This window comes from Chanodichthys erythropterus, chromosome 2, assembly GCF_024489055.1.
Source record: "Chanodichthys erythropterus isolate Z2021 chromosome 2, ASM2448905v1, whole genome shotgun sequence".
NCBI lineage: Eukaryota > Metazoa > Chordata > Actinopteri > Cypriniformes > Xenocyprididae > Chanodichthys > Chanodichthys erythropterus.
The window spans coordinates 17,798,438-17,942,616 of NC_090222.1; the positions used below are offsets into that span (position 1 = coordinate 17,798,438).

The 144,179-nt window shown below is 36.8% G+C and overlaps 9 protein-coding genes across 15 annotated transcripts; 5 read left to right on the top strand and 4 right to left on the bottom strand.

Moving 5' to 3' along the window:
* Positions 1-20,298: 20,298 nt before the first annotated feature.
* On the top strand, positions 20,299-33,998 carry cacng8b (calcium channel, voltage-dependent, gamma subunit 8b). Its single transcript, XM_067393371.1, has 5 exons — positions 20,299-20,384; positions 20,613-20,837; positions 28,301-28,384; positions 29,150-29,290; positions 30,873-33,998. Exons 2-5 carry the CDS (start codon positions 20,615-20,617, stop codon positions 31,700-31,702), a joined length of 1,278 nt encoding a protein of 425 aa, XP_067249472.1. The 5' UTR covers positions 20,299-20,384; positions 20,613-20,614; the 3' UTR covers positions 31,703-33,998.
* Positions 33,999-37,464: 3,466 nt separating this feature from the next.
* On the bottom strand, positions 37,465-54,416 carry cacng6b (calcium channel, voltage-dependent, gamma subunit 6b). Its single transcript, XM_067403116.1, has 5 exons — positions 53,534-54,416; positions 50,418-51,184; positions 45,484-45,558; positions 44,179-44,316; positions 37,465-39,748 (listed from the first exon to the last, which is right to left on the bottom strand). Exons 2-5 carry the CDS (start codon positions 50,758-50,760, stop codon positions 39,525-39,527), a joined length of 780 nt encoding a protein of 259 aa, XP_067259217.1. The 5' UTR covers positions 50,761-51,184; positions 53,534-54,416; the 3' UTR covers positions 37,465-39,524.
* Positions 54,417-54,443: 27 nt separating this feature from the next.
* Positions 54,444-66,235, bottom strand: u2af2a (U2 small nuclear RNA auxiliary factor 2a). Of its 5 annotated transcripts, XM_067403076.1 has the most exons (13): positions 65,754-66,235; positions 64,752-64,908; positions 64,553-64,659; positions 63,798-63,949; positions 63,476-63,592; positions 63,198-63,366; positions 63,017-63,096; positions 61,850-61,972; positions 59,931-60,038; positions 59,554-59,805; positions 59,256-59,461; positions 58,823-58,936; positions 54,444-57,091 (listed from the first exon to the last, which is right to left on the bottom strand). In XM_067403076.1, the coding sequence occupies exons 1-11, from the start codon at positions 65,800-65,802 to the stop codon at positions 59,327-59,329; spliced, it is 1,449 nt and encodes a 482-aa protein (XP_067259177.1). In that variant the 5' UTR covers positions 65,803-66,235; the 3' UTR covers positions 54,444-57,091; positions 58,823-58,936; positions 59,256-59,326. The 5 variants fall into 5 exon arrangements, with proteins under 5 accessions (XP_067259177.1, XP_067259205.1, XP_067259195.1 ...); XM_067403104.1 differs by lacking the exon at positions 54,444-57,091 and having other exon boundaries at positions 57,120-58,936; positions 59,931-60,017; positions 63,228-63,366; XM_067403094.1 differs by lacking the exon at positions 54,444-57,091 and having other exon boundaries at positions 57,120-58,936; positions 63,228-63,366.
* A 640-nt stretch (positions 66,236-66,875) lies between these two features.
* isoc2 (isochorismatase domain containing 2) lies at positions 66,876-74,233 on the top strand. Its single transcript, XM_067403173.1, has 6 exons — positions 66,876-67,229; positions 67,709-67,833; positions 69,815-70,027; positions 70,131-70,201; positions 70,539-70,656; positions 73,760-74,233. Coding segments are annotated over exons 1-6 (594 nt in total). The 5' UTR covers positions 66,876-67,228; the 3' UTR covers positions 73,826-74,233.
* Positions 74,234-74,970: 737 nt separating this feature from the next.
* foxj2 (forkhead box J2) lies at positions 74,971-86,683 on the top strand. Its single transcript, XM_067403159.1, has 10 exons — positions 74,971-75,453; positions 75,729-76,048; positions 78,890-78,964; positions 79,131-79,211; positions 79,288-79,383; positions 81,156-81,309; positions 81,424-81,699; positions 81,780-81,881; positions 83,563-83,931; positions 84,762-86,683. The coding sequence occupies exons 2-10, from the start codon at positions 75,743-75,745 to the stop codon at positions 84,869-84,871; spliced, it is 1,569 nt and encodes a 522-aa protein (XP_067259260.1). The 5' UTR covers positions 74,971-75,453; positions 75,729-75,742; the 3' UTR covers positions 84,872-86,683.
* A 22-nt stretch (positions 86,684-86,705) lies between these two features.
* epn1a (epsin 1a) lies at positions 86,706-100,526 on the bottom strand. 3 transcript variants are annotated; one of them, XM_067403136.1, is made up of 13 exons: positions 100,139-100,526; positions 97,658-97,807; positions 97,181-97,281; positions 94,938-95,096; positions 94,713-94,841; positions 94,092-94,212; positions 93,734-93,876; positions 91,684-91,755; positions 90,640-90,723; positions 90,005-90,257; positions 89,729-89,893; positions 87,511-87,762; positions 86,706-87,429 (listed from the first exon to the last, which is right to left on the bottom strand). In XM_067403136.1, the coding sequence occupies exons 3-13, from the start codon at positions 97,247-97,249 to the stop codon at positions 86,942-86,944; spliced, it is 1,935 nt and encodes a 644-aa protein (XP_067259237.1). In that variant the 5' UTR covers positions 97,250-97,281; positions 97,658-97,807; positions 100,139-100,526; the 3' UTR covers positions 86,706-86,941. The 3 variants fall into 3 exon arrangements, with proteins under 3 accessions (XP_067259237.1, XP_067259228.1, XP_067259246.1); XM_067403127.1 differs by having other exon boundaries at positions 87,511-87,765; XM_067403145.1 differs by lacking the exon at positions 91,684-91,755 and having other exon boundaries at positions 87,511-87,765.
* A 6,032-nt stretch (positions 100,527-106,558) lies between these two features.
* Positions 106,559-116,180, top strand: sbk3 (SH3 domain binding kinase family, member 3). The gene is made up of 4 exons (XM_067403186.1): positions 106,559-106,877; positions 110,959-111,103; positions 111,210-111,412; positions 113,567-116,180. Exons 1-4 carry the CDS (start codon positions 106,872-106,874, stop codon positions 114,329-114,331), a joined length of 1,119 nt encoding a protein of 372 aa, XP_067259287.1. The 5' UTR covers positions 106,559-106,871; the 3' UTR covers positions 114,332-116,180.
* Positions 116,181-124,530: 8,350 nt separating this feature from the next.
* On the bottom strand, positions 124,531-125,728 carry LOC137025718 (uncharacterized). The gene is made up of 2 exons (XM_067393372.1): positions 125,462-125,728; positions 124,531-125,363 (listed from the first exon to the last, which is right to left on the bottom strand). The coding sequence occupies exons 1-2, from the start codon at positions 125,705-125,707 to the stop codon at positions 124,695-124,697; spliced, it is 915 nt and encodes a 304-aa protein (XP_067249473.1). The 5' UTR covers positions 125,708-125,728; the 3' UTR covers positions 124,531-124,694.
* Positions 125,729-132,841: 7,113 nt separating this feature from the next.
* Positions 132,842-139,746, top strand: mfap5 (microfibril associated protein 5). The gene is made up of 7 exons (XM_067393375.1): positions 132,842-132,918; positions 135,497-135,581; positions 135,702-135,731; positions 138,752-138,790; positions 138,872-138,959; positions 139,068-139,141; positions 139,278-139,746. The coding sequence occupies exons 2-7, from the start codon at positions 135,536-135,538 to the stop codon at positions 139,379-139,381; spliced, it is 381 nt and encodes a 126-aa protein (XP_067249476.1). The 5' UTR covers positions 132,842-132,918; positions 135,497-135,535; the 3' UTR covers positions 139,382-139,746.
* Positions 139,747-144,179: the final 4,433 nt, after the last annotated feature.

Consider the following 144,179-nt stretch of genomic DNA (forward strand, 5'->3'; position numbering starts at 1 on the left):
AGACACATAAAAGCACCTCATAACCTACATTTTGCAGTTTATTGGGTTTTTGTTTGCTGTAGTCAAGGAAAATATATTGATTAAAATCATTGTGCAAAATACAAACAAACAAATAAATAAATAAAAAGAGAAAATACCTGCATTATTTAAATTTAAATATTTAAATGCATGTTTTATTTATTGGAATATATGCTGATTCCAAAGGAATATTCCAACTGCTGTGAAGTATGTAAAATGATGTGCATGTAAAATTTGCTAGGTTATGCGATTTCATATTGTACTTTTGGTCCCCAAAATGCAGGCAACCCCCCCAACACACACACAAACACACGCACGCACGCTCTAGTGCTCACATTGTGAATGATCATCTGTCCCAGGAGATGGTGTTTGTGTGTGACTGTGGTCTGGAAAAAGGCTTCAATTTCAAAAGCACAATGGCGCGAATATTTCGTCTGGTCTGCCAGGATTTTGTATGCGACAAGTTGCTTTACGACTCACTCTCTTTCTCTCTCTATCATACACACACACACACACAGGGGGTAAGGAAAGGGACGGATAGAGCGAGTGAAGGGTTGCGGCGCGGGCGGGGGAGACGCAGTCGCGCACACGCATTGGCTACACGCGCTGTAGACAAATCCGTGCTCGAGTGACGTGGGGACGTGTGCGCGCTGAATATCTCTCCTATACTATCTGTCTTGAGAGAGATTCACATTTGTAACTTGTTTTTTTTTAATTATTATTTGACGACATTTTAAAAGCGTCAGTCCCCGAGACGAGCAAACCCCGCAATTCTTTTCTTTGCTAACTCGTTTACTGTCCATTTCTCTTGATATGCAATTATCTCTCCTCGTCTTCCTATTTGGGAGCGCGACGGTCTTCAAACAGGAGACAAACTAAACTGGTAAGCAATAAATCTCAGATTTTCTGTAGTCTGCGTGTGTGCTCGCGATTTTTGGGGGCTGTTTGGATGTTTCCGTTTGCATGTGTGTGTCCATGTGGAATGTAAAGAGCGGTCAATCGATGCCAAATTGCAAGCTTGCAAGCTCAGCTGTCGATTTTCTCAAAGCTCTTCCCCTGCGTTTGGCTGTCTTTGCAATTGTTTGTTAAATCAAACCGAACGGGGGGAAATTTTGGTAAATGATGACATCGTCTTCATAGTGGATCTGCAAGCGCATCCTCGCATTCATTATGCATGTGCAGCATAAACTCCTCTTATCTGGAGCTCGATGAAACAAACACACTGATATAGTTCTGGAACAAGTCTGTTGTGGCCCATTGGACACATCCTGTCCGTTTAGCTTTTTGGAGCGAGAATGAAGGGCTTTTTCAGAGAAAGGCGTCCATTTTCGGTGTCGGTGGAGGGCTCCTCTAATGAATGCACTGCGGCTCGCATCAGCGCCCAGCCTCCCCCTGTCAACTCCCACACTTCACCCTGACCATTTATCTGATCTCACTGATCACGAGCGTGGACCTTTTCACAGCCCTGCTCGTGCATGTTTGAGCCATGCTTTTCAATCACGTCATGTGACCTTAGGAACATGGCTTTTGCTGTCAGGAGGCCTCTATTTCAGCATTAGGCAATTCTCAAAGGAAAAGATACACTGGTCACACTGATAGATGATAAAGGTCTAAGGCTCCTGTATGTAAAAATGCAGTAAAATCCTCTTAATTGGTTAAGTGTAAGTTATGTGCCCATTTTAAGACAATACATAACTCTCCTGGCAAATGTTGTTAAAAAAAGAAATACAAGTTTCTTTATTAGTTATCAGTTTAAATGTATTTGTTCATGTTTACTGTTGTATTTTTCAGTTTTCATGAACTTTAAGGCATCACTGTACACACTGTACCACTGTAAAGCAACTATTAATAGCTGAAACAGGTTGATGCATTAACATTTAATTAATTATATATATATACAGTAGCAGAACTAAGTGTACACTGTCACTAAAATAACATTGTATTTTTACAGCAACATCTACAGCTGCCTGTTTTGTTGTTGTTTGTTTGTTTTTTACTGTACATTTAACTAAAAAGTATTATGCCAGATTCCTTGGGTACACCTGTCAACTTGCATTATAAATGTGTGGCAATATTGCTTTTCTGCATTTTGATTTCACCTGCTCAGTTTACAAGTATCAATATATCTCCCATTCAGTGTCATTCTGTATGATTTACTGTGAAAAAAAAAATGAATGAATCAGATAGCAGTTAACAGTCGCACAGCAGAAGCTAGTGATGGCAGTGTCTGGCTTTGGCACAGAAATCAGCATGGCTGTGTGCTCACAGGAAGCCTAAGATGTACCTCCATCATTTACATGGCCTATGACCACACAGAAATGTTTTAATGAAAGAAAACACCTGGTCAGGGCTCAGGTTGTATCGCTCTCCTTTGGAGGATTCTGTTTAAGCAGATTGCGTCTCCTGGGATCATAATTATGTAATACTCTGAAGATTCCTGTGTCAGCATTGCTGTACCAACACCGCTTTCCCACGATCTATACAGGAACTGAAAGCATTTCAGAATATAACAAAGGAAAAGAAACCCCAGCGGATGGCCTTTTTGCAGTTATTAAAGAGTGGACCTCTGACTGAAATTATCTCCTTTATTCACTGTATAATTTAAAGTAGTGAACTGTAAAAAATAAGCTGCAGCTGTAGTGCTTCAGACAGAAATGACAGATTTCATATTTGCAAGTTGAAGCCTGTGCGTGGTTTTGAAACTGATAAATGGTGAAATATGATTGAGACATGGAATATTATTTTAGCAATTGGCTTCTCTTCGCTATGCCATCCCATGAAGTGCACATTGTGTTAGTCGTGACACTTTCCCGGGCACACTTGTTCTTTCCCCCTAGACCAATACGGCTTTTAAAACTGCCATACTGCAGCAGACAAACAAAGTGGAGTGAACTGACCCCTCATACACCCGATCAATGCTGTCTATAGCAAAGCTGTATCCCCACAACAACACCGGTAAACGAGTTTTTCTCACTGCCTACATCAGTGATGGAGGTTTGCACTGTTAAAACAGATTTAGAAGTTGGTTAAGTAAGCTATTGTTCATATGCAGACTGTTTATGGTCAGTGCAGTTAAGGTCCTGTTCATGGTTATATTAGTGTGGCTTTTTAACAGACAGTGACATCAGATGAGTCAGGCAACATCTGTTTGCGGTGTGCTTACTTTTACCCTAGTGCAATGATGCAATAGTACTAATTTTAAACCATTTTTGGTACAGATGACTGATGTCTTTTTCCAGCAGTTTATGCCAGTAGTGCTATTTAATAAAGAAACATTTTTAGAGTCCTTACAGTATTTTAGATTTATATAGAAATCATACATCAGCATGCATCAATTGGATGTAGCAGAGCAAATTCATTTTGTGCTGTTTGATCAAATATTATAATATAATACAAGTTATTTAAAATTGTAATAGTATTTCACAATATTAAGGTTTTTACTGTATTTTTGATTAAATAAATGCAGCCTTGGTGAGAATAAGGCTACATTCACACTTCAAGCCTTAGTGCTCAATTCTGATTTATTGCTCCGATCTGATTTTTTTTTTTTGTATTTGTTCATATTGTTGTTTTAAATGTGGCCAATATCAGATTCCAGTGTGAACAGATCATGGTCCTGGACTGACCCACATGCGCAAAAGAACAATAAAAAAACACACAGTACATTAAGCGATTATGTGTATATTTATAGTGTGATCTGCTTCAGAAGAAAGTGAATTTATGTGCAGGCAATATAAAAAACAAAGACGAGGAGGCAAAAAAAAAAAGAGCTTTTAAACATTTATGATACGAGCTCTCATGTTTTGCTTGCATATAGAGCTGTCACTGTAATACTTATAAGTTCTGACACATCATTGTCCTTTCACTGACTACCTGTCTTGATATAAAATCTTTGAAGTGACTCCCATGAGCACAGGATTGTTCATCTAAAGTGACGTAAAAGTCACATGGATTCCAGTATGAACGTTTCAGACTGAGGTCGCACTGCAAAACATCTGATCTGTATCGGATTTAGGACCGCATATTGAAGTGGCCCAAATCAGAATTGAAAAGATCAGATTCCATGCGGTTTGACAAAAACAGATTTCAGTCACATATGAGCAAAAAAAATCGATTTGGGCCACATATACATTCAATCTGAAAATAGCCTAAGAGACTTCGTTTAAAAAGCATTAAAAAATCATTCTGACCCCAAACTTTTGAACAGTGTATATATATGGGTCAATGACGTGACGGGTCATTTTTTTGTCCAAAGGCCTTAATAATAGTAAACAACAAAGATATGACATCCAAAGTATGTAAGGTAGTACAACTAGATCTCTTTTATTGAATCCAAAAGGTTTTAAATATATTTTGCTACATATAAAGGTATTTTAAATATTTTTAAGTGTCAAAAGGTAATTCGGTTTAACTGTCCAAAGGCCAATACAGCCATTTCATTTGTGATTAAAATATCTTAAAATGTAATAAATGTATATATTTTTTATTCTGGCATGATGTAATAACATCATATATCAACATAGTGCAAAATGGTATTAAAATTATGCGTAGAAGTTGTTGCTTTGTCATAAGAAAGAATGTCCTGAATAATGAATTTCATTGATGTATTGATTTGGAGTAACCAATATAAAGAGACCATTTTGGATCGAGTCATGCGGTCAGTATCATGTGACAGGATATGACATCATTCAGACACCTGCAAAGGACCACATGATCATGAAGCAAAGTAACTAACTTTCTCTCAACTATTTGAAAAATTCATGTTTTCACTTGCTCATACGCATGTCCCGAAACATCAGGTCATTCGGTACAACCGCTATAAAACATGGAAAATGTTGTAATATTTTAAAAACTTGTATTAAATATAAAATATAAAATGTTTAATTGTTTTTTGCTTGCTAGCTAGCAAGCTAACTAGCTAGATATCAGCCTGTTAGCATTGTTCGAAAATATCGTCATTTGGTAAAACTGAAATTTTGGTTTAAACCGAATGACAAAATTTTGTCCATCTTGTTGAAAATGACAAAAGCAATGTTAATTGATTATAAAAACCACATAATCTCATTGTTAACACTTAATAAAACTCCATTATGTGTTTTTACACTTTTAAAAACCTTATTCGTCAATGACCCATATATATCATTCATCTCAGAATTGTCCGATTCCAGTTTACTGTGGAATCAAACTGGACAGGTGACATATACACTAACATAGTCTCATATACACTCATTAAGGCTTTTAAGTTGCCCTTGAGCTGTGATAATTAACTCTCCCATTCATCGGTCCCAAATGGGACCAAAACTTTCATGGAATGAGAATTCTCTACCTTAAATACAGATGTGAGAGAGTGCAAGAGACAGAATGTGATCATTTGTTCCCTTCATGCATAGTCAAACAGAACCTATAGCAAGCTGTAAGCTAGAGAAAATGATTCATTCAGTCGGTTCATACATTCTTTGTCTGGATCTCAAAAGGAATTAAGAAACAAGGTAATGCCACTTGTTTAGAGACTGTTAATTGCTTGTGGGAGGAGATACGGACATCCAGGTTAAGCAAACTAAATGAATATCCTCACTCGGTCTCTCTTCCTTTGAGCTTCCTTCACAGATACAGCTGCATAACTGGAACTATGTTATTGTTCATCATTCATTGAGCAGCTGCCTCACGGCAAATGATCTTTATTTCTGAAGTTTTTTCTGAAAATAAATTAAAATTCAAAATAATTACAAATGCTCACACTTTCATGTAGAGCAAATACTGTACTTCCTGCTACACTGACTGCTACTGGACCATTCATACAAATACCTATCAGATACCCTTAAAACAAGGGTTTTCAAACTTGTCCTGGAGCACCCCCAGCACTGCACATTTTGGATGTCTCACCTGATTCAACTCATCAGCTCATTAGTAGAGACTGCAAGACCTGAAGTGTCAAATAAGGAAGATATACAAAATGTGCAGTTTTGGAGGTGCTCCGGGACCGGTTTGAAATCTCCTGCCTTAAAATGATGTGAGTATAGGTATGATATTTTCTATGGTGGGGAATTAAGCCTAGATGTGTTTATTAAGTGTGATACATTTAATAAATAACAGTAGATCAGTGCATGAAATGGATGATGGCATTATTAAACTATAAGTGATCTTTTGCTTTGTACTGTGTTCTGACTTTTGAATTTAAATCTTTAAGGTGACCTCTTCCTGAAAGCCTTACATGTTTAGTCTATGCATATTGATATTATGCGAATGACCTCCCCTCTGATAGAGTATAAATATACTGCCTGCTGGTCCATCACAGCTCTTCTCACAGAGTTACACATTCTTTCCTTAATAATATTAGTCATGTCAGCTCATGGTGTTAGAGCTTGCCTGGTAAGAGATGGAGGCTATCACTATTGTGAACTATCCCTATTGTGCTCTTGAGCAAGCCACTTAACCATGCCACATAAAAGGTTGCTTGAGGGAGACGTCCATGTAAAAAAGGACTGTAAGTCACTTTGAATAAATGTGTCCGCTAAATGACTAATTAGTTATGAACTCATTGTCTTGAAGCACAATATAGGCAAGATTCAGCACAGAGTTCAGTCTTTGAAGGGAAACATGATTTGAAATGAACACCTCATTTCATGTCATGTCTGAATCTTTCTTCTATATGTGTGAACACTGGTGTCAACCTACACTCTTAAAAATAAAGGCTCTTTATTGGCATTGATGGTTCAGTGAAGAACCTTTAACATCCAAAGAAATTATCCATTGCACAAATATACTGAAAAAGGTTAGATTTTTAAATAAATATTCTTTACACTAAGAAAAAAAAAAAATGGTTCTTTTAGGAATTGTTCATTGAAAGATTTTTTTGGGAACCCAAAATGGTTCTTTTATGTCATGTCTTCTAAAAACCTTTTGGAAACTTTTTTTTAAAGAATGTAAACTTTTGTTGGCCACACACTATATGTTTTTAGCCTTGATTTTCTGTTCACTGACAGCTAATGGAAATTGTCGACAAAATCCCTAAATCGGAAGAAAAAAACGGGGGAGTGAATTTCAAGGGGGATGGAGTTCCAGTTCAAAATGTATAGGATTTCAATCTTTTATCCACATAATAGCCTCCAAACTTTATAAAAATGTATACATAAATTAGTGGGATTTTATGCATCTATGGTTTAAAAATATAAAATATGTCCCAAACTAGAGTCCCCCCAGAGAATCTCTGTCATTTCCACCAGTGGCGACGACACAGTTGTGTAGTGTAAAAAGAAAAGCAATCTGATTACTCTGAAAGTCATGTAGTGTAGGAGTGTCCAGTTCGCGAATGAATTGCTCTTTTGAACCAGTTATCGACTGGAGTCAGCAAAGATCTACAAGTTATTTAATCAAAACTCATTTTCAGACATGCCTGACAGTCACTCTGACTCTAAATGAACTAATATCCAGGAGTATATGATCCTATGATGCCGTATTTTGCCAACTCATTCAGCGCTGTAGTTAGTCCAACAGTGCACTGAACTGAGAACTGTACGGACACGTCCGGCATGGTGAGAACTTGTCTGCTGAGGGTTTCATTTAGGGGCAAAATGTATGTTTCCGGTGTCTTTGCTGAAAAGCATAAAATATAACAAATAAAATGCATTAGAACTGATTTGATGGCAGTAGTTCTCTTCTCGAGTCAACAGCAGACTGCAGTATAATGATAGCAGTTCTCTCTTCAGTCAAGAGTTGGTTAATGGTTACAACAGTTCTCGAGTCACTAGTACACTGAACTGAGCACTTGGACATGTCTGCAAAGAACGGATGAGCTGCTAATACAAGCATGCCTGAACCAAGCAGTTGACTGATAATGGTTTTTTAATGGTTTTTGTAAGTTATTTGATTAGTCCTTCTTAATACATGGTCATGTTTATGAGGATGAAATAATCACTGGATTTTTTTCAAGTTTGCCAGGTTAGCAGAATTAAAACTTAAAGGATATTCAAAGTTTTATATGAGTCACTTAATAGCAAGTTAACCAGATATCCACAAGCAAAACTGCAGATTTCACTTTATTTTCTGAGTTATATCTGTATTAATGCACTTTCTATGTTTGGAGGGACAGAATATGTTCATAGAATCAGTCTATACACATTTCCCACATTTTTCTCAGTGTTTTCTATTTGTTGAGACAGCCAAATAATTCACTCCAGTGTGTTGTTGTTGTATATTGTGGAAATAGACCTAATGCAATTTAGTTAAAGGGTTAGTTCACCCAAAAAATGAAAATTCTGTCATTCTGTCACTCACCCTCATGTCATTCCACACCCATAAGACCTTTGTTCGTCTTCGGAACACAAATTAAGATATTTTTGATGAAATCCGATAGCTGTATGACTCCTCAATAGAATACCTCAGAGATGATGTGTTTTTGTAGGCCAACCCGGAAGTTAGCGGCGCACGGGTTCCCTTGATCGAAAGCCTATTTTTCCCATAGACTTTTGGAAAATCGCAAAAAATAAGCTCTGTGTTTAACAAAGGGTTATGACACTTACATGTTATGTCTATCAAAATAATCTTTACAAGTTAACACAACATTTATACATTATACAAGCCTAAATAAAGTCGTCAGATATAAAAAGCTAACAGTAGGCTATGAATGGACTATTCGAGAACTGCGTCAGTCCACGGATTTGTCTCTCCGGGCCACTAAGGAGACAGTCGGAGCCATCGGCCAGTCTATAGCAGCCCTGGTGGCCACGGAGAGGCATCTCAGACAGGCAGCAACGGCGGCACTCTCAGCCAAAGCGTTCCAATCAGAAAGTGGATCTGAGGAACGTTATTCTAGCGAAGAAGGAATAACTAAGAAGAAGTTCTCTGGCGTCAGACTTCTGAGGGCAGCCCTCTCCAGGGTGGAGCGATGTACACCTCATCATACGGTGCCCACTTCACCTCGGTGCCCTCAGGAGGCCGTTCTGCCAATGGTGCCTCTGTGCTTCAGGGCACAGAGACTTCCTGCAAGCATAGGGACACTCACAACCTCTGAGGAGGTCAATAGAGTGGTCAGGTCGGTTGTTCCCTGCCAATTCACTTCAGAGCACCGAAGTGGCCTCTCTGATACCCCCTTTCCACCAGCACAAACCGGGTGCTAGTTCAGAGCTAGTGCTAGTGCCAGTTCAGTGTTGGTTCAAGTGACGAGCCTTCTAAGAACTGGCTTGCCTTTCCACAGGCTAGAGAGCCAGGTCTTACGTCACTGTATACATCTCATATTTCACAGCAAAGCTAGTGCTGCAGCACGAAACACAAACACACCAAGCGTGTTCGAGATGTATCGGCTTCTCACAGTGATTGGCAGCTGACATCAAAGCATCCCGTGGACCCGCGGCACTCCGATGTCACCTGCCGATCGGTCCGCACTGCTCCGATGCATCTCGAACAAGCCTTCCATTAACAATGGCGGACATTTGATGCTCATGGCTTTGCGAACCTACATCGGCATCCAAACACGGCTCAGCGTAATTTGTATATAGACGGAGATTACAATTGAGCTGCTATTAGCTCGATTAGCCGCTTTTTCAACAATGGCGGTCTCAAGTCTCTTGTTGGTCACGGTAACCCTGCCCCCAGCCCCTGACGCAAGCGGTTCTTACTTCTACCCCAGCAATGTTTTGGTGCTACTTACGAACCACTTTTCCTGGTTGAGAGCTGGTGCTTTGGGTGTCGAAAGACAAAGAACTGATTTGAAACTAGGCTCTGGCTCCGAACCAGCACTCAAACTGCCTTGGTGGAAAAGGGGTATGAGTATACCAGAGACCAGCCTCAAGAGGCTGGTTCCCTTAGTAGATTATCTGGCAGAATGGAGGCTTCTGCCAAACATATCTCAATGGGTCCTGCAGACTGTAGAAAAAGGTTACAAAAATCCAGTTTGGTTCTCGACCACCTCGAATTCAGCAGGGTTCTACTTAGAGTAGTGGACCCCAAGCAGGCTCTGATAATGGAGCAAGAAGTAAAAACTCTTTTAGGCAAGGAGGCTATTGAATGGGTTCCTCCACCCGACAGAGAATTCAGGTTCTACAGCCGATACTTCATTGTTTCCAAAAAGGATGGAGGGTTGTGTCCGATATTAGATCTAAGTCATCTGAATCATTCAGTCAAGAAACTCAAGTTCAAGATGTTGACTTTGAAGCAGATCATGACTCAAATCATATTCATATCATATCTATTTGTCTCAATAGATCTAAAGGACACATACTTCAATGTTTCCATCCTTCCACAACACAGGAAGTTCCTGAGGTTTGCTTTCGGGGTCGAAGCATACCAGTATCGGGTTCTTTCCTTCAGTCTAGCTTTATCACCCCGCAAGTTCATGAAATGCGTGGATGCAGCTCTAGCTCCGCTGAGGCTTCAGGGTATTGTTGAACTGTATAGATGATTGGCTCATTCTAGCTCAATCAGAACAAGAAGTGGTGCAGCATCAAGATGTCATTCTCACCCATATGTAAATGTTGGGGTTGAGACTAAACGCCAAGAAAAGTAGGCTTTCTCCAGCACAGAGGACCACGTTTCTTGGTGTGGTGTGGGATCCAGTGATGATGCAGGCTCATCTATCACCAGCTTGTGTTGCTGCTGTCCTCACAGCTGTGAAAGAATTAAAGCTAGGCCAGTCACTCACTGTCGAACAGTTTCAGAGACTGTTGGGTCTGATGGCAGCTGCGTCCAACATGATACCTTTTGGCCTGCTGTACATGAGGCCCCTTCAGTGGTGGCTCAAGACTAAGGGGTTTTCCATGAAGGGGAACCCACTCTGTATGATGAAGGTTTGCACAGGTGTCTTCATGGCTTGGTGATATGGAGGAAGACTTGGTTCTTCTCCCAAGGTTCTGTGTTAGGAGCTCAGTGTCATCGTGTTGCACAACAGATGCATCCCTCATGGGTTAGGGAGAGGTTATGGAGGGCCGCTCAGCTCAATGTCTTTGGAGAAGTCATGAACTCTTGTGCCACATAAATTGCCTGGAAATGATGACTGTCTTTCTAGTTATGAAACATTTCCTCCCAGACCTGAGAGGTCATTATGTCCTTGTTCACACGGACAACACATCGGTGGGTACATCAAGGGAGTCTATGTTCATGACCACTATGCAAATTGGCTCACCAAATCCTCCTGTGTTCACTGGGAAAGTTGCTATCTCTGAGAGCAATATACAGTATCTCACAGAAGTGAGTACACCCCTTAAATTTTTGCAAATTTTTTACTATATCTCTTCATGTGACAACATTGAAGAAATTACACTTTTCTACAATGTAAAGTAGTGATCGTACAGCTTGTATAACAGTGTAAATTTGCTGTCCCCTCAAAATAACTCAACACACAGTCATTAATGTCTAAACCTCTGACCACAAAAGGCAGTACACCCCTAAGTGAAAATGTCCAAATTGGGCCCAAAGTGTCAATATTTTGTGTGGCTACCATTATTTTCCAGCACTGCCTTAACCCTCTTGGGCATGGAGTTCACCAGAGTTTCACAGGTTGCCATGGAGTCCTCTTCCACTCCTTCATGACGACATCACGGAGCTGGTGGATGTTAGAGACCTTGTGTTCCTCCACCTTCCATTTGAGGATGCTCCACAGATGCTCAATAGGGTTTAGGTCTGGAGACATGCTTGGCCAGTCCATCACTTTTACCCCTCAGCTTCTTTAGCAAGGCAGTGGTTGTCTTGGAGGTATGTTTGGGGTCGTTATCATGTTGTAATACTGCCCTGCAGCCCAGTCTTCGAAGGGAGGGGATCATGATCTGTTTATTCATGGTTCTCTCAATGAACTGTAGCTCCCCAGTGCCGGTAACACGCATGCAGCCCCAGACCATGACACTCCCACCACCATGCTTGACTGTAGGCAAGACACACTTGTCTTTGTACTCCTCACCTAGTTGCCACCACACACGCTTGACATCATCAGACCACAGGACATGGTTCCAGTAATCCATGTCCTTAGTCTGCTTGTCTTTAGCAAACCGTTTGTGGGCTTTCTTCTGCATCATCTTTAGAAGAGGCTTCCTTCTGGGACGACAGCCATGCAGACCAATTTGATGCAGTGTGCTGTGTAAGGTCTGAGCACTGACAGGCTGACCCCCCACCCCTTCAACCTCTGCAGCAATGCTGGCAGCACTCAGACGTCTATTTCCCAAACACAACCTCTGGATATGACGCTGAGCACGTGCACTCAACTTCTTTGGTCAACCATGGTGAGGCCTGTTCTGGGTGGAACCTGTCCTGTTAAACCGCTGTATGGTCTTGGCCACCGTGCTGCAGCTCAGTTTCAGGGTCTTGGCAATCCTATTATAGCCTACGCCATCTTTATGTAGAGCAACAATTCTTTTTTTCAGATCCTCAGAGAGTTCTTTGCTATGAGGTGCCATGTTGAACTTCCAGTGACCAGTATGAGAGAGTGAGAACGATAATACCAAATTTAACACCCTGCTCCCCATTCACACCCGAGACCTTGTAACACTAATGAGTCACATGCCATCGGGGAGAAAAAATGGCTAATTTAGACATTAGGCTTGTTTGAGATGAGCAAATTCTGCGCAGAACCGATCACCGGTGATCACCGCGAGATGCATGCCGATTAGAAATGTGTCCGAGGGTGGTCCGCCTTGCTCTGATGTCATGCTGATGTATGTCAAAAACCTCTCGCGAGGGCGAGGCGGCCTCATCGGATTCTGCAGTCGAGCGCAGTTGCTCTCCACCGACTGCGCTGACCAAAAGCACGATGGGAAACGACTTGATGACGACACAGCTTAAAGCTTATTGCTTTAAACAACCGTGATGTATTGATCTCTTTTAAAATGTTTGATTTTGAAACACTAATACCATGATTTTATGCGTATAAATTATGTGTGAATATTCCAAAAGTCTCTGAGAGTGCGATCTCTCTGTGGGTTATGTGATTATCATATTTATAAAAATATATAAAAACATGTCTGTAATTAAAATAAAAATGATTGATACACACATCCTTCGAATGGAAATAAATATCAAGTACTTTGGGTGTATTGTTCATTATGTTTATTTTAATTTAAAAGCAACAGAACGTTAATTACATCCAGTTAATCAGCAACACGGCGCACGAGTGTGAATCCCACGATATCCGCCTTTGATCTCGCAGGTGTCTGATGCACTCCGAGAACGGAGAATTGTCCATCTTGCCTGCACTTTTTTCACTCCTCCCCTCACTGCAGCCACCTACTCTCGGCTGAACTTAAGGCGAGGCTAGGCGCATCTCAAACAAGCCTATTTTTTTACTGAGGGGTATACTCACTTTTGTGGCTAGTGGTTTAGACATTAATGGCTGTGTGTAGAGTTATTTTGAGGGGACAGCAAATTTACAGTGTTATACAAGCTGTACCCTCATTACTTTACATAGTAGCAAAGTGTCATTTCTTCAGTGCTGTCACATGAAAAGATATAATAAAATATTTACAAAAATGTGAGGGGGGTGTACTCACTTCTGTGAGATAATGTATATTCCAGGGTACCTGTCGAGGCAGGGGCTGAGGCCCAGGGAATGGAGACTTCACCCCGAGGTGATGGAGCTCATTTGGGAAGTGTATGGCTAAATGGAAGTGGATCTCTTTGTGTCTCAGGATATGACACACTGTCCACTTTGGTTCTCCCTCACACACCCAGCTCCACTGGGACTGCATGCCATGGTACAGACGTGGCCAAGGCTACATCTGTATGATTTTCCTCCTATTGCTCTGCTCCCATGAGTTCTGCAAAGAGTCTGTTCGGATCTGGTGTCCCTCCTTGACGGCTCTCCCCTGGAGATTCCGGTCAGGATGGACCTTCTGTCTCAGGCAGGGGGCACAATCTATCACCCCCGCCCAAAATTAATGGAAGCTGTGGGTTTGGCCTCTGAGGGGGCCCAACTCATAGACTCGGGTCTCTCAACTGAGGTTGTTGAGACCATGCTTCTCTCCAGAGCTCATTCCACAAGGAAACTGTATGCGTTAAAGTGGAGAGTATTCATTTCATGGTGCAGAATGCGACAGTGCTGCCTGGTTGGTTCAGTGCGGGAGTTCTTGCAAAATCGTTTTTCCACAGGGCTGTCCCCTTCCACACTGAAGGTGTACGTGACGGCCATATCTGCCTACCATGTCACTTTGGGTGGGGTATCTGTGGCGAGAAACCTGTTGGTGACACTTTTCCTTTGTGGTGCTTTGGGGCTGAGGCCTGCAAGTTGGACCAGAGTTCCAGTTTGGGATCTGGCTGTGGTGCTAGAAGGATTATCTGTGGCTCCCTTTGAGCCTATTGAGACTGTTCCAGAAAAGTTTCTGACCCTCCTGATAACATCTCCTAAGAGAGTTGGAGACCATCAGGCCCTGTCAGTGTCCCCTATGTGCCTTGAGTTTGCACTGGGGATGGCCAAGGCATTCCTTTACCCTTTAAGGCTTTACTTTCGGGTGTGTCCCTTCAAGATGTTTGTGATGCAGCGGGCTGGTCCTCTCCGCTCACATGCATGCCTGTGATTGACTTGCTTTGGCTAATTGAACCCACCACCGGTCTTCTCGGATGCGCCTTTATGTTTTCCTGGTCGTGACGTCACCCACCCGTGACGTACCGTTTCGCCATTGGACCGATTTCACATACATGCATAGACGCAGTGTCTCATTCCCTTCTCAGGAAACAAAGGTTAGAGTTGTAACCCCGAGAAGTTTCTTAAGCACCCAATCAGCATATTAGGGTGATTTCTGAAGGATCATGCTACACTGAAGACTGTATTAATGATGCTGAAGATTCAGATTTTTCATCACATGAATTATGTTTTAAAGGCAGCCTTGGTGAAAAAAAGAGACCTTTTCAAAACATTAAAACTCTTAATAGATGCCAAACTTTTTAACAGAACTGTACATTTTATCAGTTCATGCATTGAATCGAACTCATGACCTTGTTAGTGCTGTGCTCTACTGTTCAAGCTCCAGGAACATGATGTTTCAAAATTCAATCAGGCTATACAAAAGAATGGAAAGGCTATTGACATCATTCATTTTGTGTTTCTAGCACTTAAAGTGTGAGTAGGATGTATACAGTGACCACAGCTGGAGCATATTGGAGGTGAGGCTGGCAGAAAGGGAGTGTTACGTATGACCACAGTCAAAGAGAGGAGTGGGAATGTGAGAGGTGTTACAAGGGGTGTGTGGGAATGAGAGGAGTGCATGAGAGCTCAGGTGTTATACTCTAATCCTTCATTAGCGATGTCATCTCTCAGCTCAGTGCGGTCTCACACCCTCAGCATGACGATGATGCTGCAGCAGCGCTAAATTCATCCAAACAAAAAGGTGAAGGTAGTGTTTTATTGCATTCATTTGATGTATAATGCTATTCACTTTTCAAAGTGAATCATTCAAGTGTTTCCTTTCACAAAGGTATTTCAAACTCCAGTGTGCTTTTGTTTGATGTCATTCACACTCTTCATGATTATATTGCTTTTGCTCTGTCCATTCTCTGTCTGCTTCTGTCTCACACTCAGTCTCCCTCTCTTCTGAGCGAAGCAAAAGAGGTCATAATTGACGCTCTTTGTCATGATTGCAGCAGGGACTTATGTGCTAATTATTTTGATTCACGAGTCATAATAATTGGACGCGTTTCCCATAATTACGGCTTCGGCTTTCACAGTCATGACATGATTTGTCTGAATGGTGTATTAATTGTCTGTAATTTTGATCGGTTACTTGACGTACACATCTTTACATGTCGAATGTATGGTGAGAAAGTAATGATGGTGGAAATTAGTTATTTTGTGTTATATCTTTCCCCCTCCCCCCAAGCCTTGCAAATCAATTCTCACATGGCAGCAATAACTGGGAAGTTATGAATGGAAGCACCATTGTAGCTGATTACGTGAACATCTCATGAGAACAAGATCTGCTATTTTTTTCTTGTCCTTGTGTGATTATAAATAGATGTAAATAAATCTGTGATTTTTGTGGTCTGCCAAGCCATATGTTTGTATGTATTTACTGCCATAGTAAGTGGCAGACTTTGGAAACACAGAGGCGATCTGCTTCGTAAGAGGTGCTATGTGTGTGGCTCTCGGATTTGATACTATTTTTTTGCCTACTGCAGTTTTAAACATAGCAGAGCCATTAGACAGAAACAGACAATAAAAGCTGCTGACTGTCTTCTGAGTGACTCTCAGGCCGATTAGTTTGACATATAGAAGAACAGTGTATTTCATACAGCATAAGTTTATGTTTCTGTGGCCTGCAGAGGTGGAGTTAAACCCCTTAGGGTTGTTGAGTTCTTACTGGCTTTCTGGGCAGTCATGATGATGGCCTATTATTAATCAGTAACACTTGGTGTTTTGGACAGTGTTTTTGTGGGAGGAATATAATTATTCTTCTTTTGAGGAGAAATAATGATATTTTGTTACATATCTATGATATAGTAAATGCTATAATGCAGTGGTTCTCATTTGTTCTGTTTTGTTTTTTCTTCTGCACCCAGATTTATCCAAAATGTCCTTAAAACATTTAAATTATATTATGATGAACTGCATAGGCTAGATTAGAATATGCAACATTACTTCTTTGTATATATCTCTTGAAATTTGATGGTTTCATGCTATGGGCTGCCAGTAATTCTTTGCATTCTATTTTTTGCATTAGCATTGTTTTTCCCTGCCGTCTACAATGCTATGAGAACAGGCCACATTTTGGGGTTTTGACCCATCAGTGGAGAACTACTGCTGTAAGGTGCACTACCGTTCAAGTTCAAGGTCTTTTAATTTTTTTTTTTTTTTAAGAATAACTAATAATTGTATTAAGCAAGGATGCGTCAAATTGATCTAAAGTGACAGTAATGATATCTAAAAGAATATTTTATCCAAAAATGAAAATTCTGTCAACATTTACTCACCCTCATGCCGCACCAAACCCGCAAGACTTTCATTCATCTTAGAAACACAAATGAAGATATTTTAATGAAATCTGAGAGATTTCTGTTCCTCCATTGACAGTCTATGCAACTACCACTTTGACACCTCAAAAAGTTAAAGAGATCATACTAAACTCATAAACTCTTTATGAACTTTTTGAAGCGTCAACATGGTAGTTGCGTGGACTGTCAGTAGAGGGACAGAAATCTCTCAGATTTCTCAGAATCTCTCAATATCTTCATTTGTGTTTTTAAGATGAACGAAAGTCTTATCCGTTTGGAACAACATGAGGGTGAGTGTAAGATGACAATTATTTCTTTTTTTGGTGAACTAACCCTTTAATGTTACAAAATATTTATTATGTTCCAAATAAATGCTTTTCTTTTTAACTTACTTTTCAGCAAAGAATTGCACAAAAGCATCACAACTCTGATAATAATAAGACACGTTTCTTGAGCAGCATATCAGCATATCAGAATGATTTCTGAAGGTTCATGTGACACTATTCAGCTTTTTTTCATGAAATAAGTACCGTATTATTTTTTAGTATTTAGCATTAATATTTGTTTGTGATAAAATATTGCCTCAATGCAGTTTAGCTATTTTTTTATTAGTAGAAGCACAATTAATCAGTGATTAGACAGCTAGAAAAGAGGCGTTTGTGATCTGTGAATGTGACTTTGTGACAATGACTGCTGGCAGAGACAGGAGCTGTAGTGATGAAGACTTGGACCCAGTTTACACAGGTTAATGTCACATGATGTTTATTCCCTGCTGAGACTCGAGTGAGAGTAAGGAAATGCCTGTTGCTTCACTGTCTCCATTTTTCATAGTTACATTATCAGATTCTTGCACTGATCAAAATAAACTTATAGATTAGATGGGAGATTTTAATCTTCTCCGTCTGCTTTTATCAAATTATTTTTTCACTGGTTTGGTTTACCTGTGGTCATATAACAAAGTCAAAACAAAAAAGCCTTTCTAAGATACATTAGCTTTCCCTACAGTGAAAAGAAGTGTTTAAATCTTAAATATATATATATATATATAAAAAAAAAAAAACGGCACTTACTGCACTGCAGATAATTGTCAGATTTATGTTCAGTTCGTTTTAGTTTGCTTTGCCCTGTCTGCCTGTCTATCTGTATTCACTAGTTAGTTTCCTTGGTTACTGATTATGCTACACACCTGTTTCAGTTTCTGTTGATTAGCCTCCTTTGTGTATTTAAGCCTTCAGTTCTCTCAGTTCTTGGTTTGGTATTGAATGCCAATATTTTACATGGTTGTGTTTCTGTGATTATTATCCTGTTATGTCCTGTGTGTTCCTGGTTGGTTTTGTGATTAAAAAGTATGTTAAGTCTATGTTACTATTATTGTTCCTTCATTGTGTGCATCATCACAGCAACCCAGTTGTGACAGTAATATATTAATGAACTAAAAGGCAACAACACTGTGTTAAAGGGTTAGCCTAGTTCACCCAATAATGAAAATTATGTAATTTTTTACTCACCCTCATGTTGTTCCACACTTGTAAGACCTTCGTTCATCTTCGGAACAAAAATTAAGATCTTTTTGATAAAATCCGATGGCTCAGTGAGGCCTCCATTACCAGCAAGACAATTAACACTTTCAAATGCCCAGAAAGGTACTAAAGATATATTTAAAACAGTTCATGTGACTACAGTGGTTCAACCTTAATGTTATGAAGCGACGAGAATACTTTTTGTGTGCCAAAAAAACAAAATAACAACTTTATTCAACAATATCCAGTGATGAACTATTTCAAAACACTGCTTCATGAAGCTTCGAAGCTTTACAAATCTTTTGTTACAAATCTTTTGTTTCGAATCAGTGGTTCAGGGCGCGTATCAAACTGACAAAGTCATGTGAAACTTTGAAATTTCGAAATACTTATGATGTAACGAAGCCTCGTTTATTGAAATCAGGTGACTTTCACACTCCGAACCACTGATTCGAAACAAAAGATTTGTAAAGTTTCGAAGCTGGCTTAATCTAAGCCCTGGCTATGAAACCAGGCCATGAAGATGTACTTAAAGTCCTACTTAAGTGGGTCAAAAAGCTCTATAAGGTTCAGCTAATTTCATTTAAAATTAAATTTAAACTACAATACATTTTCATTATTTGCAGTTACATGCAATTAAGTGTCCAAAAACATTACATTCAGTTTTCACATTTAAGTATAGTCTTTTAAAATACATTTTTCCATTATAGGTACTTTATTTAAAAGTGCGCTAAAGTGTGCTTTTTTCCCACAAGTGTTATTATCGTAATAATTCTCTTTAGCGACATTTTGAAAATCTGTGTAATTTATGTATCATAAAATGGTTTGCATTGTGTAACTTGTGCATTTGTACAGATTATATTTTGTTTGTTTGTGCTAATTTATATTTACAGTCTGTATAGTCTCTGTCATCTTATCAATCATCTTACACCTGATAGACATCTTTAGCTAGAATAGTTTGGATTGCAAGATGCAAAACTGCATCTTTTTGTGTTAATTTTTTTTTTAATGTGCCACTGACACATTAGAAAACGGCTCAGATTTTCCATCCATTTACTCGAAAGGGATTTTTCTATGAGCGCTACAAATCTGTACTGCAGAGGCTCACCATGTGAACAGGGTTTAACCCATTTTGATGGCTGTGCCATATTGCATTATAAATTATTAACAGCCAAGGCAGCCCTGCATTATGTCTGCTAAATTATGTTTGCTAAATTATGCGTACTGCACGATTGTCCTCTGGTATTTTATAGGTTTTCACTGTGTGTGTGTGTGTGTGTGTGTGTGTGTACGTGTATTCGTGTGCGTCTGTGTCTCCTATAGGTGTGGTTAACATATAAAATCCTGAGCTGTGAGGTAATGCCTCTCCCTATTGCTTGGTCAGGGACTCTCTACAGATTCAATGCAATGATCCAATTCATGTAATGTTGCTGAATTGCATGTTTGTCAGTTATTCCCTTATCTCGTCCCAAGGGATGAATACACTGCCCCCTCCCATCTCTCCATGCTCAAGCTTTTGCAATTCAGCGTTACTATGGTAACAGTGTAGACCTGCCTTTGCTCTTTTCTCCCCAAGTTCTTCAGAATCATTCCTTGCCAAAGTTCCCCCAAACAGTTTTTTTGCGGCAAAAAAAATGTGGCAGAATCCAATCTCTCTCCTTTCTTCCTTTTCTATCTCTAGGATTTTTCATATCAGCAATGACCAGAACTGACACAGAGTAAGACTACATACATACGAAGGGATCACAGAGACCAACACAAGCTTCTCTATTGTGGTCGGCCTGTCAGAAGAGAAGCGGGGGAGTAAACGAGTGCAGGAAGGAGAGAAGGAGTGTGCGAGGACAGTCGATGGATGCTGCCCGGATTGAGGGGACAGCACATTCTCATCTGACGAGGAAAAGAAAGATTTCAAAATTGAGTCGAAGGACAGAAACTCGCCATCAGGTAAGCTTTTTCATCCAATCAGGTAACAGCATTGAATGGCCTTGAGGTTGAGGGCATGATTAGAATCAAGTATAAAAGGAGAAGAAGGTCAGACATTTCTCGTCTCTTAATCAGTGATGTCATCACTGATGGCAGCAATCAGTGACGGGAATCGGTGATGTTTCTGTATGTTTCATCTGCCTCTCCCTTTATTTCCTTCATCTTTGAATCTCTTGCTCTCTCCTATAGGCATGGTGTGTGAGAAGGGCATTCAGATCCTTCTCACCATCGTGGGTGCTTTTGCATCCTTTGGCCTGATGACGGTAGCTATCGGCACGGATTATTGGCTATACTCGCGGGCGCTCATCTGCAACAGCACCACCAACTCCACACAGGAGGATCCCCATAATAAAGACAAGAAGGACCCCGGGGCCTTGACGCACTCGGGCCTGTGGAGGATCTGTTGTCTGGAGGGTCAGCCACTATCTTGGCTCTTGGTTACATTGTAGGGGTGGCATCTGTGTTTCTGTGCACTAAATTTGGAGAACATGAGAGTTAAGATTTATTAACATTAGGGCACTAGGGCAGTCCTATGATGCTACAGGGTTTATCATACTAAACCATAAAGGCCACAGTTTGGAAAACAAACAATAGTACATCAGATGGGATATTAAAAATAGTTGTGTAACATACATTAGAAAATATGTGACTAAGTCTTAGATCGGTGGTTTTCAAACTGGGATCCATGGGGAAAAAATATTTCTGTCAAAGTTACTGTGTTGACTTATATCAATTAAATATGTTTAAATCATTATATAATGATAAATGCTTTGATATTTTGATATTTCAGTCTAATATTTAATCCACAGACTAAGACATTATGAGCTAAACAGATGAGATAAATATTTTATTCTATTGACAACCATAGTTTTTAACAGTGAAAAACAAAACAAAAAAACAAGTGCCTATAATTTGGGGGAAAATGAGGGAAATGGGGGAAAAAATGCGTATATATACAATATTGTTTATTGTAAAAAAAAGTCTCTTATGCTCACCAAAGTTGCAAATATTTTATAGCAAAATACAGGAAAAACAGTAACATTTAAAATATTACAATTCAAAATAACTGTTTTCTATTTTAAAATATTTTAAAATGTAATCTTTTACTGATTTCAAAGCTGTATTTTTAGCATCTTTACTCCAGTCTTCAGTGTCACATGATCCTTCAGAAATCATATTAATATGCTGATTTGGTGCTCAAGAAACATTTCTTATTATCATCAATGTTGAAATCAGTTGTTCTGCTTAATATTTTTGTGGAAACTGATACACTCAGAATTCTTAGATGAATAGAAAGTTCAAAAGAGCAGCATTTATTTGTAATAGAAATTTTTGTAACATTATAAATGTCTTTATTGTCACTTTTGATAAATGTATGCCCAGTTTCACAGACAAGGCTTAAGACTAAAATGCATGTTTTAACTGAAAGCAACATTGTGCCATTGTTTTGTCTCAAGATGCACTCCACTAATGTTTTTTTGTTTTTTTTTGTTTTTTTCTTTCTAAGGCACATTTATTAAAGCTACATAAATGTAACTAATACCTGCTCCTGGCTTAATCCAGGCCCTGTCTGTGCCCTCTCAAGCCCTATCCTTGCTGAATAAAAGCATTAATTCCATAAAAAAAAATCTTACTTACCCCAAACTTTTGAACGGTAGTGTATATAGCTATAATAATTGCAGTGATCATATGAAATGGTATCTTTATAATATCACACTATTTTCAATATGTATATTTTAGGAAGATGGTACCTCGCAAGACGATAGTCATTTGTAAGAACATTTGAAAGTTTGAAAACCCCTGTCTTGGAACATTTCACAGGCATGGCAATGTTTCCAATTGCAATGATATTCTGATCATAAGATTTTTATTATTTACTTTAATTATTGATCAAATGAATAGGATCTCACAAGCTTTACATAATGCATTTTATTAATCTATTTTCATAATCACAAATGCCTTTAAATTATTCTGAAAATGGCTAATATGCCTGTATAAAAGATGAAACCATTTCAAAAGTAATTAAATTTTTTATTTAAATGGTATTTAAGGATAATTAACACACACAGTATCATAAAATCTACACACATCCTGAACCCTGATATGGCTGTTTGCTGCTGAGGAGATTTAAATTTAGGAGCACAGCCCAAAAAGGCCTGTAAAGGCCTAATTAAAAGGCTGAGCAGATTGCATTGGGAGGTCAACACAGAGGGACAGCAGCCGCGGTCTTAGGGGCCGTTCTAGCGCCTCATGTTCTCACTCATCCCCGTGTAATACGCTCTCCGCTCCGCCTGCAGCCAGCCATTGTGCTCTTCTAATTTAGCCTTATGGCTAAGCTCTCTGATAACAAAGCATTCAATTAAAGATAAGCCTGGATTCCCAATCATCACAGCGACGGGGCTTCTTTTTTCTTTGTTTCTCTCTCTATCTCATTAAAGCTTCGCTTTCCCCTCTTACTTTGCCCCTTTGGTCACTGCAGTATTACAGCACTCTTGGCATAGTTTAGAGGTCAAGACATCCTTGCTTCCCAGAGGGATTAGAGCCAAGATGGATGCTTAGTAGAAACACAATTATGAGCAGGTGAAGTGGAAAGCGGACATTTTGGATCTGCATAATAAATGTTGCTGCTAAATCAGCCCAAGCAGCACATCACCCGATTCAATTCTAGACATGCACACACATGCTGGGCCTCGTCCTGCCCTTCATCTAGGCGCTTCTACTGCCGTAGCAATCGATAGCAGAGGCTAATGCTACTCTCAAAGCTAATGAGTTGCTTTCATGTGTAACGTAGCTTAGATCGGTGGTTCTACAAGAGAGAACGCAAGGTCATTTGTAAGCTGGTAAATTTCCTATTGAACCAATTTGGACCATCTTGAATACTGGCTTGTTGCTACTCTTAAAAGGGATACTTTTCCCAAAAAATGAAAATTCTTTCATCATTTACTCACCCTCATGCCAATCTAGATGTGTATGACTTTCTTTCTTCCGGTAAACACAAACAAAGTTTAAAAAAAAAAAAAGAGTCCATATAATGCAAGTGAATGAACCCTCCAAGTTGACACTTCAAAAATCAAACAAAGCGAACATGACGGGAATCTGTACGGCTCCAGTTGATGAGTCAGTGTCTTCTGAAGTGTAAACGATAGGTGTGTGTGTGAGAAAAATACTAATATTTAAACTTTTACACTACAAACCATTGCTTCCGTCTGGCTGTCAAACACGGGTTCATGAGTTCACACCTGACATGAACATCAGCACTTTGTAAGCATGTTTTGAAGCTCAAGCAAGAAGTGATGCAGAAGCACAGAGGACCATCACTTCACAACATGCTGATGTCAAGTGTGAACTCATGAACACATATTTGACAACTGGCTTAAAGTGATGCTTTATGGTGTAAAATATTATTATTTTCCTTACACACCTATCGTTTCTCTTCAGAAGACATTGATTTATCAACTGGGGTTGTATGGATTACTGTAGTGTTCACTTTTAAAAAAAAAAAAATGTAAAGTCAGTTTTGGAGGTCCCATATATTTGCATTACATGGGCTCACAGAGATTATTTTTCTGAAAATCTTAATTTGTGTTCATCTGAAGAAACAGCGTATATATCTGGAACATCATGAGGGTGAGTAAGTGAGGAGAACATTTTCATTTTTTGGAGTATCATTTGGAGTATCCCTTCAACACCCTAGCTGGCCTTTAGGCCGTGTGTTCAACAAAGCATTTTTAGCCAGCTGAAAATGTCAGGCACTCTTCTGAAAACACCAAGCTGTAGGCGCTTGAGGCGTATTTTAAGTTTGGTTGATATGATATGGAATGCCTGCAAAAGTCCTTTGCGAACTAAATATTTCTCCAAGCATTATTTTTCATATCAATACTGTGGTAGTCCAGGGATGCCATCTGGTACAGACATGAATACTCAAAGACAAGTAATAATAACTTGTCCAGTGTTGTTCAGTCATAGTACAAGTAGGTGTGGTATTTTCCCCTCCCCTCCCCCACTGTGATTGGAGGCTGGGTAAAAAGTGTGACACTGATGAGCACCGCGTTTTACTTAAAGTTGTACATTTGTCAACTCTCAGCGACCAGAAAATATGCCAAAAACTCAGCGTGGAATAGTCACTCAGTGGCTCATCATACAACTGCCTTTTTTTTTCTTCTTTTTTTTTTTAAATATGTGGCTCTTCCACATATTTCCATGCGGATGCAGACCTGCCAACCTGTATGCATTTTGCATAGCAGGTACGCATTTTGACCTACAAGTACTGATTTGTGACTCTAAACTACACGAAAAGCTAGTGACCTCTTTCAGTTGTGCATTTGCAGTTCTCAAGTCAAGCAAGAAGCAGCAGCTTGAAGAATCAGTTGGAAAGGAAGGAAATAAAGAAAGACATTAAAATTAGAATCGTAATTTTACTGTTCTGTAAAGTAAAATGATTATTACATTATTATTATTATTATTATTATACAGTACAATAATATCATTTCTACAGTAATATGCTGTTTAAGTTTTGTAATTTAATAAAATAAAAATATTCTAATAATAATTAATATTGTATAGTTATATTGAATTGCAACAGTCCATCTCGTTCACTCGTTCATGGACGTCATTGCTTACGTTGCATGAGTGGCCACTACTGGTGAAACCCTTGAAATGTGTTTTAATGTTACGCCCTAAGCCCTTGATCACTTGGAATCCGCAATTGAGCTGATTTATTATTTAGTTTTTAGATTTAGGAATTTGTTTTATTGTTTTACACACCATTCTATAGCCCTGTATGTATGCTTGTGCCATCAAAATTGTTAAAATATAATTAAATATACAAATATTAATTATGAATATATGTCTTAAAGGGTTAGTTCACCCAAAAATTAAATTTCTGACATTCATTACTCACCTTCATGTCGTTCCACACCCGTAAGACCTTTGTTCATCTTCGGAACACAAATTAAGATATTTTGATGAAATCAGAGTTTTTTTTTTATCCTCCATTGAAAGCAACAAAATTACCACAGTGAATGTCCAGAAAAGTACTAAAAGTATTGTTAAAATAGATTTCATCACTACAGTGGTTCAACCTTAATTTTATGAAGCGACGAGAATACTTTTTGTGCGCAAACACTAAACAAAAATGACTCTCCACGTCTCGCTAAGCTATTTTCATTGCAGCTTCCAGGTTCTTCATCCAAACGGTGGCTCAGTATTGGCTGACGCCTCTTCATGTGAGCAGCACGAGGCATTTGTGTGATGCTGGCGCAGGAGCCAGCCAATAATGAGCCGGCGTTCGGATGTAAACATGGAAACGCAGCACTGCGCCAACTGCTTAACCGACTGACAGGAAAGAGGAAAAATTGTTGAATAAAGTTGTTATTTATGTTTTGTTTTTGCGCACAAAAAGGGTAGCACTTTATTTTACAGTGCCGTAGTTACACATTACTACATGTATTTACTATAGTAATAACAGTAAATTATGCATAATTACAAGTAACTAACCCTAAACCAAACCCTAACCCTAATTGTAACTCTATAGTAAGTACATGTAGTTAAAGGGTTAGTTCACCCAAAAATGAAAATTATGTCATTAATGACTCCCCCTCATGTCGTTCCAAACCCGTAAGACCTCCATCTTCGGAACACAGTTTAAGATATTTTAGATTTAGTCCAAGAGCTTTCTGTCCCTCCATTGAGAATGTATGTACAGTATACTGTCCAGAAAGGTAATAAAAACATCATCAAAGTAGTCCATGTGACATCAGAGGGTTAGTTAGAATTTTTTGAAGCATCTAAAATACATTTTGGTCCAAAAATAACAAAAACTACGACTTTATTCAGCATTGTCTTCTCTTCCGGAATCCTTTCCATTGAACTGATTCCATTGAATCCTTTCATCTGTCGGCGTTGGTAATGCACTTTTACATCGTCGTGGTTGTTTTTGCCGATTAGGACATCCGCGACATGCACACTTACGCACCTTTTTAAAAAATATAGCAATACCAAAATACGAATAATGTAGAATAGCTTGAATACAGCATGCGTTTCCCTCAGACTGTAAACGAAGCTCGGGCGCACCGGATAACACGTCAGCAGCGTCACTGCGGAGTCGTGAACCCGGATTGACAACAGACCCGGAAGAGAAGACAATGCTGAATAAAGTCGTCGTTATTGTTATTTTTGGACCAAAATGTATTTTCGATGCTTCAAAAACTTCTAACTAACCCACTGATGTCACATGGACTACTTTGATGATGTTTTTATTACCTTTCTGGACATTGACAGTCTACCGTACAAACACTTTGAATGGAGGGACAGAAAGCTCTCGGACTAAATCTAAAATATCTTAAACTGTGTTCCGAAGATGAACGGAGGTCTTACGGGTTTGAAACGACATGAGGGGGAGTCATTAATGACAGAATTTTCATTTTTGGGTGAACTAACCCTTTAATTAATAGTACTCAGTACTTATTTGAGTAATTACAATGTAACTACGGCACTTCTCGTCGCTTCATAACATTAAGGTTGAACCTCTGTAGTCACTTTTACTATTTTAATGATGTTTTTACTACTTTTCTGGACATTGAATGTGGTAATTTCATTGCTTTCAATAAAAAGCCTATAAAAAAACAAAGGATTTAAAAAAAAAAAAAAACTTGTATTTCATCAAAACATCTTAATTTATCCTAAGATGCGGGTGTGGAACGACATGAGGGTGAGTAAATAATGACAGAAATTTCTAAACTTTTAATTGAACTAAGGCCTACTCCTGGCTTAATTTAAGCCTTGTCTGTGAAACTTTCCTATAATAAATTAATAATATGGTGGTGAGTGGGGAAATAACCTTGTGCAAAAGCATGTGAACTGAGGCTTACACTATTGTTGTACTCAAATTATCCCCCCAAGGTTGGCAGGTCTGGTGATGTGCACTTGATGGCAGTAAGGTCAACTGCTGAAAGCTGCAGTACCTTTAACAAAGAAACAAAATGGTGATGCCAGATTCTCCTACGCTGACACCTTTCCCTTTTGTGCCCTCATCTCTTTCCTACAGATTAATGTCCATAAGAGGAGGAATATAAAAAGACAAAAACAGCTGTGAAAAGAATCCCCCATACACCTGTCCACCTGTATCTCCCTTCGTCTGTCTCATCAATCCATCACATTCCCATTCCATCAATCAACACCAGTCATGATGTCATCATAGTGCGTCAGTCTGTCTGTCTGCCATAGGCCCTCAGCACTGGAGCGGGTAGCTATTCAATCCCCAATTGACTCCAGGGCTATATTTCTGTGGTGCATGTGTGTGTGTTTCTCTGTTCCATATCTTAACAAATGAACATAATGAATTAAGAGAATTAGATCTGTATCAGGAGCTACAATGCAAAAATTAGTTCCCTATCTAATTTAAAGAGATTGGATTGAGGATTAGACCATTAATAGATATTTCAGAACTCTTGTGGCATTTCTAAATGAGATTTTTAAAGGGTCTATCTATCTATCTATCTATCTATCTATCTATCTATCTATCTATCTATCTATCTGTCTGTCTGTCTGTCTGTCTGTCTATCTATCTATCTATCTATCTATCTATCTATCTATCTATCTATCTATCTATCTATCTATCTAGCTCACATCAATGTTTTATAATAAGAAAATAATAGAAAATTGAAATTCCAGCATTTTACCATAATGAGACACTTGTTTATATACACTACTTGTTCAAAGGTTTGTGGTCAGTAAGATGTTTGTGTGTGTGAGGGGGTTTTATGGAGGTACAGTGATGCAGTTCATTCTCGGTTAAGCTCAGGATTCACATATGCACAGTATGTGAGGGTTGTTGTCAGGATGTCTTACCTCTGATGTTCCCGTGTTTTTGCTTGTAGGGATGAAGCGTGGCGTGTGCTCCCAGATCAACCACTTCCCAGAGGACGCTGACTTTGATCATGATGGAGCAGAATACGTCCTGCGTAAGAGGCTGCCTTTTATTATTACAACAACAGAATTTATCATGACAAAGCAGTTCTGCAGCATGAATGGAATGCAGCAACAGCAATGGCTTTGCACTGTTAAAGGAACAGTTCACCCCAAAATAAAAAATGGTCATTATTTACCCCCCTATCCACTGCATTGTAACAAATGATTATGAATTTACACATTTTTCAAAAAATTTTAAAGAATTTTAAGTAATATATTTTAAAATACGGATTAGAAAATGATTTTAAATTCATATGCTTGTTTGATGTGACATACTGCAAGAAGAGCTTTTTCTAAGTGACATATTGCAGATTCAAAATAATTCTGCAGATTCAATCCTATGCTTCATATCCCCTCAAATGCTCCAAGACATTTCTGTGCTACAGCTTCCCGTATGCACGTGTGCATGTCACGCGCATAAATGCAAGCACACACACGCACAGGTTGGCATTTTGGTTGGTATTTAGATGGCATTTCCTTGCACTGTCCCAGCTTGACTGGTCCCAGATGGGATGCCCAACTGCCAGGGGAAGATTTTTCCTCTGGGGCTTTTTAACATAGAGAGCATAATGGCATAATTTAATTACCCAGGTGCATCATTTTAGCTTCATATTTATATCTAAAAATACAAATGCACAGTGTTAAAGACCTGAATAGAACTGACTCGCCTGCACTCATCACGTCTCACGCTTATAATGCTCTGCGTCTCTCACCCTCCCATCTGTCTCTCTACTCTGCTATTTTCTCTTTCCCTGCAGGAGTGGTCCGGGCCTCCAACATCTTTCCCATTCTTAGTGCCATCCTGCTGCTAATGGGAGGGGTCTGTATCGCAGCCAGTCGTTTCTACAAGAGCAAAAGGAATATCGTGCTGGGAGCTGGCATTCTGTTTGTAGCAGCAGGTAAAGTGTGTGCATTGTGTGTGTACATGTATTGGTGCAGGAATAAATGTCCAATTACACCTAATATTAACCAGAAATACAAAATGTGTCATATACAGTGGTGTCCAAAAGTCTTAAAAACCTAAGATAAAACGTATAAAATTTAAAATGTGAATTTAAATTAAGAAAATTTGATAATATAATTTGGTTTTATATATATATATAATGTATATATAATGTATGGGTCATTGACAAATAAGGTTTTTAAAAGTGTAAAAAAAAACATAATAGAGATATAATTAGTTTTGAAGTTTTAAGTGTTAACAATGAGATTATGTGGTTTTTATAATCAATTAACACTGCTTTTGTCATTTTTTACAAGATGGACAAAATTTGTCTCCAAAAAAGTCATTCGGTTTAACCAAAATTTCTGTTTGACACTTTTGGTTATACCGAATGACCATATTTTCAAACAATGCCAACAGGCTGATATCTAGCTAGCAAGCAAAAGGACAATTAAACATGTTATATTTAGTAAAAAGTTTTTAAAATATTACATTTTCCATGTTTTATAGCGGTTGTACCGAATGTCCTGATGTTTCGGCAACATGAATTTTTTTCAAATACCTAAAAGTTAGTTACTTTGCTTCATGACCATGTGGTCCTTTGCAGGTGGCTGAATGATGTCACATCCTGTCACATGATATTGACCGCATGACTTGATCCAAAATGGTCCCTTTATATTGATTACTCCGAATGACATCAATGAAATTCACATTTTCCAGACATTTTTTTCTCATAACAAAGCAACGACTTCTACACATAATTTTAACACCATTTTGCACTATGTTGATATATGAGGTTATAAAATCATGCCAGAATAAAATATACATTTATTAAATTTTAATATATTTTAACCACAAATGAAATGGTGTATTGGCCTTTGGACGGTTAAACCGAATTACCTTTTGACACTTAAAAATATTTAAAATACCTTTATATGTAGCAAAATATAATTAAAACCTTTTGGATTCAATAAAAGAGATCTAGTTGTACCTTACATACTTTGGATGTCTTATCTTTGTTGCATTTAAAATATACATTTAATTAAGTCTGATATGCATAAATGAAAATGGTTGAAAATATAATATTCTGCAGTTTTCATACTGTCATTAAAGCAAAATACAAAATAAAGCCAAATACAAGATAATTGTTTGTTAATTGTACATGTTAATTGTTTAGTAAACTCTTAAGAAAAAATGCGTTTACCAAAGATACATTTTAATTGGGGGGAAAAAATATGAAAAGACATTATGACATTTGGACCCCAATTTGTGTCCAGTTTATACTGACAATAGAAAACACAGAATGTTTTATAAAATGTCTTTAATTGCATGTGCCTGTACAGAATTATCCACAGTATTACATCCACAGTATTACTGTAAAATGTAAAACAAATTTTATGTGATGAAATCTAATTGTCAATTACCATATTACACTGCAAATGCTTCTGAATCTTTGTTATTTTGCTAACAAAAGCTGCATATCACCTGACGCAACAACATTTTGATCAGTTGCCGTGTTTTTGACCCTTGATCTTTAGGCCTGAGCAACATCATTGGCGTGATAGTGTACATTTCTGCTGCTCTGGGGGACATTTCCCCAAAGAAGGACGAGGATAAGAAATGGCAGTACTCCTACGGCTGGTCCTTCTACTTTGGTGGTCTGTCCTTCATCTTGGCTGAGATGGTGGGTGTGCTGGCAGTAAACATCTACATCGAAAAGAACAAGGAGCTCCGCTGTCGCTCTCGCACTGATATCTTTAAGAGCACCACTCACGCCATGCTACGGCTCCCGAGCTACCGCTTCCGCCGCAGATCACGTTCCAGCTCTCGATCCACCGACCCCTCACGCTCTCGAGACCCGTCCCCCGTGGGTGGCCCTCCGGGGGGTAAGAACTTCGGAATGCCCCCGTCAGCTCTACTCTCCCAGGGGCCCATCTCGGTGTCCACTCTACCCAACCCCCATTCCCGGTCCGCTCTGCCAGGGGGCGATATTTCCCTTTACACCCTCTCCCGAGACCCCAAACTGGGTGGTTTAGGAGGGCTGGGCGCCCCTCCGCTGTACGGCACAGTGGACCGCGCCACACTATACCAGCTGCACAACTGCTTCCCTAAAGAGAGCGGAGGGGGCGGAGGGGGAATGATGATGAGTGGGACGCTGCCCTCTCTCAAATCCCACAATCCGTCAGTGGTCCAGAATTCTTCCAACTCCAACGCTCCGCTCAGTAACTCCGTCCCGTCCTCCCAGCCTCCACCTTTCTCCTCTTCTACGGTGGAGAGGGAACGAGGGATGGGAACGTTGGATAGGCTAGGGAAAGGTGACAGAGAGAGTAACTCCAACACGCTAAATAGGAAAACTACACCAGTCTAGACAGATCGAGGGTTGTGCAAAAGCGAGAGATAACGTAGACGGAAAGACTGGAAAACAACTTAAAAAAAAAAAAGAAGGAATAACTCTCGGTATTGACAAATGTTTTACTTTATGAAAAAAATATAGAGTAAAAGAATGACAAATATCTCATAATAACAACAACAATCATGTTTTTTCAGTACTGTTTTATAACATGTTTATTCTTAATGAAACTATAATCATGGGATACTGTGATGTTTATTATTTTGCTTGATTTTAAAGATGTGGAATTTAAAGATGAAGACAAAGTGTTGTTGTTATTATGAGTACGTTTGAACTGCTAGCTCTTAACATTGTTAAATGATTCTAGTTTTTGAACTAGAAAGACAAGATTTTGACTGTGATTCAAAAACGTGATACTGAGCACTGCAGAAACATGAGTGTATTGTGAGAATGAGATTATTATTATTACAACTAACTTTGTGAGAAACATTTTATTTATTTTAATGAAAGTTTTATTTTCTACCCTTTGATAACACGCAATTTAGTGTGTAATATCTGTATATCTGTCTTCCAGCTCAGTAAACAGATCAGCACCATAATTGATGGACTGAAACGACAAAGTTCAAATGAAAAAGATTTTTATATAAACCTACCATCATATTATTTTTGTTAAATCACTGTTAGCAGTAGAAGTAGCACTTGTTGAATTGAAAACCTTTGTTTTGGGGCATTAAAACATTCCCTCACTTGGTCAAAGAGGGACAGATGATATATTTGTATAGAGAAAATGGTGATTGACATTCAGAAATGGGACTTCTATCCAAAACTGTGCTTTTCAAATGGGCGGGGACAATAAAGGACCAGTGGAATTGTAAATTGACAGGTCTGCAGTTGGAGGGGGGCTGAAAAAAAAATACATTTTGAAACGCAAATGTATATTGCACATAACTGTATTTGAGAAAAAAAGACTTTAAAATTCAGATTAATGATATGTATTGGAGAGGGTAGAACGGGTGGGTGGGTCATTTTTTTTAATGTATGAGGACACTGTCTTCCTTGAGCTCTGATTGGGCTACACTCGTATGTTGGGGCATGCCCTGTGTCATTTGTGTTTTCCCTCCATTGTGTCATGTGATCATGACAGTATCCCAAAGGCAAAGCTCCCCTCCAAAAAAGAACACGAAAAAAAAAAAAAAGAACAAAAAACAAACGTTCACTGTGCTGCACCTGACTCCCTTTGACCCGTCTGCTTCTCTAAATGAGAGATTATATATGTGGACTTTCTGCTAACCTTTAACCTTTATTCCATGATCCAAGCCAACAAGAGGTCAACACAGGACATAACATAATAGAGTGCAAATGGGCATCACATCACAATCTCCTGTTATCGGGGGTCTTTTTTAATTCATAAAAAAATGTGAAAAACTACACACAGACAGCATTTATGTGCTTAGTTATAAATATTACGTAGTGGAGAATAGATATATCTAGAGGAAATATGGTTTATCTTAATGTGTGATAAACTCTAACACTGTATTGCACGGATTTTATATATAAAAGAAACAACAGACAATCTACGAGTGATGTCATTTGTGTCTTTTAAAATCTTGATCCTTAGAAGATAACTTTATTAAAACTGTTTTCTATGGAAGCACATCTTAACCTCACAGTAAAAAATATAACTAGATAATTAGTTTAAAATAAAAGTCAAATTATAAGATATAAAGTCACATTTATGAGACGTAAGGTTGCCAATGTGAGATAAAAACTCGCAATTGTTGTTAAAAGTCGCAATTATGAAAAATAGTGTTGCGATTGTGAGATATAAAGTTGCAATTTTATGAGATAAAGTCGGAATTACATATATTAAGATGATCATTTTCTTATTTTGTTTTATTTTATTATTTTTTTACTCTGAGGACAAAATGAGTTTTCATAATCTTATAATACAGTGGTTCTCAACCCAAAAATCAAGAATAAAAAAAACTTAATTTTAATTAACCTCCTCAATTTTTGTTTGTTTTTCCATAGAGAACAAGGACTCTCAGGATATTTGAAAACCTGTATATATGAGGTAGCCTAATTTTGTGATTTCTAGACCTGGAAAAGTCATGTAAATGAATAAAATTCCACTAATATTTTTATAATTAATATAAACTGTTCTAGTTATACCATGCTCTAAATTTTTTATTGGGTTGAAATTGCGAGTAAAAATCCATACCCTTAAAGGGTTAGTTCACCCAAAAAGGAAAATTATTAATGTAATTATTAACTCTCATGACGTTCCACACCCTTAAGACCTTCGTTCATCTTCTGAACACAAATTAAGATATTTTTGATAAAATCCGAGAGCTCAGGGAGGCCTCCATTGCCAGCAGATGCCCAGAAAGCTACTAAAGACATATTATGATATAGTTCAAAATAGTTCATGTGACTACAGTGGTTCAACCTTAATGTTATGAAGTGACGAGAATACTTTTTGTGCGGCAAAAAAATTAAATAACTTTATTCAACAATATCTAGTGATGGGCTATTGCAAAACACTGCTTCATGAAGCTTCGAAGCTTTACGAATCTTTTTTTTCGAATCAGTGGTTCGGAGAGTGTATCAAACTGCCGAAGTCACATGATTTCAGTAAACGAGGCTTCACTACGCCATGAGTGTTTCAAAATTTCAACAGTTCACCACTGGGGGGGGGGGGCGTGACTTTGGCAGTTTGATACGTGTTCCGAACCACTGATTCGAAACAAAAGATTTGTAAAGTTTCGATTCATCTGAAAGTGTTAATGATTTTGCTGGCAATGAAGGCCTCACTTAGCCATCGGATTTCATCAAAAATATCTTTATTTGTGTTCCGAAGATGAACGAAGGTCTTACGGGTGTGGAACGACATAAGGGTGAGCAATTAATGACAGAATTTTCATTTTTGGGTGAACTAACCTTTTAACCCTTATCCAGTAAATCACAAACAAATGGAAAAGTCAATGGGCCTTTGAATATTGTAAACAATGGAGGGCCTTGGGAGTCAAAAAGGTTGAAAACCACTGTGCTAATAACTTAAAAAAAAAAGAAAAACATAAAACTAAAAAACAAACATGAAAAAATAATACACTATTACCCTCTGTTACCCTCTTTTAACAGGCCTTTAAGTTGTAATCTAGATATTTTGCAGAATTATTTTTAGATTTTACTGCTTTTTGGTGTGTCATTTGGAAGATGATTATTGAGCTAATTTTTTTCCAAATTTCCAGACGGGTGGACCATCACATGCCACCCCAGTTCTTCTGTTATTGGAAGTATTGAGTGTTTTATTGTACCCACCCACAAACGTGCACTAACTTCTGTCCCGACCAACAATTAATAATGCTGTGAGAGCAGATCCGGTGTTATTCCCCCATGTACCCGGACACATAAAAAGTGAAAGAACAGCCCGCAAGTCTGACAGGTTCTATTAAAGGGCTATATATACTAGCAGACTTCTGGCTACAGTGTCAACCTACAGGCTCCAATTTCCCTACTTCTGCACCCACCCATACTCCCCCCAGCTGATCGAGCCAAACGCTCTATATGCTACAGACCCAATACAGAGTCAACAAATTAAAAGGGCCACATATAAGCATGCTGTATGACATGTCGAGACGGTTGCTCCAGGAACACGCTCGCCACCTGTCATTTCTGCAGTTTGATGATATCTAGATTGTTTTGCACAGGATGGAGGTTTTAGTTAGACTGGACGAGAGACGTGCCGGTTACTGAGGCTCAGACCTTTCCTCACTTCCCAAATGTACTGGCACCGCATTCACAAACACTCAGCTGGGAGGGGAGGAATGGAACGGCAGACGCAGGGAAACGGCAGCTCCACCCAAACCCTCGGAGACACCCAAGAGCTATCAACATCGAGAGAACGTCGAGGGTGGGCATAGTTGACATACTAGGATAATATTTCTCATCCACTTCAACATGATGTGCTTAGATGAGCAATGTACTAATTTTAGACTGAGCGAGTGGCAAAAGAGAAGGAGTGAGATTAAGAAACAAGCGATGGAAGGAGTGCAGGAGACTGTCTTAGGTGAAAGAGATTTAATCCTCAAGCAAAACTAGTGAACGAGAAAGAGTGTGATGATTAATAGAGAGTGACACAAACAACCAAGTGAAAAACAGATATAAGAAAGAAGGAGAGGAAGAAAGTTCAGTGAAGGACAGTGTCTTCAGTAAAAGGACAAGGTACTCTCGTATTGACTGGTGTACAATATAAACACACATTATTTACAGAACAATGTGGCTCAACACTGGGTCCACATCAATATATTTCATTCATTTTCATACACACATCTGTTTCATATGTATAGTATTAAAGGGTTAGTTCACCAAAAAATGACATTAATGTCAATTACTGAACCTCATGTCATTCCAGACCAGTAAGACTAATTTAGATATTTTTGATGAAATCCGAGAGGTTTCTGATCACTCTATACACAGCAATGACATAACAAATTTCAAGGCCCAGAAAGGTAGTAAAACATCGTTAAAAAAGTCCATGTGACTACAGTGGTTCAACCTTAATGTTATGAAACGAAAAGAATATTATTTGTGCGCAAAAACAAAACAAAAATAACGACTTTTTTCAACAATATCAGTCTCACATAGTAAACAAAGTGCAACACTTCCAGGTTATACGTCTAAACGTCGAGTCATTATTGGCCGGCAGCATCACACGCGTTAACAGCAACAAGAATATTTTTTGTGTGTAAAAACAAAACAAAAATAACCATTTTTTTCAACAGTTTCCTCTCTTCTATGTCAGTCTCCTATGCTGTTGACACAGTGCAGGCTTCCGTGTTTACATCAGAATGCCAGCTCAGTATTGGCCGACGCTGTTCACGCGTGTGATGGTGACGCAGGAGCCGGCCAAAAATGACTCTGCGTTCTGATGTATAACCTTGAAGTGTTGCACTTTGTTTACTATGTGAAAAGTGTAGGAGACTGATATTGTTGAAAAGAGTCATTTTTATTTTGTTTTTGCACGCAAACAACATTCTTGTCATTTCTTAACATTAAAGGGTTAGTTCAACCAAAAATGAAAATTCTGTCATTTATTACTCACCCTCATGCCGTTCCACACCTGTAAGACCTTCGTTAATCTTCGGAACACAAATTAAGATATTTTAGTTGAAATCCGATGGCTCCGTGAGGCCTCCATAGGGAGCAATGGACACTTCCTCTCTCAAGATCCATAAAGGTACTAAAAACATATTTAAATCAGTTCATGTGAGTACAGTGGCTCAATATTAATATTATAAAGCGACGAGAAGATTTTTTCAGAGCACCAAAAAAACAAAATAACGACTTATTTAGTGATGTCCGATTTCAAAACACTGCTTCAGGAAGCATCGGAGCATAATGAATCAGTGTATCGAATCATGATTCAGATCGCGAGTCAAAAAGCCAACGGCTGAAATCACGTGACTTTGGCGCTCTGAACAGCAGATTCGTCACACTGATTAATCTGTGCTCCGATGCTTCCTGAAGCAGTGTTTTGAAATCCGCCATCACTAAATAAGTCATTATTTAGTTTTTTTTGGCGCTCCAAAAATATTCTCGTCACTTTATAATATTAATATTGAACCACTGAACAAACATGATTTAGATGTGTTTTTAGTACCTTTATGGATCTTGAGAGAGGAAATGTCATTGCTCCCTATGCAGGCCTCACGGAGCCATCAGATTTCAACTTAAATATCTTAATTTGTGTTCTGAAGATTAAAGAAGGTCTTACGGGTGTGGAACGGCATAAGGGTGAGTAATTAATTACATTATTTTCATTTTTGGGTGAACTAACCCTTTAAGGTTGAACCACTGAAGTCAAATGGACTTTTTTAACAATATCTTTAGTATCTTTCCGGGCCTTGAAATTGATTATGTCATTATAGGGAGATGAGAAACCTCTCTGATTTCATCAAAAAATATCTTAATTTGAGTTTAGAAGCTGAACGAAGGTCTTACGAGTGTAGAACAACAAGAGGGTGAGTAATAAATGACAGAATTTTCATTTTTGGGTGAACTAACCCTTTAAGCATCATTTTACATTTATATAATGTAACTTAGATCTATGCATGGAAATTTATGATATTTAATCTGCTGATTACTTTGTTCATTGAAAACCCAACAGAATAGGCCAGTATAAAATTATCCCAAAATGTATTTGGACATTTAAATGCATAAACATTGCATTATATAGCAAAATATCAAACCAAGCAGCATTTAATTTAAAGAAAGATGGCACAAAAAACTAAAGTTGCTAGGTTTATAAAACAATATATTACTTTGATCATTTTTAAATGTGTCCGAAAGTGTTTTGGGATCACTGTAGCTGGTAACCAGCATATGTTGTAAAGCTAATGTGCTGATGTCCCCATTAGGCTTTTTAACTAGCAAACAGCTTCACCATAAACATAATTCTGGTCAACGAAGCTCACCTGCCAAGTTTTGCTAGTAAACAGCATGGCTATGATGGTTCACAAGCCATCTAAAGACCCATTCAAAAAAAACGTGATAACTATAACCATAACTATAAAGTTTTTCTAATTCTAGTTCTATTTTTATGACAATAGGGAAGCTAGCTTTAACGATAACGACACAGAAAGGATATAATTGAAATCACTTTCAGAACAATCATTTTCCAGATTATAAATGATAAAAACATTTATAGGCAATCAGAATCCACCCAACTATCGTGACGTATATCTGAGTGAAACGGCTTCTGGAATGAGAAAAATGTAGGGCAGGATTTGATTTAGTCTTTTGGGAAGTGATTGGATTGTAGGAAGTTGGGTGTTGCTAACTAAATAGAGGCAGATCTGAATGTTTGCAATCAGTTGGATGATATTTAGCCTCATCCTCCGCTGAAACATGTGTCATGAAGAGAACAGATGTCATTTCGAAGAGGAGGGGAGGTGAACGTTTTTGATTAAAGATTACAAGGGCTTTTTTTTTTTTTTTTTTAATAATGATATGCATGGATCAATCATTTATAACAAGCACTGCAACATTCTGTAAAAAAAGAATTAATTGTGATTTCATGGTGACTTTAAAGAGCTTGAGCATTTAAAGCTACAGATGACAAAACTGCAACTATAGTTATAGTCATTGTTCTTGATGTGAACAGGCCTTAATTCTACGAGAATAGGGAAGTGCACAGAGGAACGATATTGTTGGAATCATTTTCAGAAAAAAATTTCCAGCTGATGAATGATAAAAATATCAACAGCCAATCAAAAAGCTCAAGCATTTAAAGCAGCAGATGACAAAACTGCAGCAGGCATATAATAAGCAGAATGTTATCATGCATATTAGTGTGGATACTAATCTTATAGTTATATTTACTGTTATCATTCTTGTTGTGAACAGGCCTTTAGCGCAGATAGGATGGCCTGTTTTTTTTTTTTTTTTAAAAGAGACGGTTTTACACTTTCAACCTGCAGAAACCATCAGTCAGAAGTCAGTTATATATACCAAATACTCAAATCAGGTTTCTTATACAAATCAGCAATGCAGATAAATTAACAATGCATAATGTTCAGCATGTTATATAAATGAAGCCTTTAAAGAGAGTAAACAGATCTGTTGGTCACTGATTTTATGTACAGAGCCATCATAGAAATTCAGTGTATGTGTATTAGGGTCTATAATCTTATTCATAAGCAATTCTAATGCAGGTTATTGCGAAACATTTTGTACATTAGCTTTTGAGAGTCCTTTATAGCATCAGTTAATCTCCACAAGCAGCATAAGAGTACAAAAGATCTTCTGCTACTTAACTCACTGGCAGTCCTTCTGACAGCTAACCATCACTACTGCTCTGCTGACCAAAACATTTGTCCAGGGGGTTGTAGGGGAGGGAAAGCAACAGGAACATAAGCCCTCCAAAAATGAGAATGGCCCCAGCCGAGCCAACACAAGCCACTGACCAGGACAGCTCGTGATGGAGGGGGATACTGTGATCGCTTGCCAATAAAGCCAGCACAGACTGGTGGAAAACAATGATGGACAACAGGACCAGGATACCTGGGGAAAGTAGAGATGAAAGGTCATTTCAGTTAAGGGAACAGTTCACCTATTTTGATTTAACAAGAAACATTTAGAGGCAAAATTATATTTGTATTTGATAAATTACAACATTTTTCAAAAGCGCTTCCTACTTTAGTTAACTACTTAACAGGTGTCACTGTGTGCTGTGACGAAGGGACATTTTAATTTATAGACTATGACAGTTTAAGTTTTATAAATTAGGGCGTTTTCTAGTCGAATTTAATGTAAATTAGTTTCAATTTTTGATACTGTCACTCTAGTGATCCTCATTGTATTTGTGTGATAAAAATAAATAAAAATTAAAACTTTATGGATCTCCCATGCTAAAAACAAGAAACATTTTTGTTTAAAATATTGAAATGTTTTCTTGGAATGCTTTTACTAATTGATTACAACAAAACATTGTGAATATGAAACAGGTTAATAACACATTGTCATAGGAACAACTAGTTAGTCAAGTGACGTCACAGTAGCGTGACTTGGAGTTCAGTAAGGGAGTCATTTATGAGGATTAAAGGGATAGTTCACCCAAAAATTTAAATTATCCCATGATTTACTCACCCTTAAACCATCCTAGGTATATATGACTATCTTCTTTCAGACAAACACAATCTGGGATATTTTTAAAAAATATCCTTAGTCCGAGGTTTATTATGGTTGTGAATGAGGGCCCGCATTTTGAACAAAAAAAATGCATCCATCCATAATTAAAGTTATCTATACAGCTCCAGTGGGTTAAAGGATTAGTTCACTTTTAAATAAAATTTTCCTGATAATTTACTCACCCCCATGTAATCCAAGATGTCCATGTCTTTCTTTGTTCAGTCGAAAAGAAATGAAGGTTTTTGATGAAAACATTCCAGGATTATTCTCCTTATAGTGAACTTAAATGGCCTCCAGACGGTTGAAGCTCAAAATGACAGTTTCAGTGCAGCTTCAAAGGGCTTTAAACGATACCAGATGAGAAATAAGGTCATTTTCGTAAAAAAAAATGTAAATGTATATTTTTTATATAAACAAATGATCGCCTTACAAGTGCTTCCGCCAAAACCGCACTTTCGTATTCTTCAAAAAGCTTATGCTGTATGTCCTACTCCTTCCCTATTCTACTTATGGAACCAACGCAGCGCCAGTTCCATTTTTGCCGTAAGTAGAATAGGGAAGGCGTAGGACATACAGAATACGAAGAATACGAAAGTGTGGTTTTGGCGGAAGCACTTGGAAGGTGATCATTTTTTTATATAAAGCAAATACATTACGATCGTTTCGCTAGATAAGACCCTTATTCCTCGTCTGGTATCGTTTAAAGCCCTTTGAAGCTGCACTGAAACTGTCATTTTGACCTTCAACCCTCTGGAGGCCATTGAAGTCCACTATAAGGAGAATAATCCTGGAATGTTTTCATCAAAAACCTTAAATTCGTTTCGACTGAAGAAAGAAAGACATGAACATCTTGGATGACATGGGGGTGAGTAAATACCAGGAAAATTGTATTTGAAAGTGAACTAATGCTTTAATAAAGGCCTTTTGAAGCGATGCATTTTTGTAAGAAAAATATCCATATTTAAAACTTAATAAATTCAAAGATCTAGCTTCTGGCAGACGACCGTGCGCATACTGTGCAAGACTATTTGGGCGGAAGAGCAACCTTTGACCCGAACGCATTGCATAACAAAACACCGGTCATTAGAAGTCTAAAAAAAGAAATTTTACAGAGAAATGTCGGAGGATTTTTATATAAGAGGAGCTTGAGTTTGTTTTTTGCTCAGCCTTATTTGTTTGAACCATGTCTAAGCTTACGATACTCCTACATCCTGTGTCATACATCGCGTCAGAGGATTACTCATATAGAGCTGGTGGTGGATGAGGCGAGACCCCTGATATGATTGTAAAGCGCTTCGGGTGTTCAGTAGTACATATGAATGCGCTATATAAATGCCTCATTCATTCATTCATTCATTCATTCAGAGCAAGTCAAGTTACGCAGTATGCGTATTAGGGGTGGGAATCGCAGGGTACCTCACGATACGATACTATCACGATACATGGCTCACAATAACGATAATATTGAGATTCAGCGATTCTGTGATAATCGATATATTGCTAGACAATCCTATAATGATACATCATGATATCTGTCTAACTATGAAACCAAAATGCCAGTGAAAAGGTTAAGTGCAAGTTTTCTATCTGCAAAACGGATAAATCCAATTTTCGGTTCCTGCGCTATATGCAGATTTAATGGAGTTCACGTCACCGAAAGCAACAAATATAAGGTGCATTTTATTGACCATCAGCTAATTTCAAAATCAAAGACCGCAATAGGAGAGAGCGGCAACAGCACTGGTAAGGTCTCAATACTTTTAATGAAGATAACTGTGCGTTACACGTCTGCGACTTACTTTCACTTGTTTGCGCATCGGCTTGCTGAAGAGATACTCAGCTGTTCATCTGCGGCGGTACGTAATGTAGTAGCGCTGTCGTATCTGACTCTCACACGTTTCAGTTTTAGTATTTTTGGGAGAAGTAAAATTTACTTATGTAGTTATAACAACCAGATGCATTTAGACTGATGCATAGACTGGAATGCGTCCCAGACCACCTCCTGAAGTGATTTGAGCGATCAAATTTATATTCGTCTTGAATGCCTTTCGGAGGGCATTTAGACCTGGTCTTTTCGCGATCGGATAGCTATCCGATCAGAGAAAATGCATGAAGTGACCAGGTGCAAATAGACACTTTGGCGTTCTTCACCAAACCAAAGATACCAAAGATATACACGGGAGTGTTCGAAAGCGGGCATCTATCAGCGGATCCCTAATATATGTTTTCAAATGCTCCCATGTATATCCAAGCACTCTGTGAAGAATGTCAAAGATGTCTATGTTTGTCACATCAATGTTCTAAAAGTGTTTCAAGACTTTGAACTTAAACTTGGCTTGGACCTCTATTTTACTCACATTGCTGAATGCAATCCTGTTACAAACCTTTTTTTCTTAGGCTAGTTAACTTATGTTCACGTTTCCCTCATTAATGTGTTGAGCGCCGCCTTGAAGTAGCGATGCTTTGAGCAGAGAACGACGATATATTGCCATATCGATATTTTGTCCCACCCCTAATGCGTATGCGGCCGTCCGCCGGAAGCTAGTTATTTGAATTTATAAAGTTTTAAATATGGATATTTTTCTTTAGTACCTTTCTTTTTTTTTCTTTTTTAAATGAGGGCCAACTGTTGGTAGGTTTAGGAGTAGGTGTGGGGGAGGGGTTAGGATTAGGGGTGGGGTTAAGATTAGGCAATCAGGTAGCGACTTCAATGAGGGGAGTAATAATTTGGCAGGGGGTCGAAATTCGGCACAACACCTGTGTTGTGTGCACTACCATTATAAACCTCGGAGGACTAAGGATATTTTTAAATGCATCTCCGATTGTGTTAATCTGAAAGAAGATAGTCATATACACCTTGGATGGCTTGAGGTTAGTAAAGGGTGTATTATGTCGAAAACATTAAACTTGTCACACTCTGTTAGGAATTACATGAATCACAAACTTTCAATTCAAAACGTTCATATTTGAGAAAAAACGTCAAGTTGTTTCCATTTAAATCCTCCCTGACTATCTCAACATTAAACTAATGCTTCACAAGGAATTCACGCCCTGCTTCTGTGAACAGTAAACCCCACCTACTTTGATTTGATTGGCCATCTAGTGATGGACGATTTCAAAACGCTGCTTCAAACCTTTACTAATCTTTTGTTTCGAATCAGTTGTTCAAGCGCTAAAGTCACGTAATTTCAGTAAACAAGGCTTCATTTATGTGATCCACTGATTAAAATTTTTTTCTGATTCGAATTCCACTGATTCGAAACAAAAGATTCGTAAAGCTTCGAAGAACTGTTTTAAAATCGCCCATCACTAGATGGCCAATCAAATCAAAGTAGGTAGGGTTTACTGTTTACTGTTCGCTTTATAATATTAAGGTAGAACCACTTTACTCACATGAACGGTTTTTAGTCCCTTTCTTGATCTTGAGAGTTTCAGTGACATCTTAATTTGTGTTCTGAAGATGAACGAAGGTCTTACGGGTGTGGAACGACATGAGGGTGAGTAATTAATAAAATAATTTTCATTTTTGGGTGAACTAACCCTTTAAATATCATTGGTTACACCTGACTTGTGAAGTGACACTGAAATATGGCCAGCTGTATTTCTTGAGATGCCTTACAATCTCAGAATCTCAGCAATGGTACATAGTGCACTTGACCATTACCAATCCTAGTGTAGAACACCGACTCATAGGACGCCTCAAAATGTAGCCTGCTCCATAACTACTTCAGTTTTACTGCAGATGAATGGTGCTAATGTGATTTAAAGTCACTGTATGCAGTTATGAGGTGTTTGAAAAGTACCTGAGAAGACGAAGCAGATGGTAGCAGGCTTGAGGAAGAAGGGCACACTCTTACTGAGAGACATAGTGATACACAGAGAGCCCATGACCATCAGAAACAAACTGAACAAAGCCAACATAGCACCTGTTATATGCAAACCTAAGAGAGAAACAAAGCAAGCACTGAGTTATACTGGTTTTAATACTAAAAGTCTGCATCACTTTACAATATAGGCAAAAGTATGTGGACAACCCAACCCTGGGGCATTTAATTTCAAAACCACTGGCATTAATGGCCCTCCCTAAGAGCTTGCACTCTTCTGGGAAGGCTTTCCACTGGATGCTGGAACATGGCTGAAGGGATTTGCTCCCATTCAGACAGAAGAGCATTAGTGAGGTCAGGGACTGATTTTGGCCGATGGGATCTGGCACATGTTCGGCATTCCAGTTCATCCCAAAGGTGTTCAATGAGGTTCAATCAAAACTTTTAGCAGGCTGGATTCAGTAAATAATTTCTTATATTGTTAGTGTCATGCTCTACCAGTTAAGATACAGAAACACTATTAGCTCAACTGGTATAAAACTTATGCTACATTCCAAGCCATTTGAAGTCATACAAAAACTTTAAATGAGTTGAGCCAGTTAAGAAAACAGTCTGAATGCTTTAGTCATGAATCAAACTGATCAAGATCTTGAGTTTAACTTACTAACAGTAAACAGTTCACTGGTGGGAGATTTTCAGTGAATAATTCAGTCTGTTTCTCACACAAAATTATTGTATGAATGAATTCAGGACAGGAAACATAGCTTATGTGTTATATGAACCACTTTCAAGATCGTTTTATTGTGCTTTTGCATTCTTTTTTGATTGTAATTGCATGGAAAATGTGACCAGTACATTCTTCAAAATGTCTCCTTTTGTGATCCACAGAAAAAAAAAAAAAGGTTATACAGGTTTGGAACAACATGGTGGTGAATAAATTATGACAAAATTTTCATTTTTTGATGAACTATAACTTTAATTGGCATTGACAAACCTGTTAAAAGAGATATTTTTGGGCATATAGTGTATTTTGTTGGGGCATTCAGGAATAATGTAAACTGAAATAAGAATTTAACAAGAAAGGAGCTCAAGAATGGTAAATTCTTGTGCATGTATGGGAGGTGGAGAGACATGGAGCAGGGGGAGGAGACAGAAACACATGACTGATTTTCAATGAGAGAAACAGTGTGGAAGGAGAGAGAATGAATAGACGAGAGAGCAAAAATGAGGATCACACATTAGAAAGCAGAGAGAAAGAGGGCAGAGTATACAGGAAGAACTTACTTTTTTGTGTTGTTTTCTTAAATATGACAGCATTCTCTCCAGAAGTGTAGAATTTAAAGAATGTGCAGTTTGATTCTGAGGGTGAAACATAAGACAGTGTGAGAGGAAAATAAGGCAGAGAAGGTGAAGAATAAAAATCAGTCAGAGAAACAGAAAAAGGCACTTGAGCTCTCTGCTGTAAGCCCTGTGAGGGTCATTGTGTATTAATGTGTCGAGGACACAGAGCAGCCCTCTCACATATGGCACTGAAAGAACAAGAGAGACGGAGAGAGTGAGGCAGATGGAGAGGGAGGGAATGAGAGTGAGGCAGATGGAAAGAGAAGATGAAGGGCAGAACAAGGAAGAGGGCTCAGGTTAATGTATACAAAATAAAATCCACATTCACTCTCTCTCTCTCTTGTCCTCTGCAGCTGTAGTCTTATATTTCCAGATTTTTCACTCATGTCCTCTATATTTAGACTTGCAAGGCAGCAGTAAGATTGCAGTTTATCCATATGACTGACCTTTCGGCTATAACCGTGACCCATCACACGTGTCTTTTTTCCAGAACTTACTCTAACTGGAAAAAAAATCAGTGCTCACTCCAAATTTTTATAGTCAAATTACAGCTAATATTAGATTTAAAACAAAAATCTAAATATATATATTATATATATATATATATATTTGTAAGCTTTAACTAGACATACATAAAGTGTCTTTAGAAGTCAATATATCGTTTTTTTTTATTTTCACATCAGTGAACATAAACCTATTACTGACCTACAGTCCACAGAAATCCATTTTTTGTCAATTTGTTCGAGGTTGATTCAGGGTCAGTTCACAGAACACATTCTCGCATTCTCCATCTATGGTATTTTTTAAGTACACATGAGTCAGACTGATGTTTTTGGCCACATTGATGTTTCTTGCTGTTCTTTCTTGCGTATCTCACCATAAATTTCAAGACACTGTCAAAAAAGTTTTGAAAACGTTATGAAGATTCCTTTTTACGTGAGCGCTATTATTTACGTATGGGTCAAGGCATGATTAAATGTGGGCTTTTGTTAATAATTTTGTTTTATAATTTGATAAAATATAATTTAAAGATTTTATATACAGCTATGGAAAAAATTAAGAGACCACTTAACATTGATTTCTGAACTTGAAGTGGTCTCTTAATTATTTCCATAGCTGTATATAAATACTGATTAATTTGACAGCCTTATTTAAATAGAGGCACACATACACAACATGTACACAGTCAAGTAAGGTCACTGCTGAGAGCTGCACTAGATATGATTAGCATAGAGCTGGTAATGTAATATTGAACAGATCTCTTAAAAATGCATCATGGAAGTCATAACCGAGAATGAAAGCAGGTCATCTCTTTATAACGTTCAAACATCAAACTACTGAGAATTTTTCGTTATCACTATTTAAATGTCCGATGCAGAAACCAATCTAGTTGGCTTTTCTCTGAATTTGCCAAATCCTTCTAACTTTGTCAGGAAAAATAGCCCAAAAAGTTGCTGCTCTGCATTCTCAGCTAAAGGGGTGTCGTGTTATGATCTGTTATGACAGGTTCAAGTAGAGAGTGGAACTGTTCCTTAACAGAGCTGGCAGTCGGACCAATGGCACTGTTACAAGAGACATCATCACAGTCCTTTGGCTCTTACAAACTGAGGCAAATGAAACTCCCTGGCTCTCCGTTTATGCATGTTGTTATTTGAGAGGTTAGATGAATATCACGAACCAGAACTAGGTAAACTAAGCCACTCACAGAAAGTCAACCGTCATTAATAATATGACTGTTTGGCTGTATGTGAGCTGAATGCTGCTTTGTCTTTAAAAATAATTATGCATGATCTGTTCCTCCTGCTGACCCAGATACATACATATAAGTACGCCGTATAATGTGTTCAAACAATACACTATATTATTAAAACTCGAAAACTCTAAGTGTAACAACAACATGCCAAATTTAGTTTATTAATTTAGTAAATCTAATCATTTCTTTATAGTTCCTTATTAATTTGTATTTTTATCTCATGATGTCAGCCTCCAGCTTCCCCAGGAGCAAAGCAAACACTGGATTGGTAGGGTGTGTATGGTGACTATGTTCAGAATGGAATACTATCATACTGCCTAGTGCCTACTGAATTTTACACTGTAACTTTTTAAAAAAAGTATGTGAAACAGAATGCATTATGCAACAAGAAATGTATTAAACAGCATTACGCTACATTATTGTCCACAATCTCATCATGCTGCATGTTTAATGACGGCATGAAATGGAAGTTGCCATTATCTTTTCTTCCCTATTGTGACTTATATCTGAGTGAAATGGCTTCTTGAGCAAGAAAAAATGTAGGGCGGAACTTGATTTTGTTCATCAGGAATTGATTGGTTGGTTGTGGTTTGCTATTGCTGTGATGTCATGTGAGTGACAGGTTGTCCCACCCTCACGCCAGTAAACACGTCATCAGAGAAGAGGTTTCGCTGCAAGCGGGAGGGGAAGTTATTTTAATTACTGATTACGAGGAGGGCACACTCAAAAAAATAAATTGAAAAAGCTCAATTGAATTGAAAGCAGGAATTTCATCCAATAAACATGCATATATGAGCGCTCACAGCCTAAACACAGGCGACACTCTTCTGCATGATGGTAACCACAAAATTCAAAAACATTACAGAAACTACTCTAAATGTCCAACATAACTGAACATTAAACACTAACATAAACTAACAACAACTTTCCCTTTACTGAAAAACACATAAAATAACACTTCAATCCCTAAATTTACTCTCCTAATGCAGTCCCTTGCAAAGCATGCTGGGAACTACAGATCCACTGCACAGTTAGTTATGTCAACAATAATGTGTGCGTTTCACTCAGCAATGTTAAGTTGACTGAATAAACACTAAGTAAATCTGACAATATTCAATTTTAGTAGAAACAACGCAGTTAAATTACGTTCATGTAGTTACATGAGTTTTTAAGTAATGTGAACAAGGGTGGTTTGAGTGAAACTAACAACAGCGAAAGTTCATTTTTTTGAGTGCATGAATGTAAAACATAATGATGTTCACAGATGAATCATTTGTATATCTGTGATATTCCATAAAAAATACGAATTGTCCATTTTGATCTTATGGTGACTCATGAAATAAGTGTCCAATTATCATATCTTGGAAATAAAAAAAAAATAGCTGTTTTCCATTTTAAATACTATTTTTTACAAAAATTATACTGTCCAAATTTTTTTTTTTTTGTAAAAGAATATTAAAAAATATTTAAATAGTTAGTCAATTTTAAGAAACAGATGTTAAAATTCACAGCATATATGTTAATATGTTAATATTCAAGCACATTGCATTGTGGGATACAGTATGCAGCAGAAATCTGCAAAATCTGCATACTATATACTACCATATACTGCAGAGCCAGTGAGAGAAGTACCATGGTAGTATGCGGTTTTGAATATAGACAGCTACGATGAATCCAAATAGTGTTTACATGAACGCTAAATAAAGTGATCAGGTTGTTGCGCGTTTATGTCACAAGCTTCAAATTGAAATTGAAAGATCAAAACAAAGACGATGAGTGGAAGGAGAAGTTTAGAATGATACGACAGCCATTTATGACACTTCAACAACAGCTCGTTTCACAAGTCATACATCAGTACGCCATTTCTACATCATTGCACATTCGCAGTACTTTCCGGTTTTGGGTTTCAATCCGATCTTCTCGATCGGATTAGATAATGTTTGAACCACCCCTTACAATTCGAATCGGATTTGGCCAGTTCATTCTGATTGACGTGGTTAAATGTTAAGTGTTGTCACGATACTGGAATTTCTAACTTTGAAACGATACCTTGAAAAATATCGATATTCAATACCATTTTCGATGCCACAGAGAAAACTGTCATATATACTGCCATACAGATCTTTTTATCATCATCTCATAATTTTTTTATATGTGTGTATTTTTGTTGCAATACACACAGCACAGCAAGGCTTTATTTGTATCATTACTAGAAAAACTAAACAGTCACTGATAAAATAAGAAATAAACAAATTGCAAATGAGCACAAATAAATATAAAAATAAAGAATAGAATAGAATAGAATAGAATAGAATAGAATAGAATAGAATAGAATAGAATAGAATAAACATGGCTTTAAGTTTTCAGGTGGGTCTAACAGTAGTACTCAGGTAAGAAATACTACAGAAATTAAATAATGTAATCAAGTGTAAAATAACACTGGATAGTCTTCATTGTAAAAATTAAACACAGATTAAGACTTCCAATTAAATGTACACAAGTTATTCAGTCAAGAGCGGTGAGAGATTTTCTGTTGTTTTAATTTACATTACAGACAGCAACAGATTTATTAGACTGCTGTCACTTTAAGAGCTTATGCACGGATCCAATATACGGTTACACATGCCCTTTCTTTCTCAACTATTTACATTCCAAAACTGACCGTTTACCTGAATACTCACCAAGACATAATTTTGTGTTTAAGCACATGATAAATAATAAGCCATGAAAAATAACTCAATTTGGTACTCGTGAGCTGTTTGAAAGGCGGTGCCACTTAGATCAGTGATGCACATGCTTTTGAAGTGAGTGCGAAAACTACAGGAATGAATAAAAATCATACACAATACGAGCATTATTCAACCAGAGCAAATGAAATGAGTGAGAGAAGTGTGTGTCAATTCACTGTCTAAGAGAAGAGAGAGCAAGTATTGGTGTATTGATACTTCAGAAAAGAGGTATTGGAACCATTTCAGATATTTCAGTATCGATGCATATCGAAATATTTTTGACAACACTAGTTACATGTGACTATTTTATTCTATTAGTCTGATTTCAACAGTCGGTTTATTAGGGTCCATGTATTGAGTGAGTATGTGAGATATAGAAGAACAAGTGCTCTCACCTCCAGGCAGTTCTGCAGGTCCACAGCTCTCTCTCTCCGGGTCAATATCTGACACCCATAGTGTGCGAATGCATGATTTCCAAAGGCCGTAATGTGCCATCTCACACGTCTGGTTGTTCCTGAAGTGTTTTGGCTGGGATACCTCCACCCAGAACTCGGTGCCCATGCCAAGTACCGTCAGAGTCACGCCTATGAGGGCGATGAAAAATGCCAGCTTGATTTTGCCCTCCTGGCTGTCACTCATTCGAGGGGGCCTTGGTCGTTTACCTGCACGCCCGCTCTTACTGCCAGCTCCACCTACTCTCCCATCCTCATCTTGCGGCAAAAAAAAGTTGGACCACATGCCGGACACAAAGCTTTGAGATGAGAGGGGAAAACTCCCAGAGGCAAAGTCAAGAAAGGGGACAAACAGAAATGACTAAAGTAAAAAAACAGGAGACTAGAGAGATTAGTCTGGAGTTAGCTGGGCCGACAGCTAACGAGAATGCAGAGAAGTATATTAATAGAAAGCTCAAAAAGGAACAGGAAATGATAGTGAATTACAATGTTCTGTAATTTAAAAAGAATCCGGCGTGCAAGAAATTCAAGTGACAGGGGGTCATTTCTCAAGAACGTAGAGTGGGAATTAACTGACGCCTACAAACGCGAGAAGGTTTGATAAACTAGACAGGAATAATGGGTAGATGAAAAGAACGACTTGATGAGACACATTGGATTGAGGCCTTATAGAGTTGTGAAAAGATGATGCATTCCTCTTTTTTAAGAACCTGCAGAAAAAAGAAGAAGAAAAAATTGTAATTAAAAGACATAGTATATAGAGAGTAGCAGAAAGACTGAAGGATACATTTATCATATGATCTACAATCTGTTTTTCCCTTTAGTCACTAAACATTGCACTTTTTTTAAATAACTTGCCAGTGGGCTAGAAAAACTTTATTCAAGATACTCTAGCTTACTACTTCTAATTAATAATTGTAATTCTAACTTCATTCTTACCAATTTCATTCTAACACTACAGTAAGTTTGAATTTGTCAGCGTTAGTAAATGCATTAGATATCATGAATTTACAACAACAGCCATTATTAACAGCAGTTCCATTTATTAAATACATTAGTAATCATGAACTTGCAACAATGAAAAATACTTCAAAGCATTAACCATTTCAACATTTGCTAATACATTATTTAAATAAGAAGTTGTATCTTCAGCTAACATTAACTAACAAAAATCATTTGCATATTAACCACCGTTAACAAAGATCAATAAATACTGTATTGCAAATGTATTGCTCATTGTTAGTTTTTAGTTAATGCATTAACTAAAGTTAACTAATGGGACCTTATTGTAAAGTGCTGCTGCAAGAATTAATTTAATAATAATTTAAAAATATTTTTGTTCAGTCATCACACATTATCTAATATTAACAAAATCAACCTTATTATAACTTTCGAATTTAGAAGTAAAATTAGAATTGAATTAAGAAAATCTGTAACACTTTATTTGTTACACATATTAGTTACTGTAGTATTAACTATAAATTATGCATAATTACATGTAACTAAGCCTAAACCAAACCCTAACCCTATAGTAAGTACAAGTAGTTAATTGTTATTACTCAGTAATTAAATATATAATTACACTGTAACACGGACACCTTAAAATAAAGTGTAACAGGAAAATCTAATTAAATTACAGTTAAAATTATTATTTAAAAGCAATTTAACAAGACAATATCTTAAATTCCCTAGTGAAAAAAAAATATAATAAAATGTATTTGAAATACATTTTTTTTGTACTAAGTGTTCTAAAATGCAATTACGTATATATGTGCTAAATAAAAATACCCTGCAATTGTACTTTTGGTATACTAAATTGGAAGAACTAATTTTGTACTTAATGCACTTTAATAGTAGTGCTGAGGTCCAACTAAAGATATACTGAAGTATATTTGATTGTGGACCTATTGCAAGTACACTTACTCCAAATAAAGTTTAATTATAATTTTATATCAGTAAGTCTTAAAGGATTAGTTCACTTTCAAATTAAAATTTCCTGATAATTTACTCACCCCCATGTCATCCAAGATGTTCATGTCTTTCTTTCTTCATTCAAGGTTTTTGATGAAAACATTCCAGGATTTTTCTCCATATAGTGGACTTCAATAGAGCCCAAACGGTTGAAAGTCAAAATTACAGTTTTCAGTGATCCCAGACGAGGAATAAGGGTCTTATCGAGAGAAACCATTGCTCATTTTCTTAAAGTTAAAAAATTGTATACATTTTAACCAGAAATGCTCATCTTGAACTAGCTCTCTTCTTTTTCTCTATTAGAAATCCGGCAGTGTAGACACTGCTAAGTGTATTACTGCCCTCCACAGGTCAAAGTTTGAACTAAATTGTCATATACAATATGCTTGTGCAAGTATATAGCATTTAGTTCAAACTTTAACCTGAGGAGGGCAGTAATACACTTAGCAGTGTCTACACTGCTGGAATTCTAATAGAGAAGAAGAAGAGAACTAGTTCAAGATGAGCATTTATTGTTAAAAGTTATATAATGTTTTTTTTTTTTTTTTTTTTTTTTAGAAAATGAGTGATGGTATCGTTTATAGCCCTTTGAAGCTGCACTGAAACTGTAATTTTTGGCCTTCAACCGTTTGGACTCCATTGAAGTCCACTATATGGAGAAAAATCCTGGAATGTTTTCATCAAAAACCTTAATTTCTTTTTGACTGAAGAAAGAAAGACATGAACATCTTGGATGACATGGGGATGAGTAAATTATCAGGAAATTTTAATTTGAAAGTGAACTAATCCTTTAAGTGATGTGTCAATAAATATGTTAATAGATTTGAAGTATACTTAGTATGAAATAAATGGTGGTGTAAATAAATGTAATTTTGGTATAGTTTTTTTTTTTTTTTTTTTTACTGGGGTTAAGTTTTTTTTTTTTACCCCACTGATATTTTTACCAGACAACAAGACATTCTGCAGCATATACTATAATATTCATTCAACAATACACTTTAAATTCTGAACTTATTTCTTTGCTGTTAAAGTTAGTAGAGTTAGTAGACAATGAACTGACAATGAATAAATGGAAAACAACATTGTACCTTTGTCCTCTGTTCAATAAGCACCCAGGCAGCTTGCTTTCAGAGAGGGTTAGTATGGGTCACAATTAGGTCACATTGTCTAAGAATTAGCTATGCCAGATCCGACTCCAAGATAACAACACATACCCGCATAACCCGGCCCACTTTAGCCCAGCCTGTTTGATCTGTGCCATTTTAAGGCCTCATAAATACCCGAGCATTACGTGTACAGAGAACTATTAGATCTATAAACAGAGAGTTTCAAGGTGTTCGCCGTTCTGCTAAAAAAAGACACGAGAGCGGGAAGAGTTCAATGTGGACTGCACAGACTCAAGGTTGATTGAGAATGAAGGCGAAAAGAGCCAGGTGGAGCAGTAGGTGTTAATTCATGTATGACAGGCAAACCAACAGAGGGTCTAAAGTCGTTATCACTGTCCCTGTAGACAGAGGGAGTACTACAGGACAAGGCTCACTGAAGCCAATCACCCACAGAGGAGCAATAAAAACACAACAAGGCAAGAAACAAGCATGTGCCCCATGCTTCAAACGGCAGACAAGTTTGAAATAGCTATTACAATAAATCTCCAAACAGATATGTATTACATATGATATTTGCATTAGAGCATTAGAGTATCTTATTAAAAATATACCCAGTTTCACAGACAAGGCTAGACAAGCCCAGACTAAAATGCATGTTTGAGCTGTTTTAACTGAAAGTAACTTGTACTGGCATATTTTAAAATATGTCATTGTTTTGTCTCAAGATGCACACCAGTAATGTTTTTTTTTTTTTTTCAAGATACATTTAAAAAAGCTATTTAAAAGTCCTAATTGAACTAAGGCCTAGTCCTGGCTTAATCTAAGCCCTGACTGTGAAACCAGGCAATAGTCTTTATTAACCAAAATTATCATTTTTAGCAGCACAGCAAAAATAAACGACTTTAATAATAATAATAATAATAATAATAATAATATGTTAAAATAGGTATACAAGATAACTTTACTTATGCAAAATTACAGAGAATATTGAACTAATTTTATTTTTATTAGCCCATAGGCAAATAGTTTAAGTATACACAACTGTTTTTTTTAAAGACAATGATAGTTTTTCAAAAAGTACTTATCAAAAGTAACTCTAAAGACTTTTACTTTGTTACAAAATGTAAAATGTCTTTTTCACATAAATTATGTAAACTTTCTATTCATCTATAACTCCAAAAAAGAAACTTTCCACAATAATAATAAAACAAAAATATTAGCCAGCACAACTATTTTCATCATTGATAATAAGAAAGGTTTCTTTAGCACCAAAACAGCATGAATGATTTCTGAAGGATCATGTGACACTGAAGACAGTGTCACATCAAAATAGAAATATTTTACAATATTTTACAGTTTTTACTGCTTTGATCAAATAAATGTAGCTTTGCTGAGTATAAAAGAATTCTTTCGAAAACATAATAAAATCTTACATTTAATACAATACAATACACGTAAAGGTGAGAAAAATTATCTTAGTTCCATTTATTCAGCTTTAAGTCAATTTATATCAGAAAACAAGCCTGTTATTTCAGTGGAAAACAAGATAACAATCCAGAATAAGAAATCTGCAGTGTGACTACACACATAGACATGAAACTAGTTATTCAGTAAAAGTTTTGGGGGCCATGTTTTGTAAGGTACAGTCATTTGAGATATAACTGTCAAAACACTAAACATGACATGGAAATGTAACACAGGCTATAATTAACCCACCAAGATCATCTCTACCTCCGTCGCAGCACTTTAAATTACCCCAACTCTGTCAAAACTTTCTTCAAAACAGTTACGCTAATATAATATGTATACTATACTTTGCTAGCTGTTGCCTCAAAAGGGAAAAGTCTACACCCATTCCTAAGGGGCTCACATCTCAGATAAGAGACAATTTTGTCAGACAGAATAAAAGAAACAGAATGTCATGTTAAAGTAACAGGGCTTCAGCCCCAAAACTCGCACACTAGATCTACGATATAGACTCCAGAAGCCATGTATAAACATCTCTCATCACAAAAAATTACATCCAGACCAGTGGAACTGCCTAAATGTTTATAGTGTATCAGACAGTTAGACATATGCAAACATAACTTCTGACACATCAAGTTACATATTTAACACTGATGTGATTATGTGATGCAATAAAATGCTAAATTTTAAATCTTTTTTAAAATTCTGGTTAATATACAAAATCATTTACACTTGTAGCAGTTCAGAAATAATACATTACATCCATGCATTTTAGATTCTGATTTTTAGACAAAAATAAATAAAAGTTGCGAAGTTATCAAATGCGCAATCACTCTTCCTGAGAGCATAATAAAATAATTTTATAAGCTGCACAACATAAAACTTAAATTTAAGGCTTGTGTCACAGATTTTTATTAAACTACGACAGTATGCATGTGTGCAGTAAGTGCATTGAAAAGCCATCAAGCTTTAGCAACAGTGAGAGCAATCAAATCCTGACCTGTTCTGTGTGAGTGCAGATCTGATGACTAGATACATGAAACTCAACTGAGAGAGTAGGAGAAGGAGGGACGCAAAGAGAGCAGGAGAGAAAAAAAAAAAAAGAAAGAGAGGGTGGAGAAAAGTGGGACTGTGGCTCATGCAATCAAGTTGAAGATACTTTTAATGTATGAAAGCTTAAGCATGAGTAGATGGTCCAAGCAAGAGTAGTTTTCTATGCATGGATAGATTTTTAATTTTTCAGCGTATGTCACACAGTTTTGCATGTGTGCGAGAAATAAAGTCGGGTGTATGTCAACTGATCCATGGATGTTTGCGTGTGCGCGTATAGGCAAGGGGTCTATTTTGGACAAGCACCTGTTAATGACATTAAGAGCGTGGGAGTTACAGTTGCAAAGACAGAAAAGAGAGAGAGGACTGTTTATAAGGAAAAAGAGAGCAGCTGATAGGGTAGCTTAGAAAGTTATAATGGCATTAAATCAAAGATGTGCGAGAAAGAAAAAGGGTGAAAATGAAGATGGTTAGAGAGCTGGCTATAACACATAATACTGGGGGCATAGGTGAAAATAATGAAGCCATAAAGATGGTCACTAATAAGCTAACAGAACGTGTCTATCCATCCATTAGTAATTGTTTATTCATATAAAGCCAAAGCTGTTCAATAAATGGTATGATCTCGCCAAAGGAATGAGAACTATTTCACTGAACAAAGCAGAATATAAAACTACACTTGAGTATAATATTTACTTGATAAAACTTGGTCCCATTAATGTCACATTCAACCAGTGTTGGGGAAAGTTACTTTTTTAGGGAGTAACGCAATATTGTAATGCATTAGTTTTAAAAGTAACTAATTGCGTTGCACAGTTACTTCTTATAGAAAGTAATGCATCTGGGCTGGGATATTTGTTTGTTTATTTTTATAACAACAAAAAAAGTTTTATTTTTGGCAAATGTAAAGGCCCTTCTACAAAAGTGAAATGAATAAGCCTCAGGCTGAAGGAGATGCAGATTCACGCCTGTACAGTAGAGGGCGCAGTTCAAACAAACAAGCCTTTCAGCTGTGCTGCCATTCTGGAATACAGAAGAATAGGATAGGTAGTATAAGTAAATGAGTAAATTTATGCTCACATTTAGTCTACTAGTAGTCTAGAATAACCACAATGTTTACACAGCGCACACAACGCCTCTTCACTTACTCCTGATTTCTCTCAACATGGGGACAGGAAAGGTGTCAGTAAATTAATGAGAAAAAGTAACTCAGATATTTTGTTGTAAATTTAAAAGTAATGCATTACTTTACTAGTTACTTGAAAAAAGTAATCCGATTACATAACTCGTGTTACTTGTAACGCGTTACCCCCAACGCTACATTCAACATTGTTGCAAACTGCTGATTTGTTACCACGATAATGTTATCTAGCTGGCTAACATAGAAGAGGTGCAAAAACTAAAACTTTGTTTCGTACCATATGCCATTGTTTTCCTGCAAAAGTGTTTAATTTATTGGCATTGCAGGTGATTAATTTAAAGTGTAAAATAAAAAGTTGTATAAACAAAAATAACTTATAGTAAATACATAAAAGTGGTTCATTCTTCTGTGGGAGAGCACATAAATGGTAAACAGAAGTACTGGGCTGACTGAACCAAAGATTTAAAAAAAAAAAAAAAAAAAATCCTTACTGTTGAGCTTGTGAACAAATTTTTCCTGGCTCCTTGAAGTATTGGTCAATAGGTTTGGAATATATTTTCAGAATTTTTTTTCACAACATGCATCAGGTGGTCCACAGTTGTGACACTGACGACTGAGACCAGGAGACCATGTTTTAACTACTTATGCAATTTGTTTTCTACATAATAAAAATTATATTCATATACCCTTGCCAAGCAGCTAAAAGCAGTTTATTATATTCTATTAAAATTAACCACCCAATAAACAACTTTTTTCCCAGTATTCGCAGAGCATTTTATTCAGTTTCATACTCCTGGATTTGTGAAGCACATTCTGCTCCTCAATCTCTAATTCTCTGCATTTGATCATTTCCAATCAACTCAAAGACGCACATGAGTATCTGTAATCAACATATTTCACTGATATTTTTTCCTGTTTTTTATTTGAGAAAAAAAAACAAACAAACATACAACACCCTACCCCATCCACAAATAATAGCCCCCCTCCCCAAAGTCTAAAAACAGACTGACTACAGACTGACCCATTGCTCATAATACTCGGATACCGTATCAGAGTTAAACTAGTTAGAAGTAAGCAGTGCCTGTTAGCACTATCTGCTGGCAGAATACAGATGCAGTGTGTAGCGATTCAATTCAAACGCATTGGGTTTATTTCACCAGATTGTTTCTCTGGTCCTCATACATAAATGCACTGTATTAAATCAACTCAGCTTATTACAGTTTTAAAAAAACAGCAGTGGACAGTTAGATACAGAATGTATAAAAAGAAAACAAAAAAACAAAAGAAGAGACAAGTTTCTTTTTCACTGTGTATAAATTTGGTTAGATGGGGCCAGGAAAATAGGGTTCACAAGAAACAGTACAACTATTATAAAAGGAAGGAGAAATAGCAGGGAAAAAAAGAGAGGAGGAGGGAAGATAGAAGACATTATAGACTTAATTGGAAATATTCACCCTCTACAAGATGGATGCCTGTAGCGGCTTTACCTCATACACGTGGTGTCAAAAACAACTCCTCTGGCCTTTTAAACTCTACATTTTTACACAGGAAACCTCTTTTTCACAGCCTAAATAAAAAATAACACACTTCTCTCCTCAAATACCCCCTCTCACCTTCTCGTTTGAGTGTAACATTCATTTTTGTTGTTGTCATCATTTCTCTTCCCTCACTTGCTCCTTTACATCCTCCTCCCACTCCTATCTGACCAGTCTGGCTCAAAGTGTGAGCTGTACAGATGATAGAGCAGGTATTTAACATTGAGAAGAAAAAAAAACTGACACGTAAAATCACAATGGGCCAAAATTAAGCTGGAACATTAGTGTCATGTCTAATTGTATCATTTTCTGTAGACAATGACATAGTACGGTCCATTTTTCCATCTTAAAGCTTTGCACATACTTCAATGTTGCCATCAAAAAAAAAAAAAAAAAAAAAAAAAAAATGACAAATAATTGGTTCGCTACATTTTGACCAATCACAAGTCATGTTTTTAGTCTGCCAGATTTTTAAAAAAAGCTCACACCGTCTCAGACCTCATAAACCTACAAAATAAGGGGTTTCCGAGAGATTGGTATCACACCATCTGCGTCTCTCTCGTTCTCGGTTCTGTCCCGTTTCTACCAGAAGTCGCGGCGGTGATAGGCATCAGGGTCGCAGTATTTAGTCACCACCACTCTGTTGGCAAATTTCCTTCCTGTTAAGCCTTGCATTGCCTTCTGAGAGTCAAACACTGACATAAATTCCACAAAGATCTAAGGCAAAGAGGAGGGAAAAAAAAAAACAGACAACAGTTAACAAGTTACTTTTAAGATTTTAAATTCAAATGTACATGTAGTTATCGAACCTTTCCAGTGCCAGGAACTTCCAGGCCGTCTACAGGGCGTGGAATCTCGATGCTCTTGACTTGACCGTATTTAGAGCACTCGTCTCTGACATCTTCCACGATCTCCTCATACTCTTCATCATCCAGTAGCTCCTCTGGGGCCACCATGTTCATCAGACACAATACTTCTGTGGGAATGCCGCCCATCTGAGTCATCGAGCTGTTCATGAGACCTGGAACTTGAAGGGTAACTGGGGTCTGGTTTATACCCGTCTTCAGATGAAAGAAAGAGGGGACGAGAGTGAGAAATAGGAGATAAGGTCTATGTGGCCTACATTCAGCACAACCACACAGGAAGGTACTCAATACTTGATAAACATATTCACACTGTCCCTCACCAGTGTGGTGTTCTTGGAGCCGACGCTTGCTCTCTGGACCAGGAGTTTCTTGTCCCCCAGCTGCATCCCGTTTAGCCCCGCGATGGCCTGTGATAGTGAACAGTGTGCCTTGGAGAGGTTAACATGGGTGTCAATCAACAGCTCTGACACGCCACTAGCTCATCTCCTGTTCTAGCCCATGGATAAATCCTGGCTAAATTATTTCATTCTCATGGATCTACAGATACAGTCCATGTTAAACAGTATATATAATATGTACATATATGTAATGTTATGGAGACCACAGAACATGCAGAGGTCAAAGATAAGTGTCAAGTAATGTGTAAGACAGTGTTGTATAAGCTTTTGTTATTTTCTGGGAGTTGACAGACTCATTATGTAGTAGGGCTGCACGATATATTTTAACATCGATATTGCATGTGCAAATCTGCAAGAGTCACATTACAGGATATGCAATATCAAGTATAAGGATCGTAGTTGATTCGTACAAACCAAGCAACATGGTTTGAAATGCATATGATTTCTCAGATTAATTGCAAAGTTTAACCATCATAGTGTGAAAGTTTATCATTTGCACATTTAAGGTTGTGTCAGTTTAAACATTCAAGTGATTTTATACCATTCAAGTGCAAGAAGACAAAAGAGAACTCAATTTGGAACTTGCACGCTCAAGCTGCACAAACAGCACACGAACACCAAATTGTGTTCTCTTACGCATCCATTTGTTTTTTTTTGCCCTCATAGTTCACTGACAAGGTTTGTACTGTAAATATGATTGAAAGAGTGATCTGACATCGTGGCTCACTATCAGCAGTTATTTTATCTATGGTTTGAAACATTTCTTGCAGGTTTCTGCTCGTTGTAAATAAGATAAAGATAAATTAGCACAGTACCAGAGTGATTGTGTGTGTGAATTAGTCATACGGTCTCTCTATTAATTGTGAGGTTGTGGGTTGTAAATAGTTCCTTCAAAAGTAGAAAACTACATGCTATAATATGTTTTGAGTTTCTAAGCTACTTTAAGTGATAAATCACAGGACAGCGCTGACAACTAGTTTCTGTTCCTCTGTGCGCGCGATCTTCACGTTTTGCGCAGCTACTGTTTGTATGACTGTTCATGCCAAATTGCAGCTGCGCGAGCACGGTAGCTCAATATAATAATAATACACATCCGATCGTCTAAATTCGCTTGAATGTCCAAACCATAAAACAAATACAACTGACAAAGTTTAGTGAAGACGCAAGGCTCACTGCTCGCGCACCATCACTATGTGTTTTGTTTTTATGCCACTGACTGGACAGGGCGGAGTCACGTGGCTACACACGCGGTAATGTTTTTAAGGGGGAAGTATTAACAGGATTAAAAAAACGAAATAACCGACATGGGAAAATTACGGTTATTTTTCGATTAATCATCCAGCCCTAGCTTATAGCTTAGGTGAATGTAAACAATTGAGAAAGAAAATGTGTATAACTATATTAAATCCGTGCATTTGGTCTTAAAAGTATATCTGTGTCATTAATGCTATTCAAACAACAAAACACAAAGAGAAAATCACTTTTACAGCTTAACCAAAGATTAATTATATTTAATTTATACAGTGAAGACTATGCAGTGTTATTTTACATTTGATTATTCAATTTCTGAACCTGAATATGGTTAGACTTACCTGAAAAACAAAGCACTGTTTAATTCATTTGTATCTTATCTCTATTGTATTGATCTATGCTTGTAATTTGTTTATTATTTTCTATGCAGATTAACCCCAATCATTCAAGAAGGATTCATTCTTTCCAAATAGAGCTATTGAAGTCATCTGGTGAAATATTTTTTTATATCGCAAAAAACAAAAAATGTAATTTTTTTCAAATATCGTGCAGCCCTATGGTGTAGCTTTAATGCATTGCGTTTTCATCACCTGGTCACTGATATTGACGTCAACATATTCACAGAAGGCATAGCCCTTAGAGAGGCCTGTAGCGCTGTCTTTGACCAAATTAAAGGCCTTTAAAGGACCAAACGATGTCAGCAATTCTTTGACCTGTGGAACAGAGAAAAATTATTTACTCAATTATTTTTTATAGAAATATTATACTCATATGTGTGTGTATATTCATAGACCTGAATTGGCTGCTAAAAAAAAAAAAAAAAACTTTTCAAATAAAATAAATACTACTATAAATTGTAGTATTTCACAATATTACTGTATTTTTTTGTCAAATAAATGTAGCCTTGGTGAGCAAAGATACTTCTTTCATAAACTGTCATTAAAATAGAGTTTTTAAAATCCTATATAAATTTTTCACAATGACAAGTAGTTTCTTGAGCAATTAGGTTACTTTTAAATAGTTGCCACGGGTTTGACATACTGCATAAATTATATTTGAGTAAAATATTTTATATTCTACCAATGATAAAACTGTTAAATGTCAAGTTTTGTGAGGGAGGGGAACTGATAGGGAGCCCTTGTGCTCATGTGAGCTCCTTTATGAAAACAGACTGTGCCTATGATTAATACTAAATGGTGATTTTCAAGTTGAATCTGTGTAGAAGTCATAACAGTGTAACAGGTATCCAAACGACATATTTTGAATTTGATATTTGGACTATTTTTGATTGGCCAATGGGCCAGTTTTGTCACGTAGACATGGCAACCCTGCAAACATGTAAACTTAAAGGCTTTAAAGTTCAATATCATTGATCCATCTGTTCTGAGGAGCATGAAAAATGTTTATATTTCCTTTAGTAGAGCATAAAATAATTAACCAGATTCCTCAAATTAATATGAACCCGCTTCTTCACGTTATCACAGTAAAAAGATTGGCATATATGCCAATATCAAAAGCTATCATAATCACATTGTTGTAGATGGTGTTGTCATCAGGTGTTAAGGACCGCACAGCCACTAAAAACAACAAGCCATGCCAAGTTATGCAAATACCATTGTTAAAAACAATTCTACTTTAATTCAATTCAAAATAATGGCAAATAATAAGTACTGGGAAATCAGTTCCCAATCAATAGTTAACTCAGCAACGCTTAGCACCCGGCACGTGCTGCCACATAATGCCATTTTAACACAAACCTGGTCATCGTTGAGGTAATTTGGCAGACCGCCAATAAAGAGTTTATGGGCCGAATCAGGCACCACAGTGGAAACAACACCTACAAAGAGAACCAGAGGGTGACCAACAATGATCCACATTAAATAAATCACTAAAGTTTCAATAAAATTATGACTGAAGAGAGCAAAACATTGAGCGTACAAGAATTGGGGGAGCTAAAGAGTGACGTGCCTGGGACATAGACACTGGGATTCTCACTCATGCCGGGCAGAGGCTGGTAGTCGTGTGGTCGGCGAATCTTCAAACTCTGTCCCTGGAAAATGATGCCATCAAATGCCATGGCCTGTGTCGTCTCATCCACCGAGCGGAACTGTATTACCAAACATAAAAATAACATTCAAATTACACTCCCAAAACGTTCTGAATCATTTATGTGAGGATCTACAAATTGAGCTCTACTGCTCAGAATGAAGACTGACCTCTAGAAAGGCAAAATTCTTGTCCTGGTTGATCTGAACAGCAAGGACTGGGTTTCCTGGGGCCTGTGTCAGGCCACCCAAACGCATCTGAGCATTGAAGAAGTCCATCATAGACTCCTATATATGTATATAAATATATAAAAAAAAAGACAGAAAGCACTGCTATTATCATACTGGAGCAAGAACAAAGCAAAGCATAAAAAAAAAATCTGTTGCACTCCAACAGAATACAGATGATTCATTATAATGATGACGGAAAGATCATCACACCTTCTAATACACCAAAATACTAATGGATGTCAAAGATAATAATGAACCTCACCTCTGTGATGCCAAATGGGATGTTGCCTACGTAGAGTCGCCGGGCCTGTCGAGTCATCTGACTGCCCACGACAGGAACAGGTGTTGGGGTCACAGCCAGACCCTCAGGGGTCATTGTGGGCAGCAGAGCAGTGGCCGGGATCTGACCAGCAGCTGAAGTCAAAGAAAGGTTTACAAGTATGTTAGACATATGGTAGGCATATGTACACTACAGTTCAAAAATAATATTGTGAAATATTGTAATTTAAAATGTTATTATAATTATTTTTACACATTATAAAATGTAATGTATTCCTGTGATGGCAAAGCTGAATAACTCTGGTCATCAGTGTTACATTATTCTTCAGAAATCATTGCAATATTCTGGTTTAGAGCTCAAGAAATATTTAGTATCAATAACAATATTAAACACTTGTGCTGCTTAATATTTTTTATTGGAAAATTATACTTTTGGTTCAGGATTCTTTGATGAATAGAAAAAATTCAAAACAACAGCATACTTTACTGTCTTTAAAGTCACATTTGATCAATTTAATAAATCTTTGCTGAGTAAAAGTAGTAATTTCTAAATTATTATAAAAATGTTTGATCCCAAACATTTGAATGCTTTTACAAATTGTTCAGAGAGACAACTTTAAGGCAGCACATAACCAGAAAGATTCAAAACCCATTCACCGTTGTCCAGGGCCTCATCATTATCATATTTGCAGGCATAAACAGGGTGCGAGAAGGAATTAATGAAAAACAGACTCTTACCCTGCATGGCTTTGTACTGCATGGGTGTGATGTGTTCAAATCCAGGAGGAGGAACATCCCAATATTTTTTCACTTTAATCTTTTTCTTCTCGCGGTGTGGAGAGCGACTGCACAGGGAGAAAGAGAAACCAACAATGACGGCATATGAAAATCCACAGGCTCTTTTCATGAATGCCCCGAAGAATTTTACCCCACATACCTGCGTCTGTGTCTGCGGTCCTTGCTATCTCCATGACGTTCTCGGCTTCCTCTCCTTTCTCTGTCTCGGTCCCGGCTCCTTCTCTTCCTGTCCCGGTCTCTACTACGACTTCTCGAACCACTGCGCCGGTGGTGCTTGTTCTCCTTGTCTCGGTCCGCTGCACATTTGAGTTGCAAAGCAAAACATGAAAAAAAATTTCATGTATGTTTATTAAAAACTGATATCTGCTTGCTAATTAATCACCAGTGTCAGAAATAAGATGTGTTAAAAGTAATATTTAATGGGTGAAATTAGTATTTTGCACATTTATGAGAGCATATATTTTTGACATTTGACCATCTATTGGTGGGGGAAAAGTTTCAGTTATTTGAAATGGTCACTGCATTATCTAAATCCTTAAAGAGACAGGTCACCAAAAATGTAAAAATCGGCATAATTTACTCATCCTCATGTTATTCTATGACTTTCTTCTGAACATAAAAGAACATATTTTGAGAAATATATATTAGTCCATTCAATGGAAATCAGTGAGCACCAAAACTCAAACATTCTTCGAAATATCTTCTTTTGAGTTGTACATCATGCAGGTTTGAATCAACATGAGGGTATGACAGAATTTTAATTTTTGGGTGAACTAACTAAATATAACTAGATAACAAATGCCGTTTAAACTATCACATTTGTGTCCTATGCCCAGGTAACGTTTTAACATTGACTAGCTCTAACCTAATACTATTGCATACATATATACATAAACATAAAGCTCAATATCTCTGTGAAAACATCACACTAACACACATCCTGTGCACATTAGGTTTGCAGTACACATAAGACACAACAGCACTGCATTTTTCTGGTGTTCTTCTGTGCAATATGATGCAGACCACCCTTCTGGCTGCAGGACCATCCAGGGAAACAAACCCACTCACTGACCACTACCGCATCAACTTTAACACTTGACCAAACCCTCACTTTCATCACAATTATACCTTTATTTCTCACCTTGCTTGTTTTCGGTTAGCTGTCTCTCAAACTCGTCAAAATCTGACATTTTTCAGCTGCTCCAACGCGCCGACTGAGTGAAGCTGGCTAGCTAAGCAGCTAGCAATTCGTTGGCTGCGAATATCTCGCAAACAAAAAAAAAATAAAGTTCACACCAAGCGTAAAACGTTAAGAAACTAGTTTTTGAAAGGGAAAAATGCGTCCCTGGGAAAGCAAAGCGGAGTTTAATAACAGCAGCAGGAGTCGAGCTGGAGTCTTCCAGAAACGCTCAGAACATACAAAGACAAGCATGAGGAAAATGTGCTTTCAAAGAGACCTAGAGTAAACACACATGCACCAGATGATGTGCTGGAATAAACGAGTGCTTGGCTCGTAGAAGAGCTCATGTATTCCTCAAAAACATCGAGATACGTTAAATACAGCCTCTATTTTCCACAAAATCTCTGTGAAACGCCAAGGCCGTGAGAGTGCGCCCACTAAGGTCAGTGGCCACTCCCAAACACTTCCGGGTCGATTTTACATTTCGAGCCATTAAAATATATTACCATATAACGGGTATCTATTACTGTTGTTGATTTTAATATTGTGTATATGCATTTAAAATCATAAAATGTAAATTCACATGTTCAGCTGTTTAATACAATAAAAGAAAGAAAAAAACTACACTGTATTGTTTTGACTTACAGCGCCCCCTAATGGATCTGCTCATATATAGGCAGTGAATAGTGGCAGGGATTTTGATTCATCACAATTGACTCGAATCTTTTGAATCTGTTCATTACATTGTTTCATTCAAATTGCGTGATCGACACCGTTACGCCAGAGGGTGCTGGCGAGTGTATTGTTCTGTGTTAGAGTTATGCCAGTGAGTCATTTACTCAACATCTGCATTATTCAGTCAGTTCGTTCACAAACGAGATGACTCGTTCAGCGTTGCTCCGTCCGAGTCTCAAAACACCGACTCGTTCAGTGAAGGGGGCGTGTTCGTTGAGTAGGCCCAACCAATTAAATTCTCATTCACAGCACTTACTCGAATTCTATTGGCTCTTGCCATAATCAGTCTTTGAATGGAGCTAGTTGGTGTGAACGATTCGTTCTGAATCGTTCATTTGAAAGATTTGTTCAAAATCACGAGCGAAACGCCACTAGTGGGCTCTTATCTGGAGGTTTGTGTAATGTAACAGCGAGCGAATTGTGCTGCATTGTTGTAATATTAATCAAGGAAAATATTTCAAGGGCACATGTAGATATTAGGATATATCTTTGTGCTGTGTCGAGTCGCTGTATCTGCATTCTGTGCGCTGCTGTCCTCTATGAATCTGTTAGTGTTGTGCTCGGCTCACTCATTATTACCATATAAACTTCTCCAGAGTTTTAACTAATAAGAGCATTGGACACTTCTATAAAACACGGTGACTTGATCTATCTTCACTTGATCTTTGAGGTCTGAGACTCCCTCATATTACACTGCAAACAGTAAGTACTGCTCGTTGAATGACATTGAACTCTTATCAACGCAGTGTTATGGTTGAAAACTTTGTATTAATGATTTATGAGAAGGATTCAATGACGTGCAGGACAGCAGGAGCACTGCTTACGTACTTTCACTTTTATTGTTACACAGCGTTTTAGACATGCTGGTTTTTTATTTTCATTATAGTTTAGGTGGAGTTGTTACACTGTTAAGTAATGTAAAATGTAATACAGCAATGGTTCTCAACTCCAAGGCCCCCCTTTGTCCTAAGCAAATATGTACCTCTGTTGTAATAAAACAAATAAACTCAAAAATATTATAGCAGTTTTACAGATTTGCATCTTTATTTTTTTGATTAAGCATTTTAATTAAGATTATGTTATTATAACTAAATTGAATTATTGGGGCCCCCTGGAAGATTGCTAAGGCACAAAGACATACAGTTTGCATGTGATACATAATTATCTGGTTGTCTCCTCAGTGGCAGGAATTGGCAGGCTGTCCACCAAAGGCTCAGTGCTGTTACTGTGTGACATTCAGGAGAAGTTCAGACCCACTGTTTTCCAGTTCACAAACATCGTGAGCAATGCCGCAAGGTTGCTACAGGTACAATCAGCACCTTCAGTTAATGAGCACTGCTGCAGTATTCATACAACACAATCTATAATCATCATATATTTAATGTGCTGTCATCACTGCATCTCGTCAGCTATCTGATTTTCTATGCATTATCTATATCCCTCTAGTTAGTTGTCTTCTGTCATTTTAGACTGAAAAATGTAAGTTTTGAATTTTGTTTTTGTTTTTGTTTTTTTTGTTTACTTCATCGCAATGGTACGAAACTGCTATTTGAACACAAGAAATCATGGACATGATTAGAAAAGGCTAAATTGTCTCTTAAAATTGACTGTAAAATTACAGTAATAGGAAATTAATGGGAAATATGAAAACACAGTGAATTTTTGTTTGTTTACAATCTATAAATCAGCCATGATGAATCAGTGTTTGATAATGTCTAATGTCTAAATACAGTGGCAAGAAAAAGTATGTGAACCACTTGCAGAATCTGTGAAAATGTGAATAATTTTAATAAAATAAGAGAGGTCATACAAAATGCATGTTATTTTTTATTTAGTACTGTCCTGAGTAAGATATTTTACATAAAAGATGTTTGCATTTAGTTCACGAGACAAAACAATAGCGGAATTTATTAAAATGGCCCCATTCAAAAGTATGTGAACCATTGATTCTCAATACTGTGTGTGGTTACCTGATGATCCACGACTGTTTTTATGTGTTGTGATGGTTGTTCATGAGTCCCTTGTTTGTCCTGAGCAGTTAAACTGAGCTCTGTTCTTCAGAAAATTCCTCCAGCTCCTGCAGATTCATCAGTTTTCCAGCATTTTTGCATATTTGAACCCTTCAAACATTCGCTGAACTTCAAACATTCACTGATGCTCCAGAAGGAAACACGATGCATTAAGAGTCGGGGGGTGAAAACTTTTGAATTCAAATATCAAGGTAAATTGTACTCAATTTGTCTTTCGGGAAACATGCAAGTATCTTCTGTTGATTCTGAAGGATAGTACTAAATGAAAAACAATAATATTTAAACAAAATAAGAAAAATTGTGACATCTTCATCCTCTTCAAAAGTTTTCACCACCCGACTCTTAATGCATCGTGTTTCCTTCTGGAGCATCAGTGAATGTTTGAAGGTTTTTTTTAATAGTTTAAGAGTTTGAGTCCCTCAATTGTCCTCAGTGTGAAAAGATGGATCTCAAAATCATTCAGTCACTGCTGGAAAGGGTTCAAAAATGCAAAAATGCTGGAAAACTGAAGAATCTGCAAGAACTGGAGGATTTTTCTTCAGTTTAATTGCTCAGGACAAACAAGAGACTCATGAACAACCATCACAAAACATAAAAACAGTCGTGGATCATCAGGTAACCACACACAGTATTGAGAATCAATGGTTCACATACTTATGAATGGGGTTATTTTAATAAATTCAGCTATTGTTTTGTCTTGTGAACTAAATGCAAACATATTTTATGTAAAATATCTTACTCAGGACAGTACTAATAACATGCATTTTGTATGATCCCTCTTATTTTATTAAAATTATTCACATTTTCACAGATTCTGCAAGTGGTTCACATACTTTTTCATGCCACTGTATATATGTATATAATAAATTATAAAGTTATTATTTAAATACTCCTACAAGCCTATATCTAACTAGCTGTCTAACTATCCATATATATATATTGAAATATATATATATATATATATATATATATATATATATATAATGTTTATAATTTAGAGGTGAATATTTTGATTTTTGTAGTACCATTAAATCCCCTCAAAATACAAAATATTAAAGAATAAATGTTTTTGAAACAAAATATTGGACATTCATTCATCAAAAAATGTTAGGTTTATTGTGTTCGTGTCTGTTTTGACTGCTGGGAAACACAAATGTGACCCTTACAGTAAGTGAAGAATACCAGAGGAATATCCATTTAAATCTCAGCAATTAAATGGACATGATCTTGGCAGTTAAATGGACGTTTCTCTTCCAGGCATGTCGAATCCTGAACATCCCTCAGATTTTAACCGAGCAGTACCCTAAAGGTCTGGGCCCCACTGTTCCTGAGCTGGGGGCCGAGGGCTTGAAGCCTCACACAAAGACCAGTTTCTCCATGCTGACGGAGAGTGTCGAGAGCTCACTCAAGAGCCTGGGAGACCCTCAGCAAGTCATACTATGTGGCATTGAGGCTCAAGCATGCATCGCGGTAACGTCAAATGGGTGTTTAAACCGGTGCCATGGCACTTTTTACTTTCACAGACACATACTGTCTCCTGATCATGATCTTTAAGCTAGTTGTTTTACTGTAGTGTACAACCTATGATCTCCTGGAGCGAGGCATGGAGGTCCATATTGTGGCAGATGCTGTCTCCTCTCGAAGGTACAATAATAATTTTGTTTAAAATATACAAAACTGTTGTGATATTCATGTATCTTATGAAAAGAGTTATGTGATAAGTAATGAAAACTGTTTTAAATCAATGCAAACATGAGACACCTACATACTTGACTCACACCCACACCTTTAAAACACAAACTCAAGTCAAATGATGGATGGCATCTATAAGCTTTGTTTCTAAATGTCTATAGAAACTGGAGGAATTTCAGTGTTTGCTTACAGATGAGATGGTTTTGTAAAATCTGATGCATCCTATAAGTCAATTCTTTAAGTGATTGTCAAAAATGTTTTGATAACACATCTGCCTGTTGTTTTTCAGTCAGACAGATCGTCTTTTTGCACTGTCACGACTGAAGCAGAGTGGAGCGTTTCTCACCACTACAGAGGGAGTTTTATTACAACTAGTGCAGGATGCCAAGCACCCCAACTTTAAAGAGGTACCTGCCAACCTGTCTGTCAGCCATATTTTAATCCTTTTAAACCTTGAAGGTGTTTTGTCATCATCTATTCTAAATCAATCATATTTTTTCTTGTGCATATTAATGTTTATATATTTATAATTTATATATAACTTTTCTTATTTTTAATTCAAGAAATTTAAAATGTGTTTGTGTGTGTGTATATACATATGCATTTATGCTCTCACCACCGCCACTTTATTAGTTTCACCTGTTCAACTGCTCGTTAATGCATATATCTAATCAGCCAATCACATGGCAGCAACTCAATGCATGTAGACATGTAGACAAATTCAAATTGAGAATCAGAATAGGGAAGAAAGGTCATTTAAGTGACTTTGAAAGGGGTCTCCCGGAGGGCAGATCTGAGAATTTCAGAATTCATTTTCATGCACAACCATCTCTAGGGTTTACAGAAAATGGTCCAAAAATATCCAATGAGCAGCAGTTCTGTGGGCGGAAATGCCTTGTTGATGCCAGAGGTCAGAGGATAATGGCCAGATTGGTTGGAGCTGATAGAAAAGCAACAGTAACTCAAATAACCACTCGTTACAACCAAAGTATACAGAAGAACATCTCTGAACACACTCCAGATAGCTAAGAACAGGAAACTGAGGCTACAATTCACACAGGCTCACCAAAACTAGACAATAGAAGATTGGAAAAGTGTTGCCTGGTCTAATGAGTCTTTATTTCTGCTGTGACATTCAGATGGTAGGGTCAGAATTTGGTGTAAAAAAAAAACATGAAAACAGGCTGCTGGTGGTGTGGGGGATATTTTCTTGATATTTTCTTATTTCCCCTTAGTACCAACTGAGCATTGTTTACATGCTCACCAGTAAGCTGATAACTCACAAATATCAACTTACTGAAATAACCAGTTTTCCCCCTTTACATGTAAACCAGTAAACTGACAATGCAAGTAAACCATGTTTACATGACTTTATTAATAAATCGGGTTATTTCCCTGTAGTGACGTCAAAAAATAATCATTTGCGTATCTGACTCTGAGTATTCCATATGTAATGTCAATTGTGATGTTAAATAAAGCTTTCTACATGTCAGCAAGAAACTTACGGCTCATATATTATTCTCTCATGCAGTTACAGATGCAGCGTTTTGACTGAACCACTTCTACTTCTGCGGCACGAGAGATGAGAACACATTTTTACAATTTTCTGGGTCTTGAAAGAGTTTGTGATATTACTTCTTCCTTTCCGGCAAAATGCTCGCTGTGTGTTTAAATCTGCACTAAGGAGGCGTTTCTGTCACGTATCACACATGCGTACTTCAATAAGCTGACAGAAAGCAGGTTAATGTGTTTACATGCTGCGTGAAATCGGGGTAAGAGGCAAAAAACTACCTGTTCCGACAGGTTCTTGCTTAAGCCGTTTATGACCTTACTCCGATAAAAGAAAATGGGTAACCGCGATTACATGAAAACATGCATTGTCGGTTTATTAAGCATAATCGGGTTAAGAACGTGCATGTAAATGCACTCAATGAGTTCACTAAACTCAAATGGCCTCCACAATCACCATATCTCAATCCAATAGAGCACCTTTGAGATGTGGTGGAATGGGAGATTCGCATTATGGATGTGCAGCCAACAAATCTACAGCAACTGTGTGATGCTATCATGGAATTCAGCACAAAATTTGCATTGGCTACATTAAAAATTTTTGGAAACACTTTAGTATGGGGAACACATATTCACTGTTAACTATGACTTTTGCCTCAAACTCCTAATTTACTGCTTATTAATAGTTAGTAAGTTAGTTGTTAAAGGTGCCCTAGAATTAAATATTGAATTTACCTTGGCATAGTTGAATAACAAGAGTTCAGTACATGGAAAAGACATACACTGAGTTTCAAACTCCATTGTTTCCTCTTTCTTATATAAATCTCATTTATTTAAATGACCTCCGAAGAACAGACGAATCTCAACATAACACTGACTGTTACGTAACAGTCGGGATCATTAATACAGTATGTACGCCCCCAATATTGGCATATGCCAGCTCATGTTCAAGGCATTACACAAGGGCAGGACGTCTGGATGTGCACAGCTGAATCATCAGACTAGGTAAGCAAGCAAGAACAACAGCGAAAAATGGCAGAAGGAGCAATAATAACTGACATGATCCATGATATCATGATATTTTTAGTGATATTTGTGAATTGTCTTTCTAAATGTTTCGTTAGCATGTTGCTAATGTACTGTTAAATGTGGTTAAAGTTACCATCGTTTATTACTGTATTCACGGAGACAAGAGCCGTCGCTATTTTCATTTTTAAACACTTGCAGTCTGTATAATTCATAAACACAACTTCATTCTTTATAAATCTCTCCAACAGTGTGTAATGTTAGCTTTAGCCACGGAGCACTATCAAACTCATTCAGAATCAAATGTAAACATCCAAATAAATACTATACTCACATGATCCGACACATGCATGCAGCATGCATGACAAACATCTTGTAAAGATCCATTTTGAGGGTTATATTAGCTGTTTGAACTGTGTTTATGCTGTTCAAGGCAAGTGCGAGCTCCAGGGGCGTGGAGCACAAGAATTAAAGGGGCCGCAACTTATATATCGGTGCGTAGTTAATGATGCCCCAAAATAGGCAGTTAAAAAAATGAATTAAAAAAAATCTATGGGGTATTTTGAGCTGAAACTTCACAGACACATTCAGGGGACACCTTAGACTTATATTACATCTTTTAAAATGAAGTTCTAGGGCACATTTAAGTTTAGGTATTCGGTAGGATTTAGGGATGCAGAATATGGCATTAATATGTGCTTTATAAGTACTAATAAACAGCCAATATTCTAGTAGTATGCAAGCTAATAAGCAACTAGCTAAAAGTGAGAATTCTTCCCCATACTAAAGTGTTACCAGTTTTTTTTTTTTTTTTTTTTTTTTTTATCCCTGCTTGTAATTGTAGGTTTCTTTGTGTCTCAATGAGAGCATAATGAGGAAGTGCTAAGGTAGATGGGATTTTGTGCTGATTAAGTTTGCGTTTGACTATTGTTCTGTTCATGTTCTGACCTGTCCTCCTTCATTTTTCACACACAGATCCAGAAACTCTTGGCTCACCCCTCCCCTGATACAGGCCTGCTGGCCTTCTTCAGCTCTCTATAGGGCCAGTCACACACCACACCCTGCAGACATAATTACATAAATTATTAAAAATCAGCACAAACTGCTCTCTGAACCTGTTGGACTCATGTGATCTTTGAACATTTGAGTATTCAATTAAATATTTACTTCCATGGAAATGCAAATATTTAAAATTTCAAATCAGTCAGATGGTTCTAAAATTCAGTGTCAGAAAAACAGTAAGAGTTGTTGGTAATGCTAAAATAAGGTCTGCATGTTAACATGAGTTAATGCATTAGATATCATAAACTAACAGTCAGCATTTTTACACCATTTATGGTAACAGTTACAGTAAAATCCCACTATTTAATGTTTGTTAATGCATTAACTAATACATTAGTTACAGTATTTATTAATCTTAGTTAGCGTTAGTTAATAAAAATACAACTCTTCATTGTTTATTCATGTTAGATCAAGTCCTTGAAATGATATTAACAGATACAGCTTTTGATTTGAATTAGTAGTGATCTATTAGTACATTAATTAACATTAACTAATATTAATAAATGCTTTAGAAGTATTTTTCATTGTTAATTCATGTTAACTAATGTTAGCAAAAGGAACCTTGTTATAAAGTGTTGCTGCATTGATTAATCTAGGTTAATTTTAATTTATAAATATACTATTTTGGTAACACTTTACAGTAAGATTTCATTAGTTAAGTTAATTCAAATTAAGTTAACATGAATAAGGAATTAACAATACTTCTGCAGCATTTATTAATCTTAATTAATGTTAATTTCAGTTATTAAATTCAAAAGTTGTATTTAACATTAATGCACCATGAGCTAACATTAACAAACAATGAACGACTATTTTTATTAACTAATATTAACAAAGATTAATAAATACTGTAACAAATGTATTGTTCATTGGTAGATCATGTTAGTTTATACATTAACTAATGTTAACAAATGAACCATATTTTTGCATGTAAAGTGATATGAATGTATAAAACCTTATTGTAAAGCATTGCCAAATTATTATATTCTGTCCATGCATCACTATAAAATAAGAATAAAATATTATGTGTTAGCCTCTTGGTTATTCATATGTTGTTATTAAGTATGTGATACCTAACATGTTTGTTTTTTGCCCCATTGCATTATGAAATGTGTCAAGTGTGTAATCCACCAGGATGCAAAGACCAAGAAAATCTCAATGGAAATTATTACAGTGGTTTCCCGCCTGTAGCTCGACTCCTCTCCTATTTCAGCAGTGAAACAGGAACTTACTCGCCAGTAAAACACTGAAAGTGCAGCCATGAGAGGAGGAGGAGAGAACGAGAGAGAGGAGGAGAAACACACCGAGTTCTCAAATGTCACATGGAGGGTGGAGTGTGTGACGTTCAACACGCGCAGAAAGGGAGGGGAAAGAGAAAGAAAGGGAAGAACTTTTTCCGACAGTTTTTTTTTCTTCTCCCAAACACTAATTTCAAACAAAACGTGTTAACTTACACGCTTCAGGCAGCGAATGAATGCAGCGATAAACATAGAAGAGAGATAAAGGACAAATAAACGTTTGCTGAGATCCCTCAGCTGCCTCTGTGCAGCAGATGAAGGCATTAAAAATTGACAGGGTGAAGTCGGTGGCCTTTTGACAGGATTGAGGTATGTTTTTTTTTTTTACTCAACTATTAGAAACATATTTATCTCTTAGAAAGCTATATTCGAAATAAATGGATCTATAAGTATATCTAACATTTGATTCTAATGCTTTGAGTATCTGTTTTTCAAACTATTTTAAATAAGATTGAGATTTCTATTACAACATACTGTTAAATTATATTGACTTGCCACTCTGTACGACTTGATTACACAGCTTAGCTGGAATGCATGGGTTAACACATAGTATTACATAATGTTTTGTTTTCTCTGCACCTCAGACATCCCCTTAAGCATGACTTCTGAACTGGACTCTAGTTTAACCAGCATTGACTGGCTTCCTCAGCTGGGAATCAGCACCTTGCGATCAGGGAAAGAAAGAGTGGAACGAAAAAAAGAACGAGGAAGAGAGAAGGACATCCCTCCCATACCTACACCGTCCCCCGGATCTAATTCCAAAGTGAAGCCCCCCCACAGCTACGCCACTCTGATAGCCATGGCAATAAGTTCTGCTCCTGAAATGAAGCTGAGCTTGAATGATATTTATACATGGATCAGTAATACATTTCCTTATTATAGCAGAGCAGGAAGAGGATGGAAGGTAAAGGCCAGACCACTACATGACCACTTCCTTTTGATAAATAGTGCAGTGAGACACAGTTATGTATGCAGTTGTGCTTGAACAGGGTCTATGATTTGGCTTTACACTATTAATGATTTGATAGACAAGTTTAGAAAGAAACAATTGTGAAATATTAATGTAGCTGAAAGCTATTTTTGGTATATTAGGGTCAGTGTCATAAAGTTAAACATGCCAGGTTGATTGTCCTGATATGAAGAAAAAAGCCTCATTAAAAGAATTAAACTCTTGAAAAGAAAAACTCATTAAGTATTTTGTCATAACATTTTATTAACAATTTAACAATAACAATTTCTTAGAATTAAAAAAAAGAAAGATAATTTGAGCTTTTTTGACAAGGCTAGGTTAGTTTAGATTGTGAAATGGTGTGAATCCTCAAAAAGTTTGTGAATACTAATTTATATTTGTGGGGAAAAAAATATTTTTACCATAAAAATATTTGTAAACTTTTTTAAAGTAATGACTATGATGTGTATACTCATGTATTCAAGTCATCAGGAAAATGTTTTATTACTTTGTACTTGAAGTAACATTTTTCGTTAAATCGTTAAATTCACTTATATTTCATTGACTCATTAAAGGTGCTCTCGTGTTTTTAGGCCAAAACATTTTTTGTCACATACAGCAAACATCTCCTCACTATCCGCTAGCTGCCTGTCCCCTGAACACACTGTAAAAAAAGCAGTCTCTGTAGTCGCCATAAGCTCCGAAAACGGCAATAAAAACAAACTGGTGCAGCCTGGACCACGAATCATAATAAACATGCTCCAGCCAATTACCAACAAGAATGATTTTAAATGCGCATTCATGACTGTTTCAGGAAGCACGGAGGGGAGGGGGAGGAGGAGGAGGAGGGAGGGTCTAGCTAGCCTCTTTTGTTTGACAACACTTCGAACGTCAACAGGAAGTTACTCCGCCCAGGATCACTTAGAGCATCTTTAACTAAAAGAAGTTCAAAGTTCACTATTTTTTTAGCATTTCATAATTTTCCATCATACAGTTCTATGTGTTTTTTATTAGGGCCCGAGCACCGATGGTGTGAGGACCCTATTGGAATTGCTCAGTCAATTCTTCTTCTCCGAAATGAATCGCATTTTTGAGGTCCTAAATATGCGCGAAAACTAATGAAACTTTGCACACGCGTCAGAAGTGGTGAAAATGTACTGTTATGGGTTTCAGAATTAGGTGTGAAAAATGCTCGATAGCGCCACCTACAAAATTTCAATTGAGCACCCTTCGCGCTACGTTTCACGTACAGGTATGAAATTCGGTAGACACATATAACAGCCCAATACCTACAAAAAATGTACCCGGGTGCAAAGTCTGCAAACCCAACAGAAAGTGAGAGATTTTTAATTTTCTATGCAAAATATTTGCAGTTTTTTGCCATTTCCGGACGTTGTACTGTAACAAACTTTTCCTAGAGCTTTTATCAGATCAACATCGTATTTGGTCAGTCTAATCTAAAGGCCTTTGGGACGTTAAATTGTGAAGAGTTTTCTCTGAAGGGCGTGTCCGTGGCGGCCTGACTAATTTCAATGTTTCGCCATGAAACAGGAAGTTGTTGTAACTCAGGTATACAATGTCCAATCTTCCCCAAACTTCACATTTTTGATAATAGTCCTGTAGACATCTACATGGCAATATTCAGTTATAGTCAATGCGCCACCTGCTGGCAGCAGGAAGTGTGGTGCAAAAACATGACTTTTGCTACATTTGTCCTCTATCCGCTTAAATGAATAGCGCCCACTGTTCACCGTTTTCCTAAATCCACCGGGTGGCGGTGAGCCTGAGTGCGAGGGCCCTTTCATCGCTGCTTGCCGCTTTAATTGTCTTTGGGATCTTGAAGCAGGGTTGTTATCGTTAACTAAAACATTTCTGTTAATTGCAATAATATAATATAAATATTATTTGAAAAAAAAAAACAAACAAAAAAACAAATGAAAATTAGAAATGTTGCCTTGGCAATAAACTGAAATAAGATGAAGTACTAAAATTATTAACTGAAAAAAAAAAAAAAAACTAAAACTAACTAAAACTGAAATAAAATAAATTAATGATGGCAGTATAGCAATATTAAAAAAGCACAACAAAATTAATATATATTAAACTAAAGTTAAAATGAAAACTAAATATAAAAATAAAAACATTCAAAATATTAATAAAACTATATAAAAACTAAAAAAACTAAAATAACAGGACCATAGATGTTCAATTTCAGAGTCGTGAAGGACTCATCTTACTGAGCCCATGGAGCAAGTCATGTCATCAGCATTACTTAACCAGTTTGTGTTTGTAAACATCAGGTTTCTTCTGTCCAGAGCTTAATTTCTCTTTTGCTAGACATAACACTGACTTGACTTGTCCAGGGAGTTCTGGATTTGCATCATATCCTACTGTTAAAATACATCTTCTGCTTTTTAAGGTGTCAAACAGACTACTTTTCACTATTGCATAGATAAATAGTGTATATGATTCATAACATAGATATTATCAATGTGAAATGACAATTTGAAGGTGATGAAGGAAATGTGTTGCAATCTCTTCACATGAAGTAGAGCTAAATGATATATGATGCTCTTTAACTGGAAACTATGATTATTTGAGGAATCTGAGCATGTTTAAAACAGATTTTAGTTTATGACTCATATAAAGACTGATATGTAAATGTACACTACTGTTCAAAACTTTGGGATCAGTAAGATGGAAGAAGTCTCTTATGCACACCAAGTCTGCATTTTGTTCAACCCCCTTATAAAATACAGATACATATATATAAATCTCTGTTGTTTTTTTTCCTAGAACTCAATTCGGCACAATTTGTCCCTCAACAAATGTTTCCGGAAAGTTCCTCGACCACAGAGCGATCCTGGGAAGGTGATGTAGTCAAATATTTTATTATTTTGTTCATTAATATCTGAGAATACTGCCATTGCCATTATTACTGCAATGCTAATAACTTTTTAAAAACAATTTTAAGACTCTCAAATCCACAGACTCATTTGCTTACTAATACTGAAATAAAAATAATCACCTGTTTTAGGGGTCATACTGGACAATGGATGTACCGCCTGACTCAACTCAACCCAGAGGAGTCAAACGTCCTTATCCTAAAGAGGAGGAGGTAAGAGTACATCACATGAAATTTACTCATCCCATCTGTGAGATCATTTTTTCACTCACCGACATCCCTGTTTCAGGATCCATCCTCAGAGGCCGAAGTATCTGTCAATCAACCAGAGCCCCTCCCACCTCAGCCAGACACCAAAAGCATGTTCTCCCCCCCTCCTTGCAAGGTTCAAAGTCATTTCTTCTGCTTTTCTATTTCTATTAAGGATTATTAAGGAAGGTCCTCTTAGAACAGAGCTTGAGGTCTAAGAATGAGGAAATGATAGTGTAAGGTAAACAAAATAGAGCTTGTGACGTGTGGACTTCATAATCACTTTCATTTGTAATGAATTTGGGTCCCATCCTCATATCATTCCAAACCTGTATGGTATTATTTTTATTCATGGAACAGAAAGGAGATATTTTAAAAAGTCTTTACATGGCTCTTTTTACAATAAAAGTTGTACAGGGTGACCATGGTTTACATAAAAAATGTAGTCCATAAGTCTTCTGAATTCCTATTATAGCTTAAAGTGGAGATTAAATGCACATAGCGACAGATATTTTCTTCCATTTTGTGCATCTGAGTTTAGTGAAAGACAAAGTGTAGGGTGGGGACTTGGTTCTATCCATTGGTTGTTGATTGGATTTTGAGATTTGGGCATTGCATTCAAAAATGAATGTGAATTTGTAGTCAATTACGGGTTTAAGTGGACTAAATGTTTGGAGAATTCTGGTATACATCACCAGAGACACACTTTCACTGGAAGATCGAGTTCTGACATTTTGATTAAACATTAGAAAGTAAAAAAAAAAAAAAATTAGAAATGAAACAGTTACTTTTTTAAGTAATGCATTACAGTATTGCGTTACTCCCTAAAAAAGTAACTTAGTTACTTTTTATGGAAAGTAATGTGTTACTTTTGCATTCTCATCTGGCCTTTGCTTGCTTAGTTTTGTTGTTGTTGTTGTTGTTGTTATTAAAAACAAACAAAGTTACATTTTTGGCAAATGTAAAGGCCCTAAAAGTGAAATATATAAGCGTTAGACATTAGGACATGCAAATACACATCTGTACAGTAGAGGGTGCAGCTCAAGGTAAACTTGCAGCTGTGCTGCCATTCTGGATTGCAGAAGAATAGGATCCAAGAGAAGAAAGTTCAGCTGTCTTCAGCAATTAAAAAAATCAAACACAAATGTGATGTTTATTTCTTAATAAAGTGACATTAAATACATAAAGTATATTTGTGTAATTTAACATTTAATTATTACAGGTTTGCCTAATATTCTGAGTTTGCATTTCACTGTTTTTATTCAGTTTGAGGAATACTGAATCTGTTTTGTGCAAGTGAGATGAGTAAATACCTGCTCATATTTAGTCTAGAAATACAATAACCATCATGTTTACACCTCATGTCTGTGTCTCTGCGCCTCACTCTAATGGGGACTGAAGAGGTATCAGTCAATAAATGGGAAACAAAGTAAGTTGAGTACTTTGAAAAAAATAACTGAGATATTTTGTTATAATGTGTTACTTTACTAGTTACTATACTTGGAAAAGTAATCTGATTACGTAACTCGCATTACTTGGAATGTGTTACATGCAACAACAGTTTGTCATAACGTATTTAAAGGTGCCAGGTTTAACAAGTGTGGATTGAAAGATTTGGGTATGGAAACTTTTATGGTGCTTTTTGTCCTTGTTGGAACTTAAACCACATGATCACTATAAACTGTTATAGAAAAGAGCTACTTGAAGATTCTTCAAAAAAATTCTCCTTTTGTGCTTTATGGAAAAAATATTTTTGGAGCAACATGAGGATGAGTTTGGAGCAACATGAGGATGAGTAAATAATGACAGAATTTTCATTTTTGACCAAACTATTCCTTTAACTGGTATATGGCATATTGTTTATCCAAATTACTCTCATATTTATCTCTGCATTCATTGTTTCCACAGCAACGTCCAAGTGCCCCCATACCTACAACTCTTCCTTCGAACCCTCATGCCGATCCCCCTCTCCGATTCTCCTTTGCTGATTTGAACCTACCGGATCTGTACAATTCCTTTCAGTCCCTCTGTCGCTCCGTGAGAGGGAGAGTCACCTCACAATGTAAGTAAATCAATTATGCCACTCTATTGCTTTAGCTTATTATTTGCTTTCAAAGATTCAGAATTGATACATTTTAAGATTAGGTGTGTTTAATAATCTCTCTCTCTCTCATAGCGGACGTTCCCAATTTACTTGGATTTACCCATGATAGTACACCACTCCACACCCCAACCCTGCCTCCTCTCTCCCCCTGCCCCTGTCCAAACCCCAATATTAACCAGTATACCAACCCAAACTCTACTTTTAACCCAAACCTCAATACCAACGGCAACTTCAACCCAAATGCACCCAATACTAACTCTAGTTTTATCCCAAACCTAAACCCAAACCAGAACGCTAACATTCATCCAACCTCCAACACTGAGCCTGACAAGCTGCTACACGGTAATGGTGAGTATAACTGCTCAGTAGTGACATGTTGATGGGATATGAGTGTCCTGATGACCTGATCCTCTCTTTCTCTCTTTTAGTTGTTCCTGCAGACTGGTTCAGTAACGCTGACTCTTTGAGAGAGAGTTTCAGAATTGCTAGTGGTCTGGACTGGGCTAACATTGACCTCACCTGTCACCCTGGTCAGTACTCAACTATAGACTACAGTGAGATACATAATGCACAACATGCTTTAATTTTCTGCTCTGGATTTACAGTTTAGTTTCAAAGGGACTGTCTTTGAATTTATTTATCCAGAAGCACTATTTTCTACTGTTGAGAAGCTATTTTAAAACTGTAGCTTGGCAAGTTACAAGCTTCTCATAAATGAAAACAATCAGGCTACCCTTTGGAAAAAATAGCTACACTAAACACAGCTAACAAAACATAGCTGACTACTTTGATGCCATATAAGGGGGAAATATCTTTTTAAATATATAATAATAAGGATGTCATTAAGTTATATTATTAATACACATATCTTTACATGTATAAACAAACTTGCTAATTTATATACAGGGGCACTGTCCTGGAAAACTTTTATTTACACACATATGTAAGCAATAAGGTACAAGAGGCTGTGCTGTATCGTGAATAAGTCACGGCTGAAGGGCGTTGTTAGGCACGACATGAAGCGGGGAGTCCTGCAACCCCTTAAGCCGTAACTTTATTAATGATACAGCACTAGCCTCGAGTACCTGCTTTTATAAAACGGTTACCACACAATACAAATATTAAAACCAGAAATATGTATCAATGCAACTTTCATGAAGTAAACTTTTTCTAAAAGCCTTCCTTTCACCAGAAAAAATAGTCCCTGACCGTGAACAGCAGCAGAAGTTACATTATTACGCCATTAGATGGCAGCAAAGACTCTCTTTATGAGTGTGTCAGTCAGTAGCGAAGACTTTTACATTGAAAAGACTGAATTGTTTTGAAAATGGAACAAGACGCAACTGATAAATGCTTTGACTAACGCTGTCAGTCAAGGGAAAACCCCTTAACTGTTAAAAGGACAAGATAATACATTGGAAATTTAAACAGATTTTTTATGAACATAGGACTGACCTGAAGGAAAATGCTAAATCTGAATGCAGGCAATAAACTCGCTCAATCGATCTTTTTCTCACAATGCTTTTATACATAATACAATAAGCTTCAATGAACAACATCAATTGAGAACATACAGTTTATGTTGTTAAGAGTGGTTGCTAAGGGCAACCACTTTTTCCAGACTTTTTCTGTGTAGCTACACAAAAGGCCTATTTCTCTCAAATATTGTTCACAAATCTGTCTAAATATATGTTAGTGAGCACTTCTCCTTTGCCGTCCATCCATCCACCTCACAGGTTTGGCATATCAAGATGCTGATTATACAGCATGATTATTGCACAGGTGTGCCTTAGGCTGGCTGCAATAAAAGGCCACTCTAAAATGTGCAGTTTTCCAGGGCAGAGCCCCTATATATAAATTAGCACGTTGTTTATACATATAAATATGTGTGTGTGTGTGTGTGTAATATATATAATTTTTTGAAAGAACTTAATCCTTTTATTCAGCAAATTATGCATTAAATTGATAAAAAGTTACAATAAAAACTTTTACATTGTAACCAGTAGTTTCTATTCATCAAATAATAGAAAGAAATGTATTAAGCAAACTTATGTTTATATAAGTATTTATATTTCTATAACAAGTATTTCTTTGACTAAACAAATTTATCTCCATAAAATTTTTTAAAATAATGGACAGTTCTACAAAACTGCTGTATATCAGTGTAAGGGAGATTTATTAAGCATCTCTGTCTGTGTTATTCTCATCTAGACCTGGTAGAGAGCATGCGTCAGGCCGAGCTCTGTGACTGGGCATTGGATTCAGCTCTCTTCACCTCACTCTGTGATTCACTCAACCGTTTCTTCACTCAGAAGGGTCTCATTGGCTCGTCTTCTTGTGGCCCCTCCTCTTTTGCACAAATGGCCCCACCTCCTCTCAATATTCCGCCCACAAACCCTCCCACCCTGGCTAGTTTAACTCAACCCTCTCCACTCATATACTCCTCCCAGCTCCCTCCTGGCACTGGTGAACCTCCTCTACAAAGTCCCAGGAGAACCATGACACCTCACACCCACAACCAGACAGCACAAAGACCACCAGGGCTGCAGCCCACCACGAGCCAGCCTCTGACTCCTAACGGTATGCTGAGAGATCCCTTGCAGGACCAATTTGCATCTAAACTTAAAGTGATAGTTCACCCAAAAATCACATAATTTACTCACCTTCATGTAGAGTGACCACCTGGTTATTGCTCGATTGCAGGACGTAGATGTGATTGTGTTAGAGAGACATACATTTACTATTATTCTATGTAAATATTGATTTACATTAGTTGGAAAGCCTATTTGGTATTATGTTGGATAATAACATAATAATAACATAAATAATAATGTTTTAAATTGCCAATTAGCTTTGTTAATTAACAGGTTTAAGTGAGACAATGTAATTTACTCTACCGGACCTATTCAGTCTTGCTAAATATAATGAACTGAGTAACAGGCCAGGTAAGAATCACATTTTCCTTACGTAGCAACTAGTTTATTTTCCTTACCCATGCTTACATCTTGCAGAATGCGGGATGAAGCTCCCAGTTTTGATAGGTCACCCTACCCTCATTTCAAACCTTTCTATGATGTTCTTTCTTCTGTGGAACATAACATATTATGAAGAATGTTTTAACCGTTTTTGTCCACGCAGTAAAAGTCATTCGGGTCCAACTGTTGATTTGGACCCCATTGACTTTCATTATATGGACAAAAAATGAAAAAGTATATACAAAGTATATTCTGCTGTGTTCTGCAGAATAAAAAAAATGTCATGACGTTGAGTAAATGACGACAATTTTCATTTTTGGGTGAACTATCTCTTTAAGTGCCCTTATTGTCATTCATTCAGAGAGGAAATAGGTGTTGCTATGTTGGTCTAATTGCTCAGACGTCCTAATATGATGTTATTCTGTCTTTATGCAGCACTTCAAACTCAACCACTGACCCCAACAGGTCATCCACCTTTGAAGAATCTTCATAGCAACAGTGAAGAAATCCAGGATGATTTTGATTGGGATTCATTGATTGAATAATTTTGTTGGCAGATACACACACATGAATGCACAGTAAAAGACAATTATTGAGAATAGTCATCAGTATGTGTCAAGGAGGTGAGGCCAACTCATTCATCTTCTTTCATGTGCATATTCAACAAAAGCAGCACCATCTTAACAATGAATATCATTTAGTTGTGTTTCCTTTTAGTTCAGTTCTGCCTCAAATTTATTCTGCACAAATGGTGCTGCTATAGTCAGCCGCATGTTGATGTGCTGGTTAACAATGATAACAAGCATCAAAGTGTGAGATTAACCAAAACGTGCAATGCAGTATATTCATCATGTTTGTTTCTCAACTGCTCCTTACCTTAAAGGTTAGGGTGGATCAATCCTGACAATGTTTTCATTAATGTAACATCCTTTTTCTTTTAGCTCACGCTACACACGCGCGACTGCCTTCTACGTCAGCGTATTACAATGTAAATAACATTAGCACTTCCAAAGCCTTAGCCAGCTGACAATGGTTTTTGCTGAATGTTGATCTAGTCACAGTTCAGTACTTATTGAAATACATTTTTGACCAAAAATTTGCATGTACACAATTTGTGGGAGAATAAATGGAGTTTAACAGTACACTGAGATATATTATGACAATACATACTGTATGGGTGTATATTGACTGAAATTTATCAACATTTATTGCTTGATATTACTACATTTTGTCACATAGCACATCCCATTAGGGAGGAACAGCTGTCTTCAGTTAAAAACAAATAAAAGGAAATGTTTAACTCACTGTCATTTTAATTTCCATTTAAAATCAAATCAATGAAACAACAAAAAAAGCTTGGACAATTTTGTTTTGTGGATTTTTTTTTTTATTATTCTTAAATTTCTTTGATTTTTTTTTTCTCCATTTTATTTTTAAATGTGAATGGTCACAGTCAACACCACACAATTTTTGACCATAGCCAATATTAGAGAAACATCTCTAAAATTTTCATATATATAAAATAATTCATTGAAAGTAAATAAAGAATAACAGCATGGATCATGTCATTCAGTCCCCAATTTTACATTATGATTTCATATAATTCAGATAATTTTCTTTTTCATTTCCATAAGCATTAACACTTTCCCATTTTCTGTGTAAATGTCAAAGTAAAAAGGTGCTGAAGTGAAATGCAAAGACAGGCGCCGTTTCTCACGTGAACAGGTGTCGAATTAATGCTTTGATTCTTACGACTGTAAAAATAAATGGCGGACCCTTATGCTGAAAGTGAGACTATGCTGATAAAACCGCATCAGAAGCACAGCGGTGGGCCGAGTGAAAACACTGGACACATCATACACGCTCTCATACTCTCTCTCTCACACACAGACACACACACACAGCCCCTCTTCATGTGTATAAGAACCACGTGACGTGGACTGAAATGTCGCAGGTCAAAGGAAATCAAGCAGGCATCTGTTTCAATGGCAATTTCCAGTGCGATTTTCCTTGGTTTAATCGTTCCCAGGAGTCAAACACATTCGATTAAAATAAATTACACAAGATTACACATTAAATTAAATTAAAAGTAATACATCTATTGATGATTTTTTTAGTAGAGTTGTGAATAAAACGGACAGCTGAATTCTTCTCAAGCCCGTGAGTCATCCTTCATGTACTCTTTCATCAGAGGTTCACCTCATCAATGAAAGAAGGAGAAAGGGGTGTATGATTGAGTTCATTAGTGGCTTGTTTTCCTTCTCCCATATCTTCATCTTCCTGTTACTGAGCAAGAACAATCATCCTAATAATATAACAATATTAACAACCTGCATTCATTGAATGAACCCGCCAATCATCCATGTCTGTCAAAGAAAAATAACAACCAAAAGGGAAATAAATAGACTCCAAATACTGCGTAAAATAAAATGAAAAAAAAAAATATTGAAATGCTGTTTTGTGAAAGAAAATAACACATTTTTGTTTTTACTTTTTCATTAAATATAGAGATGTACACACATTTCTTTTTTGTCAAACACAAACTGTTTGTGTTGGTAGGGCAGGTTTGGATTGGTTGTTGAGTGGATAGGGCAACGTGGGATTGGTGAAATCTCTCAAAGAAGAAAAGGATTGGTGCTTGTGCCTGTGGTTCCGCCTCCCATGGATCCTCCTGTTCCCATTACTCCGCCCACCCCAGACGGCCCGCCCAAAATCAGTGCAGGCTGCGCGGGGCCTCCTGGGCCCATCAGCAAGGGGTTTCCTGCAGGACCCATGGGGGATATTCCACCAAAAGGCATGCCCATTGGGCTGGACTGTACTATTCCCATGCCCATACCAGGGGCCGCCATAGGGACCCCCATTCCTGGCATGGCCATCCCTGGCTGAACCATCCCCACCGCTGGTGGAGGCATATGACCCAGCATAGGATTTGGGGGAACAGGGCTTGTACGGAGCTGGCTCAGACCAAGTGAAGAAGGTTGAGGGGAGATGGATGCCATCGGGGTCGCGCCAAAAGGATTAGAAGCGGAAGGTGGGGTCGGAGACACCCCTCTACTGGAAATGGTACTCCCTGGGGTAACTCCCATACCTGTTGAGGAGGGACCTAAAGGAGGACAAAAAGGAAGTTTGAGGGATAAACAAACTCAAAATTTCACTCTAAATGAGGCCCATTTTAAATACACACCCTGTGTCTGTAGGAAGGGGTTGTGAGATGTTGAGGAGATGCTTGGTGGTGGAGGTTGTTTAGGTTTGGGTTTTGATGATACTAGTGAGTCCAAATCCACAAGTGCTGCATTGGGCCCCAAGAATGACTCTGGCGTTTTTCGAACAGGCAAGGAGGAACCGAGCGATGAAAGGTCAAAGGGCACCGGTGAGCCTGTGCTGCCTCCACCTCCTGCATCACCTCCTATCACTGAGGATCCTCTTCTCTCTAGATCTGCTATGTGTGGAAAAGAATAAGAAAAAAAGACTAAAAACAGGTAAATGGTTTAAAGATCTTGTGACAGACTAAAAAAAAAACTAAAAAAAAACAGGTTTGCAGTCCAGCTGCTCTTTCGCTAAGGCCCGACTTAAACATCTTACTGACCAAATCAGCCAATACAAATGTTCCTGTCTGCCATATTATTAGACATTTGTTTAGCAATAAATATTGGCAAAGATTAAACACTTTAAGAGGACCATCTCTTGAAGGTCACTTTCCCTTTAAGTGTGAGTCAATAGCTCCATTCACACAGCAATCCTGTTAAATTACCAGAATGACTTTACCATCACATACACAAATATGCTTTACCAGTAAGAGACCATTCACACATCAGCAGCAAAATACCAGTAAATTCTGTGACATCAGTGATCTGAAATGATATTTAAATGCTGTGCCGTTCTCTTCATTTAATTGGATTAGAAACACTTTAGTTTCACTATCTGTTCAATATGACAACATTTTTTGATGTCTGAGTGACAGGCATAACGGATGATCAAACAGAACATGTTTTTGCTCTTAAAATCATGAGACGCATATGATAGTATCCAACTGCAGAGCCGCAGCGCTGATGAATGGAAAAGGCGGCTGGGTCTCGGGAGTAATCATATCTCCATAAGAACTTTATGATTGGTCCAAAGCAGACTTCTTATGCAAGCACGTTGACTTTATACATGATCATGCTAGTATTCTTCATTCTGCGTTCATGCAGAGAACATTACCGGTAATTTACTGGAAATATTACAATTTTCCCTAACTGGTAAATTGCCAGAACCAATTTTTTTAAAAGGTCCTTTTCACACATGATCTCTTGAGTTGAAAATCAATTAAACACTACAACCACCATTATTAACAGTAACTTTCAAATGTGCAGTAAGTCACTATAGTGACAACAGTAATTAAAAAGTTCACAGCAAATGTTAGTAACAGTTATGTTCACGTAACCTGCCTTTCCACTATCTCCAACATTCATATACAACTTATGGCAGTTGCAAGGAATTTTGAAATTGGTCATGAAATACCCTCTGCTTTATTCACCATGGAAAAATGAATGAATTAGGAATGCATGAATATATCTGCAAAAAACAAATGACTGCCAATACGTTTAAAAGAAAAGCATAGTTTTCTAGGGCTAATTAATGCAAGTAATTAAAATCGGGATACGTTCTAGCCACAAAAGTTCAAATATTTCAATGCACACAAAGCTCAAATGTATTTGAATGAAATTCCATACAGCTCCCACACTACTCTCCATTGGAAATTAATGACATCCGGTCTGTTGTTTGTCAGAGATTGTGAAATGGCAACTTTACACTAATGTTATCAACTGTCGTCATATTTGCACCAATTTTGATTCAGTCTCCACAGTTTTGCGTTACTGCATAATTAGACCAAAAAAAAGAAAAACAATAGATGCAACGCTTTTCAACATCACAATTCATTGCAGCCCACATAAGAATAATATCCATTCTATTTCTGGAAATCTCCAGTTCATCCTAAGAAACTTTCTGTAATGTTTGTCAAAAGTAACTAAGGGGCGGAGCTTAGCAAAGGGTCAATTAACCAGTACCAAGTACAAAACCTTTTCATCTTCAGAATTGGCAATGTATAATAGAAATGTGGTGTGTGAAGTACCAGCAAACACACTGTTAGTGTGTCTAATACAACTTAACTTATCTTTGGCAAGTCTTTGGACAAATCAGGGCTGTCCAAACCTGCTCCTAGAAGTCTACTGTTCTGCAGAGTTTAGCTCCAAACCCAATTAAAACACAAGTGATAATGAGGTAATAAAAGTCCTCAGGATTACTTTAAACTTCCAGGCAAGTGTGCTGGTACAAGTTGGATTTAAACAAGACGCTGGCCCTCCAGGACCAGGATTTGACATCCCTGTGATAATAAGCATCTATGCTTTTACATAGTATACCTGTGCCATTAGTTTGTTTAACCGAGCCACTCCAGGGGTCAGAGGTCAGACCGTCAGTGGCAGGGGCGACTCCTTCCGCTGCCCAGGGATCGGTTGACCCTGAGAGCGGGGTAGGAGCCGGAGCCACTGAGGGAGCCCAAGGGTCGGCACTTGGAGGGGTCACAGCTGGAGGGGATGCAAGGAGAGGTCAAGGATCAGTAGACACCACAAATAAAGAGGAAAAGTCAGGGAAAAGACAGAGAGGACACTGGGAGGACACATCCTTTATACTCTCACCTGTGGACGCCCAGGGATCAGAGTTCACTCTAGAGGATGAGTCACCCCATGGGTCTGGGGCTACCGTTGCTGGTGCTGCTCCCCAGGGATCGGCACTCGGGGGAGAGGCGGGGGAGGCGGCTCCCCACGGGTCGGCCGGGCCCCAAGGCCCAGCGGTAGATGCAGGAGCCAAAGTTGGAGGAGGAGAGGGTCCCGCAGAGCCCGACGCAGGGGCCCCCCAAGGATCTACGACACTCAACTCCATCAGAGACGACTGAGAGAGAGACAGGTCAGTAAGAACGTCCTCATCAGAAGGGAGTATTCGACAAATCAAAAGTGTGAGAGGGAAGCTTGTTTGTACATAGAGCACAGACACTTACACTTGCAAGTAGTTTAAAAATAGCTAGTGTGGCAAAATGGTAAGGAGGAAACTCTAGAGGAAGTGAAACAGGCTCACACACACTGTTGTGCTAAAGAGCGTACGCAGGGTGAGAGACACAGACAGAGCAGGTAACTCTTGGAGAGTGAGAGGCAGGTACACAAACACACAACCCTCGGTAACACAACACACTATCATGTGTACAGCTCACGCTCTCGCCCTAGAACAGCTCATCAAGCATGAACTCTTTCTGACACAATCATACACAATCACACACCTCCTCGGGCTTGGCTTTCTCCCTCTTACTCTCCTCGATGGCCATCTGCAGCCTCAGGTCGTCTCCCCTGCGCAGACGCTCCTCCTGCCAATCACACACCACCGTCACATCATCATAGTGAACCAAGTTCTGTGGGCTGATGGGAAATGGAGTCTACTGAACTGTGGCAACCTGACTCCCATGTCTCACCAGCTCCAGAGGTGTGTTTGAAGGCTTGAGTTAGACACAAATGAACAACATTTGGAAGTAGTGGGCAGTACATCTACTCTGATATTGCATTAAGCAGCTCTGGTTGAATTACAAAGAATGAACAATTACTGAGAATTACAGGTACTTTTGAAATGACTCATTGATTTCATCATGCAAAAGTGAAGATTTCAGAAGATTTCAAACAACAGGAATGATTACGTTTTTTTTATTTTATATATATATATATATATATATATATATATATATATATATATATATATATATATATATATATATATATATATATATATATATATATATATATATAAAAATAATCGCTAGGACACATTTCTCAATACTTAGGTCACTTTTTCAAAACGCTTTCACACAGCGAGCACAACATCAGTCTATGTGGGCTAAACTGAAGATTATTTAGCATTGCTCTGGCACAACAAGTATTCAAGGACTACATCTTTCAAATTGCATGAATACATTTAAAAATAAAACTGTAATGCACACATGACACAATGACACATTTATGAAGTGTTTTGGTAGTTTTAGTGCATTTTGAAATTAAATGCTGTGCCAAGCTAAAAGTTGGTTAGGAGAAGTGACCTAAGTATTGAGAAATGTGTCCTAGCGAATATAAAAAACTAATAAGATGTAAGCTCAACAGTCAACACACAAAAAAACCCGAAATTTTAAACCTTTTAAAAGCACTTACTAGGTATTTCTTACGTATTTCAATTGTTCCATGATCATACTGATGTATATATGATTTTAGGCTGATCTTTGATTTGAGAGGGAAGAAGATAGCAAAGGAAAGGTTCATCCACTGAATTTTTACTCCCTGACCTTTTGGTGAGTCTCCTGGCTGAGTGTGAGTGCGTAGCGGATCTCTGCATCTTCCAGAGGGTCATTGCTAGTCTGAAGGAGGGGGGCAGGGTGAGGACAGATGTGAGTGAATGAGTGAGAGGGGAAATGTGCAGAAATTGTGCAGAGGAAGGGCCTATAATGTTGAATGTGTTATTGTACTTTTAAAGACACAGCCCATTTTTCTGTTTTATGATGGCAGTTAGAGAAGAAGGTAGATTTAGGGAGCTTTAAACATGGTTATTATTAGCAGGGCTCAACAGTAAGGATGGCTTGGGGCCAGTGTGAGAGAGCCAGATGACAGAACTGTCACTTGACATAGCTTACATTTTTCGTACATGCCTTTTTGTACTTTGCCAACTTATTGTATTAATACTTATTGTATTATTGTATAATTATAGTAACAATCATCAATTGTGTAAAAGTATAGCAATAAATATTAATGTCTTTTTTTAAAAATACATATACATAATACATTTAAAAGTTGAAAAATTATTAATGTAAATATGAAATCTTAAAATCAGATTAAAAAAAAATTATAAAATATAAAAATAAAAATCTATAAATTGTGTTGGCTGCCAGTTCCTGATATACTTCAAGCAAAATCTAAGAATGAACTGGTGTGAAGTCATTTCAAACAAAATTAGGCCAAAACGAATTTCGTTTCTAGAGTTTGCTACGGCTGGTAAACACGTTCAAACTTCCATTGGTCTGTGGCGATTACATAAATAGGTGTGCTCTGGGGCTCCAAAAATCTTTTCCAGTTAATTTCCTTTGTTCAGTCCCTCAAGGTCAGGCACATGTAACACTGTAAAGCTACTTGCTTTAAAGCAATCTATTGTAAGCAGTGCTATATAAAAAAAAAAAAAAAAAAACATGGCGTGACTTGACTGGAGTAATGAATCGCTATGAACAAATGCTTTCTTAACACTGTTTTTCTCACTGCTGTCATTTTTTGTTGTTGTGTGTTCATTGTTACAGAAATTTAATAAAGTTATCAAACACTTCACAGTCTTCACTGCATAAATTATGAATTGAATATAGATTAATCCCTATTAAGCTATAAAAGTTATTCAGTCAAGTGCAAAGAGTGATTTTCTCTTTGTCTTTTGTTCTTTGATTAACATTAATGACACAAGACACCAACAGGTTTATTACGCTGCTGTCACTTTAAGACCTGAAGCACAACCTGGATACAATGTGTTTTTGTCCTTTTTTGCGTGAAAGAGAAAGTGGTTTTCTGTGCGTATGAGTTGTCTGTGTCACAGACAGGAGATTTCTTGTTTAAAAGCACTTGAATGAATGATAGTGTGATCATATAACGTTAGCTAAAGGATGATGGGGAAAAAAATGGATGCTGCATTAATTGCGTTTAATATTTTTCACACGTTAAACTAAAAAAATAATAATTCATGTGTTTACGTGTTAATTTCAACAGCCCTAATTATTGTATGAACAACTTGAAATTCTCTGATATGTTCTAAAATGAATATCAAATAATTGTTTCAAAAGCCACACAGCCCATTAGAGCAATTTATTACACAACTCTCAGGAATACTTGATTTTAATTGTTCAATCTTGGCATTCTGCCATCAAATATGTTTCTATAATGACTGCTAAACTGTATAATTGACCACTATCCCAGGCAAATAAGCTCCTGTGCAACCTTATCACAGCATGGTCTCTTCTTTCCTTACATACAAAAACTCAAGCCATATAATAAGCTGAATAATATACAGTCAGCCAGTCATTATTACAAAAGGAACCCCTTCAGGATGATACAAGAGCCTTCTGCTTTGCGATAGGGCCTTAATCACCATGTCAGGGTTTATTCTGCACTAATGACCAGCTGACTGTACATTACCCCTTACATATATTTCTGCTAAAATCCAATTTCACATTAAGCATGCTTACTAAGCTCTTTCTGTTTCTGGTAGAACAATTATTCATCTTCCTCAGTCTCTGAACCATTTCAGTAGTACATTTTACCTGCAACCTGAAAACCTGTCGCTGATCGGCTGAGAGACTTTACCTGCTCTGCCTCCTCCTTGCTCATGGCCAGTGCCAACTGGAGCTGCAGATCCTCCTCTCCGGAGCTCTGGGGCCACGCCTGCTCAGCGTCTGCTCCTGAGTGCACTCCACCCCCTAAAGCAGGAGCAGAAGGGGCCGAAGATGCTAAGGGAGGAGTCAAATGACAGCCATTATGATGCATCAATAGATGGTGGGGTATCGGTCCCTAAAAGTGCTTCGAGAGCAAAACGCTTGCCAACCTCCATACTTGGCCAACGCTGTGAAGTGCAATCAGTTTTTATAAGGGGGCTGACAAACATCTTTGAGTGTCCGCTCTGACCCCTTCATGAGCCCTACTGCAAAGCACTTCTAGTTCTTACCACTGCTGGTCTGTGCCATCTTCTCTTTGGTCTTGAGTGCATGGATTCTCTCCTCTCGTAGCCTCTCCTCATCTTTTAGCAGAGTCACCAGCTGCTTGGCCTTTTCCCGTACATTCACACCCTGAAACACACACACACACACACAACATGTGACGTTACATTCAGGAATGTTTTATCAATAGACTTATTTTGTTTTGTACAAAGCATGTGTGCAATTGTAACCGGTTTAATGGCTCTTTTGTCCAGCATTTGAATGAATAATTAAATAACCTGAACTGGAAGTTGTTGAGTTTGAGGTAGTGCTTGTGACAAACATGTTAGGAATATACAAGGGTGACTAAAATAAAACCTAGTTGGTTGAAGACTGGGCTGATGTTTTTGTGGTTTAAGTGTGAGTGGGAGAAAGACCTTGGTTGAAAGTCATGGTGTTTGAGTTGACTGCACATGGAGACCTTGAACGAGAGATTGTTGTGGTGTGTGAATCATAATTGAGAACCATTGCTAACATGAAGGACACTTCAAAACTAACACTAAGAGCTCTTCTTTTATTTCCTTATTGAAAGAGAAAATATGTTACATTTGTATGTGTGTTTATAAAAATAACTTTCAGTTTCTGTGTACCTGGTCCTTGCCATCTCTGTCTATGTATTGGAAGTCTTTGAGTGTCTGAACGGCGTAGATGTTTTCCCTGCATTGCTGTGCCACTCGCTCTGATCCTGTCTTTATCAGATACTCCATCAGAGTCATAGCCTGAGAAAGAGGGAAAGTAAAAAACAATCAGATCATGTTGTTTATAGCCCCATATAACACATCTGCCACTAGCAAGAGTAAAACTGCCAAACTTACTTTATATACATGTCTCCAGTTCTTCCCATGGTCATTGAGTCTCTTCCAGACCATGCTCATAATCTCTGAGAAGGCCACTACATTGTATGTCAGATCAGCAATCTCTGACATCAAAGAGCTAGAGGGACCCCATGGGTCATTAGAGGTCGCTTCCCTAACCTGGAGAAAGTACAAAATAAAGTTTAATGAACTTTGCCCTGCTTCTGAATACAGTGCAATACACACTGTATGCTCCCTACTACTTTTTTTAAATAGAATGTTAAAAAATATATGGTATGCAACTGTAAACATTTCAAACACTAGTATGCTACACTCTTGTCACATGACCTCATAACATTGCATTTTTGTTCAGCCAGTGTTGTCAAGTTAAAAAGTAGGCATGAACTGAGAAATCAAAATTCTTTTGACCTAGGCGGTCATTGTACTATAAAAACATCCAGTAAGTTTCAGAACTCATTAGTCTAAAAACAGCTTATATTGGAAGCCAATCTTGCCACTTTATGACGTAACAGTGTGGCTAAACAGCGCCTCTGCAGAAGAAGATCAGTGCCTGCTTCTACATAACTGCCTGTTTAGCCCCACCCACCGATTCACGCATATATTAGGTAAATAACAGATAAGAGAGGCAAACGCAGGTCTACGCAGAAACCAAATGATAAAGAAGGCTCCAAAGACAACAAGATGCTGTGCAGTGCCAAGTTTTGACAAACTCATTGCCTTCCTTCTGATCCCAACATTAGGAAAAAGTGGATGAACTTTATTTTAAATGAAGTTCCAGACTGCATCAATAAGAACTTGGTCCTTTGTTCACTTCATGTTACCATGAATTCATTTACAAACAAAGCACAATTCGATGCAGGATTTTTTTAGTTTCAGAAAGATTGAAACTAAAACTGATTGAAGACGATGCAGTGCCGACTGTATTGTATTCGACAGAAATGTCGCACCACACAAGTGTGCGTGAGTAAATGTTTTTATTACATGTCACTATTGCTTTGTCTGTAATTACAGATCATTTGATATGCATTGAACATGTATGCATTTTTAAAGTGTGATTGAATTATATACAGAAAGCAATCAAAGAACGCTCTCTTTATAATGGCTACAATGCTCATCGATGCAACCTTTCATGTGATGGGATCTACATGTAATGCAATAACCAACACTTTTCATGATTAGTTAATCTTGACAGCTGTATTAGCAAAAACGTAAAAGTATTCAAGAGGGTTCTACATGTAATACTTATTTCATATTCATATTCACATGTCCGCTAAGCACAGCAGTGGGCATTTATATTTAAGTCTCACAGCAGACACGCCCCTTTAAACAGTATATTCAAATCAGAGGGCTAAAATCAGGGTAGAAAATAGCCATTTATTTCTAAATTATGACCATTTTTGATGTAAAATTCATAAACATTGTAAGTGCACCTCAGTAAACATTATGAAATAATTTTTTTTTAAAAAAGAAGTTCAAGACCCCTTAAACAAATTTTTTTTATTTAAAAAAAATAAAGCATTGCGTTATGGGATACAGTATCTCAAAGTGTGCTCTGTTATATACTGACCTACAATATTTAGTAAATATAGTAGGTCATCCATGTATTTCCTGCATGTTTGTGGATTGTTCACAGTATACACACTATTATACCACACAAGAGTACTTAGTAGAGTAGTACAGTAGTATGCTATTCCGGTCACATTAACATTTTGGTTAACTTTACAAGCAAAAATTCCATTGTCAAAAGTGTAGCAATGCATGAAGCATAGATCGTACAGAAACCAAAACAAGCAGCTTTCTGTTGGTCAATGAGGTGAATTTGCATGACCAACTTGAACGTGAGCGAAATCTGCGTGGGGACTGGGGAAAGGTTTCCCATTTATAACTGAATGGATATCACCCCCAAAATTTTGCTGAACAATGGCCGCACATTTACTACTTAGGCAGGATAGCTACACAGAAAACATATGTGATATCAAGGTTCATTTAAGATTTTGTGTTCAGCATTTTTGGTAAGTTTCAACTGAAACAGAAATAACTGAAAAAAGAATGAATGAATTCCTGCTCCTTTTTATGACTGCATACAGTCCCAGTCAATTGAAAAAACGAAGGGCAAGCACAAAACATTTATCACGAACTCAAAGACTGTAGATGAATGAGAAGACTGTTCCAAGGCCAAGAAGGAGAAGAATGTGAATAGAAAAGACAAAACGAAAGCCAGGTTAAAAAGGTAAAAGTCTAACCTTTATCTCCGCCTCTGAGTAATTGTGAACAATGTTCTTCACTTGTCGCCGCAGCGATGATGTCGACATGGCAACAGGCTGGCTATCAGGTTCTGCAAAATCTGGGACATTGTAAAACAATGTCAATAAAACTAACATGTACAAAAGCAAACAAAGGCTACACATTTTTCAAATGGGAGTGTATTGACTCTGAGATTCAAACAAACTTTAATACCTAAGAATGACAAGAAGGAACCAGTGAGACGTTTATCAGAAAACACAAAAGAAATGCTTTAGCTTTGGCTGCTATCCATCTCCTCGAGGATTAAAAAAAACATAATAGAGCCAATCTAACAGAGCGTCACCAGTACCATCCACCCACTGTAACCATGAGAGCACAGCCCGAGGAATTCCCCAACCTGAAAAGCCCCGCAAACACAAGAGCATCTGATGACGTGTGAGTCTGGCTCCAGGAAGTGTCTGTGAAGTGTACTTTACCTGGGAGTGTCAGTCTCTCTCCCCCCCTCTCGGTCTCTCTCTGTGTGCGTGCTCAGGTCGGGGTCTCTCAGTGTTTAGCCTGTCCACTGTTCCAAACCTCCGCACGGCGGCCACATGAGGGCCCGGAACCACAGATGTGGGGTGAAACAACTACGAGAAGAACAGAGATTTAGACAGGAGGTACAACATACAGGGATGAAAGCTGGTGCAGCACTATGGAGGCTTAAAAACACAATAGACATTCAATTCCACACTCTCACAATAGAGAAAATGCATTAATAGCGGACAGTGCCTAAAGGCGCTGCACATTACTCATCTGTAACATCAGCTAGGTAAAGAAACTACAACAAAGCTGAAGCTTCACACCTGCTGTGATGTACAAAACATTAAATTAATTACGTTATCATATAGACTATGTAGCCCCGCCCCTTTTCAGCGTTGCGCTCGTTGTGTTCTGTCTTCCGGTTTGTATTTCCACAGCATGAAGGTAAGATCTTACGGATTTATGAATGAACTGCTTGTTTTGAAATCTTCCCGATCTACTGACATTTGTTATGGCATCCGCTTCAAATACTACAATGCTCATGATAACTTTCGTTACTTCTACAATAAGTAAATCCACTTCATCAGCTAATTAGTCTTTGACAGCGATGCCATATAAATATACAGAGCGACCGCAAAAACAGATGTTCAAATAGAACTTTCTAAAAAATGTCTGTGTGCTTGGTTTTGGAACATGCCACTTTATGACGTAACAGTGTGGCTAAACAGCGCCTCCGCAGAGGAAGATCAGTGCCTGCTTCTACATCACTGCCCGTTTAGCCCCGCTCACCAATTCACGCATATAGTAGGTAAATAACAAGAGAAGCAAACACAGGTCTACGCAAAAACCAATTGATAAAGATGGCTCCGAAGACAACAAGACGCTGTGCAGTGCGAAGTTTTGGAAAAACAAACTCATTGCCTTCCTTCTGATCCCAACATTAGGAAAAAGTGGATGAATTTTATTATTAATGAAGTTCCAGACCGCATCAGTAAGAACTTTGTCCTTTGTTCACTTCATTTTACCATGAATTCGTTTACAAACAAAGCACAATTCGATGCAGGATTCGTGCGCTTGGTTCTCTGTCGCATAAAGTCTATAATATAGCATACTACTGTATCATATTTGATACATGGACTATCTTACTGATAGTTAATACTTCTTTAGCAAGTAAAAGGCCTTTAGTATAATTGGGAAAATGTCCACCTTCAGGTTATTGTACACGTCAGCTGTGAAATCTTTACTGATTTTTTATGAAGTAAATGTAAAAATAACTTTTATATTGCTATAAATATTTCAAGATGAACATTTACTGGACTGAAGCAAGGTTTACTTGATTATCCATACATCAATTTTTAGAATGTTAATTGTTTCATGTTAAAATGTATCAAATGTATTATACAACAGGTTTTTATTTGTACATCTCTCAGTCATAATTGAATTGCATTATATGTTGTGTAATATGCAATTGAAACTACAGAGCTTTGATGATAAAATGAAGTATTTAAATATCATCTTACTAGTGACAACTGATATTAAAAATCTCATTGATTTACAAGCAAATCAGAATTTCATATTACTTTTGGCCATATAAATAACACCAAATTGCATGCATTTGCTCAGTTTGTGCCTCTAAATAAAATAAAATTTTGTTTAAAGGTAAAATACAAAAAAATAGATGTTTCTGACTATCATCTAAATATGCCAGGCTTTACAGGGTTAATAGACAAATAAAACAAATGTAAACACATCGTGTATAACAGAGATAAGGGTTTACAAACATAAGTTGATTGTATTAATAAACTAATTAGCACTGAGTTCATTAAAGTGATGTCATATTTATCCAAATATACTAAAAATGTACTTCTAAAAAATGTGTCGATCAATCCAGAAAGAACAGGCGATAAGTAGTGTATTAATATGCAACACTGTTGCATAAGGCTTTGACCTGATAATAACAGCCGCCTTGAGGATGCCAGGAGCAAAGTACAAAAGTCTGAATGAACTGTTGTCAATTAGACCACAGACCTTGACTTCAACCTCCACTCAAAACAGTTAATTCAGGGGTCAACAGGTGGTTTTCAAAAGCAAGTTGGTGAGGAGATAAACAACATTCAATGAACTTATCTAAGACAACTGTTGCTTGGAAATGTGAGTGTGAAATCTGACAGTTGGTGAAGTATCAGTTCAGTTAAAGTGGCGTGTAGTTTATCTTTGTCTGAGCAGATGACAGTAGTGGTTATCAAACAACAGCGCGAACCTCTCCAGACCCCCACCCAGCTACCGAAACAAGTAACTTTTTATTCCTATGCCTTAGACAACCTTCCGAAAGTAACTTCAGCACCAAAAAAAAGCCTTCTGTGGTCCACAGTGGCTCAATCAGATAGAAAGAGATCACTGCCAAGTCAACTAGAGATCAGCTAGCTGAGGCTACTTACCGCTGAAATCTGTTCCCCCTCTTAAACACGACCAGACATCCAGCCGAATACCAGAAAGCGGGTTATTATCGGTGAAGACGGGAGTAAAGGAAAGCGCTGTTGTCTCTGTCACGGCGCTGAATTAAAAACACTCATTTAGGGACGGGAGCGCTGCGCTATGCTAACTCAACTCATAAAGAGACGCGCGTGAGTGCGTGACAGATTGAAGCGACAGTGGTTTTCCTTCACAACTATCACCTCTCGAGTCGCGTACGTCATTTAAATATATAACGTGTCACATAACCGATTTTAATGCTATAATAGAGCTACTTTCTCAAATAACGTCTGCACTGACCCTGCTGTTGCTCGGTTGGTGAGAGGAGATGGCGGCACTTCCGCTTCCGTTTCCCCGCAGCCGGACGGACCGCGCCCCCTTGCGCGCTCCCTGCCTGGTTTGAATATTCATGAGCCGTGGTAAATACTACCGTAACAACGATAGGTGGTTTTCTAGCCGTACGTTAACTGTAACGAACCGTATGAATCTAAATACCCTCTGTGAAATGTGCAAATATGAATGTTGTATACTTGTATGTATAGACTCAAGAGTTCCGTCTATCTTCTGTCTGTCTGTCCTGACAGCAACGACTGCTCTGGGCGTCATGTTAACCTACACAAGCCTTGAGTTATGAAGAGATGACAAGTATTATCCATCTGATATTTTCTTTCCTAACTTTAGAGTGATGTTATAGCACGCAGCGCCCACAAAACGGCGGTGTCCTCAATGAAAATGCGGCCCTGAAACTGCATGAAATCAATCTGAGGGACATTTACATGCACTACAACCGTGATCCTCAATGTTTTCGACTTGAAGGCCCCCCACTGCTCAACACAATATTAAAAGGACCCTCAGGCTATAAGATTTCCTCAGGTATTTTGCTGTAATTATGCTGAAGCTGCTTGTTTTCGAAGTGTCAATATTTTAAAGTCACCAAAATTGACTATTTTTATTTTTTATGGAACATTGCAGTATTTATTATAAATGGTGTATCCTTGCAAATCATTATGTACTTTAAATTCATGTGCCCTCATAATCTTTGAAATAAAATAAATTCCCTCCCACTTCCACCATCTCTACTCTGATGACGTGTTGACGTGTTTATTGGCGTGAGGGCGGGAACACCTGTCACTCAATGACATCACAGCAATATCAAAACACAACCATCTGACGCACAGTTCCTGACAAACTCAAGTCCCACCTTACATTTTTTCGGGTATACATTACGATGGGGAAGAAAAAACTATAGCAACTTACTTTTCAGCCGTGCACGTCTCTCACAAGGAACGTCATGGCAGTGATTGACAAGCCAGAGGGCCAATCGTTTACGCGATGATCGCGTAAACGATTGGCTGATGTTTTTAAGGCCCTACCTCGTGCACAGATGATGTATATTAATATTATTCCTTTCAGTGCACCTAATAAATAGTCTTTTATCAGTTAGTAAAGACAGTTTCAAGTAATATTGCAAAAATGTATAAAACAAAACATCCTCTTTAGCACCTTTAATAAAATAACAGTTGTTGTTAATGAAACATTTTAGAAAACCTCACTCTACATCTTTAATTATTTTTAGCATCTTATTTAAATGATTATTTAATTGAAATAATTTTAAATCATCATGCAGCCCCCCTCAGAAGTTTGCTAAGGCACCCTAGCGAGCCTCCACCGTCCACCTCTTGGGTTGAAAATGACTGTTCTACACTATTTTTGTCTTGTGAATATATAAAATATTCATACAAACACTCTCAAGTCTCCTGATTGACTAGTTTGCTCTTTATTGCATAGAACATTACTTAATGTAATAATGGCAGAGGGAAAGTGCATACCTAAGCAAGAATCATTCTTACTTTCACATCTTTAATGTGTCAGCTGAACTCAAGTCTCTCTTCCTCTTCTAAAGTATATTTTAGGGCATTTTTCTTTATAAATTATGATGTGTTGTATTGTATTTTCAAATTCATTTCACTTTAAAAATAGAGCAATTTCTAATGCTTAAAGAACATAAAATAACATATACTGTTTTTTTTTTCACATTAGGACTCCAATAATATATTTGTATTATTATTATTAATATTGCTTTTATTTTCAATTTTACAAATTGTATCCTTCATGAAATTAACATATAAAATTTACTTTGAGTTAGTCTTCTCACAGCATGCTACCATGTTTCTTTTTAGATAAAAATGGCGAGTTGATAGTCCTATACCATGTCACTCAGCTTATTTTGCAGAAACCATTTAAGGGCTATATAAGCACACAGACACAGAGTCTTAAAATACTCTGTAAACATACATATAAACACTCAGAACCACCACAGGTAAAGAACACATTCACACTTTTGTAAAAGATGTAACAAATACATTCAAAATATTTTTTAATTCATTGTTAATATAAATTGTTAAACTCATAATTCTATAAAGCGGGTAATTGCAATAACCCAAATGATTCATTGCTACATATTTGCGTATCGTGGCTATTGGGTATCATGTTAAACTAATTCTATGATGTATCAGATATACCATGTGACATTCCAGAACAGCAGGGGAGTGACAGAAGTGTAGTGCTGATTATGAATGGAGATGAGACCACAGGGATTGATGAAGTCCCTTTGAAGTCAACAGCAGACTGTATTAGCAACAGCTTCATGCATGTAGAGAGCAGCTGGAGAAACAGAAACGGCCACGGTTGTGATAACAAGGATTGTTTGCCTTACGTAATATACAGTAGCCAAGTTGTATATATCAAGGGAAATCTTTCTGAGATGTAAATGTATAAAATAGTCAATTGTGAAGTGCAGAGAGAGAGAGAGAGAGAGAGAGTTGAGGTTCAGTGTAAACTGAGAATGAGATACAGAAAGGGAGAATGTGAATTGGCAGTGTAAGCACAAGTTTGTCATGGAGAGGAAAGTTGTATTAGGTTCTGCGAGCTTTCAGCTGTTATCACTCAAACAGATGGCAGAATGTGCAGGTTAAATCCATTGAAGAATGCCAGCCAATAAACAAACAAATAAATAAAACAAAAGGAGAGGACAATTTTAATGTAATGTCTTTATACACATGACTGTCATATGTTTTCTTTTACCCAGCAGTGTTTTAAAAGTGCTGATAATCAGTATAATAGCACATATTTTACTGTATGCATTACTTTTCCATTTTGTATGCATTCCAGTTTGCCTTTATTTGGAACAATGTGTGTTAGTAGAGAACAAATATATTAACCTGGCCAGTTTTTGTCTGAAATGTAAGAATGGGATAAATTGCTTGTTTATGGAACTTTTGCATAAAGCAAAATTAAATATTTTCTCTTATTGGGATGGCAACCTCCAATTCCAACGCTATCTCATGACCTATTCATATGTATTTTATGAGGTGGCTAATTCATACAAATTCGTACGACCTCACTCGTATGAATTCATATAATTTGTCTAAACTCCAGTAATGGGTAGGTTTAGGGGCGGGGTTAGGGGTAGGTCATTAGTACGAATTCATACAGATTTGGCAACTCATACACTCTAAAAAATGCTGGGTTGTTTCAACCCAATTTTGGGTCAAATATGGACAAACCCAACCGTTGGGTTAAAAAATGCATTTAAAAATTTAGCCCAATGGTTGGGTTTGTCCATTTTTGACCCAAAATTGGGTTGAAAAAACCCAGCATTTTTAGAGTGTAAAATCCATACGAATTATGTTTCACTGGAGGAAGCATATAGTCAGTGTAAATAACATGTACCTCGTAAGCTAATAATATAATGGCGCTGAATTGTTTTCCATGTTTTACAACAGTCAGTCACATGTGCATTCATTATATGTATTCTTAAAAATAAAGGTTGCAAAAGGGGGTTTTCACAGCGATGCCATAGAATGCCATAGAAGAACCTTTTTTGATTCCCCAAAAGAACCTTTTTTACACTATAAAGAACCTTTCTCATCCACCCAAACTTTTGAACGGTATTGTATATAAAACTCAACTTGATCATAGAGAATTAGTTAACTACAGACAGATCTTGAATCTCCCTATTCCGTCAAAAATACTAGAAAAGGCAGTATCCTCTCAACTATGTTCCTTAGAGAAATGGTATCTGTGACGATTTCCAGTTAGGATTTAAACCGTAGTACGGAGACTGCTCTCGTCAGAGTTACAATTGACTTGGTTGCATATCTCTCTGTTAGTGTTACTGGACCTTAGTGCTGCATTTGACACTGTCGACCACAACATTCTTGTGAATATAGGCTCGAAAATAACATTGGCATGGAATCGCATTGCCTTGGTTTAATTTGAACTTATCTGATCATCATCAATTTAGTAAATTAAGAGGTATTACATCAAACACAAGTTCAGTATGGAGTACCACGAGGCTTAGAACTAGGACCCTGTACATAATAGGAGATATCATTAGGAAACATGATGTTATTTTTCATTGTTATGCTGATGATGCTCAGGTCTATATTTCTTTGCAACCTGCCAAAACATACCAATTCACAAAACTAAATACAAATACAAAGTTGATATAAAAAAATTGGATGACTAGTAATTTCCTACTACTAAAATCTAAAAAAAAAAAAAAAGGTTTTAATTATTGGACCAAAAAACTTGCATGTAATAACCTACACTCTAAAAAATGTTTGGTTAAAAACAACCCAAGTTAGGTTGAAAATGGATAAACCCAGCAATTGGGTTGTTTTAACCCAGTGTTTGGGTTAAATGTTTGCCCAACGTGCTGGGTAGTTTTATTTAACCCAACTACTGATTAAAAATGACTATATGGCTGGCTTAAAATGAATCCAAAATAGGTGAGAAATTAAAAATCAGACACATAATTACTAGAGGCAACAATAATAATCAAAAGGTGTACATTTATTAATAAGCAATTTAATAAATGTTTATTATTCATTATCTTATTAATAAATGCTCATTTATTAAACATATTAATAAATGTTAATTTCCAGCATATTTTGGGTTCATTTTAAGCAAGCAATACAGTAATTTTTATACAACAGCTGAGTTAAATAAAACTACCCAGCACGTTGGGCAAACATTTAACCCAACCACTGGGTTAAAACAACCCAGTTGCTGGGTTTGTCCATTTTCAACCCAACTTGGGTTGTTTTTAACCCAGCATTTTTAGAGTGTAGAATACTGTGTAACACTTGATGGTTGCTCCGTCAGGCTTAATAAAAATAAGCCCTGCAGGCTTAATAAACAAACTCCAGCTGGTATATAAATAAAGGCGACTTGATTTGACATGTGTAGCACATCTTCTTCAATGACCCCTGAGGGTCCACTGACCCTGAGCTCATTTAAATCAGGGGCTTCTTGTTTTCACCAAATTCTTGTTACATCTTTTAATACTGTGATTCTAATAAAAAAAATATATATATATATATAGCTCATCCAGATATTTGAAATTGCAGGTTACATGTTTTTGCGCCTAGATTTATTAAAATTTGTTCTATCTTAAATATTAAAGTACACTCTAAAAAATGCTGGGTTAAAAACAACCCAAGTTGGGTTGAAAATGGACAAACCCAGCGATTGGGTTGTTTTAACCCAGCGGTTGGGTTAAATGTTTGCCCAACCTGCTGGGTAGTTTTATTTAAACCAACTATTATTTAAAAATTGCTATATGGCTAGCTTAAAATGAACCCAAAATAGATGGGAAATTAAAAACCAGATGCAATTAGAGACAACAATAACAGACAAAAGGTGAATGTTTATTAATAAGCTTTAATATTTTATTAATATAAATGTAATAGTTTGATAGTTTATTAATATAAATTTATTAATAAGCAATTTAATAAATGTTTATTGTTTAATAATTATTCATTGAACATTAATAAATGTTCATTTCCAACATACTTTGGGTTCATTTTAATTAAGCAATACAGTAATTTTTAAACAAAAGTTGAGTTAAATAAAACTGTGTATTAAATATTCTTAAATACAAGTAAATTGACCACACTTGGATGATTTCTAATCTTTCAAGCAGTTTTGTCACAATGGACTGTATAGTATTGAACACTTCTTAAAATGGATATTATGCAATTTCACAATGTCAATATCTTAGTCAAGAGCCTAAGGAGTAATTAGATCTCAAAACTATAAACCTCCTGTTATCTTCTTCAATCTCACTTAATCCAGCAGAGCTGCAGACTTGAGCTGCACAGTAGGAGGAATTTACTAAATGTGAAAGTGATAGCTAGTAGGACGAAGAGACTTCAGGGAACAGCAGGGACTGAATAAAGTGTTTGCAGACACACTGAATGACAGGTGGAACACATTGGGACACTACTGACGTACAGGAGTAAAGAGAGAGAGCGCGAGACAGAGTGAGACGCTGGGAAGGGGCTGCATACCTCACTGCTGTAGTACATGGCTATCTGGGATGGAAACAAGTAGAGGGATTTTGGAGGGAAAAGGGAGAGAGAAAGAGAGCAGAGGAAGGTGGTAAGCATGAGTGAGGGTCGTCAGACTCATTAAGGATTAAGAGAGAGAGAGAGCACAGATATAAAAATACGCAGTAGCACCTGACACTCACTTTTGCACCGTGACATCTGATTAACTGCTTGTCGATCTCAGTTGTATGTTGATAACGAGCAACGGACAGTTTGACTCAGAGCTCATTCCTGTACAGATGGGAAAGAGGCAGTGAGAGAATCTGTTTCCAAGACTTCCTGAAAGACACTGCAACGTTGGACAATGACTGTGAGTCAAATACTGATCTTATGGATATTAATACACATTAACAAATTAACAATTAGAAATGAATACATAACCAAATAATATATGATTTCACTAATGAGTGTTTGGCTTTACAAGAGACTCATGACTAAGTAACGTTTCAGGTTTTATCCTGCTAAATCCATTAAAGCTGTGCTATACAGCTGTGGATAATATAAAGCGCTCCAGCACATACTGCACATATTTTGCAATAGTGGCACTCAATGAAAATTGTTGTCACTGCAATATAACATTACATGTATACTGCAATTGATAGATATTTATTTGCATGTAATTCTGCTTAATTTACTGTTAGTACTTATAAATGTAATGTGTAAAAAGGACACTGTAAATTAAATTGATAAGGTATTATAAATAGTGCAATAGTGTATGGCGCACACTAGGGTTGTCACTGCAATTAAATGAAAAAGAATGGTTGAGTGTGACAGTAAAAAAATATTTATAATTGTTTATCAGTGCCAGGTATCATTCATATAAAACTTTGGTTGCACTTTACAGTATGTGTACTTACAGTGTGCTTACCTAAGAAAGTACAGGATAAGGTAGGTTACTACATGAGTTAAAGTTAGGTTCAGGGGTATAGGTTCAGGTAGGTTAATATATATATATATATAATGTATGTATTAAAATCAACATTGTTAGTCTTACTGAACATTACTGTTGCATGGAAAATGTAACAAGCTGGAGCATATGCATGTCCACTTCTGGCACCTTATCAAAGGCCACTGCCAGAGACGTCTATCAGTAAGATAAAGGCTGTTCTGGTGGTTCTGTTCTCAATGCCTAGCAACGCACTCATACAACCACATCACTAGAATCCCACACAATTAGGTGTTCTTTGATGGTGTTGGCCACACGTGTTCCCGCTCCTCAGCTGTGTGGTGTTAGTAAAGGTTGCATAGATTGACAAAGCAAAAAAAAATTAATACAGACGCACACAGGACCGGTGTGACGCACACTTCTAGGAACTTTAATTAACAAAAGTCCTTGATAAATATATAGGGTGTAATGTATATGATCTACTTGCATTGTGTTATGTAAAAATGCATTTGTAACATGCGCCCTAGCTATTTCAGGGCCGTCGAGGTGTTAATGGGCTTATGGTATTGTTTGACCAGCCTCTGTCTGACATAAAAGTGAAGGCTGGCGAAAGTACTGACAGATGGGAAGTTCAACTGTCATTCAACTATCATTATTAAATGGCTCTCTGGAATATATGGATCTCAGTTGCGCAATTCTGTGGTCAGACATTTTTGTGTACCTGATCGTTGCCTCAAGCAACCAATTTCCTAATAGCGATTGTAGTCTCTATTCTTTAAATTTATGCCCATTATGACAAAATATACACCAATCAGGCATAATTCAGGCATAACATTATGACCATCTTCCTAATCTTGTGTTGGTCCCCCTTTTGCTGCCAAAACAGCCCTGACCCGTCGAGGCATGAACTCCACTAGAGCCCTGAAGGTGTGCTGTGGTATCTGGCACCAAGATGTTAGCAGCAGATCCTTTAAGTCCTGTAAGTTGTGAGGTGGGGGCTCCAGCTGCTCGATTGGATTGAGACCTAGGGAATTTGGAGGCCAAGTCAACACCTCAAACTCATTGTTGTGCTCTTCAATCCATTCCTGAACCATTTTTGCTTTGTGGCAGGGCACATTATCCTGCTGAAAGAGGCCATGGTCTGCAACAATGCTTAGGTAGGTGGTACGTGTCAAAGTAACATCCACATGGATGGCAGGACCCAAGGTTTCCCAGCAGAACATTGACCAAAGCATCACACTGCCTCCGCCAGCTTGCCTTCTTCTCATAGTGCATGTGACTTCTTCCTGGTGCCATGTGATCCCTAGGTTAGCGACACACACCAGCCATCCATGTGATGTGAAAGAAAACATGATTTATCAGACCGGGCCACCTTCTTCCATTGCTCCGTGGTCCAGTTCTGATGCTCGCATGCCCACTGTTGGTGCTCTCGACGGTGGACAGGGGTCAGCATGGGCACCCTGACCGGTCTACGGATATGCAGCCCCATACGCAACAAACTGCGAGGGACTGTGTATTCTGACACCTTTCTATCAGAACCAGCATTAACTTCTTGAGCAACACGGCATCAATGAGTCTTGGCCGCCCATGACCCTGTCGCCGGTTCACCACTGTTCCTTCCTTGGACTACTTTTGATAGATACTGACCACTGCAGACCGGGAACAAGGGGTACAAGAGCTGCAGTTTCGGAGATGCTCTGACCGAGTCGTCTAGCCATCACAATTTGGCCCTTGTTAAACTAGCTCAAATCCATACACTTGCCCATTTTTCCTGCTTCTAACACATCAACTTTGAGGAAAAAATGTTCACTTGCTGCCTAATATACCCCACCCACTAACAGGTGCCGTGATGAAGAGATAATCAGTGTCATTCACCTCACCTGTCAGTGGTCATCATGTTATGCCTGATCAGTGTATATCAGTAGCTACTATACCGGTTATCTGTTGCTATTAGAGATCAGTATCAGTTGATATTGAATATTTAATTAATTTACACTGTTTATCCATTTTTCCAGTTTTTCCATCTAACACTCGTTTGAAGTATATCTTTATAAACAATAATAACATTTATAAAAACATTAATATTCATTTCTATAAAGCAGTATGATCTGGGTTGATTAGGGAGAGACTGAAAGCGTAAAATGTAAAAATAGTCTCTGTACAAATAATTACATTAAAGGTACAATTTGTAAAATTTTTGCAGTAAAATATCCAAAAACCACTAGGCTAGTGTTATATATTTTGTCCAGCTGATTACTAACAATATCTCTAACGTTTTCAACTACTTGTAAATCATGAGAAAATTCCCATTCTAAACAGTGACACGGGGCAGTGCAGTCGCCTGTCAATGACGTCAGTTACCTTTGTTACCGCCTTTACTGACGTAGAAACCACATGACGACAGTGCCGTGGACAAATGCTGAAGTAGAGTCTAGCGTCCAGCAAACCACTAGCTTGCTTCAAGCAGTTCCTTATTTACTTCTTGCACGTTTTATGGTGGATTGTGTTAATTATTTATGGAACATAATTACTGTTTACCATCTGCCGCTGGTTCTGTCGACAAGGACAGCTCCCGTAAGCTCATGACCGGAAAAGCGGAAGCGGCGCCGGCGACTGTGTCATAATAAAAGTCCCGCTGCTCGTGAGGCGTGTGTTGATCAATAGCTCCAGTTCCTCGTTCAGCTCCCACAACACTCGGTCCTGCTCTGCTTCATACTACAGTAACGTTAATAATCGCATCCACGAACATGAGTTCTTCCAGACTCCAATCCCTATTCTTTTGCACCGTCCGTTGAGATGGAGACCACATGTCCCAAGTTTCCACTCTAAAACTTTACGTCATCAAACTACGCCTTTGTTTTGAATAGGCTTCTAGCGACCTCTAGCGGAAAAAAATATCACAAATTGTACCTTTTAATTCTTATCAAAATAAGTATTAAAACACTAAAATTTAATAACACTGATAAATGTAATATTTATAAAATGTTAAAACGAATATCTGTTTTCATTCTGTATATTATAAAGTTGTGGCTTAAATTCAGTTGTAGCATTTAAAATGAATTATTTTAATTTTATTTCTAAATTATTTAGACAAAACGGTATCAGATTTTAATATTCAGGCATTTATCGGTTATCGGCCATAACATGAAAATAATCATCAGCTTATCGGTATCGGCCAGAACTTTAATTTTTACAAAGATCAAGTTGACATCAGATAAAACAAAAGTGGAGGCTTCACACAGCATACTAATTGAAAATCATCATTGTATGATTAAAGAATGAAATGGAAGTTGCATTTATCTTTTCTTCCCTATTGAGACGTATATCAGAGTAAATCGGCTTCTCGAACAAGAAGAAAGATTGATTGGATGGTTGGATTGTTGTGGTTTTACTATTCTCATGTGTTTAAAAATTAAATAATGCAACCTTTCATTACAAAAAGAATTGTAAATTTTTATTTCATAGTGACTTTAAAATGTCAATTTTGCTGTTGTTTTCTTGTCAGACTGCACCTAGAGAGCTGGATGAGCTGTGCTACCTCACGGCTCAGTCCATGACATCATTGGTGACATCAGAGCACTTCAAGCTGATCAAAAAGCTGGGAGAGGGGTCGTATGGCAAGGTGATGCTGGCAGTGCATCAGAAGAGAGGTCAGTTGTTTTGTGGTTATCTGTTTTGTTCAGGTTGTAACAAAACGACAAGGTGTATTTGGTGAAGATGAAGCACTTCTCACTTTAGCAATCTTTGAACTTCCAGGAACCCCAATGGCTCTGAAGTTCTTCCCCCGTCGCTCTACCTCTCTCCAAGCTTTCCTGCGTGAATACAATCTGTCTGTCTCCTATTGCACACACCCGTCTCTGACGCGGGCTATAGGCATCTTCTACTCCACGCCTTCTCACTATGTCTTCGCCCAGGAGGCTGGTCTCTATGGCGACCTGTATGATGTCATTGTGTCAGAGGTCAGTAAATGCAGCAGAATTAAAAATTCTGTCATCCTTTACAAACCCTCAGGTTGTTCAGAAGCGATTTAGATGACCGTTAGACAACTTTAAAGTGGCTCCTCTTCATTACAAATGTCCTGGTCCTCTGACGACAGTTCTGATAGGGCCAGCAAAATAATCATGATTCACCATGATGAGTAGAACTTTTTTTGCAGTGATGTCTTTCCAAGGAACAACGTGTCTTTGATTTTTCAGGCACGCACATGTTCCCTGATATGCTCCCGTGCTCTCACTCTCCTGCCAAAACAACTGCTCCTATCATCAGCCATGATACACTAATGCAATTTAATGAGAGTACTTAGTGTACCGCTAAGGGAGCAGATTAGAACACAGACTTTCCATCATCTCATAACTCATAGGAATGACTGTTGTACAAACATTATTGCCAAAGCATCAATACTCACAGCAAATGAATTGAAAAGAAAATATTAAATGATAAATAAATTAAAATAAGGCTTAAATAAATAAATAAATGAGCATATATATATATATATATATATATATATATATATATATATATATATATATATATATATATATATATATATATAGCAATATTATTGAAAAAGGACAACAGGCCTTAATGGTTAAATAAATACGTAAATAAGCATATAGAAATAAAAAGGACAACAAGGTGACATCAATGGTTAATTAATTAAATTAACACAATTATCATTAATAATATTATTTTAAAAAAGGAAAATAATGTGCCATAAACAAACAAACAAATGAATGAATTAATAAATAAACAAATAAATAAGCAAGCATACAAAACAGTAATACAACTGAAAAAGGACAACAAGGTGCCCTTTATGGTTAAATAAATAAATACAATTATCAATAATATTATTTAAAAAGGAAAATAAGGTGCCATAAACAAACAAACAAACAAATAAAATAAATAATGAGCATATATAAATAGCAATATTATTGAAAAGGGACAAAAGCGTTAAAGCCTTAATGGTTAAATAAATAAACATATATTACTGAAAAAAGGACAACAAGGTGACCTTAATGGTTAAATAAAAAAATAAACACAATTATCAATAATAATATTGTTTTAAAAAGGAAAATAATGTGCCATAAACAAACAAAAATAAATAAATAAATAAAAATAAATAAATAATGAGCACAAACAAAAAGCAATATTATTGAAAAAGGACAACAGCGTGGTCTTAATGGTTAAATAAATAAATAAACACAATTATCATTAATAATATTATTTTAAAAAGGAAAATAATGTGCCACAAACAAACAAACAAATAAAATAAATAATGAGCACAAACAATTGGCAATATTATTGAAAAAGGACAACAGTGTGGCCTTAATGGTTAAATAAAAAAATAAACACAATTATCATTAATAATATTATTTTAAAAAGTAAAGTGCCATAAATAAACAAACAACTAATAAATAAACAAATAAGCTAGCATATACAAATAGCAATAATATTTTAAAAAAAGGACAACAATATCATCTTAATGGTTAAATAAATAAACACAATTATCGATGATAATATTATTATTTTAAAAAGGAAAATAATGTGCCATAAATAAATAAATAAGCATATAGCAATATTATTGAAAAAGGACAAGGTGACCTTAATGGTTAAATGAATAAACACAATTATCAATAATAATATTATTATTTTAAAAAGGAAAATAATGTGCCATAAATAAATAAATAAGCATATAGCAATATTATTGAAAAAGGACAAGGTGACCTTAATGGTTAAATGAATAAACACAATTATCAATAATAATATTATTATTTTAAAAAGCAAAATAATGTGCCATAAATAAATAAATATATACAAATAAAGGACAACAAAGTTGCTGTAATGGATGGATAAAAATATCAAGAATATTATTATTGTAAAAAGCAAAATAAGGTGCCAAAAATGGAAATAAATAAATAAATATAACAAAACATCAGCAACAACAATAATAATAATAAATGAACATATAAAAAAAGCAATAACAGTATTAATGAAAAAAGGAAAATAACATGCCAGAAATTGCTAATTTTCGTCATAAATAATTGTTAATTATTATTATTATTATTATAAAATCCTTTAAAAAAAAAAAAACTTTTTTCTCTGTTTTTCTGCAGGAGGGTGTGAGTGAGGAGTGTGCTCAGCGTGTGATGTCTCAGCTGAGTGGTGCTGTGTCTCACCTGCATTCTCTTGGCTTTGTGCACCGTGACATCAAGCCAGAGAACATCTTCTTATGTGACCGTGTTTGTCGCTGGGTCAAACTGGGTGACTTTGGCCTGACGCGGGCACAGGGGACAAAAGTCCGTGCTGTGTGGTACAACTCCCCTTTCTGTGTGCCCGAGATGGAGTGCGCTAAGAGAGTCAGCGAGGCAGAGGAGGAAGCAGAGGACATCTGGATGTCCGCGGAGCCCAGTTTGGATACTTGGGCTTTAGGGATCCTCATATACTGCCTGCTGACGAGCTGCTTCCCCTGGGAGGAGACCACTTCTGATGACCCTTCCTACTGCAAGTACAGAGACTGGTTCAACCAAATCAAAGAGAGAGAGGAGAGGGTCAGAGGACAGAACGGACTGAGGGAGGGAGATCATTGTGAAAAGCAAAACACTGTGAGAGAGGAGAATGAGGCTGAATTAGAAGTTGCCCCTCAGTTTGAATCTTTAAGTTCATTCGTCCTCACTCTTCTAAGAAAGCTGCTGAACCCGCTGCCCTTGCTTCGTCCCGGGCCTGAAGAGATCCTGTCCTACCTTGGAGGACCTTGGTTGCTGAAGACAGAGAAAGAGGAGATGAGGAGAGAGCAGGAAGCGCACATGGAGGCCAAGAAGATCCACGAGAGAGGAGGGGTGGAAGAGGGCAAAGAGATATTGGGAAGGAGGGAGAGATAAAGTTAATGTATGAAAGCAATATTATTAACAGATGTACTTTATATTCAAGAGTTTTTATATAGTGTTTATATTTTGGAATATTAGTTTTTTACAAATAGACTAGTTATTATAAAAATAACTGATGTATAAGTAGACTATATGTACAATCAGATGCGTGAACTTTTTAACACACACGTGTACAGTGGCCCCTATAGTGTTTGGATGCTTATAATAAGAATTATTCATCTAAAATTATTATTCATAATTTTAATTATTAAAGTATTAATGCCATTACATTTGAGAACAAATTATCCAACCAAACTTTATCTTTTTAAGCATTTATTTTAAATATACTGTAAAGATTTTTTTTTAATTGTAGGTAAAAAATTTAGGCTACTTCAATTCAAAGTTTGGGACTGATTGTGTAAGGTAAAGTCTCCTATGTTAACCAATTAAGGCTGCATGTATTTGATCAAAATCAGCAATATTGTGGAATATTATTACAATTTAAATTAAGTGTTTTCTATTTGAATATATTTTAAGGGGAGACACTACAGGCAAAACACCAATTTTGAGATTTTGCACTTTTTGGCTTTTCATAAAGTGTTTTTTTCAGAATGGTGGAAAGAAAACATCCAAAATACACTTTTAAGTGTATATTTTATAGTCTTTTATCTATTTGCATCTAAAGATTTCAGTTACAGTAAATATCTTTAAAGGCCGTTTTCTCAAAATGAGTTTTTTTTCACAAATCTCATCTTCAGCAGAACTTATATACACCAAACTTTACAGTTTTATTCCTTTCTATATTCTGAAGGTTTTTACAGAGGGATTTGTTGATATATAATTTGCCTGATTATTTGCCTGACTTTATACAACATTTTATTCCAAAAAAAAAAAAAATGGTGAAAATATTTTTTTTTCTGGCTGTTGACAGTATTTTCTGATTGATGGAGTCCAAAATTCCCTCTGTAAAAACCTTTGAATTTAATATGTCCAAAAAATTAAATGAGAATTTTAAACCTGACGTCATCCATTATTCAGATTTTTGTTCTAGAAATATATGCAAATTAGCACATATTTAATTAGATAATGCCTCATTTGCATATTTAAACATAACATTTTGGAAAACTTGTAATACAAAAAATGTTTACAATTTTTAATGTAATCAATCAGCTGGGGTAGTATGGTTATATCTATTTAGTTAATTTTTTTTTACCCTATTCACCTGGTGTGTCTCACCTTAAAATGTAATTTATTCCTGTGATGGTAAAGCTATATTTTCAGCATCACTACTTCAGTCTTTGGTGTCACATGATCCTTCAGAAATCATTCTAATATGATGATTCGGTGCTAAAGAAACATTTAATATTACTAATGTTGAAAACAGTTGTGCTGTGTAATATTTTTGTGGAAACCATTATCCATTTTTCTGGGTTCTTTGATGAATAGAAAGTTCAATAGAACAGCAGCATTTATTTGATATAATATTAATAATACTTAACTATGGTAGGATTTACCAAAAAAAAAAAAAAAAGTTGTCTTTTTGGACAACTTATTATTACTATCCAAACACGTCATTGGTTAAGTTTTCATACAAGTATGACTACAAATACTACAATAATTCAATGTTTCTCCTTTTGTGTTGACAATAATACTGAAATCAGCAATACTGCAATGCCTAATTCAGTTCTTCTCAGGTGCAACGTATCTCTCAAGTAATCTCTCAACGTGTAGAGAGTTAAATAGGTACTGTAGATGAGGAGCTGCTCATCAGATGTGGGTGGAATACATAAACACTGTCTCTCTACCTCATACCAGTTGTTTTGATAGCCATACCTTGTTTGTTCATGTTTGAATAAACTTGTTTGTTTTGGTGACTCATTTTACTCTCTTCAGTCTGTTATACAATATGCACTTCTCAAATTGCACTTATAAGTTGACATCCCCATATGCGTATATCAGCATTTTTGTCGATGAATTCTACTGACCTGATGCATTATCACACTTCAGATGGTCTGAAGAGAACAGATATATTGGCAGGCTGGTTGAAATACAGCTCTGCACCACTCTAAATAGGACGAGTGGTGTGAAATGTTAAACAAACACAGGTACAATGCGGGTGTCAGGTTAGTGTTGTTCTGGGATTCAGTGGATCAGTTCAGATATGTGCAGGCGACTCCAACTTTCCAGCTGTCCACACTGTTGCACCATCAAAACCGCCTTGTCCTATCTGCAACCAGTGCTGGGTAAATTACCTACAAATTGTAGTCCATTAATGAATACAAACAAAAATTGTAGTGAGTAATGTAATCTATTACATTACACATTTTAGGTAATGTAATCAATCAGTTTTTTTGAATTACTTTTGACCTAACTCATTTAGCACATTGATGTGAATAGGACATCTTGTATCATACTGATATGTGAAAATACTAAGAGAAAGATAATGTATTCCATTTTAGCTATTAATAAAAATGAATTGCATTAAGCATTACGTCAGGGTTTCCCAAATTGGGGTTTGTGAAGGAACTGCAGGAAGTTGATGAGAGCTAATAATTAATTAAACATAAAAAATATAATCTAATTACAAGTATTTAATTTTTGCAATCTGATTATGCAATCTAGTTAGAAAAATAATTAATTGGTTTGAGTATACGAACCTAAATTAAACAAATTAGTTCAGTCAGATTTACTTATATGATTATTTAGCACTTTCTTTTTCTTTCAAGTTCACAGAACTGATATATATTTAAAGTAAACCGAATTGTTTCATTGTTTTGAGTTTAATGAACTTATTTGTTTTAATTTAGAAGAACTTAAGTTTAACAGAAACTGGGCTGGGATGTTTTCCCCATGACACTCGAAAGGGAGAGTAAATGTTAAAATGAAGTGTTATGTAGTGTTTTCAGTTTTCAGATTAATGTTAAGTGGGAGATTAAGTAGTGATTAATGTTTTTTATGCTAATTTAGAAGAGTTTCTGTTAATGTGGGGTTTTTTTGACAGATATCACGGTGACAATTGGTGCATGAGCCTTGGTTTATGTTAAATGTTATATATTTCTGCACTCATTCAGCAAGTATAAAGCATGGTGTTGTTACATATTAGCAAGTTAGCATTTTCTTAGCTTGTTATAGCTAGCTAAGTTAACACTAATACAAATTTTCACATTGAGGTTACATGAAAATTTTAAGTTAAATGTATGAATTAGTGTACCCAAACATTTCAAGTTGAGAATAATTCAAATTTACGAGTACAAAATAAAACTCTGCCAGTTCCACTAACTTAAACATCACTTAACTTTTAAATTTTGAGGCAACTGATTACCTCAAACAATCTACATTCATTGTTCCTCTGACACCCTCAATGAATCCTAAAGGTCTGCTATCAGCTCTGGCCTTCACTATGAGGCCTATGTGAGCCCTTCTGCAGATGGTTTTATAAATAGCCTCAGGTCCATCTATTTAGACTGTCGAACACATCAGCACCTTTCTGTGTCCCCTCTTTGCACCCTGTATTTCTCTCCCTGTACATGTTCTTTGCCATCTTGGCTTTCCCTCATGCCACCGCTTCATTTCTTTGACTAAACTCTATGATCTGTCCTTCTCCTGTTGGGTACAGGTCATGATTTCACACATAGGCCAAAGTCAACAGGCTGATCTCGATGTATTAATGCAGTCCAATGAGTCACCTCTGCCCTCTCTCTTTCTCCCCCAGTCGATGGCATTGAGGTACTCTTATGGTAGACGACGAGGTCAAAAGCATTTTGTATTCTGTGTTTCATTGATAGCCTATCAGTGTCGCTTCACGTCTTCCAGGAAATAAAGCAACAAAATTCAGAGATGCACAAAATCAAGTACAATGCATTGTATGTCAGTGTTTTGAGCTGTAGAGGAGCTTCAATTGTGATATAGCCAACAAAACAGACTGAGCCTTAGGGTATATAGTGGTATTATGTGTGGAAAATATGTTTTAGCTAATTAAATATGAACATTGAAACAATTTTTGTGCTATTTTTTTATTTATTTTGCCTTTTAAGACATCTAAAGGGCCAATTTTGTAGTGACAAAGTGAACAGACATCATTTGCTTTCAACAAGAGTTGGCGATTTCTGATGACACAAGCAATAGAAACTGTTGGCAATAGATAGTTTTTTTTATTTATATATATATATATACATGGGCTCAATTCATACAAACAGGAGCCCTGCCAAACAACACATACTGTAAATCTCAGTTTGATATCTGCATGTGCACACATAATAAGTATCAATATTTTTATTATTAGTCTCATTCATTTTGCAGCTAATAAAACTGAATCTCAGACATAAGACAAATGCACAATGTCATAAACAGAGATTTGATGGCCAGTAAATTCCAGCGGACCGGGATAGACACTGCAGGGGACAGCTGGATGGAAGGACACAACAACTGATGAGTGGTGGGAGACAGATAGAGTGCAATGGATCATGAAATTGACAGGAGAAGAGCTGGACTGCAAGAGCAGAGCCAAGGACAGCAATGTGTTCAGCAGAACCCGCTACAAACCTCAGCAGAATACAGGGATAATGATTACATCGCTTAAACGTATCAATATACAGATTGGCTAATCTTGATCAATAGCAGTCAAAATATGAACCTGATCGCTTGCATTTACAGCAGCAAAATTCCTTTTAGCAACATCAGCAGATTCAGACTGGAAACGTCCAGGGACCAGGATTAGAGCTGGAGTATTTATACATACAAGCACAAGAGCAAGAGTTTGCAAGTTTTACATATCTTTTATAGAGTACAACCAACAGTTCAGTAAACAAAAGGTTCATATTAAACAACTTGACACAATTTTTCTTTGTCCATTTTTGCTCATGCAATGAAAACAGATCCAAATTAAAGCTGCAAGCAGTGATGACTTGGCCCTCGCACCCAAGCTCACTGCCACCCGCTGGCCTTGAATGGCGAAATGCATGTAAGCGAGTAAAACCAGGAGAAATGTGGCAAAGTCATTTCAAAGTGCCACACTTCATGCTGCCAACAGGTGGTGCTTTAACTGTAACTGAATATTGCCATGTAGATGTCTTCAGGCCAGGACTATTATCAAATTAACCATGTGAATTTTGGAGCAGATCGCAAGGTGCACTTCATTGAAAATTTATGGGTGGTGCTATCGAGCCATTTTGCCACACTCAATTCTGAAACCCATATCAGATGTAAATTTTCACCACTTCTGATGCATGTGCAAAGTTTCATGAGTTTTCGAGCATGTGTAGGCCCTCAAAAATGCAATTCATTTCAGAGAAGAAGAAGGATAAAATTCCAATAGGGTCCCCACTGTTACATATCTCGTGTCTCCCAGACTCCATTTCCCACAATCCTCCTGTTCTCCACACCTGCACTCACTTCCCTCGTCATCTCCCCATCATCACTGATCATCATCACCTGGACTCCCTCGTCACAGCACTCCCTTTATATATGGACTCACTCCCTTCACTCCTTGTCTGTTATTGTGTATGTTAACCTGTTTTGGATGTTGTCTCCTCGGTTTACCAATAAAACCCGTTTTGCTTGTGGAAGCCCGTTGAAGCCTCATCTCTACAACACCAGACCGTTACACCCACATCATCGGTGTCCAGGCCCTAACTAAGCCAAGCCAAAGCAGAATGATCTGTTCAGCACCTATGACCAACACTGTAGTGGCACTTCCTTCCTGAGTGAATTGGTGATTTGGAATAAATTGGTTGAGTAAATGATTCAATGACTCCCTGAAAATGCAAAAAAAAAAAAAATCACACCTACTGACATGCATAGGACTGGAAATAACTTTATAAAAATGTATTGAAACTCTGAGTAGACATATTTTATATACACGTTTTATATCTTAAATATTAATATTCAAAATTTGTATATTTTATTTAAAAACATGTAGCATTTAAAAAAAAAACTAATAGTCTTTAGTTTATGGGACAGCCGACACAGCAACACAATACATCTTTTGGATGGAATATCAGCATACTGCTTTGTGCATATTCTGTTGTAAAAACACAGAAAGCCTATTACTTAAAAATGTATTACGCAAAACTAAATATTTCAAACCGTTTAGTTGTACTACACTACATGGTTGTCACATGACAAAATTTCTTGCATCTTTAATTCAGCAAGTGGCTTCAAGACCAGTTATCATCTTAGAGTTGTATGGGGTGGACAGTTACTTTGCATTTTTAATGCAATTTTGTGTTAAAGTATCCTAACTGGCAGTCCAAGAGTAGTAGTAGTAAGTCAGTATGTAATATGTCACTATATGCTATAATGAACATAGCTCATGATTTACCTGAAATGGCAATTTACAGGTGTCATTGTAGGGTCATTCTATGCCTGGCTTTGTAAAGACTTGTTTTATACTAGCAACCAGTGCTTGAAGTGGGCGGTTACACACCCCAAGGGACTACCGGCACTTCCAGTACAAGCACTACTTGCAACTACTGCAATATCACAGCTTTGGGATTCCTGAACATCTCAGATTACCTCTCACTTGCTACTACAAACTTTCTATTATAAGCTGTCATGCATAGATCTCAGTGTAAGAAATGCTGTCGGACAGAGCCAATTATACTATCCAACAGAACAAATATGGTCATTTAGGTTTAAGAACACCTGAAAGTGAGGCGGTTTCTCTTCAGTGCATTTGGGAGGGGTGGGGAGAAACATTCCTCCAATAAACAGGTCAAGATATTATACAGTGTTTACGATCTGGCACTCTTAACTTACTTTTGATCGACTCGAGGACCATGTCTCTCTCGCTCCACCCCACATGGCATGATGAAGCACATGGAATCCCACAATCAGGTTGTTGGGTTGCTGTGTACACGGGCTTGGACTATCTCAGCTTTGGCTCTCTCCCACTATGCCTCCATCTGTCATATGTCATCAGCTCCTCTGGTGCTCAGTTTGTCGACCTAGTTAGACCGTTGCCACAGCACGGTATGGATATTGGGAAATCATACAGCCATGGTGTGTCAACAGCATGACGATTGTCTGGCTGGGCCTAAAGAAGGCACCAGTTAAGCTAAAGGTCAATACTGGACCATTCCAGTGGCACTGTGGGTTTCCCCCATTCAAAACTGATTGTCATCCCTATAGAGGTTCAGGGACAGTATTTGCAGTGTTTATTTTCAGCACTGCCAACTTTCCTTTCATTTGCATGCCAGCCCTAAATCAGAATGTCTAATATGGTCTAAATGTTGTCTATTAAGATTAACCCTATGACATGAATCTGGCTCAATCTGAAACTGGAAGATCAACCTTACAACATAAGCACTACAATACACTACATTAGGAAATTACTTTAATCTGGATCACTTAAAAGACTGTGAAAATGGCAATGGGGAAAAATGGATTATGTAAAAACTTCCCAATCAATATTGTGCTATACATACTAGTGTGCAGAACTATCACATGTAAATATAGGTCTATATATTTTTACCTTGGATAAATAAGTTATACAAATATTGTAGGTATAATTTTATCAGTTGCTCCAAATACATCACCGATTTGAATACAAAATATGTTAATATATATATATATATATAGTTGCACGTGAACCTCTGAAATATGAAGTATGTGTACTATGTGTGGTTACCTGATGATCTACGACTGTTTTTTGTTTTGTTTTGTGATGGTTCTTCATGAGTCTCTTGTTTGTCCTGAGCAGTTAAACTGAGCTCTGTTCTTCAGAAAAATCCTCCAGGTCTTGTAGATTTTTCAGTTTTCAATGATTTTTTTCATTTTCAAGGTGGATCTCAAAATCATACAGTCACTGTTGGAAAGGTTTCAAATATGCAGAAGATGCTGGAAAAAAAAAAACAAATAAACAAACAAACAAACAAAAACCACACACAGTATTAAGAACCAATGGTTCACATACTTTTGAACTGGGTCTATAGCTATTTTTTTGTTTTGTGGACCATATGTAAACATTTTTTTTATGTAAAATATCTTCAGGACAGTACTAAACAAAAAATAACTTGCATTTTGTATGATCCTTCTTATTTTGTTAAACTTATTCACATTTTCAAAGATTCTGCAATACAATTTTTACTGGAAAGCAAGACAAAAATAGATAAGGAACAAAAATTACATAATAATAAAACAAATTAAAATAACTAAAAAAAGGCTACAGTTTAGTCAGAAAACTAAAAGGCTAAGTCATATGATTAGTGTTAGCATTATTATTATTATAGTTTTTTACAGACTCTAGGACACATTTCTCAATACTTAGGTCACTTTTGCAAAACTCTTCACACAGTGAGCACAACAGAAGTCTATGTGGGCTAAACTGAGGATCAATTATCATTGCTTTGGCACAAAATGCATTCAATGACTACATCTCTCAAATTTCATGAATTATTTTCTCTCTCAGACACAACAACTGCCAAAACTCTTTCTACGTACAGGCCAATTTGCACATGCTTACATACTGTTTTCAAAACTGTTAAACTTATGTTCAAAACAATAACATAATACAAAACTGAATAAGACAGCAATTTGCTACATCCCTACAGTAATATTTTAATGAAATATATTTTAAATCTGAAAATTAAATGCTATAAAAACAATTGAATTGTATCTGTATCAGTGGATGATGTGTATACAAATTCTTATATTTTGGAATTATAAAAAATTATAAAAATTAATAAACAACATCAAATATTGACGAATTCTGCATCATGTCTGATTCATTCCAGTAACATATTGCAGTGAATTATAAACAGAGATGTGTCCTTGTTTTACACAAGAAAACATTGTATAATGCTACATGTTGTTAGTGTTTTTCAGGTCATTGTTTTGTGGGTGACAAAGTGTGTTTGTCGGCTGTCAACCTTTGCTAGTGTTCTGGAAGAACGAGTTGATTTGAGACCTGAATACAGTGTTTTGGTAGTTGTAGTGCATTTTGAATGTGAAATGAACTGCTTTGCCGAGCTGAAAGTTGGTTATGAGAACTGTGTGAAGAGTTTTGCAGAAGTGACCTAAGTATTGAGAAATGTGTCCTAGCGTCTGTAAAAAACTGTAATAAAAATTATAATTATTACAGTTTTTTTTTATTGCTAACAAGCATTTAGCAATACCTAAAGTACTTTTTCTAAACTCTTAACACAGAAACACACATACATCACATAATTAGCCAAATAGTTAATTTTCTAGCCAAAACCTTTTGTTATATGTAACTCTACATTTCAAAATACTAAAAACCTTTTTCAACACATACTAACTCTATCAAAACACAGCAAACCTGATTCAAAATCGAGTCGTTCTGTCAAAACATAGCACTAGTTTTCTATCCACCATAAACAAATAGTCAATCAAAGTGCAATGACTGTCAAAATACTAACAGCTGATGGAATTATGAAAACTGCATTTACTTGTCATGTTTCAGTTCTACCTGCAGAAAATGTGAAATCCATTGTTTTTAGAATTCAGTTTCCTTTTACTGCAGTAATAGTATAATGCATGCAAGCCATTCTACATTTTTGGTTGAGTGTTGAATGTGTGTATTCTTGGCAACAGAAGTAAGTCATTATTTTATAGAATGTGCAGTAGAAAAAGAGAAGAAGAAACAGAATTGCTCAGGGCAGCTGCTGGTCAAATGGGTCCCCTATGCAGGACTTCAGTTGGCCCCTTGGTTGAAATCTCTTTCTGGAGGTGGGTGTGTGGAGTTGATAGTGCCCTCATAGAGGGTGGGATGGTGTCCCCTTGTTACGGTTTTTTTTCAATTGCTAACACACTTTTGTCCAATCTGTAGTCACATTTTCAAAACTCTAAACACATTTAGCAGAACATCTGTCTGTTGTGGCCATACTATTAGTTTTTTCCAATTGCTAACACACAATTTTTCAAACTAGTCTGGTTTTATCAAAACACTTAACACAATTCACAAAACCACACACCCAAACTGCAAAATACCTCATATATCCTGCAAAATGAAGCACTGCAACCGAAACTACACAGAGCATTATCAAAATCAAACTTTTGCATGAAATGGCACACACTTCATTCATATTACCAGATTTTTGCCTAACCACCTACACACTGTTGGGCATAATGAAAAGCACCCCCATCTTTAGTATGCTTTGCCATAATACTAAAATATGTATCAGATTGTTCACATGCACACAAATATTTGCAGATACACACACATGCTGTTGCAACTTTTATTTTTTTTCCTTCACTACAGTAAACAAGTCAGTACAACATAAGCACAGCAGATATATTTACATGGGACTGAACAAAAATATTCTTACAAAAAAAGTAAACTGAAAAAGAAAATTTCTGAAAAAAAAATATATTACAGTAAAAAAAAAAAAAAAAAAAAAAAAAAAGGCAAGAAAAATAATTAGGCAGCATCTTGCCGCACAGCCGGGTCTGGCCACAACGCCTCGTCAACATCACAGGCAATATCTTCCCTTGCCAGACATCGAGGGAAGAAGCGCCTTGAGTGCCTTATCCATCCCTGAATTGCACCCACATCAATCTCATCACATGCCTCTTCCATGGCCTGCACAAGAGGCATGCGCACAAAGGGCTGCCGGTCGTATACCTTCCACCGCCATGCCGAAAAGAATTCTTCTATGGGGTTCAGAAATGGGGAGTATGGTGGGAGGTATTGCACGAGAAATGTTGGGTGGTCAGCAAACCAGTTTTGGACTGGGGCTGCACGATGAAAGCTCACGTTGTCCCATACTACAACGTACCGGTTTCTTTGATGGTCTGCATCATTCATACGCTCTGGTGGTATGAGAATGTTGTGAAGTCTGTCCAGAAATGTGAGAATATGGGCTGTGTTGTATGGTCCAAGTTTGGCATGACGGTGGAGGACACCATGCATATTGGAGATGGCAGCGCACATTGTGATGTTCCCACCACGTTGGCCAGGAACATCTATAATGGCTCTGTGGCCAATGAGGTTTCTCCCTCTTCTTCTGGTCTTTGCTAGGTTGAACCCAGCCTCATCTATAAAGATGAACTCATGTGGGATTGCATGAGCATCCATTTCCAGTACTCCCTGAAAACAAAGAACAAAAAAATCACTCAATATGGTGTTATCCAGTACACTGGGAAACAATGTTGTGTGTAGTGTACTGCAGTCAATATAGTACTTACATCCACATATGCTCGTCTGAACTCTTTGTTTCTTTGAGAGTTTCTCTCAAACGGCACCTTATAAAGTGGTTTCATTCTGATTTGGTTTCGCTTGAGAATGCGAGCCAATGTGGACAGACTAACTCGTTGAATGTTGTTGAATAAGGTGTTGTCTTGGATGATGTGGCTTTGAATTTCTCGTAATCTGATTTCATTATTTTCCAAAACCAAGTTTACAATGGCAGCTTCCTGTACCCCGGTGAACATTTGGCCCCTTCCTCCACCATGGTGTCGTCTCTCAGTCCTTTAGAAAAAATAAAATAAAAATATATATAGGGCTTGGACAATGCAGCCTAAATATTTTCCCCCACAGTAGAGTACATTGTACAGGAAACTTGTACAGTTCATGAATGGCTGATGTCATACACTAAGTAAACAGGTGTCACCCAACTGATACACTATGACATGGGGTATACTACATGTGTACTACATGAAATTTTGGTTACATACCTGTTCTCCAGTCTAAAGGTCCAGATGACAGAGGCGACAGTAAAACGGCTCAAGTTTGGCTGCACTCTCTGTCCAGCCTCACGCATTGTCAACCCATGGTTGATGACATGATCTACTAAGGTTGCTCTGATTTCATTTGAAAGTGTTTGTCTTCTTTGGCCATGAACTCCTCTACCTGCTCTACCCCTACCTCTCACTCTTCCTCCCCCTCTTATTCTCAACCTCCCTCTCTTCCTCTTCCTCTTCCTCTTCCTCTTTCCTCTCTCTGCAATGTCTTCCATTGTTGTTGTAAAAAAAAAAGGTTCTCACCTGTGGTCTTTTCATAGTGCTTACATCCTGATTGAAGTGTTAACAATTAACCACTGAGGTGTTTGGCCAGGTGGCACATGTAATTGGCCAATTAGCTCATGTAGTGTCATTTTGAATGGCAGTGTTTTGAAATGGCAAACATGTGACTTTATGTCAGATTGTTGTGTCTTATGCAGAGAACTGTATTTAGTTAATTTAAAAAGTGCTATTTTGAAATGCAAAATGTGTGTAAAACAGAAAAGGTGTTTAGACTTTTGGAGACTTGAGAAGAAGTTTTGCTCTCTGTGTGTCAGTTTAAATAATTGTGCTGTGCATGTCATTTTAGTGTGTTAGCAATTGGAAAAAACTGTAATACAATTCATGTCGTTTTCATACAAAATGCAGTTAATTAACACATTTCTTAAATGCTTACATTTTCTTTTCATATAAGCATACCTCATACCAAAATCATGGATCTTTCTCATCTTATTTGCAAATGCTTAAACACAGCAAGTCAGAAATGAAGACCTAATGTTCCAGTCATTACAGTTTTTTTCGATTGCTAAACGACAGTGGGCACAACTGGAGTCACATGTGCAAAACTCTAACTACAGTCTGCACAGCAGCAGTTCATGTGGACCAAACTCTAGTTCGTTTTTCATTGCTTGAACACAGTTTTCAAAACTCTACACACTTATCCCATGACTTTAACCACAACCTGCACAACACTGTGGATTTACAGCACTTTGTTCAAATGCTAACACACTGCTGTCAAAACTGTGAACCACACAATCAAAACACAATAGATTTCAGCCTTGTGCCTTTCAAACATTGCAATTTCAGCTGAAAGGCTAAGCAGGTGTCTTGTTTTAGACTTGTTAGTGAACACACACACATACATATATGTAACTCATTACTGTAATTCCATAAATTACTACAGACTATTGAAGCAAACTGCTAATTTTCATTGACCTTAAAGAATTATGTTCTAAAAATTTAAATAAATCATGTGAAAGAATGTCACTCTTTTCTTTGAAGAAAATATTACTTTGTATGAAGTCACTGAAATTGTTCAAAATGTAAAAGATGAAAAGTTTGTATTTTCTGTGTTGGTGTTTGATGCTAGTGTTTTTACTCTCAGTGTGTTCGGAGTGACAGTGTGTGTTATCTCAGTGAGGGTTGTGCACAGTGTTTGGCTGCACTGAGCCTGTTTTGAGCCATGTGTTAACTGTTTAGCTCAGGTGACTGTTGGTAGTGCAGACTGTAGTTAGAGTTTTGCACATGTAGCTCCAGTTGTGCTCACTGTTGTTTAGCAATCGAAAAAAACTGTAAATATAGTATAAAACCTGTACTTCTGCAACAACAGCAGCTCAAAAGTATTGAAAATATACATATAACACATACTGAAACAATTGATAAGTATTTTTACAGTTTTTTACAGACGCTAGGACACATTTCTCAATACTTAGGTCACTTCTGCAAAACTCTTCACACAGTTCTCCTAACCAACTTTCATCTCGGCAAAGCAGTTCATTTCACATTCAAAATGCACTACAACTACCAAAACACTGTATTCAGGTCTCAAATCATGTTATTCTTTCATAAACACTAGCAAAGGTTGACAGCCGACAAATACACTTTGTCACCCACAAAACAGTGACCTGAAAAACACTAACAACATGTAGCATTATACAATGTTTTCTTGTGTAAAACAAGGACACATCTCTGTTTATAATTCACTGCAATATGTTACTGGAATGAATCAGACATGATGCAGAATTTGTCAATTTTTTATGTCGTTTATTTATATTTATTTTTTTGCACTGAGTAATTCCAAAATACAAGAATTTGTATACACACCATCCACTGATACAGATACAATTCAATTGTTTTTATAGCATTTAATTTTAAGATTTAAAATATATTTCATTAAAATATTACTGTAGGGATGTAGCAAATTGCTGTCTTATTCAGTTTTGTATTATGTTATTGTTTTGAACATAAGTTTAACAGTTTTGAAAACAGTATGTAAGCATGTGCAAATTGGCCTGTACGTACAAAGAGTTTTGGCAGTTGTTGTGTCTGAGAGAGAAAATAATTCATGAAATTTGAGAGATGTAGTCATTGAATGCATTTTGTGCCAAAGCAATGATAATTGATCCTCAGTTTAGCCCACATAGACTTCTGTTGTGCTCACTGTGTGAAGAGTTTTGCAAAAGTGACCTAAGTATTGAGAAATGTGTCCTAGAGTCTGTAAAAAACTATAATTAGCAGTCAGATCACTTACAGTTTTTTTCAGTTGCTAACATACTTTTGTCCAATCTGTAGTCACATTTTCAAAACTCTAAACACATTTAGCAGAACATCCGTCTGTTGTGGCCATACTATTAATACAATTCATGTCGTTTTCATACAAAATGCAGTCAAATAACACTTTTCTAAAATGCTTACATTTTCTTTTCATATAAGCATACCTCATACCAAAATCATGGATCTTTCTCATCTTATTTGCAAATGCTTAAACACAGCAAGTCAGAAATGAAGATCTAATGTTCCAATCATTAAATATAGGATAAAACCTGTACTTTTGCAACAACAGCAGCTCAAAAGTATTGAAAATATACATATAACACATACTGAAACAATTGATAAGTATTTTTAATTAGCAGATCACTTTAGCAGATTAGCAGATTCCAGTCTCAGTAAAATAGGACTCTTTGTATCAGATTTGTTCAGTGTGGATGAAGAGCAACACAGAGGAGCAGAGAGAAAATAATATCTGGGTGAGGGAGAGGAATTGATGAAGGAGGAGAGGAGAAGTTGGATCAGGACAAGTGAGAAGAAGAGGTAGAGGAGAAGAGGAAGAATGTGTGAGATATAAACTCACAATTGCAAAATAAAAAATATTTTTGATAAAAAGTCACAATTACCTTTTATGCTTTTTTATTCTGTGGTGGAAAAAAAGCTTCCATAATAACCAAAGACCATGTATGTTGGATTTGTTGTTGATCAATGGCAGCAATTTCATTTTTTTCATTTCAGTAAAAGCTTTATACTAAAATGATTCCACAACCATTGTTCCATATTTACAAAATATGTGGTCTGCACAGGGCACTAGCTACCAAGTGGACACCATCCCACCCTCATGAGTGCACCATCAACACCACACCCCCACCCCCAGAAAGAGATTTCAACCAAGAGGGACACTATAGTTCTGCATAAGGGACTCATTTGACCAGTAGCTGCCCTGAGCAATTCTGTTACTTTCTTCTTCTTCTTTTTTCTACTGCACATTCTATAAAATAATGACTCTCTTCTGTTGCCAAGAATGCAAACATTCAACACTCAACCAAACATGTAGAATGGCTTACATGCATTATACTTTTACTGAAGTAAAAGGAAACTGAATTTTAAAAACTATGAATTTCATATTTTCTGCAGGTAGAACTGAAACATGACAGTAATGCAGTTTTCATAATGCCATCAGCTGTTAGTATTTTGACAGTCATTGCACTTTGATTGACAGTATGTTCATGTTGGATAGAAAACTAGTGCTAGTGTTTGACAGAACGACTCGATTTTGAATCAGGTTTGCTGTGTTTTGATAGAGTTAGTATGTGTAGAAAAAGGTTTTTAGCATTTTGAAATGTAGAGTTTGTGTTTATTTAACAAAATATGATTCTGAGCAGAAAATTAACTATTTGGCTAATTGTGTGATAGGTGCGTTGCTGTGTTAAGAGTTTAGAAAAAGTACTTTAAGTATTGGTAAACGCTTGTTAGCAATTGAAAAAAACTGTAGTTGGTGCCCTACGCAGACCACATATTCTGCATATATGGAACAGTGGTAGTGGAATCGCTGTAGTGAAAGCTTTACATGAAGCTTTTACCAAAATAAAAACATGAAATTGCTGCCATTGATCAACAACAAATCCATAATACATGGCCTTTGGTTGGTGTTGAAGCTTTTTTTTTCACCACAGAATAAAAAAGTATAAAAGGTAATTGTGACTTTTTATCTCACAATTCTATTTATTTATTTATTTATTTTTTATTTTGCAATTGTGAGTTTACATCTCACAATTCTGACTTTTTCCCCTCAGAATTGTGATATATAAACTATAGGAATTGAGTTTAAAAAGTCAGAATTGTGAGATAAAAAGATATAATTACCTTTTTTATTTTCTATTCATGGCAGAAATAAGCTTCCATAGGTTCCACATGTGTAAGGGGGAAAACCATAGAGATGCACAATCCAGCACACATTCTTCCTCCTCTTCCATACCTCTTCTTCTCCCTTGACCTGATCCAACTTCTCCTCTCCTCCTTAATCTAATCCTCTCCCTCACCCAGATATTATTTTCTTTCTGCTCCTCTGTGTTGCTCTTCATCCACACTGAACAAATCCGATCCAAAGAGTCCTATTTTACTGTGTGTCCATGTAATGGAAATAAATTCAACACCTGACTATGCCTCCAACTGAGAATCTGCTATTTCTCAATATTTCAGTGATCTGCTAATTAAAAATGCTTATCAGTTGTTTCAGTATTTGTCTTATATATTTTTTCAATACTTTTGAGCTGCTGTTGTTGCAAAAGTACAGGTTTTATACTATATTTAAAGATTTGAACATTAGGTCTTCATTTCTGACTTGCTGTGTTTAAGCATTTGCAAATAAGATGAGAAAGATCCATGATTTTGGTATGGGGTAAGCTTATATGAAAAGAACATTTAAGCATTTAAGAAATGTGTTAATTGACTGCATTTTATGTGAAAATGACATGAATTGTGTTACAGTTTTTTACAATCGCTAGGACACATTTCTCAATACTTAGGTCACTTCTTCAAAACTCTTCACACAGTTCTCCTAACCAACTTTCATCTTGGCACAGCAGTTAATTTCACATTCAGAATGCACTAAATCTACCAAAACACTTCATACATGTTTCAAATCAACTCATTCTTCCAGAACACTAGCAAAGGTTTTCACCAAGCAAACACACTTTGTCAGTCATAAAACACTGACCTAAAAACACTAACATCAGTTAGCAATATACAATGTTTTCATTTTTAAAATTTCTTAACAAAACAAGAATGACACTCTCTACTGCTTATAATTCACCGCACTTTATGTTACATGGTCCATGTTTACATTACAGAACAAAATTATCCCTAAGTTTCCCCTTTTGAATTGATGGTAATGAAATTGAAAGACTAATGCTTGTGTAGGTGTTCAGTTTCAGCTAATTGTTTTGATAGTATTTGATTTTTTTAGATTCAGAATATATTTCATAACTATATTACTGTAGAAATGTAGCAAATTTCTGTCTTATTCAGTTTTGTATTATGTTATTGTTTTGAACATAAGTTTAACAGTTTTGAAAACAGTATGTAAGCATGTGCAAATTGGCCTGTACGTACAAAGAGTTTTGGCAGTTGTTGTGTCTGAGAGAGAAAAGAATTCATGAAATTTGAGAGATGTAGTCATTGAATGCATTTTGTGCCAAAGCAATGATAATTGATCCTCACTTTAGCCCACATAGACTTCTGTTGTGCTCACTGTGTGAAGAGTTTTGCAAAAGTGACCTAAGTATTGAGAAATGTGTCCTAGCGTCTGTAAAAAACTGTAATGGTATGGTCACAACAGACGGATATTCTGCTAAATGTGTCTAGAGTTTTAAAAATGTGACTACAGATTGGACAAAAGTATGTTAGCAATTGAAAAAAAAACAACGTAATATTAGTTATAATCATTAAAATAGTTTTAAAACATGTTATAATTATAATAATTATTATTTTTATGTATTTTTTATTCCCTATGGAAAACAGTTATTGTGAAAATGTCAAATCTGCTCTTTTTCATACACTGAAAAAGCAAGGTGATCGTTGGCTGTCAGACCTGTTCAGAACGGTTCAAAACAGCAATTACTGCTCTGTGCTGACCCCTGTTGGTACATAGATTATATGGTCGCACAGTCTCTGTGATATTGCCAAGTAAAAAGTTCCTGGGTCAGCGTATTTTGTTAATCCTGGAACAACATTCCTGTGAAAATTTAGTCCCAACCCTATCCCTACCCCTAAACCTAGCCCTAACCATTAGTTATTCCTAAAATCAAAGGGAAATGATAGGTGAATAACACTGATGTGGAAGCACCTAACCCTGTGGTCGTAAGCCTAAACATGGCATAAACTGTTGACTTGTCCCTCAAATCTAATTGGTTGATTGGAATGCTGCTACAGGATGAACAAAGATGTTGATCCAGGAACATGTAGGCTTGGTTATCAGGTTCACCGTGAATTACAAATGAATATTGTAGGCATATTTCTTTTACTAGGATTTTCTCACAAAACAACATTGCTTTTATATATCTCTAATTTATACATATTCTGGTTCTGTCAGGACTGCGCTAAAACTAAATGATAAGGTCAAGCCCCCATGACATTGTCAGTTGTGTCCTCTCCTGTAATAAAAATAAATATGTAAAATCTGTGGCAAAAATATACATAATAAGGACTATACATGCACATAACTCCAAAAATTGGATAAAAATGGAAGAGCGAATGAGCAATAGAGAGAGAGAGACAGGCGGAGGGATGTTGAGGGGAGGGAAGAGAAAGGGAGGAGAAAAGTAAAAGCCAAAGGATTCTGAAAAACACAAGGAGCAACAGAGGATTGGAAATTTGTAAGTATCCTAAAAACTAATTCTTTTGAGAATATTACATCATTACCATCATCATATAACACATCATCTGGTCTTTGCTTTAAACATGCACATAAAACAGACGAGAAGCATTCAGAATGTGAGTAGTGAAGAATCGTAATGAGATGAATATGTAAAAATGTGCATTACTCTTGAAAAAAACATGCAGCGCTATTAGAAATACACACTTTAAATGAAACAGAATGCAGAATGTGAGGGTATACTGTGTGTTGATGCATGCATGCACTCTACAGTTGAGTTGTCAGTTTATGAATATGTAATGGATCCCTCAGGCTAAACTATGGTTTGAGGGAATGCATAAGGGTATATATGTGTTTGTGTATGAGTGTGTGTGATTTTATGCATCTGAGTGTGTATATGTGTGTGAGTTTGTTGAGTCCACAGGGAGGGGTGGGAATGCACATTCTTTAGTGTGAGCTCATGTCTTGGACACCGAGAAATACAGGCTTAGAGGAAAAGACTTGCGGAGAGAGAAGGAAGCAGACAAAGCTGGACGGATGGAACAGCTGTAACTGATATCTTTAATGAGCGATTGAGAACAGAGAACGTATGTTCTGTGACATCAATAAATGAGAATCTGCATGAGGCAAATGGAAATCTAGGTTTCAGCCATCTGCACATCTGTCTTCTCATACAGAATTCTTTAGAATTCGTTCGTTTTGTCCAAGTCTTTCGAGGATGTCTATAAATGGATACATTTTGGAAGTGGCGACTCTCAAAGTGTTAACAACAGGGCCTGCTAAGGAGAAAATCTGTCCTGCCGGCAAATGGATACATAGCGACTGGGCTGACAATTGAAATGTTTCTCAAATCAAAACTGCATTTGCTTTCCACAATTAAAGGGTTAGTTCACCAAAGAATTATAGTTATATAATTTATTACTCACCATCATGTCGTTCCACACACGTAAGACCTTCGTTCATCTTCGGAACACAATTTAAGATATTTTTGATGAAATCCGATGGCTCAGTGAGGCCTCTATTGCCAGCAATGTCACTGAACCTCTCAAGATCCAGAAAGCTACTAAAGACATATTTAAAACAGTTCATGTGACTACAGTGGTTCTACCTTAAAATAATAAAGCGACAAGAATCATTTTTGTGTGCCAAAAAAAAAACAAAATAACAACTTTTCAACTATATCTAGTGATGGTCAATTTCAAAACACTGCTTCAAAGCTTTACGAATCTTTTGTTTCAAATCAGTGGTTCTGATTGCATAAACACGATCGAACCACTGATTCGAAACAAAAGATTTGTAAATCTTTGAAGCTTCATGAAGCAGTGTTTTGAAATCAACTGTCACTAGATATTGTTGAAAAGATATAAACAATAAATGCTTTTCTTTTGACTTTTTATTCATCAAAAAATCATGAAAAAAAAATAATGTATCACAAATGTCCACAAAAACGTCCAACACTGATAATAATAAGAAATGTTTCTTAAGCAGCAAATCAGCATCATTAGAATGATTTCTGAAGGATCATGTGACACTGAAGACTGGAGTAATGATGGAGTAAATTCAGCTTTCCCCTCACAGGAATAAGTTTCATTTTAAAACATATTAAAATTGAAAGGAGTTATTTTAAATTGTAATAATATTTCACAATATTAGAGTTTTTACTGTATTTAATAAGTGATGTGACTGTACCAAATCCATTAAAATGTCAGTTTAGTTTGAACTTGCCGCACTAGCAACTGCTATCTCCGCGGAAGCTTTGTGTTTAAAGAGCTAATAAAATATTTCGACTCAGATCAATATTTCGTGCTTAATTATTTACTTATAGAATAAACCCCAACAGGGTGATCAGGACCCCAATGTGAAGCATTATCTCTTACTTATTATTATTATTATAAATATAATTTATAATTTTAATATAGTTATGTAACCGTCTGTCACTCCCATTTTTTGGGAACAGACCCCAACTATTTTTGTTAAAGAGGACACTTGGCAGATTATTTTAGAAGTGAAAGAAAAAATATGAAAGTGAAATTTAAAAAAAAAAGTTATTGATGTTTTAGTTTAGGAAAATGTAAAATGTAAAAATATGATTTCTTATCATTTATATAAAATATATAGTTTACAAAACTGTTTCACTCTTCACAAAACTGCAAGAAAATCAAAGCCAAAATGTAAAATCTAATCAAGTTGTGTTTCAAATTTTAGGTTGATATCTCAAAAACTGAGCTTTCAGTAAGATTTTGTTTGGGCGCAGTACCAAACTTTTCCATTAGATGCCATCCAGGCTCCATTAGAGTTTTTACTGTATTTTTTTAATCAAATAAATGCAGTCTTGGTGAGCATAGGACACTTCTTTAAAAAAAAAAAAAAATCTTGTACGTTTGAACAGTAATGTATTAATTCTTACTATTCCTAATATCTCAGCAAAAACATTATAATCTTTATTTCTTTTATTTTTTTGATTACTTTATTATTATTATTGTTCGAATACACGGAAAGCTATTTCATGGTTGTTATGATGAACATGCTCATAACCGTTCTTGCTCTCTCTCTCTCTCTCTCTCTCTCTCTATCTCCAGCCCCTGAGCTGTGATCGGACCCCGTAAAGACCCTGAAAGATGGGCAGCTATCCAGTCTCTGTGCTGCTATGCTGTTGTTTCTTTGGTAAGTTCATCAAAACAACCAAACCGAAGCCAATTCATTTAATTAATATGAATGAATGATTCCTTTTGAATGCCCAGCCAACAAAACTTTTCTGCTTTTTTTTTTTTCCTTCTCTCACAGTACTTGTTACTGTCCGGGCACAACAAACTGGTAATTCACTATAACACTGTACCTATATTGTTAAAATGATTGTGTGAACACTTGTGTGTGCAGACCAGGCCTAGTTGTCACAATGATTATATCTCAATAGCTATAAAGGAGTCAAAACTCCAATTACACAAACACTTGCTTTTTTAGGAGTGGTTTGGCTATATTAGTTTCAAACACTTATACATTATATAGATATTTTCATAAATGTAGGGGGTAAGTTGTTGTGTGTTTTATCTATTGTCATTTTCTAAATAATGCAGTTAATTAAATGATCTTATTTTGCTGTTTCATAAATAATTAGTGTTTTAAAGGGTTAGTTCACCCAAAAATGAAAATTCTGTCATTTATTATTCCCCCTCATGCCGTTCCACACCTGTAAGACCTTCGTTAATCTTCAGAACACAAATTAAGATATTTTAGTTGAAATCCGATGGCTCCGTGAGGCCTCCATAGGGAGCAATGACATTTCCTCTCTCAAGATCCATAAAGGTACTAAAAACATATTTAAATCAGTTCATGTGAGTACAGTGGTTCAATATTAATATTATAAAGCGACGAGAAATTTTTTTTGGAGCACCAAAAACTAAATAACAAATTATTTAGTGTTGACCGATTTCAAAACACTGCTTCAGGAAGCATCGGAGCACAGTGAATCTGTGTGTCGAATCTGCTGCTCGGAGCGCCAAAGTCACATGATTTCAGCCGTTGGCAGTTTGAAACGCGATCTGAATCATGATTCGATACACTGATTTATTATGCTCCGATGCTTCATGAAGCAGTGTTTTGAAATCCGCCATCACTAAGTAAGTCGTTATTTTGTTTTTTTGGCACTCGAAAAATATTCTCGTCGCTTTATAATATTAATATTGAGCCACTGAACGAACATGAACTGATTTAAATATGTTTTTAGTACCTTTATGGATCTTGAGAGAGGAAGTGTCATTGCTCCCTATGGAGGCCTCACGGAGCCATCGGATTTCATCAAAAATATCTTAATTTGTGTTCCGAAGATTAACGAAGGTCTTAAGGGTGTGGAACGGCATGAGGGTGAGTAATAAATGACAGAATTTTCATTTTTGGGTGAACTAACCCTTAAATGTCATTTAAATGTATTATACATTAATTTAATAATTTATATATTTTATGTAATAATTTTAGTTAAATATTATTATCACACGGCTCTGTGGAATAATTGATTCTGATTGAATTGCGCCATCCAGTGGTATGTTATTCCCCGATAACAACCGCTAAAAACAGATAACACAGGCTCTTCCGGGTAACTGAAGTCAGCAGCGCAATACGGCTAGGAATGGTTTTTCTTCATCTAAGTTTTGTGTTTGGTGAGCTAATAAAATATTAAAACTCAGTCAAATCAAAATTTTGTGTACAGTTATGTAATTATTTAATCTGGTATCGTGGACTTGCTCTCTCGTTTCATACAAACGCGGCTGCTGCCATTTTGCGACTATTGTTTTGTATATTGTTGGATAATAACATTACAAACAAGTACAGTTTTAAAACAGTTTAATCTCAGATCAATATCTCTTATCCCCAAAATTATTTATGTGGCGAAATGTCGTTTAATAAGTGATGTGACTGTAACAAATCCATTAAAATGTCAGTATAGTTTGCACTTGCCGCACTAGCAACTGCTCTCTCCGCGGAAGCTTTGCATTTAAAGAGCTAATAAAATATTTCGACACAGATCAATATTTCGTGCTTAATTATTTACTTATGTGTAATAAGCAGGAAAATGTACATCCAGACGGTAATCTCAGAATAAACCCTGACAGTGTGATCAGGACACCGACGCGAAGCATTGTCTCTTAGCCTACTTATTATTATTATTATTATAAATATAATTTATAATTTTAATATAATTATGTAACCGTCTGTCACTCCCATTTTTTAGGAACAGACCCCAAGTATTTTTGTTTGGTCTCATGATAAAGAGGACACTTGGCAGATTATTTTAGAAGTGAAAGAAAAAATATGAAAGTGAAATTTAAAAAAAAAAAGTTATTGATGTTTTAGTTTAGGAAAATGTACAATGTAAAAATATAATTTCTTATCATTTATATAAAATATATAGTTTAAAAAATTGTTTCACTCTTCACAAAACTGCAAGAAAATCAAAGCCAAAATTTTAAATCTAATCATGTTGTGTTTCAAATTTTAGGTTGATATCTCAAAAATTGAGCTTTCAGTAAGATTTTGTTTGGGCGCAGTACCAAACTTTTCCATTAGATGCCATCCAGGCTCCATTGGTCTCCATATAAGTACTCTTCCATTTCCTTATAGCCTATGGTTTGAGTGATCTGAACCATTTATTTCCATAATGTTCATACAATTTATGAAACTGACATCATATTCAGAAGTAGTATAGGCAGAATGTTAGTATTTGGTCTGAATTCAGCCTTTAACAAAAACATGCCTTATAAGTCAGAAAATATTGTTGTTGCAAACTAATAAATTACTGTTCCTCTGTCATTTGTCTTAAAAATCAGAAATATGAAAACTACAATTTGTAAGCTTTCAAACGTTAAATAGATTATTAATATTATTTTAGGTTTAGACTAAGATATTATTTTAAGTATATAATGGCAAACATCCCATTAGCGACAGCTAAGAGGTTACATATATCATTAAATTCATTTGTAATGCCACTCCTATTTTCAGTAAATTAAAAAAGAATGAAAACTAATGTTGTAGAAAATGTCTCTCTTGTCATATTGTATTAATTATATCTATTATAATTAATATTTCCAAAAAGGTATTCTTCTCATACAGCCTCAAAATCCTTGTTATGACAACCTCCCAAAAGCCTGTTAAATGAACTGTATCTTTTTCCTGGGAAATAACGGTAGAAATGTCCTTTAGCTTTTTTTATATATAGCCAAGACTTTAAAGTATGTGTGTATACACACCGCCTTTTAAAAAATAAACCTAGCCTGAGAAATATGGAGTTAAAAGCACCATCTCCAGTACATGTTTTTAGTTTGCTGTGTTTTTCTTGCCAGAAATACAGGACACTGATGTCACTGCTTTGCAGCCACCAGGTGAGTTTGTATATACAGTATATTCGAGTACACCGTGTGTATCAACACAAAGACAATAACAGTCTTGTTTCTGTCCCACAGACTGCAGAGAGGAAACATACCCCTGCACCAGGATGTACTCTGTTCATCGGCCGATAAAGAGATGTATCCATTCGCTCTGTCTCTACAGGTGGCTACACACATCTTTAATCTGCTTTCTCTTTCCTGTTGACATTCTCCTCTGCTGAACGTACAAAATGAGATTTGTATTTGATATGGTGACATCTGTTTCCTCCAGCCTTCCAAGAGTCTATGTGATAAACAAGGAGATCTGCGTGAGGACCGTGTGCCAGCAAGACGAAATCCTGCTGGGTAAGTCACTCAGTACCTCAGTAACAAACTACAAAACTTCCCACTCATGTCAATTTGTGATTTTTTAATTATTTATATTGTTATCATATAGCATATTATTTCCTCTCTCTCTCTCTCTCTCTCTCTCTCTCTTCAGCTGAACTCTGTAGAGAGAAATCTGGGTGGCCAAAACGCCAAAAGAGGACAACTAGGAAACGCTGTCGCCGTAGCAACCCAAAAACCTGGGCAAACAAGGCCTAAAGTCAAATGGATGACAAAGACAGCGAGAAAAAGAAGAGAGTTCTGGTTCCAACAACTTTAAACCTGTTGCGTTCCTAAAAACAAACCGAAGCGGTCACAATCATTACTGTTCATTATCACTTTACATCACTTTTTTTATCATTTAAATGCTTGTGCTTGGAACTGAAATAAGCTTGGTTGAATGTCTGGGTGTTTTTGTTTTAAGACTGTATTTTAATAGGATCACAAAGGGCATGACAATGCACAGCTTTGGTGCTGAATGTTAAAGCAGCCCACTGTATAACCACTATATGTGCTTTATATTCTTCTAGTATACTGTATATGTCCACACCAACCACTGTAAGTAAAAGACAACATCCACAATAGCAAATAAAATGTTTATGTTTCATTTATATGTTTCAGAATTAATGTTTTACTCTGATCATACTCATTTGTTTCGGACTATCATGTTTTTTTATGTCAGGATGTAATTATTATGCATAATATATAATCTGTTATTACTGAAAACTACCAGAAAAGATTAATATGCAGTAAAGCATAATTAATCTTCAAAGGGTTAGTTCAAAAATTTATTTTCTGTCATTAATTACTTACCCTCATCTCCTTCCAAACCCGTAAGACCTTCGTTCATCTTCAGAACACAAGTTAAGATATTTGATGAAATCTAAGAGGAGATTTTTTTTTTAATCCCCAATAGAAAACATTGCGATTACCACATTCAAGGTCCAGGAAAGTACTAAAGACATTGTTAAAATAGTCAACGTGACAGTGGTAAGCAACGAGAATACTTTTTGTGCGCAAAAAAATAAAAAATAAAATAAAAAATAACGACTTTAATCCACAAATTTTTCTCTACCCTGTCAGACTCGTACAGTTGACACAGTGAACGCAGTTCAGCGCTTCCGTGTTTACGTTTAAATTACGTATTCCATTAAAAAACGAGGCCAATTTGCATGTAGCGTCATGGAATGTTATAGACAGATCAAACAGTAGGGGGCGACAGACATGATAAAAAGACTGCAGAAAGCAACTTGCTATGAACACAAAACCTGTCCGGGAAACAAAACATCTGTGATACAAGTGTCTTCTCTGAGTAATTCTTTGTTTTGATAAGTGGAGATAAATAATAGAAATGATGTAATGATTTGATTTATGGCCTGTGACTGGTGCCGGAGATTGTTTACTGATCTCATTGTGGTCATGAATAACACATTTTTGAGACATGTCGACAATATGTTTACTGATACAGATGGAAGACAGAAATAACTTTGTTACTTGCGTCTTCCTCTTTTCTTCTTCATCAGTATTACTGGAAGTGCTGTAGAAATGTGATTTGTAACTTTACAGTGTTTGGGTAGTTTTGTACATTATTCATGAGACATTGTGATTCAAAAAACGCTAGTAAATCGGGTTGGAGAATTCTACATCTCTTCTGATCCAGACTCAGATCACAATGCAATTGAATCACTTATGGATTCGACAACAACATAAATGCGAAACAGATCCCTCTACTGGACACAAGGGAAACAGGGATCGCTACATATCAGTGAGGGAACATTTACTATATAAGTCCCTGAAATAAAAACTAAACGAGTGACCATGCAGACATTTGCCTTTCTGAAATACAGTGTTCTAAAAACTACTCGATGAAGGGAGAAGTGTGTGGTTACCTTTATCTTTTAGATTTTAACTAGAATTCCCATCAGTCATATAAGTTATCAGAGTGTTTTTCTTTTGACTCAAAGCCCTCTTTTTTCCAACACAGTTATTCAGCTAAGACATTTCTGCTGTAATTATGACAACGTTGCTTATTTTAAAACCTTCATAAAGCCTATTATAACTGAGAGTGTTTAAATTACTAAATTAAAAAATTAACCACTTATCTAAAGATCTAATATTCTAATTCCGTAATTCTTCAAGAAAACTGAGAGATGATCTACATTGTTATTTATTTTTTTTTATTTATTTTTTTGTCTACATTATGAATTCCTTTATCTTTGATGTTTCAAGCAAGCAGCAAGGACGTTTTAAGAAAGCAACAAGAAAGCATCACTGTCCATTCACTGTCCAGAATCTAGAAATGTAAACAAATTGGAGAAAGTGTGGGCAGAGCTGCATAAAAATGTTGAATTTCAAGAGTCCCCCTCACAGAACCAGTCTCAACAATACACACGATGTATATGCTGTGTAAACAACTGCTGTATATAAGAATTTCATCACTACTGAGATTACCTAATTTGGTCAAATTAGGATGTTAGGCCAAGACCTCTTGGTGGGTGGAGCAGTGACCCCCTGTTACACATGGTGTAAAACTAAACAGTAGGCCTACCATATTCATGCAATGTTATGATTCTATAATATATACAGTACAGTCCAAAAGTTTGGAACCACTAAGATTTTTAATGTTTTTAAAAGAAGTTGCCTGCTCACCAAGGCTACATTTATTTAATTAAAAATACAGTAAAAACAGTAATATTGTGAAATATTATTACAATTTAAAATAACTGTTTTCTATTTGAATATATTTCACAAAGTAATTTATTCCTGTGATGGCAAAGCTGAATTTTCAGTATCGTTACTGCAGTCTTCAGTGTCACATGACTTTCAGAAATCCTTCTAATATGCTGATCTGCTGCTCAAGAAACATTTAATGTGTACAATTGTACAAAATATTTGTGTACAATATTTTTTTTCAGGATTATTTGATGAATAGAAAGTTCAAAAGAACAGTGTTTATCTGAAATCTAATCTTTTGTAACATTATAAATGTCTTTACTGCCACTTTTGATTGATTTAATGCATCCTTGCTGAATAAAAGTATTCATTTCTTTAATTTCTTTTCAAAAAAATAAAAATAAAAATTCTTACTGACCCCAAACTTTTGAACGGTAGTGTATAATGCTACAGAAGCTTTGTATTTCAGATAAATGCTGTTCTTTTGAACTTTCTATTCATCAAATAATCCTGAAAAAAAAAGTACACAACTGTTTTCAACATTGAAAATAATCATAAATGTTTATTGAGCAGCAAATCAGCATATTAGAATGATTTCTGAAGGATCATGTGACACTGAAGACTGGAGTAACGATGCTGAAAATTCAGCTTGGCATCACAGGAATAAATTACTTTGTCAAATATATTTAAATAGTACACATTTATTTTAAATTGTAATATTTCACAATATTACTGTTTTTTACTGTATTTTTAATTAAATAAATGTAGCCTTGGTGAGCAGACGAAACTTCTTTTAAAAACATTAAAAATCTTAGTGGTTCCAAACTTTTGGACTGTACTGTATATGGGGTGGGACTGATTTCTTATGCATCGAATCCCAAGCCTCCGTTGCTAATTCCAAAATGTCATAGTAACTAGAGCCTTAATAGCATAATAATAATAAAAAAAAAATTTGATTTGATTAATTGATTGCTCTGCATTATTCCTAATATTTCTCTGAATGTTATGTTATGTCTCTTAAAGAGATAGTTCACCCAAAAATGAAAATTTTATATTTATCTGCTTACCCCCAGAGCATCCAAGATGTAGGTGACTTTGTTTCTTCAGTAGAACACAAATTATGATTTTTAACTCCAACCGTTGCCGTCTGTCAGTCAAATAATGCGAGTGGATGGGAACTTCTGCAATAACAGTAAATAAAACTTGCTTAGACAAGTCCAAATTAAACCCTGCAACTCGTGACGACACATTGATGTTCTAAGACACGACACGATCAGTTTGTGTGAGAAACCGAACAGTATTTATATATTTTTTTACCTCTAATACACCACTATTTGTTTGGTCTGATCGCGCTCTGACACCGGCAGTGATGTCTCGCGCATATACTTCAATGAGAGCGAGACATCACTGTCATTGTCAGAGCGCGATCAGACCAAACAAATCGAGTGATGAATGCCGTTGGACATAGTGGTGTATTAGAGGTAAAAATATATATAAATACTGTTCAGTTTCTCACACAAACCGATCGTTTCGTGTCTTAGGACATCAATGTGTCGTCAGGAGCCGCAGGGTTTAATTTGGACTTGTCTAAGCAAGTTTTATTTACTGTTATTGTAGAAGTTCCCATCCACTCGCATTATTTGACTGACAGACGGCAACGGTTGGAGTTAAAAATCATAATTTGTGTTCTACTGAAGAAACAAAGACACCTACATCTTGGATGCTCTGGGGGTAAGCAGATAAATATCAAATTTTCATTTTTGGGTGAACTATCCCTTTAAGTCCTGTTTTGTAATTTTGTACTAGACTCTATTTTTCTGTGTTTAGCCTACTTCCCTGTCCATGAGCTCTGGAAAGGCGCTATATAAATAAAACTTTATTATTTTTATTATATTACTTTATTATTACTTTATTATATTATTATTATTATTAATATTATTATTATTATTAATACCATTGAGACAGAGCAGTTGAGAGAGAGAGAGAATAAGCATGTGAATTAGCCTACCTGAGTCTTTGCGTCTCTAACGGCAGCAGTGTCTCTACTAATAGTGAAACTATAAGTTTATCTACCTCAAGAACCACACAGTTATTACCTTGCTGGTGAGTCATGTATCTTTTAAGTTGCTAAACTGTTTTACTGATTAATTTGTCAGAGCAGCGCTGACAAAACGTTTCTGTGTGTGCGAGTGTGTGTCCATGTACATTTGAAAGAGAGAGAGCATGAGAAAGTATGCCCTTTCAGGACACAATAAAACGTATTTTGTGTCAAAAACCATGACAATAATTTGTCTTTTTCATCCTATAGTTTACTATATTTATTTGCTTGGTTGGTGTCATTGTG

Bases quoted from the DNA above. Each gene is read 5' to 3' on its own strand.
- sbk3 (XM_067403186.1), top strand. The intron at 111,104-111,209 runs GTCAGTTGTTTT...TTGAACTTCCAG, and splicing joins GGCAGTGCATCAGAAGAGAG to GAACCCCAATGGCTCTGAAG. The intron at 111,413-113,566 runs GTCAGTAAATGC...GTTTTTCTGCAG, and splicing joins ATGATGTCATTGTGTCAGAG to GAGGGTGTGAGTGAGGAGTG.
- foxj2 (XM_067403159.1), top strand. From the start codon at position 75,743: ATGACTTCTGAACTGGACTCTAGTTTAACCAGCATTGACTGGCTTCCT. The intron at 76,049-78,889 runs GTAAAGGCCAGA...TTTTTTTCCTAG, and splicing joins GAGCAGGAAGAGGATGGAAG to AACTCAATTCGGCACAATTT. The intron at 81,310-81,423 runs GTAAGTAAATCA...TCTCTCTCATAG, and splicing joins AGGGAGAGTCACCTCACAAT to CGGACGTTCCCAATTTACTT.
- u2af2a (XM_067403076.1), bottom strand. From the start codon at position 65,802: ATGTCAGATTTTGACGAGTTTGAGAGACAGCTAACCGAAAACAAGCAA. The intron at 64,909-65,753 runs GTGAGAAATAAA...TCAAATGTGCAG, and splicing joins GCTAACCGAAAACAAGCAAG to CGGACCGAGACAAGGAGAAC. The intron at 64,660-64,751 runs GTATGTGGGGTA...CTCCCTGTGCAG, and splicing joins GACCGCAGACACAGACGCAG to TCGCTCTCCACACCGCGAGA.
- cacng6b (XM_067403116.1), bottom strand. From the start codon at position 50,760: ATGTGGTCCAACTTTTTTTTGCCGCAAGATGAGGATGGGAGAGTAGGT. The intron at 45,559-50,417 runs GTGAGAGCACTT...TTTCACCCTCAG, and splicing joins ACCTGCAGAACTGCCTGGAG to AATCAAACTGCACATTCTTT. The intron at 44,317-45,483 runs GTAAGTTCTTCC...TTTCTCTCTTAG, and splicing joins TAAGAAAACAACACAAAAAA to GTTTGCATATAACAGGTGCT.
- mfap5 (XM_067393375.1), top strand. From the start codon at position 135,536: ATGGGCAGCTATCCAGTCTCTGTGCTGCTATGCTGTTGTTTCTTTG. The intron at 135,732-138,751 runs GTAATTCACTAT...TTTTCTTGCCAG, and splicing joins TGTCCGGGCACAACAAACTG to AAATACAGGACACTGATGTC. The intron at 138,791-138,871 runs GTGAGTTTGTAT...TCTGTCCCACAG, and splicing joins CACTGCTTTGCAGCCACCAG to ACTGCAGAGAGGAAACATAC.
- LOC137025718 (XM_067393372.1), bottom strand. From the start codon at position 125,707: ATGTTCACCGGGGTACAGGAAGCTGCCATTGTAAACTTGGTTTTGGAA. The intron at 125,364-125,461 runs GTAAGTACTATA...CTTTGTTTTCAG, and splicing joins TCAGACGAGCATATGTGGAT to GGAGTACTGGAAATGGATGC.
- epn1a (XM_067403127.1), bottom strand. From the start codon at position 97,249: ATGTCGACATCATCGCTGCGGCGACAAGTGAAGAACATTGTTCACAAT. The intron at 93,877-94,091 runs GTAAGAACTAGA...CTCCTCCCTTAG, and splicing joins GATGGCACAGACCAGCAGTG to CATCTTCGGCCCCTTCTGCT. The intron at 87,766-89,728 runs GTATACTATGTA...TTCCACACATAG, and splicing joins TAAACAAACTAATGGCACAG to CAGATCTAGAGAGAAGAGGA.
- isoc2 (XM_067403173.1), top strand. The intron at 67,834-69,814 runs GTACAATCAGCA...TTTCTCTTCCAG, and splicing joins ATGCCGCAAGGTTGCTACAG to GCATGTCGAATCCTGAACAT. The intron at 70,202-70,538 runs GTACAATAATAA...GTTGTTTTTCAG, and splicing joins GATGCTGTCTCCTCTCGAAG to TCAGACAGATCGTCTTTTTG.
- cacng8b (XM_067393371.1), top strand. From the start codon at position 20,615: ATGGTGTGTGAGAAGGGCATTCAGATCCTTCTCACCATCGTGGGTGCT. The intron at 20,838-28,300 runs GTCAGCCACTAT...TTTTGCTTGTAG, and splicing joins GAGGATCTGTTGTCTGGAGG to GGATGAAGCGTGGCGTGTGC. The intron at 28,385-29,149 runs GTAAGAGGCTGC...CTTTCCCTGCAG, and splicing joins TGGAGCAGAATACGTCCTGC to GAGTGGTCCGGGCCTCCAAC.